The sequence below is a fragment of the Stegodyphus dumicola genome, chromosome 11 (genome assembly GCF_044657685.1).
Source record: "Stegodyphus dumicola isolate Sdum_Otavi_A_Nest chromosome 11, ASM4465768v1".
In the NCBI taxonomy this organism is placed as follows: domain Eukaryota; kingdom Metazoa; phylum Arthropoda; class Arachnida; order Araneae; family Eresidae; genus Stegodyphus; species Stegodyphus dumicola.
Genome location: NC_140778.1, coordinates 34669027 through 34813205, shown reverse-complemented (window position 1 = coordinate 34813205; position 144179 = coordinate 34669027). Strand labels below are relative to the sequence as shown.

Genomic DNA, 144179 nt, shown 5'->3' with positions numbered 1-144179 from the left:
CTTGAGATTTAATTCAAGCTATGCATTTTCAGTTTGGATGAAAAATTTGAAAAGGAACTTTTCGAAAAATTTGATTCGTAGTAGTAAATTATTTTAACGTTAAACAAAACATAATCTAATATCATGCCCGCTGCCGTGGATATTTCGTCGCGAAAATTTAATCTTTACTTTGCTCTGATTAGTGCCATATGCCAATGAGCCTATTAATCTGTAAAATCTTTCCTTTCCGCTTTAGTGTCGTATTTATGTGTTATAAATTTTTCTTTTAAAAAATACCAAAAACAATATATAAAATTAAAAAATACAAAAAAAGTTTAAAATCATAAAACTTCCCAAAAAATAAAAACTTTATTTTTCCTATCCCTAAACTTTTTCGAGCTAATGTAGCTCCCTCTAGTGTGCATCATGATAACCAATTATGCAATTTTCCAAAAAAATCAAGTTTATCAAAGAATTTATCAAAGAACGTTTTGAGTTAAAGAGTTTTTTTTTTTTTTTTTTTTTTTTTTTTTTTTTTTGGATACTCAGCAGCTACAATTATAAACTTAGATCATTCGTTCAATTCTTTCAATCGTTTGGTGAATTTTAATAATACAGTTTTGAGCTTTAACTCGTTAAATGTTAAACACAGTAAACAACAGACATTTAAGTAAATCTATCGAAAACATATCGCGCAGTAAGATTAGGGAACCTAGCATTTCTACTCAGTTTAAATATAATTTAAATTTTCTTCAAATACGAAACTGAAGAGATCTCTAATTTGGTTTCTAGACATAGACGCAGTCATTATTATGGTTTAAAAATGCGTGCAAAGGCTTAAAACAAGTAAACAGTGTCTTGATTTGTGCAGCGTCTTCTAGGATTGAGAATTAATTTATATTAGTACTTTGTGCCGTTTTAAAAACCTGTTCTCTTAAAATTAGTAGACACTGTTTGTACCAATTCTTCCGCAATAAAATTCGAAGTTTAAAACTTTCACTTTCGTTTCTTCTTAACTGCATTTCACTTTCAGATATGCTTCTATTATAATCTCCTGATTTCACTAAATCGACATCTTTATTGAAACCTTTTTTTATTAGAAACATGACGACACGATAAAATCAAATTAAAAAGAGACAGACGAGAATCTGTCATCACTGCAGCATGGATTTTTCTAGGCGCGTTTAATTTATAATTGCATTACAACAAAATCAAATCAATACATCAATTCCTATAATAAATTTTATTGTAACAATAGTGTAACGGGTAGCGCGAAAGAGTAAATTTTCTAAGAGGAAATTTCTTTAATAATTTTCTTATAATAGAATCTTTCTCTCAAATTTGACCTTGCAGATATTGGCAACAGTTTTTTTTTTTAATTTGTTCTGGCAAGGTTATAGTTCCTTCGATTCAATCCGAAACACCATTTTTTTTTTTACAGTAACACAGTACAACGTTCACTAAAATCGGTTATCACCGAGAACAGAGGTTTCTTGAAATGCTCTGCTACGCATATTTCTCACACATGTTGAATGAGCTATGAAACACAATCGTCTCAGAATGTTTACCGATTTCATAACTCTTTTAATGTAAACTGAGATTTTAGTTTCGAAACTGCAGGTCACTTTTGTGGTATTATATGATTTTCCAAAAATCTGCGTCATGACTAACCTTTTATTTTCCCCTAAATTCTCTCTAAACGAATTATCAGCAAATTGTCTTTATATTTTATTTCTGCAACTTCCTTGAAGATGCTTAGATATAATTTAAAGTTTTTCATTGTGTAAAGAGCAAGGGGATTCCTTTTGGATTGAACTGAAAAGAATCTTTCGCAATGTAGCAATGAAATAGTGCTGACACATATTCGTTCAAAATCTTGTAAAATGGAAAGGTCTGAAATGTACTGAATTTTGAAACAACTCTCATCTGGTCTAGCAGGCGACTTTTGATGTAATGCTTCGAATCACACAATCGAAGTCCATTACTCCGGGCACGTTGTGCTGAATAACAAATTTTTTTCCTCCAGTGCGAATAAACTGAATTCTTTTTAAAAATGATTGTGAAATTTGTTCTTATTTTAGCTTTATTTCCGATTTATTTTATTAGCTGTCTCCAAATTCTTCTTCCGCCTATTGAAAAAAATCCGAAGATTTGAGCTACTTGCTCTTAAGACCAAACCAAATGCAGTTCTCTAAAGCAAGTGTATTTCTTTGTCAGTTCAAACCACGTGATGCTGCATGTTAGCAGATTTACACTACTGAATTCACATTAATGCAGCAGGATCGAAACTTGAATAGCAATTATGAATTCAGTGCTCTCATTTTGCTTTTAAATGTATAGTTTTATTACGTTTTTACCTAATTTTAATTTCTTTATGTATTTAGTTATATTTACGTTATGTACTTAATTCATTTTCCGTTTATGAATTTAGTATATTAAATTGCAAACGAATTTCTGAAACGTTCAGTTAAATTCACAGTTTTGTGCAGTATCGCACTTATATGTTATTCTAGAAAACAATTATATCAAACAAAGTCATATACGAGTAAAAAAAATAAAGAATATGTAAAAATTAAATTATAATTTAAATAAGCAGAGTAAATTAATTTCCCTTCTCTGTTCTAAAAATGGCAATCTCTCTTTGCGCTGCGTCATTTTGAGACCAATCCACGTCATATGATCGATACATAATTCTAATGATGAAACCGGAATTAAAACACAATCCGCCAATAATAATTTTAGAGCAGTATTCATTATGTAATGAAAATGCATTGATTACTAAAACAAATTCAGCTTGTTTTAAGATTGCACCTTGAACATGAGGTACTCGCTTTCTACTCTTCGGCATAGATGGTTTGCTGTCTGTTGCTCTCTTCTTGCAAATCTAGCAAACATGCAAACATTTTTAAATACGCACAATTAATAAGACAAGTTTTGTCGCCGCAATATATTTACTGAAAATAGAATGGAGATTAAATCTGCCTCGGCTGCCAGTCTCCTATTCATTACTGATCAGCATTCCAGGCAATTGAAATTCTTGCTCCCCCATTAAGGTTCAACCTTCTACCTTCAATACCAATATGATACTGATACTGATACCTTCAATACCATCAGTATTGAAAAGTCCTTTTTTATTACATATGCATGTAGTCATTATATATATATATAGAGAGAGAGAGAGACAGCGGGAATGATTACCATGTATTCAAATATCCTCTGTTCGAGACGCAGCACGTCTAGAAAAGGAATTTCGAGGTATCATAGTAGTAAAGTAATGATGACGTCACACTGATGTAATATAGATGAACGCATGTAACGTTGAATAACTTTTTTTCAAATATTTTGTACATAGCAAATGATAAAATCATGTTTTATTTCGAAGTCGCAATCGTTTCATAAAATATTTCGCAAGAACAATCAAGCATTAATAAATCTCACATTTGAAGATTAATTAACACGTTAAACACACATGATTAGTATAATGATCTCACAGTTCAAACATAATGGACATATAACTCACAGCTGATGAGCATATTGACACGACGATCCAAATATAATTTATTTAAAGCATAATTTTGCTCAAAAGCATTTGACGATGTTTTACACCTGGTTTTCTTCAGATAACATATTGTTGCCTGGGTTCATAAAACATTGAATACACAAAGCTCGGATGATAGGTTGATAAAATTCATTTTACCAATTGAAACAGTTCAGAATTGTTGGAACTTTCTACCAAAAATAGTCATACAAATCTTCGCAGTGTCATACAGTACAATCAGTAATTCCACTTCAAAGTAAGAACGTTAAACACAATGCAATGAAAAGTGCTTGCAAAGAGCGAAACTTACCCGGAGATATCACAGTACTCTAAATTCTCTCTTACATATCCCTCCTTCAAAGAGTCAAAGGCTTGGTGACAAGAAAGACGTTTTAGCAAAAACATTAAAGCAGTAGCAATGAAGTTTAAAGATTAAAAAAGATTAAAAAACAATCTTAAGATTAAAACAAATGTAAATGAAAATTATGATACAGAAATTTTGTAAATCAAAATTATAATTTAAATTAGCGATAGTGCTTAATTTCTCCTCTCTCTTCTAAAAATCGTCATACATTTTCTGGACTGCGTCATTTCTACATCATTCTATCTCATATGCCTTGCGTAACGCTGATGACGTAGCTCATTCTGAACTTCAACTCAAAATTTCAAGAAATGAAACCTTTTGTTTCTCTTTAGCTACTGATATTAGAGAGTTTTTTTGTCGTCTGGTACATGACGAGTACAACGTAGCAAAAGTGTTTGAAATAAAAAATAAAGTTCAATATTTTCAAATATAATGTAACCACATTAAAAGGTGGTTCCAATAGGACCAATAAGGTTTCAATATAGATAAGGTTGGATTTTGGCTTTTCGCCGTCAGGATTACTCGCTATAAGAGTCACTGCATTTTTAATTGATAGGTAACTGATGGTTAATCCAAAACTAAAAACGTAAATGATTGTTAATGGTAATGATATGCAAGCTTCAAATGTTTGGAGTGACTTCCATTTTAGAGTTCAAATCAAGCAAATCTATTTTGAAAGTGAATAATGCATAATGACTCTTCCTCTCTTTAACAAATAAAAGGCTGTTCCCACTGCCACTGCGGTTTACCTGAGCTAATGGAGTCAGTTCCTTGTGTCGACTAGCTCCGCTATGCCTGTAGTTTAGATTTTTCAACGTGCTGCCATATGGAAAAAAAAACAGGTTTGGGAGATGGGTCTGCTACGTCTGTTGTCTTCGTTATCCCAGATAAACAACAGTGGGAACGGCCCTTAAAAGTAGCTCTTTCTTTTTTATTATTATTATTATCAACTGCGAGACTATTTCATTCCGAGTGTAACACATTGTAGTACGTACCTCGTAAAACAATGAACGTATAAACACATCAATCAACAATCACCGCTACTGGAATAAAACTAGTATACTTATCATTTTCCATTTCGATTTACATGCGTACCAGAATCCAAAAATAAGAAAAGTTTTCTTGCAAAGCCAGTTTTTTGGCTTGTTTTAATATAGTGGTGGAGAGAATGCGAAATTGTTTTTTGTCGGTCTCCCAGAAAATAATCGTTATCTGCGGTATTCTCTATCTAGGTTTAAACTATTTTAAGCCTGCGTAAAGTCGATTACATTCGACAACCGAAACAAGCCTTTTGGAACGCATGATAATCCCGGCGATCAGCAGAAGTTGGAGAAAGAAACCTCAGCTCGGATTTATTCTTTTTATTAACGTCACGAGAAATGCGATCGCAAATATGTGGTTGCGTTGATTATCATGATATGTCCTCAGAATGTAGTGCACCGTCTTTCATGGTATTTCAAAGCGCATGGTTACGCATACTACTCAAAGCTGAATTAGGTTCATATAACAAAGAAAAGCACAGTAGGGCTCTCAGTCTACAGGGAATTCTGCTTTGAGTGAGGGGCTTCTAAAACCATCCAGGTGGTATTAATGTTACACAGAAGTAAAACCAACAAGTATGCCTGAGTTCCAAATCAGATGCAATTGCCAACATTGATAAAGTCTTTAAGCGCTCGATAACTGACGGATACGCAGTATCTAAAAGTTTCTTGCCACCAGTTCGTATTCATACGTACAGCAGTATCTGATGTTACCGTTTATGCATAAAAACATATTTAAAGTCATATTTCATTTTGAGCAGAAAGTTGTGGCAATTAAATTGTTCAACTGTCTGTATTTATCCTCAAAACGATATTTTAAAGGAAATGCTTGAACACTTCATTACAGCATTTATCATATCAGGATTAAAATAGATTAAATCGGTAAAACACTACGTCTCCTACAATTCAGACTATTCAGATTCAGGTCTGCAAAGAAAAAACAAATTTTGTTATACAAAAAAATGTTACATGTATAAGTTTCGTTATTACATAATAATGATGACAATAATATTTGCCACATATAGAAGATCACACATTGCGTATCGGTCCCAGATGAGAAGTCCCTATATTAGGCAGATGGTAGTTGAGCAGTCGAGCACCTCCGAGATGTAAATTTACGAACGTGTTCGCCTGCCCAATTAGCGGAGTACATAACATGTTAATCATACGTAAGAGTATTATTGGCCAGTACTCTGCAAAACTTTGGAATTCCTTTACATGTAAAGCATTTTGTATAACCACTAGAAATATTACACATTATTACAGTATTGCTAACGAACACAAACACAAAATTGTAAATTGCTATTAAGTTTAATTGTAATTAAAAGAAATAAAAATTAATTTTGACTTTATATTAAAAACAACGTAAAGCTCCTACATAATGATAAATTTGGGAGCCCTGCCACCGAAATCTTCCTGCGTCTTCCGATTTTTAAAAAAATACGAAAAATGTCATTAAGATCATATTTTTTCAAAGCTTGTACATAAAATTGTTCGTTTATTTTTTTTACTCAGACACTAATTGATTATATCCAAAATCGGTCTTTAAATTTATTAAGAACAATCTAATAAATGCAATAAAATTTCTGGGAAGGGAAACACTGAAACGTCTAAGAGAAGAAAGACATTTTAATTGTGAAGTATTTCTGCAAAATATTTAAAGTAAAAACAAATACAGGCAAATCCCTTTTCAGCGTAAAATCACTTTATCTAAGAAAACCATTTAAGAATATTTTAAAAATAGATGAAAGTTGTTAAATAAAAGGAGAAAAATCATTCAAAATTTACGCAGTCCCCTTAAAACTATGGTTCATGCATATAATTTAATATCAGTTGTGTAGCCAAGTTAATTGCAATATATTAAACAAGTTCCATTTTATTACTGCCATTAAACTAAAAAGGCGTTTAAAGAAAATTAAAACAGTTCGTAAGGATCTTCTCATTCTTCTTTTCCACAAATGAATAAATAGATAACTTCGCTGCAGCACATAGGTTCAAATCTCTGCCACACAACTTTGTCCATTTCCACTGTTTTATCGTTTTTGACATAAACCCCAGTAAGCTTCATTTAAATTCCTTGCAGGAAAAACATTATTTTATTATTATTACAAAATTAAATAAACTGGTACAATTTCTTTATTTACTATTTCATGCGAAATAACAGATTGAAATTTATAAAACATACAATGAATTTAATGAAAACAAAATGAATGAAAAAGTTCTTTCTTTAAAAAGATATAATAAAATTTTATTGTAAAGTCACTTCAATCACATTAATGTTACCTTGAATATATCAAAACTCTGGGAAGCGATGAAAGCCATTCGAGAAGGGATGACTTCTTCTTCCAGTTTTAGAATCGAAGAAATGAAATCTTTCATCAGAATATTTGTATTTTTAATCATCCAAACATTCGAGAAGCTATGTGCGCAATGAAGGAAAAAAATAAGTGCAATATTTTTCTGAGAGCTTCCATAGCTTCTATACAAATATAGTCCTCACCTATGGCAACCGTGAACTTTCTGTTATAGATAAAAGACATGATAAGCTGTATGAATTCCCTGTCGAGTTGAAACTTCTAAAGTTCGTAAATAAGCCCCTCATGACAGACGCGGTAGAACGCTCTCGCCACGTCCAGCATGAGGATGGCAACACTTTGCTTATTGTGGAAAGCACCTCCGCAGAATTCTACCAGCCGCACTGATTAGTTGCGGATAATGTTTGCCTGAAACCGAATTGCTCCGGCGGTAACAGTTCCATAAACGGTTTTAATCGTATAAGAATTACTCTTTCGTAGATTTTACCCAGACCTGATAAAAAAAACTGTGTGGTAGCATCTTTACCCGGTTTTGGGCTAGAACTGCCGTCTTGTCTTTGTTATTGAGTGCAGCCCTGGTATCCTATTACAGCCATACTGATTTTTGAGCTCCTCAATGAAGGACCAAAGAGAACCGTCATTGGGACTAAGTCTGCGTAATTTCTCTTTCCACAGATCTTCTCTATGCTCTGCGATACTCTTTTTAATGTGTCTATTTAACTTATTGAGCTCCTTCGTAATGTGCAGACTCCAGGTGAGGTGCCAACGCGTATCGTACGTGGTGGGTTGGCATTATTAACAGTAGTGGGCGGAGCATATGTAGAAACTGTTTTACACCAGATGGCGCTGTGTGCACCTGAATTCCTTTGAGTAGTTCAGAACTTTGATGACTGTGAGTGATGTAACAAGAAATTACATTAAGTGCGAATTGCGAACTAAGTTTATATGTGCTTCATTACTGTAAATGTATTTATTGTGTAGTCAATAAAAATTGGATAAAATGACAAAGGGCGAAAATCCTTGATAGGTCTGACAGGTAAGCGAAATTTCTTTATTATTTGATTTGAATATTGAGTTTTAGAATTATGTAGCGAATGCGACAAAGAATGTATATGCGTATTTACAAAAATTTTTGGTGTCGAAAATCCGGAAAAGACCTTTAGATAAAGTAAATTGCGAAGCGAATACTGAAAAAATTATTTAGCGAATTGAATAATATAATTTGTTATGATGGGTATTGAAGCTTTAAAAAAGATTAGAGCACCTGTCAGACGCGCGGCAACTGATAATATGAAATTGATAGAAACTGAAATAAACAAACAGGAAAGATCAGTTGATTTAATTGAAGAATCTTTAGAGAAACGTTTAGATAAAAAAGCTAATTTAAAGTATCTTAATGAGGAAATTCTAAAACTGTGCAAAACGGAAGAAATAGAAAAGGAAATCGAAACACAGTAAGAATATAATGATAATACCATTACTTGAAAAATTCGCGCGAATAGAATCCTGAATACAAAAGAAAGCGAAGTTGTTCGAGAAACTAAAAGAACGAATGTTGTAAAAACCAGAAGTGAGCAGCAGAATACACTAAAACTTCCTCGCTTGCAGATACCCTCAATACGATGGCAATATATTAGGGTTTAACGAATTTTATTCTCAGTTTGAAGTAGCTATCCATAAAAATTTGAATCTTAGTAATGCAGAGAAGCTGAATTATTTAAAATCGTACTTAGCAGACGAAGCTATCAAATTTTGAATAACTTAGTCCTTCACCAACCTCTGGGTATCTGGAACCCCGAATCTTGAATTTCCACTTTGTTTTTTTATTATCTATTTAATATTGCTTAAAATTTGACGAATTTTGTATTAAAAACCTCAACGATTTCAAAGCTAACAGTGGGAACGCAGTAGGGAATAAAACATTTTTAAGATTGCTGTTTTTAAATACTTTAGCTAAAAGGGTTACTAGCACAAATGTTCTCGCAACGTGTATCTATGTGTAAATGAAAAAAAGAACCTTTGTGCATAATAAAAAGTATGAAGACTTTCAGATTTTTTTTATTATTATTAATATAAAATTTAAAATGAATCAAAAAACTTACTTTGGCGCACATCTTCATTACTTTCCTGCAGAAAAGAGACCATTGTCTTTATCCTCGAAATCTATTGCTCGTTATTCAGAGCCTTCGTCTCATTTATTCACTTAACATTTTTTACGTTAAGTTCCTGAATTGTATCAAGGCTTCTGTGCATCTGTTTTGAGAATAATTTAGTTTCATATTATGTTTTTTTTTTTTTTTTTTTTTTTTTTTTTTTGGTGAATGTTTTAATGACACAGTTTTGCATAGTTTAATATTGTTATGATAATTTCATTTTGTACTAATTTCATTTTCAAATTCATTTTGTACGCTAATTGTAACTTTCTCGCTTTTCTTTGTGCTGTGTTGTGTTCTAAAGTTGAAACTGCCGAATAAACGTTAATCTACAGTCCACTCGCATTGATGTATTCTTATGTTTATTAATTTAAATTTAAGATTCCGCCACGCTACATTGGTGTGATCAATTTATACACACATCCACTGTTAGCGAATTAATGTAAATATTATGAGTATTATTTCATTTATGTAAAAATAGAACTGTATCTTTCTTCATCAAATGAAATGCTTTCCGAAAGGCAAGTTATAATTTTTGGCGATATGAGACATTACCTCTATTCGATAAAGTTTTGTTGAATACTTGATATTGAAAATGATGTTGAGAGGTAAATTTTATGCAATTATTTATGAAAGCTTCTAGCTTTATTTGCTGGCTAGACTAAAGAACATGAATCATGTTGAAGTTGGCATAATCAATCATCATTCAATAACGATTGGCAGTTGTTAATTAAACTGCCGAAATTTGCAAGTAAAATAAATTCAGAAATTTCCATTACAAATCTCAGTTTACTTTTCTGAAAAATAAATAATAATCTCTACTCTTATTAAAGAGATTTGTTTCATAAATCATTCCGTTTAGCGTTTAGCTTTAAGTAAGTACCTGAATGAAATATATCTGAGTCTTATATATAGCCTAAATTTTATTTTTTCTAGAACGCTTCCCAAACTAATTACTAACTGCACGTCAACTGAAAACCTGTGTTGGTTTAAGCATACATTTTGAGAAAAAAAAAATGTGTAGATTAGGATTTTAGAATTTCGCTACAATTTCCGTCAATTCTAAGTAAAATGATTTGTCATCACTCACAATCAAGCTTCCGAAATGTATCGCGTACACATATTATAGGCTGCGAACGACATTCTAATCACAATTTACCCTAAAAAACAAATATAATACATACTTTAAAACCACTACTTCGCCTCAAAGAAGCGGTGCAGTTTCTTTTAGATAATTTCCTTAAAAGTATATATGCATCGTCTGCATGAGCAATTTTTTCAAATATTATACAAGAAAAGACGAAGAAAAAACCTGGTGGACAGTAATTGGATAGTAATTCATATTTAATTATTATATTGGTAGTTCGGTCCGAGGTTCGAATCCCGCGAACGGGCTGGCTGCATGGGCGTTTTCGTGGTTTTCCCCATGTGTAACGTGTATACGAGCCAATCTCCCTTAGAAAGTCCTCCACGAAGGCATCCCTCCCCTTAGACAGATAGCCCTAATGTGCTTTGCCGTATTCACAATACATCAATACACCATATTTAATTATTAGATTCTATTATATTTGATATTAAAATCCGTTACTTCGAATCAAAGCTTGTTTAAAAAAAAATAAATTTTTTTTTTACCCACGCTTAAAATGATTATCTTGAATTCAAAACTCAAAGAATAAATTTGCTCGCTTTTACACTTACCAAATCTAAAATTATAAATATATAATAAAAATAATACAGTATGCTAAAAATATTTTAAATGGCATTTAAGAATAAAACATTAGGAAATATTAAATTTTAGAATAAAATAAAATAAAATTGAAGTATTATAATATACTATTTAAGCCTTAACAAAATGCAATCAATCTTAATAACATGCAAATTATTTACTAAAATTTCAATGCTTCAAAATTGGCACGTCAAGGGGTAGTAGTTTAAAATATTAAAATTTTAATAAAGAAAGAGTACAAACATAAAGTTTTCTTCCCTTTTAAGCACCAACAAATCTAAAAATAAAAGACATATTCCCCAATAGTGGGCCCAAACCGTCCACAAACTTCGGCCTCATACTCAGGCTAGAAACGCGGGGCCTTTGGTATCCATGGACCGTTCCATGTTGGTATCACAGTCGGGTCCTCTCTAAATACTACACCGTCTGAGCGGTATACAAATAAATATAAAAATAAAATATAGTAATACTACTAATAATAATATAGATTGATAGATACATAGATACGCATTAGAAAAAGCAAGCCTTAATCTCGAATATAATGCAAGAGAAATTAGAAGAACAACATATGAGAAGCAGAAAATTTTAAGAATAAATGTCAAATTTCCGCCATTCAACTAACCTTCAACACCAGGAAAAGCAGCAGGAACAAAAAATTTGAGCAACAGGAAAATTCAGCAAAAGGAAGATTTTAGCATTTTAAAATCAATTCCACCTTTGGAAAAGTGAGCAATTTAGTTTTGTAAATCTTTTAAAGCATTTATTGCCGGTAACACAAAGCGTAGTAAAAATGTCCTGAAACGGTCAGACATATGAGGGGATGATAACTTTTTGACGGTCTCTTTTCTGTAACGATAACTTCGTTCCCAAACTAGAAAAATGTTTTAATTTATTAAAACGCGTAATTTATCTGCAACATGAAATACACATACTGTACATACAAGAACTAAATTTAATTAACGTTTTTCACATTGTAAATATATTATATTATATATTTCAGATTATAAAATTGATTGTCACTCCCACTGGGTTTCAAATGGTCTTCTCCTAGTTCCCCTTCATTCTCAAATATTACATCTATCGCCTGTACTATTGTATAAATTTCCTGAATTTATTCACGTTCTTATTGTGCCATCTGTCAATTTTAGTCTTTAAGAATCTTTCTTACAACCAGTCACTGTTTCTGCGGGTCCTCTCCATCTGGCATATAATTTATCACTGGAATCTCGAATCAGTGGACACACTTTATCTCCCGGTTTGATTTCTTTCTGTATCGCTCTTCGATTACCATATCTTGGCCCACCAGCGGCCGAGCGGTAAAGTCGCTGAACACTGGTAGTTCGGTCCGAGGTTCGAAACCCGCGAACGGGCTGGCTGCATGGGTGTTTTCCCCACGTGTAACGTGTATACGAGCCAGTTTCCCTTAGAAAGGTCTTCACAAAGGCCTCCCTTCCCTTATGCAGATAGCCCTCGAGGCTTTGCCGTAATTAAATAACCTAACCTAGTATATCTTGTGTAAGCAACTTGCTTGAATTCTCCTGAATGCTGCTATGTCAATGGAACTATTCTGCTTGCTCTGCCGGCTCTTTCTTAATTCATTTTCAGCTCCTGTCGATACTCAACAGAGCTTTTACCCAATTTTACAGGAAGTGGAATTTCTCCTGACCAAGACGACTTTAATACTACCAACGAATGTCTAGCTTTTCTCTCATACATGAATTTAAATGGGGATATTCCAGCAGTACAATTTGGGATTTCTCGGTAAGCGAAAAACAGGTATGGAATGTGTTTAACGGAATTTTTAGTGCCGTTTCAAATGATATGATGTGGCATACGTTTCAGAACTTAGCTGTATCGTTCAACTGATCGCGAACTTTGTACGTTCCCTGGCGTTACAAATATAGGACTTCCTGCTAATCTAGCATGAAAGTCTTGCGTTAATTCTGAAATAAAATTCCGTACCTTAATCCCCATCTATTACCCGAGGTATGCCCGTTCCCATAAGGATTTCTAATAATGCATCGCATGATGATTTTGCAGTAATATTCTTAAGCAGGAAATTAAGTTTGGAGAATTTTCCTAGTATAGGCATGAGATTTTTCATTACTGCAATAGAATTTCTCCTGATATTTTTAATGTGCTCCGTCTAGGTAAATTTATGATTCAAGATAACTCCAAGATAATTAGCTTTTTTCGCGATTGGAATTTCCTTGTTGAAGAGAGAGTGAGCTTGACATTCATTAGAGCGGGCTAGGGCGTCTTTTGCTGATAATAAGAAAGTTCGACGTTGAAGCATTTATGGCGATCCTCCATTTCGTACACAATGTGCGAAATCACATCCCGTAGTCTGTCCACAGATGTTATTGGGCTCAGTGACTTCTCAGCAACAGCCGTATCGTCGGGGTAACAACCAATATAGGCACTGATACCTGCCAATGGTTTTGGAAAATTTGCAACATAAAAAAGATAGAGCACAAGAATTGGGCCTTGGACTACTCTCGCATTCAATCTTTTTTGACGTGAGGTGTCTTGACGAATATTCATATTAATCTTTCTATTTTTAATAAAAGAATAAATCAGTAGAGTCATTTTTCCGCTGACGGTTTTGCAAATGAGTTTAAAAATAAGCTCCCCATGCTAGAAGTGGTCGAATGCATTTGCCACGTCTAGCATGAATAAGTCATCTTTCTCATTGTTGTGAATTGCAGATCTAATAAATTATGTCAATGGAACTAACTGCTTAGTAGTCGAGAGACCCTTCATCAAACCAAATTGCTTAGGTGGCAGCCTATCAAGATCTGGCTGCATACTTTTCAGAATTAATCCTTCATAAATTTTCCCTTGTCGAGGGAGTAAACTCATAGGCCAATATCCTTCGGACTTTTCTGACAAAAGTTCTACCCTGAGGAATAGTTATAAAAATATTATTATACCGAAAATTCTTTATGGTATTGGCGCATGGGGTTATCGAGCAGGGGGGGTGGTCAAGCCAAGGTAGAAATTAAACTCAATGCAGAGCGCCCGGACACTTGCAATTACAAGATGATTTAGAACAGTCGCAACAGAAGTTGCGTGCCTAATGGCTGGTGTACCGCCTCTCTCCCTACAATTTAAATTTACTTATGACACATTTTGTCTGATATATGATATAAAACAGAAAATAGTGTATGAAGATAAAGCAATTAGTAGCGAGGCTTTTTTAGAACATGATCTGAGTTCAAGTCATCCATGAAAATATTACGGTATAACCTACGATAAAGAATATACAGATAGATCAGGGTTTTCGGAGAGCGTCGGCTTCGATGTATTTTTCCACTGTATTGAAATGAATTTTAAAACGTTTACTCTAAAAACAAGAAATTCAGTATATCAAGCAGAATTGTTGGCAATTAAAATGGCTTTATCCTGGATCAAGAAATTATCCGTGGGGTATTACACTAATGTATTCTCAGATGCCTTATCTGCGCTTATGGAGCTCTCCCACCCTTTTCAAAAGAATAATATTGTTAATGAAATTAAGCATATATATTTAGAACTACGAAAGAAGCATATTTTGAATTTACATTGGATCAAAGCTCACGCTGGTCATTCTGGCAATGACAAAGTGGATTCTCTAGCGAAAGATGCCGCCCTGGGGTTGGGACCGGAAAGGTTTCTATTCAAGATTGGAAAAAGAAGATATGTACTATAATATATGACAAACTTATTAGAGACTGGAAAAATCTGTGGGATCTCTCTGAAAGAAACAAAAACTATTTAAGGTATTTAAAAGTTAGCAAACAAAAATATGCGAATTTTAGGAGATGTAGATGTCAATCAAATTCTCACTGCACATGGAAGGTTCCCTGCTTACTTAAGGTTCCACCTCCAGGAAAATGATATATCTAAAGTTTGTAATAAATTCAGCGATTCAAAACATTTCGTCGAGGAGTGTTGCCTGACTGAAAGTGGGAGAGGAAAATATAAATTTGCGAAGTTTGAAGATTTATTTAGTAACTATAAATTGTTTAGAAAATTTGCAAGAGATATTATGCAAACTGTGAATGAGAATAAGAAAAATATTGGTATCGTGATATAACAAAGAAGAAAATCATTTTGAAAACAGAAGTAATTGAGGTAACTTATAAATTTAAGATGAATTTTGATAATGTAAAGACGATTTGAATAATAATAGCTATTTGAAAGTAAAACTTATAACGATTTTAAACTTGGGAAAAAAACATAGAAATGGAAACGATACATCTATATACTAATTTCACCGATAGTGTTTGGAATATAGTATGTATCTGCTTTACGTGTTTTTTTAATAACATTTTTTAAGCTTTTACGTTTGTTTTGTGTGATTGTATGATCTGAACTTATTAACAGATGTTTATTAGGTGTGTTATTTTCCGTTATGTTAACCATTTATTTTGTTATGTTTTGTGGCTTGACCTGTCCCCTCATAGCCATGTGGCAGGTTTGGCCTGCTAGGTGGGCTGGGGACAATGCTTAGAACAAATTAACTAACCCTTTGAGCTTAGTAATATATTTGCTTGTCTTAGGGATACCTATGATTTTTGCTGTTTTCCACTTGGTAGGAAAATACGAATTTTGTAAACAAGCTTTTAAGATACTTGTATACTTAGTAATGATATTGATGGCTAAGTTTTTGATAGCCATATTCGTAATGTCATCGTAGCCAGGGGCCTGTCTGTTTTTCTACCTTTTAATTATTTCTAAAGCTTCTTTGCGTAAAGCGAAATCTGTTTTGTATCTTGCAGTAGGGCCACTTAGATAGTCCTACACACAATACCTGGCATCATAAGTAAAGATGCAGTCGCACGGGTTATCATTCGGCATAAAATGCATCTCAAAATGTTCGGTTAGGAGCTCAACCTTATCTTTATTCGTAAGTCCCGTGATACTACCATTACGGATCGGATTTTCATATTGCACCTTTCTTTTTAAGTTCCTACCAAAAGTCAGAACTTATTATTTAGTTCATTGAAACTGAGAATGTTTTCATTCCACCTCTCAGACCTATGCTGTTTAATATTTTGCCTGATACTCCTATTGAGTCTATTTACTTCTTTTTTAATCCTCTGGTCCCAGGTCAGATTCCAGCGTTTTCTGAGCCGGTTTCTGCTTTTATTTGTTCCCTTATAAAACGAGGGAGAATGTCAGGATTATTCTCAATTTGAATTTTCTTGGTAGCATTTACATATGCACTTTTGATTCGATCCGTGAGAGCATCAAGTGCAGAATCTATGTCATCATTAGTTGCAAGTCCATTACATGTAGGAGGATTATTTACCAGGAATTCACTAAAGAGAATCCAGTTAGTGACCTTCTGAAATATTGTATCATCACTTCTTAGAGTCCCAAGCGTCGCGATCGCTGTTATGTGATCACTGTTACGTGTTACAGATCCATTTTAACGTCCAAGTAAATTGGAATGGGCACCTTAAAAATTAAAATGTCTAGAATATCACTTCTACTGATGTGATATGGTAAGTAAGTGCATAGAAATACACTGGGTGATTGTTAAATGAAGTTTAAAAGAATTTCGCCCTTTCTGTTAGTCTTTATACAACTCCACTCGTTGTTCTTCGCATTTAAGTTACCGGCCAATATGACTGGCTTATCCGTAGGAATCAGGTCTGATAGTATATTCTCATCTAAAATATTCTGTGGGGGATTGTCCATAAAACTCAAATAAACAGAACCGTACATTGGTAGAAGAACTGAAACTTTTATAATTTCATGGCCATTCCTTTTATCTTCCTTAATGTAGCAGGATTGCAGCCTATTTTTCACGAAGATTGCAGTCCCCCCTCCTTCGTAACTTCGATATTTATCCTCCTATCGCATCGATAGCAGCGATAATTAGCAATTTTCATACTAATGACGGGATTAGCATTAGTCTTGGATACAAGTACGATGTCTTGGATACAAGTACGATGTCTTGGATACAAGTAGGATGTAATGAGAAAGTTTCGAAGTTTCTGAACTTTGTGCTGAATGCTTCTAGCATTCCAGATCATCACTTGTATGGGTGCTCTGTTAATGGAGTTATGACCCATTATTAGCAGTATTATTAGAATATTTGTCCTTAATTAATCATTCTTAAATATATTACTTAACACCTGATAGCAAATGTATCCGTACAAACCAGCAATTAGGCATATGGCAGTTCAATACATTGTAAATAATAATTATATCCAGATCGAAACATATCATGAAAAATACGTAAGATTTGCTATAACCGATCTACAAAATCATACAAACCGAAATGCCACGAGTGAGATTGGTCACAACAATATACGTATTCTCAGATCGTTCAAAATAAGTATTTAAGGTTTGTTACTCAAGCTAATTTCTATGTATAAAATGACATTGTGCAGAATGATTTAAAAGTTGAACGTGTAGAGGAGTTCATCCATCGCATGAACAAAAATTTCTCTACTAAGTGGCAAATTCTGCCCTCACTTAAGCGACTTCAAAACATTCGACTATATTATCTTACCGGAGGATGCAATTATCAGCACTTACGCGTGACCCACCTCACTCGTGACTCGATATGTGCCTATAAGGGGTCTGCAAGAGGAGGTCTGAGGTGAAAAGAGGGGTTAACCAAACTTCCCGACTTAATTGCTTTCGGGATCTAGGGGATTTCCAAGGCGGACGGCATTCATCTTTAGGTGACTAAATAATTTTATTTAGATATTTATGGAGAGAAATTAATGACTATTTACAAAATGAAAAAAAAAAAAAAGAATGATGACTGAGAAGTTACATCTTTGTTGATTTAGTCTTAGTCGGAAGCACGACTGCTCTCTTTCAAACCCATCATTCATGTCTCTACGATACCGTTAGTTGTGTTGAGTTATCGCACTCCTGCTACTCACATATACAGTTATGTAATTTTTTGTATTTTCACATTTATTCTTTACTTCTCATTTTATTGTATTGATTTATTCTTAGTAAATGAAATCTGGTATTTCCATGTATTATCTTTTGTACGTTTTTGATAACATCAGTCAGATTCCCACGCCCTTGTCAAGCCTCTCCTGGTTTTCGTTCTCATGTTTGGTTTTCTATAACCTTGTGGTGTATGGTTATCCCCCTCTCTTCACCTCAGACCTCCTCTTGCAGACCCCTTATAGGCACATATCGTCCGACTGTTAAATTTCATATTTGCAAAACATTTCTAATTATACCTGAAGGCCTAGAGCAAAGTCTAAAAAGTTGATAGAGGTTTTTTTTTTTTCTAAATAATTTTTTTTATTTGAAACTGCAAAAGCATGAAACTTAGAAATATTTAAAACATTTTGGTAGCAGGAATGAGATGTCTGCGATTAATGGTTGCAAAGGTAGAGGCCGTCACTTGAACCTTTGCGGCGATGCCTGAAAGTACGTTGTGATTTTGCTGTTGCGTTTTTATGCCATATCCGGGTAAATCTGAAATCGAAATTTTCGATACAAGTTCTGATTCGAAGGAACAATGGAGTTTATAATCGCACAGAATCCAATTTAACAGAAAATATGACACATTTCCAATCGCTGACCACCTGTTTTTTCGTTCCTTTTAAGGAGTAAAATTTTGAAATTTAGTCGGAAACGTAACTCTTTTCTTCCAATGCGTTATAATAATTTTTACCTAAAACTGTGTTGCCTGTGCTAGGCAGGACGGTGGTTTGCAAATTATGTTAGCTTATTGTGCTCGTTGATCGTTGCCAAATGCGTTCGCGATAAATTTCGAAATTTTGATTTATACTGTGGTAGTTTTCACGAAATATAAAATTAGGATAGATATAAAACCGAGCTGCGTTTCATTCATCAAGTTATTTAAAGGTAAACGCTAAACTGAATGATTTAATAACCAACCGTGTTAAATGCTGAGGCTGTTCACGCATTTTTCGAACGATTTTCATCGTATTTACAGAAATATTTTGCCTAACACTTTTGTGTTTTAAATATCCCATTTGATAACCCTTATTCTTCGCTACTTTACTATACTATAATTTTGAAGGTAGTAAAGCTTTTATTAGTATCGAAAGAGGTATTTTTTCCCCTTCTCTTTAACAGCTTTCCAAATTCTAATGAAGGCTGTACGACATTTTGACAATTCGCTTTTTAAAAGTCCAAAAGCTCAAAAATCCGTGAATGATAACATCAAGAGATTTAGTAGGGATGTGAGTGAAAGGTATGGCTTGATAAACGTTTCTTGTTTCATTTTTTCCAGTGGATTTTCACTTCCAGTGGACTTTCACTTTCCAGTGGATTTTTGTGGCTTCTTGTTTTGTCTTCATGCTGATTGGATAAAGAAAAGGTATTTCATATTTGAAAACTGGGTTTCCAATATGTTCCTAATAATATGTGCAGTTTGCCCAAACTGTTTTCTACACATTCTTCATTTTTTATTTGTCGTCATATCAAAATCCAGCAACAATCATAAATTCCTTTGAAAAACTTTCTTGAGATACTTTGAACCATGTTCTAAGATTTTTTCTCCTCTTTTATGATAATAGATGGATTTTTTTTCTTGCAGTCATTTAGATGCACCCAATATTTAACTATTGGGAGAACATATTTCCATTTTTGTCTGAATATTTTTTTTTTTGATAGAGAATTCTTTACCGCGATCTGTGATGAAAAAAACTAAAGATTTCATACTTTTTAATATATTTGTCAAAAACATTTCCATTTCAATAATTTCATTTTACCAACAAGAACCCTCCCTCCCAAAAAAATTTTTTTTAAACCTAAGAAAACTGATCATGTGTTTAGAAAGATTTACGTTGAAATAATATATCTTTTCAACTATACCGTTAAAAGATGGTTTTTTGATTTAACTCTGCATTTGTCAAATTGTCTGAAAAACACCCTATTTAGACGAATTCTTTACAACGGGAATAAAGGTAAAATTCAAAATGGCTCTGAACTGGTGTTCTGTCATTGTTCCCAGAAGCCTAGCTAAGATGCTTTTCCTTCCCTAAGACATTTTACTCTTTCCAGTGGTGGGTAAGATATAAAATATGAATTTGCAATACACCTTTTTATTCCCCATTTTCATATGGTTGTCTCTTATTTCTGCCTTAAATGACGAAAACCTTTATAATAAATAACTCACTGAACCGTTTTTCGTTTTTTCAAAATTAATCAGTTTCATGCTTACGTACGTACATTTGTTCTTATGCAATCAGTTCAAAAGTATCCCCCATAACACAAGACATCCTCAGGATAGCTTATTTAAGTCGCAGTGCCCCGGAAGACAGTTAGGATATCCTGAGGACTTCGAATGTCAACATCCTGAGGATATTCTATTCAAGTCTCAATGTCACGGGATATATGAAGATCTCTTGAGGATATTGATTTTCAGATATCTTCAGCACATACTTTTTATGGAAGCTGATATCTGAATATATTAAAGTAAAGTAACCTTGTGCCACACGCAAGTCATATTATAAGAATCGAAATCTTACTCTATGGATATTCTGCATATAAAAATTTCATTGTTATACTTGCATTTATTTTTGTATGGTATATGTTGGCTGTAAGTAATAACATTTTCAAATTTTTGTTATTGTTTCACAGTTCCTAGTGATCAGAGCACTTTCTTACAAGTTATAGGCACGTGTTTCCAGCCGTTTTGAGTTTCATATCGAAAGTGTGTTTAAGATTAAATTCCAATTGCTATATAATATTTTTCGTAAACATTATTTTAGATATTTTGCTAATATCTTTGAACCCAAATATTATTCACGGTACAGGTTGGCTCAGAAAAACCTTTCACGAAGACACTTACCCTATGAACAAATGGGTATGATGTATTATGCTTTAAGTAAATAAGCCTTCACACTGCAGAGAATGAAACCGCTGAACTTTGGTAGTTCGACAGGCTTCAGATCCTGGGGAATGAACAGGCTGCATGAGTTTTTTTTTCATGTTTTTCCCATTTTTCATGTAACGCGTATAAACGAGCCAACCCCTCTTAAAAAACTAAAGACATTCATTTCCTTTGTTAAATTTCTCTCGAGTGCTTTGCCATAGATCCTTAAAGCAGGCTAATCAATTTTTTTAAAAAAAGTTTCCAATGGCCGGCATTAGCCGGTTAGAGGCAAAGGACACTACCGGAAGCGGTGGTCACTTTATTATGAGGGTGAACATATGGGCCATCGTTGCCTCCTATGAGAGTACATACAATTTACATCCCTGCGTTCTCTGACATTCGAACTTGGGCCCTTCTGTTCGGCAATCAATCACTAACCACTTACCTGTGTCTGCGGCACTAATCAGGAATAATGTAGCATTAAGTTGCTTGGGAATATGGAGCAATGCAGGATACTAAGGCATGGCTGAACCATGCACTTACTAAATGTAGTTATAAAAGTATTCTATTAAATTCATCGAAGATTTTAGAGCAAAACTTATTACGGAAAGCATTTAGATGCTAACATAGTTCCATCAGCTAGTTCTTGACATAGAAATAACTATACTTTAAAACTGAAAAAAAACTTTTTGATCTCTTACACTGTTATATTAGTAATGAATGATGTTTAGTGCTGTGCAGCAATAAGTAACAGGATTTTTTTTAACCCATGAAATTTTAGTTTACAGACGCAGTTAAAAACTAGTGTCGTTTTAAAAACTAGTGAGTTTTAACTTGCTTTAATTTAAATTTATAAATAGAAGAATAACTTTATTGGGCTAAAAAATTCATTGCAGTTTCTTCGTTCATTTGCTGGTAAGTTCTATGGTAAATTCTTTATTAATGAGAATTAATCTTTCAAAACGACTGAGGTAAGAAGTAACTTATTTTTTACCTCTCTGTAATAGGAAAATGCTGTTTAAGAATGGGAAGCAGTAACATTACTCTCCTTAAACCTCCGTTAGCTACCCCAGAGTACCCAGTGAGAGCTCTTTAACCATACGAATAACCGATTTTTGCTAAACAGAGAGCGAAAAAAATATATTCAGCACCCCGCAATCTTATACGTTATGCCTGCAATGCTACATGACTCCTTATAATTTAATAATAATTACTGCTTTATTAATTTATTTGTAACATCCAAAAATTGCAGTAAACACGTTTCTTCAATGTAAATAACATAAAGTTAAATGTTGTTGTGAAAACTCAAAATTAGATAATGGATTAAATAGATGTTCAAACTTTAAATTAAAATGATTTAATTTTTAAATTAAACGCATTCTGTAAACTCAACAGTTTTATAACTTTATTTTATAATTTAAATAACAATTTGAAGTTGAAAATCTTAAATTTTTGTTTCCGTTATTATCAATGTTCGTAAAACTGCTGAGAATGTAACACCTCTAAGCACTTTTTCTGTAGCCGATGCCCCAAGATTTCTCTTTTGTTAACGCGGCAGATTTATGTGGCAGATTTCCCTTCTTTGTATCCCCCTTCAAGGGAAACCATGGCGGTTCCTACCTCTATGAGGGAAACATCCCTTCCCGACAATAGACGCAGAATGCCTCCCAGCGGTGTTTATTGCTTCGTAATAGTGATATCCTTGAAGAACGCCACAAAGTGGAAAGTACACGTACTTACTTGAAGCTTAGGGCTTAAAGCTGCCATCGTTATCTCAGAAAAAAAAAGTTATCTAAGATATCCAAAAAACGAATTTATAGGAGAATAAATCAACGTATATTATCGGATTCGTCAGAAGATGAAGTCTAATTTTTGTTTTCAGTGTTGCTGTTAATGGTTATAGTTCTTTTCTGCGTTTTTTAACCCGCAAAAGGTTGATCATAATTTTGAGCTAACCGCGTGCGTTGCCTTTGGTATTATTCCGTTTAATCGGGAGATTACTGATGTGCTACAAGTGCTATTATTTTATGCAGATTTCCTTTAATGTTGTAAACAGTATTTAATATTTTTTTATTTAAATTTTATGTTTTATTTGATGAGGTTCAAATAATGCACTGTGAATGTATGCAGTAATCATTTAAGAGGAAGCTAAAATTCTGAAAGATTTCAGGAAAGTCAACTTTACGTTTTCAGTACTACAGGAAGAGTTTGATTAATGTAATCACAAAAATTAAGACAAACAAAATTACCTTGCTAGATACTTCCGCGCTGAAAGCTGAAATTTCGTAAAAGTTTACAATTGGGTGCCCCTTGTTTTTTGGCGATTCTTTTTTGACGCCAAGATCGGCGCCAGGAAGCCACAATTCAAGATGGCCGCTATAAAAAATCAAAATAAGAAGTCAAAGAATTACACAAACTATGTGTCCATGTACACATCGATCACTTAAAAAACATCCTACATTTGCACAAATTAGGCACTGGCTTAAATTTGTCCATGTACGCATTCTATTTTCATTAAATAAAATCAAGAAGCTAAAACAAAGTTAAAACTATCATGCTAACCAGAAGTGAGGTTCCATCGCCAAAATTTGAAAAAAAATTGTCGCTAATCGAAGGGGCACCCAATTCTACATCGAGCTGTTTTAAAATTCTACACCAGGGATGTCAAACTCATAGGTACACTTGGGCCAAACAAACAAGGTTTAACTTTAGGCGGGCCGCAAAAAAAAAAAAAAAAAAAAAAAAAAAATCAATATTCATAGAAACGTAGATTTATTTCGAATAATACAATAATAAATAAATAAATAAATATATATATATATATATATAGAAAAGAACAAGAAAAATTTAATGTTTACGTCCTGATACTTGACATCGCTTCTCTGCTATTATCTTTCCTATTTTGGGAGAAATTTTGTTTGCAGTGATAACTTTCAACGCTGACCCAAGGTAAGCATCATTAATACGGTTTCTAATAGGAGACTTATTACCTTTCATGACTGAAAATAACTGCTCGCACCGATAAGTGCTACCAAACATGGAAATAATTTCATATGCGAATTTTCGAGTATTTTCAAACCTGGCTAGTAAATATTTGTAAAATTCAGGCACGCTCACTTCAATGAATTTTGCTTTCAAATTTGAGTTGCATTGAATCTCGATAGCCTCCATTTGCATATGGCTAGGTACTGAGTCAATACTTATTGAGAAAATCGAAGAAAACAACAAAAAAAAAATTGTCTTCGAGGGAACTAAAATCATTAAACCTCGTTTCAAATTCAGTTGTTAAATTTGCAATTTTTTCTGCGTATTTTTGATACTAACAAGTATCATCTAAACTTGATTTGTTCATGCTGCACGTCGGGAAGTGCGTCTAATCTTCATTTTTAAGTTGTTTTTCCCAAAGAACTAGTTGACATTTGAAGGCTTTAATTATCTCAAACATGTTCGCAATGATATGATCTTTTCCTTGTAATGATAAATTTAAATCGGTTAAGTGTTTGGTTATATCAACCAAGAAAGATAAAGCTTTTATCCATATTGGATCGTAAAACAAACTTACGTCTTGATTTTTCGTTTTTAAAAACTGACATATTTCTTCTTTCAAATCCCAGAATTGTTTCAGAATCTTGGAGCAGGATAACCAACGTACCTTGGTATAGTAGGACAAACTCGAATATTCACTATCTAACTCACTTAAGAAAGCAGTGAATTGACGCTGATTTAAACCTCGAGATCTTATAAAATTTATAACTTTTTTTATATATGACAAAACATTCTCCACATTTATTACTTCTTGATGTATAATACAATGCATATGATGAATGTTTAAACCGTGAATTTCACTAAGTTTTTTTCTTAGTAATGCTACGAAGCCCTTGTTTTTGCCGGTCATTGATGGAGCGCCATCTGTAGCTACAGAATTTAATTTTGCCAAATGTAGATTGTATTTCTTCAGAAGTCCAAAAATACAAGTAAATATATCTTCTCCTGTGGTAGTACCAGGCATCGGTATTAGGTCCAGTAATTCCTCAAAAATGTTAAAATTCTTGTCACAAGAACGAAGAAACACTGCTAATTGAGCTTTGCCACTAATGTCCGTGCTCTCGTCACAGGCAATGGAGAAACTTTCGAAACTAGATGATTTTGCTTTGATCTGATCACTTAAATTCTCGGCTAAATCAGTAACTCTTCCCGCAACTGTATTTCGAGACAATGAAATTGACTGAAAAGCCTTCACGTTTCCAGGACAAACAATTTCTCCAGCTTTCATTTGGCATTCCTTGATGAAATCACCGTCAGTAAGAGGCTTCGAATGTTTAGCTATCAACTCGGACAAGACGTAGCTTGCATGTACCGCCGCTTCACTTTCTTGCAATACTTTACTAAACATGGACTGTTGCCTTTTTCACTCCTAACTTGAGCTCTTTCAACTTTTCTTCTCTCATTAATCCTTCGTAATTGTTATATTTCGATTTGTGTGTTCGTAATGACGTTTGATATTATATAACTTCGGTACATTAATAGTATTATTACATATGAAGCAGATTATTTTATCTTTTATTTCACATCAAAAATATTCTAATTCCCATTTTACTTGGAATATTCTATGTTCGTCAGCGATTTTTCGTTTAATTTTACTACCACTTGGTTTTGATATAGACATCCTGAATACAAAGGGCTGGAATAAACACGGTTAACTTTAAAAAGTTAACAAAAATTTATTCTTTCCACAAGAGATAAATCAAAATGCTGAAATATTTCTTCAAAAATATTCTAACAATATCACAAAATGTCAAACGTTTAGCAAAAATCAATTCAAAACAGAGAAACTAATTCTATCTCACAGCGAAATCGCTACAAATCAATCACAGCATTAAGTAAACAAACAGTTCGCTAGAACTACAGCTACTACTGAGATGAGTTGTTTGTTCTCGGCTTTTTTAAGTTTTATAATTAATTTCTCGAATATACTGGAAATATCTATAAATATCTATATTTTTGTGGATGGCAACAGCAATTACGAGATATTTATTTATTAGGTATTAAATGCGCTGTTCTATTTTTAACCTTCCAACGCAGCTGTCTTTTCAAAAATCGTCTGCGTTGCTAAGGCAACATGAAGCAAATCTAATTACAATTCTAAATAAAAAAAAACTAAATAAATAAATAACTATGAAATCCGTAACAATATGAATTAAGTAATAATTAATTAATAATAAAGTAAAGTGCATGCACATGCATGCACCAATATATCGTACAAAACTATGATTGGAAAACTGAGACCATGAGTTCGGCTATCGGGGGATGCGTACAAGTTGAGTGCACGTGTTCCCCAAAAGCCGAAGGTAGCTGAACGCAAGCTACTCACACGTATTTGTAATTTATGTAGTGTGTGTGTCAGCTCGCTGTGAGTAATCTAACAACACTGAATAAATTATCATTAATTACTTAGCAGTAAACATTTCATTTTTTTCTTCGTCGATATGTTATTTTATTATTATATATTATTATTTGCCGATATATTGGCCGGGCCGCAAAAATACTTGTTGTGGGCCTCGAGTTTGACATCCTTGTTCTACACTGATGTCACATTTGCGAATAACCACCGCTTTGCCTCAAACAGACGCTGCAGTTTCATTAAAAAAATGCACTTCGAATCCGGTTCGGAGGAAGTTCCTATAATTTCCAATTATTTATAACTCGGAAGGGAATGAAAAAACTGATTAGGTATCTAGATTGGATAATATTTCAATTTAAATTCATTACTTCCTCGAAGCAAAGCTTGTTTCGAAAATTTCGTTTTCAAATTTTTCGACTAAACTGAAAATGCTTATTTCGACTTTAAACTCAGAGAATAATTTTTTTCAGTTTCGCGTTCATCAAACAGTACAAGCTTCTTTTTCTTTCATTAAATAATAAAATTTCTTAACATCTTATAAGTTGAAATTTAAAACCGGAAGATAAAAGAATATTTAGAATACATGAAACGTGTTTAAAATGAACTTAATAAAAAGTTATTAGGAATATTAAAATTTATAAAGAATTAAAATGTAAACCGAAATTTTAGAATACACAGATTATTTTGAAACATTTGAAATTAAAAACTATGAAAATGCAAATTTATTATTCCTGCTTGAATACATCAAATGGACTCGTCCGGGAATAATAATTTAAAACATTAAACTTCAAACAAATAAGGAGTGCTTTCTAACGTTTCGTTTTACTTGCATTTTAAGCACCAACGAATTAAAACAAAAATAAAGTAAAAATTAAAAAATCTGAAAGCTGTCTGATTTTATATGATGCTAAATGTTCAGTTTCTTGGTTTACACACACATACAAGTTTAGAGAGCATTTCGGCTAATGTCCGTTTGGGACCAAAATATTTACAAACAGCATATCTTTAGAAATGCCGACAATCAGTTTCACGCACTGGACATAAGAATATTTTTTTCCTTATATTGAAATCCTTACATCGCTCTGGAATCGTTGAGTTTGTTAATCAGACAATCGTTAAAGTTTTACAAAACATGGAATAGACAGTGAAACAAACACCAAATACGGGCTACCACGTGCCAATATTCAGGTGGAAGGCTACGTTATTCCAATTTGATGGGTCCAGGTACCCGTGTTTTTCACAGTGAGCGAACATACATAAATTCATACAGACCTTTCCTTATTTAATTTCTTTAAATATAATACGGGACAATAATATCTGGTGGCAACTATTTGAAAAGTGAAACGGACATTATAGTGAAAGCACGCAAAATGACGTATCGAGACTAAAAGGCTTCTAGGCTAACGCCCCTTTGGGCTAAACATATTGAAGTAACAACAATGAAAATAATAATATAAAAATGAAAGTAATAACAGCAGCTATATATAAATGTCTATATTGTTGCGTGCGTACGGGTTCGTAATATATTGAATGCACACAGGTCCGATGATAGGTTGATAAAATTTATGTTATCGAAAGATAAAGTTCAGATTTCTGTATCTTTCTACAAAAATGGTCGTGCAGCAGCAGAGCAGTGGACGTCAACCCTTAGAACGTCACGGACCACTACATATATAATTTTGTATTTGGCGGACTAATAGCAAGAATTAAAAAAAAAAAAGGAAGAAACCTAAAATCAGACCTTAAAAAAATATTTAACTTTTCCAATACATTTAATTCTAATTTTCATTTGTTAATATAAGTTTCGAAACATTTGGTGTTCAGCAGCATGCCTTTATGCGAATTCAGGCTACGCCCCTGATTATGCTTAACAATTAGGCTAACGCCCCTTTGGGCTAAACATATTGAAGTAACAACAATGAAAATAATAATATAAAAATGAAAGTAATAACAGCAGCTATATATAAATGTCTATATTGTTGCGTGCGTACGGGTTCGTAATATATTGAATGCACACAGGTCCGATGATAGGTTGATAAAATTTATGTTATCGAAAGATAAAGTTCAGATTTCTGTATCTTTCTACAAAAATGGTCGTGCAGCAGCAGAGCAGTGGACGTCAACCCTTAGAACGTCACGGACCACTACATATATAATTTTGTATTTGGCGGACTAATAGCAAGAATTAAAAAAAAAAAAGGAAGAAACCTAAAATCAGACCTTAAAAAAATATTTAACTTTTCCAATACATTTAATTCTAATTTTCATTTGTTAATATAAGTTTCGAAACATTTGGTGTTCAGCAGCATGCCTTTATGCGAATTCAGGCTACGCCCCTGATTATGCTTAACAATTAAAACACTATTAATATCTCACTCATACACATATTTCGTTCACAATGAAAAATTATATGAAAAGTACAAAAAACTTAACTTCTTGTATAGAAAGCTTCACATTTCCATATCATTGAAAAGGAAATTCACGAAAAGCAAGAACAAATCGGCAAAAGCAAAGCAATATCAATAAACTGAAAGTCTTAGGCCGCCAAATTTTTATTATTATAAACGTAATAATCATCGCTCACTCAGCAATATCGCCATCAATCAACAGTTAAACAAAACCAAAACGAAAACTTCCAGTGATGTGATTATAAGCAAGAATGCAGATGGTTCTCATAAAAATCCATTAAGTTGCCCATTGACACGGAGGAAAACTGTGTTATTAATGATATGTTTGTAATTCTAAAGGAAGACAATTCCAATTCCAAATTCAATTTTTGATAATAGCAGCATATCTATGGATGCCAATTCTCACTTTCAAATGTCGCTAGATACAGCTGCAAAAGTCGCTAAAACGTCGCTGAATTCAGAAGGAATTTCGCTGAAGTAGTAGCTAAAATTTAAAAAAAAGTATAAACGATATTCCATAATAGGTTTTGTTACTCGTCATTATTTTAACTGAATCCTCATTAAAAATATAAATAATGTCCCAATATTTCTGCGGATCATCAAAACGTTTTCACGGACCACCAGTGGACCGTGGACTACCGATTGGCGACTGCTGCTTTAGAGCATCACAGAATAATGTCAGTAGCTGCGCATCAAACTATTGCCAGCCACGGTTTTAGGAATTGGATACTTGGAGGCTACTTGGAGAGGTAATCAATGACAAAGAGGATATATTTGTTTTCGTCAGCTGTTTGTAGCAGAGATCCCAGGATGTCAATGACGATGCGTTTAACAGAAGCTGCTAAACTGTAACGTTGACGATTTCTTCAGATGCGTTTCATTGGTCCGTTCCGACCTGCGCACGCATCGCATGGTTGGCACCGATTTTGCTCGTCAGCTCTTGCATTACTCCAGTAGAACCGTTTTCGATCTATGCACAAAGTCTTCATTATTCCAAAAAGACATTCAGTAGGACTGCTATGCAATTGTTTAAGCAAATCCGGGATCTGTGATCTTTCTGCCTTATCTTTCGCCTATACTTAAACTTTTTAATTCTACGTGATTATGTTCGCTTTAAATTACCTGAAGATGTATACTTGAGTATGTAATAAATATACCACTTGAATGTTTCTGTTTAGACATATCCTCTGGGTGTTTATATACAAATAGGGCACAAGAGACTTCATGTTGCTTAAAAGTCAAGAAAGATTACTGGCTATCCTTCGGTAATTTTGTTAAAGTAAATAAGGGTTCAGGTCAACGAAATTGATCAACAGCCCACTTTTGAGTCTAAGAGACTTTATTTTTACTGAAAGAATTGTTTTAATTTTATTTTACTTAAATGTTTAGATAAATTTTATTCCATACCTATTTCAAGACAGCTGAAATTCTCAATACTGTCTAGAATACCTGGAAAAAAAACACGCATGTTTTTGTCTACTTGAATGAAATAATGCCTGATGGAGGCGGAAGTTTCTTGCGATATTCCAAACTTTTAATATTGTTTTACTTTATGAATGTGTGTGCCGGTGTCATCATTTTTGAAAGCGTAATTTCATGACTTATAGTGAAGAATCGAAATCCAAAATTTCCAAACCCTGTTATGTAACATTGTTTTCAAGATTCGGAGAATTTGATAAATCTTTGAATTAACGCAACTTATAATTGCTTCGGTGAATATTGCTTCTGAACAATTAGATATTTGAAGTTTGAAGCAATCCTTAGTCTCATTGCGCATACCTTTGATACTTTTTTGTGACGTCAAAATTTAATTCTGGATTTAGTAATTAAACTTTTATTTCGTTTTTTCTGAAAATATGGTCCTCTGAATTCATGTCAGGTAATTATGTAACACACATCAAAAGTTAATACGTATTCCTGTCTCTTTCTCTGGCTTCTCCTCTTTCACTCTTATGGATCTCAGATCTTCAGTGAAATTCAGTCAAGATTATAAAACTGTGAGAAAAGACAAAGGAGTTTAATCTCTGCATACATGGGTTCTTCGCTCTGTCATAATCGTAACTGTCTCGCTGTCTATCTCGGTTAGTTAGATATAGTTTTATTTCGTCATTAAACTCTCTCTTGGTTCTCAGGCTTAGAAATCATCTTCTTCAAACCAGTTTTCTATTTGCTTTCAAGAAAAATGGAATTTCACATTTTCATCATTAATATTTATGATCTAAATGTAAATTTACACTCAGAAATGGTTTTGATGCAGTATTTTGTGCTTTCCATTGTTGAAATATTCGAGCGTTTCCTTTAAATTTTCGTCTTGGGTATAAATATCAACCTGACGACTTTTGATCCCTTACCAATACGCAAACTAAACATACGCTATTAATTATTCGGAGCTTGGTTTTTAAACAAATGTCTTACTTCGTAACTCGTAATTAAATTTGATGATTACTTTTATCTTTCCTCGTTTAGTTGGCATTCTTTCTTGCACTCTAACCAAATTTATTGTTTTCTTTGCAGACCTGAATAGTCTGAATTGTAGGAGAGTATATTATAATACTGATATTATAAATGCTGTAATGAAATTTTCGAATGTTTCCTTAGCAATAACGTCCTCAGTATAAATACAGACAGTTCAACAGTTATATTGCTAAAATTTCTGCTCAAAATATAATGTGACGTTAAATACGTTTTTTATGCGTAAACGGTAACATCAGATATTGCTGTACAAATGAATACGAACTGATGGCAAATAACTTTCAGATACTGCGTATCCGTGATTTATCGAGTGCTTAAAGACATACAAATGCTGGTAATTGATTTCAAACTCAGGTTTTTGGTTTTTACCTACGTGTAACATTAATACGCCCTGAGTAGTTTTAGCCCCCTTACGCAGATTTTTACCTGTAGATTGAGAGCTCATCTGTGTTTTTTCTTGTCAAAAGAGCCTAATTTAATTTTGAGTACTATGCGTCCACGCTTTGAAATACCAGGAGTAGCGGTGCATTACATTCTGAGGACATATTTTAACATGATAATCAACGTAACCACTAATTTGCGATCGTGTTTCTCGTGACGTATGCACAAGAATTAATTAGAACTCAGGTTTCTGTCTCTCTTCAACTTACGCTAAACGCCGCGATTATCGTGCATTCCGAAAGACGAGTTCCGGTTATCGAATGTAGTCGAACATATGCGAGTTTGAAGTAGTTTGAAGAGTGCGAACCTAGGTAGACAATACAGAACACGACGAAAATATTCAGGAAGAACAACAAACCGAATTCTCTCCACCACTATTTTAAGACGTACCAAAAAATTAGCTTTTCAAGAAAGCTTTTAGTAAACTAAATCAAACTTTTAAATTTTGATTCAAATGGAAATTCAAAAATACACTATTTCTATTACTGTAGCGGTGATTGTTGATATATTATACGTACATTTATTTTGATGTGTTACGTGTTAGAATGGAATGAAATTGTCTCGTAATTAATATTAATAATATAAAAAGAAAAGAGCTGATTCACTACAATAGAGTTTTATTATTCTTAGTCGCTTAGACAGGAAGGGTCATTATGCGATATTAACTTTCAAAATAAATCTGCTTGATTTGAACTCTAAAATAGCTTGAAACTTGCATATCACTACCATTGGCAATCATTTACCTTTTTGTTTTGGATTAGCCATCGATTACTTACCAATTAAAAACGCAGCAACTCTTGTAGCGAACAATTTTGAAAAGCGAGAAGCCAAAATTCAGCCTTACACCTTCAGTGATTGAAAGTCATATTGGCACCCCCTTAACCCTTTTGCAGGCGGTGGTAAATATCTTACCACTAGGCAATTTGTTATCTAGCAGCATACTGAAAATTATTTACCAGAGCCCGATATCAGGAATTTACCTCTGGAACCAGAGCTTCACATTTTCTGTAATAGATGGCAGTAGAGGCCACGTAAACCGCAACATTTCTACATTCATCCAGTTTTCAAGCAAAATGCAGAGGGTAACCACGTAGTCTTTTCTTATTTTATTGCGTAATGATATATAAAAATAGGTTAAAAGCTATATATTCATATATTTTGTATCTTTTTATCATAGTTTGTATCAAAACAGAACACTATTTCACGAACATTATATTCACGATTACCATTGTAGCACGTTGCTTTTGATATTTTCTAAATTATTTACCCAAACGTTTCGTGTCTTCTTGTAGAATAGATATTCAGAAACAAAATAAGCACGAACTCGGCATTTCTACGATGATTTATCCTCAATTCAGAAGCTTCCAAACAGAGCTCACAGCAAAGCAAATTCGCTCACTGAAGGCAGTTGAAGTAAGCAGATACAGAACCATGAGAAGATTCACAATGCTTTATTCGCAATGCATTATAAGCAATATTATTTATATCAGTCATTGCTTGATTCAATTTCAAACATGCAGTCAGTCTTTTAAAACGCCTTACAGATGGCATCTTTACCAAATTACTTGAAAGAGCTGCTAGAATCTGACTTAATTGCGCAGTTCCTTGTACGAATTTGGCAGCTAGCCAAAGCGCGCAAATCTCGAGATGTTCGTTTATATAAGCAACCAGTAAATAATGTACAGGTCTGCTTCTCGACTATGGCTTTTCCGTCATATTGGAAGCCGTGAATTCGTTCTTATTTCAAAAATAAAAAATAGTCATATTTCAGTAGCGAAATAATTGCTAACATGTTATGATATTTGCATTGATTTCGGAAATATGATTTTTTAAAGTATATAAAATGCATAACTTAATAACTTACTTTATATATTAGTTTCTTTTTTAAATATTCTGCTATAATATTTATAAAAAATATTTTAATTATTAATTATTTTAACAAAATTTTAATTAAATATTTAGCACGTATTTTTAGTACTAATTAAATTTAATAAATCAAAAGTATTTATATTAAATTTACATTTCATTAGATAAATCTACCTTAGATAAATTTATCTATATTTAAATGAAATAAAGTAATGAAAGATTGCAAAGTAAATCTTAGGTGGACTTCAGACTCTTGACAGGGCAGATTTAGTCTCTTTTGATTCTAAAAGTAATGCTGATGAACTACAAAAAATTCTAAAACGATCTCGTCTAAAAGCGGTCATATCATGACGTTTCAGAAACGTCGACAAATTGCCAAGATACAACGGCAAATATTTTGCGTCTTCACAACGTTATAAAGACGTTGTAAAAGTTACCACGACCACTTTGCAACCTCTCGGACCAGTTTGCAACGTCGTGTGCTACTTGGGTGCCAATATTGTATTTCCTAGATTTAAAACTATACTTTATTTGTCCTTTTCTGAATGACGAGTGAGGTTTTATGAATGCAGTAGAAACCTTCTGATAATAACCTTCTTATAAAACTTCGTCTTCAATTTTATCATATGTCAACATTTCTTCTTAAATTCCATTAATTAGAGTATTTTTAGCAAGGTCACCAAGCGGTGCAATTTATTTGTAGTAATGGATAAAAATGTCGTCAGAACAAAACTCATATTTCATCTTAGGTGTCCCGATGCCTCGAGGCACTCGTTCCTGGACTGAGGCCCTATCGAAAGAACACACTCATAAGAACGCAATGCTTTAGAAGAGAATCGTCGGTGCTATTCATTAATTTTCATCCTAGAAGCAGCAGAATTATGCTAATTTTTAGTCCCAGTTTTACGTTACAGAATATGCCCAATTGAATCTCGCTAAATATTCAAAACGTTCTTACAAAATACTTCGGGCTGTAGGCGGAACTTAAAAATAAAGTAGATATAGAAGTTATTTGATAGCTTAGTCTCCTTTCGAAATAAAATAAAAACAGAGCAAATGTAAAGATTTTGTAAAAATTCGAGCAGAATTCACCGAAGTTTTGTAATATAAGAGTTATGAAAAGTTATACAAATCAGTTATAAAAAGAGTAATGTTGAATAATGTCTTTCATACTTAAAGTTCTTCCACAAAGAAGAAAATGACTCTTCAACCGTCGTGTTGCCTTTCATTAGATGTACTAATTCACTTTCTGTACCTACGATTATAAGGACAATGTTACTGATTTGGTCCATGATCACTCTATAAGATCGCTAGGCTATAATCTAAATTAATATCTATTTTGATAATATGAAGGCGAGCAAGTAGGAACTGTTTGGCAAGGCGATAGAAAACTAGTGATTTCTGTGTAGAGAACCAAGGAGGTTAGAACTCATGAAGATGCCCTCCACGCTCTCAAAATGAAGCCAAAAAAGGGGGGAAGCATGCCCTTAGTAGTCGTGGCTTAGAAAGATTGATGTGCTCTAACCACACCCAATTTTGTTCCTGATAGTCGTAAAGGATCGCAGATTCTTCACGCACCTCTTTCCTTTACTTTTCTCGCCATTTCCTTTTATTTCTACATTATGTAATTGCAATAATTTCTACATTATGTAATTGCATCCTGTAATTAATGAATAATAGCATTAAAAGTTTTGTGTAAACTATTGTGCAAAACAGTAACTCTGTACTCAAACTATAATTTGATTATACTTTACTTATTCTAAGTAATATAATTCTCAAATTTTTCATGTTATAAATATTACTTATGTTTCGCAAAAACTTAATTTGAATAAACAATGATAGAAATATGCAAATTTTACGTTGTTATTTTAAAACTCACACAACAAATAGTACTAAAAATCAAATCCAGTTATTATATATTTACTTGAGCACAAAATAAAATGTAGTTAAACACGTAAAAGGTAACACACCTGTAATGTAATTATGATCAGACATTAACGTAAGCTGTTTTCTTTCCCATGGAGAGCTAGCCACTCCCCCTCCCCTTGTTTACTTATCGTTTTGCCATCACATATAAGTTAATTACGAATATCACTTTTATTATTATTATGAAAAGGTAAATCTGAGGACTAATACATGTTTCTTCGTGTACTTTACACAAAGAAAATACTCAAACTCTTTCTTGAACCATTCAAACACACATTTCGATTATTCTACTTTTTTACGCACGTCCTAAAACATTCTTTTACATGGACATGAAGTCGGAAATGTAGACATTATTTCGCTGTAACAATTCAGTGCCTTTTAGGCCTTTCAAATCTACGCATACAAAATCAGAAAACACACTGAGAACTTGAAACCAGCTGGCGTTTTACCTCACTTCGCTTAGTAAGGTAATCGTTTTCTTGCCCTCACGTGGCGTGGCTTATTTCCTTCCCCTGGCTTCACTTTCTTCGTACTATAATAGCAGAGACGCCATCTCCATGTATTCTAACCTCCTTGGTAGTGAACAAGTGACAAAGCTTCGAGTTTAAATATTGAACCTTATTGAAAGCTCCAAATAAAATACCCATTTCAAATACGCAAATATTCATACCATGAGTCTTTAAAAAATAAATGTTCTGTCCTAAAAGTAGGTTTTAGTTCGTAATTAGTGAAATAGTCGTAGAAAATACTTAACTTTCTCATAATATGTAGTAAATTCGCACTCAGATGAAATTAATTAGTGTTACTTCGGACATTCCTTTATTAGTACTGGAATTGGGAAAATACAGAAGAATTTCTTTCTCTTTTCTATAATAGTTATGCTTATTTTTAACTCATTCCTAAAAATTAAATATATTAAACTGTAATTTTAAAAGAACCAAATTGGTTTACTTCCTTTTATATACACATCGAGTTTTAGCACATTTATTTAAATATTGTGACTAAACTAATGATTTATTTACAAGAATAGAGCTGTGCAGCAAATCAAACGCTTTCAGATAGGGATGTTTTTGCCTTATGTTATCTCCCCGTAAGGCAAAACCTGGTTAAACTGGTTAAACCTCCATTGGTTAAACGTTTAGAGAAAATTTGATGTTGAGAGGGATGTCGAGAGATAAATTTTGTGTAAATATTTAAGAATGCGTCAAGCTTTACTTGAGACGCAAGTCCATAAAATTTTAATAATATTGAAGCTTATTGGAATTATTAAGGAATTATTAATCATCAGTTCAATAACGACTGGCAGTTTTCAAACTAAATGGCGAAATTTAATAACTAACAAATAAAAAATAACTAATATAACAAATTATATTAGAAATTTCCATTTATGTTTCGGGATAATGAATAATAATCCATTCTGTAGTCTTCATTGATAAACCACGCCTTTTAGTGTTTAGCTTTAAATAAATTCCTCAATAAAAATGAACACGATTTTATATCTAGCCTAACTTCATTTCTCAAAAAACTCTCAAATTGTTACTTATATGTCAGCAGAAAATCCGTGCTTTCAGCATTTTTTTTTTTTTTTTTTGACAAAAAGTCTATATTAGGAAATTTGAATTTTGTTACAATTTTTTAGTTAAGTGAATTAACGTCCTTCACATTAACAATCAAAGTTATCGCTAACACAATTGGCAGCGAACAACATTCTAAAGAAAAACTACCTAAAAAGCACACACTTACATATTGTATTACATTCAAAAGTTTCATTCAAAAGAAATATTTTTACCTTCTTTATCTAATTTTCAAAACTTTGTACAAAGAATGGGTGGTCAGTAATTTGACAATAATCCATGTCAAGGATTCGGTGTTGGATTAAGTTTGATTTTAAAATCCATTAGTTGTTCGAATCAAAACTTGTTTCGAAAAATTCATATTTTCCATCCCATCTGAAAATGCATAATCTTTACTTAAAACTGAAAGAATTTATTTGTTTCAGCATTCAGCAAACAGTTCACGCTTCCTTCTCTTTCGATAAATATTATAATAATTAAAATATACAACCTAAGACTTATGTAAATATGTGGAGGGGGCATGAGATAATTATTAAGTAATGTAATTTAGTTATGAATTTACTAACATGGAAGGAAAAGAGGATAACTAACATGGAAGGAAAAGGGACACATATGGTGAACGTACGCAAAATGCCGTTTTTAATTAATAGATTCCTACGCTAGCGCCCCCTTTGGGATAAACATATAGAAGTAATAATATTGATAATAATAACATAGAAGATGAAAAATTAATAATAGCTACATATACATATCTATATGATTGCAAGCGTACGCGTTCGTAATATAGCTCCTATGATAGGTTGATGAAATTTATGTTATCGAAAGAAAAACTTCAGAGTTTTGGAACTTTCCGCCAAAATAGTTGTACAGTCTCTCACAACATCACAAAGTACAATCAGTAGTTACCCTTCAAACTACTAAGAACGTTAAATACAACGCAATTCAAAGCGCATCTAAACAGCGAAGTTAACTAGCAAATATCTCAATAACTAACAAAAAAACAACAACTGAAATAACAACTGAGAGCAGATGCTCTCTCGGATCTTATGCAGTTTTCACCCGGCCGCGAGATACTTCTAGTCGTTTCTGTTTCTCAAATTACTAGAAGGCATATGAGAACCGAATTACGGTTACTTTTGCATGGAGCATCAATTTACAATTATACATAATACGCAGGCAACATTTGAACGCATCCCATGGAGACCGTGTTGAGAGGACGTTCCTACGAAGCCTGTCTGATATACTTAGATGACCTTATCTTCGTCGGGAGGAGTTTTGAAACACACGTCAATTCTAGGACGAAAGTAGCTGTTATTCTTCGTAACCTCGTTTAACAATTTATCGTTCGATAAGCCTGCTATCTAGAGTAAGCAAAATTGTCGAGGCTGCAAGTCTAACAAGAATTAATTCTCTCATAGAAGAAAAGAATCTGATAATTCCCCATCAGTTTGTTTTCCGCCCCTTCGTTTTCACCAAACAGCAGCTCCATCGAGTGGCCTGCTACCTTTAGGCAGTGGCCACCCATGCAGTGCGCCTCCAAAAATATGCGTATAATATATAAATATTTTGGGGAAATAAGGGTATGGTATTTTTTGCACGTTACTTTTCAGAAATTTATACGAATAAAAATGGTTGAAGATACTGCTGAATCTTTATCGTTATTTTCCACACGTTGTTTTTACGAAAATTATACGAATCCGAATGTACTGGAAAAAACTACCGCCTTAATGCTATATTTCATTCGTCACCTTTACTGATATTATGCAAATTCTAAAATGATTGAAGTTTATTAATTCAAAATAGGTAGTGTATTTCTGGCATTTTACTTTGTTTTCCTTTTTCCACGAATATGAAAAAAAGGGTATGCAAGTATTTTTTTCCAACAGCATTTTAATGTGCTATCAAAATTATTTTCGTATTTTAATGGTCTTTACGTTGAATATTAATTTTCCTGTGCTTAAAAACTTCTACATAATTTGAAAACAATCTTATATAAATTTAAATTACTTTATTCTAACATTCATTTATAAAGGTAAAATTTTTTAATGAATTTTAGCATTTGAGCTAAATTTTTATATACATTTGCAAAAAATATATTTTCTTGATTTAAAGATCTCCAAAATAACTTATTTATTTTCTTTCATCAAATTTGTTATTTCTGTTCATATCAACATTTACATTAACTTACACAATTTAATTTCCTTTATGAAAATCCCATTACCCATTCAACTGGAATAAACTGTATATTAAGTTTCTGTACTTACTGCATTTGGTACAACATTCGCCTTATTTATTAAATGTTGACAATTAAATTGGAATAAGACTTCAGCGAATCTTTCATGTCGAGGAACAAAATAATACATAGAGCAGATGATGCTCGAAAATGTTTAACTTCTTGAACAATACTAATTCAGAAGTCAAACAACAAAAATCAGCGTTATTAAATAAAATTATAGCCCTGATTTTTGTTGTTTGACTTCTGAATTAGTATTTGTTCGGCGTGTTATTGTGTCTTAATTCTTGAACAATTGTTCAATGTACACCGTACAGATATGCATCGGAATCGTTAATTATAATCAAAGTTTATTCACATTACTTACGCATGAAAGTAATCTTTTAATTTATTTTCCGAAGTTTCTTTTCGAAGAAATCAGACAGAATTTTTTTTTCTGTTCTCAAAAATTGAGCAGACGGAAACCGTTACTTACTGTACCATGATTAAGAAAGTGTATGTAGAAATGAATTCATAATTAGCACACCAAAATAATAAGCTACTTTTATTCATTATATTAATCCATAGAAATAAGACAAAGCTATTCTCTCGGGAGTAATAAAAGTTAGATAATCATTTTAATTTGAATTAACACTTTTACTCAATTAATTAATAAAACAATTAGTTGGCGATGGCTGATAACATAGGGTCGGCACTGGTTGCAAATTGACCCCATCTCCTTGTGAAGATTGGAAAATTTAAAAGAATGGTAACTCGCAGTCTGTAGTCATCTTCTGGATAGACCTTTTCTCAAATACTGTTCAATGAGATCTTCAATAAACAGAGGCGCGGTTCCTCTAGTTTAAAGCTAACATCAATTCAGGCTATAGCGGTGCTTGGCATCATCTCCCACGGGAAGTTCATCTGGTGTGCGTCGGCGACCCATCAAGACTAAGCCTATTACGGTGGGACGACAGCTTCGGGGAAACCCGACAACGGTCTTTCACTATGAGAGCTGACCAATGGAGACAGACAAATGGAGCTGGTATCTTATCCTTCTCAGGCACATAATAAAGCGGCTTACAAAGTATCTTCTTTCCCTGGTGGACACTCCAAGAGCAGGAGTTTAATTATATTGGAAGGCGTTTAGAGCGAAAAAAAATTCGCTGCAGCATTTCTCTCGCTACCTGAGTCAGCTGGCCCAGAAGTTTATGTATCAATTCTTTTTCTCTAACGAGGGTGCAAGCGTTTTTAAATCGGAAAACTTCCACATTGCCAAAAACTCTCCAAAAGAGATCAGACAAATCTACACACGCCAAGAACAAAGCCATATAAAAATTTCTAATGTTTTCCAATAACAATTTAACCTTTTAAACTTTCAGGCCGCAAAACTCGCCAAGGAAAATAACCTTTTTCACGGAAGGATTCCCCTTCCGGAAACGGGTGGGAGGAAATATTCATCATTTCTCAAAAACTAACTCTGGAAGCTTAAAAACTGCGCCATTTCTGCTAAAAATATATGTTTAATTGTGAATAACTTCTCAAACAATTAAGCTAGGCGAAAAACAAAATTCCTCCAGAAAGGCACAGATTTTCTGCACAGAAGCCCATAAATTTCAATTAGTTGAATTCATAAATTTTAATTTTAAGTTGAAATAATACTCCAGAAATACTTGAAACTAAAATCTCTTTAACACACAATCAAAGCCAAGAGACCTATTTTGAGGTTTCCAAAATTAACCACAATTTTAAAAACGTTCACAAACTATAATTAACTTTACTTATTAACATAAATACTTGCAAACACGCAAGCTGATTAAAACCTTAATTAATATAACTAATAAGGTGTGTAGCGGAAATTTCGGATACACTTTGAGTAATCATTTGTAAAAAAATCGCATTTCTGCAACGCCTTACCACCGGAGTCAAATATATTGATTCATAAAACTTTACCAGAAAGAGGGGTAAACGTTAAACAAAACTTATTAAATTAGCACAGCAAGCTAGTGTAACAAACAGTACAAATAAAAACAGATTACTAATTTTAAGGTCTTTAGGAAGGAAAAATCATTAAAAGTTAAAAGCCCAACCTAAATTTAAAAGCTAAAAAGAATTAGCGTACCAACCAACTATTTTAAGTTAACCAATTTACAGCTTACAAAAAAACTTCCAACAATTACTTTTAACAAAACTAAAAAAAATCAAATTAATCAAATTCAAATACTGACAAAACTGAATTAAGCAGCAAAACTGAAATTAAGAAACAATTATTACATTACACTATTATGCGTCACCCGCTTTGAAGTACTAAGAATTTAACGGTGCACTAGATCCTGAGGACATATAATGATGGTCAACGCAACCACTAATTTGCGTTACGTAAGAATTAACCAGAACTAATCTCTCTCTAACTTCCGCTGATCGCCGCAATTAACGGGCGTTCCGCAAGACATGTCACGGCTGTTTCGACGTAGACATGTTTCGAACGTAGTTGATTCTACGTGGGTTTAAAGTAGTTTGACAAAACATAAGCCCAGATATACAGTACCGAACACGACGATAATGTTCTGGAAAAACGACAAGATACATTTTCACGTTCTGACTACCACTATTTCAAAACAAGCCAAAGATTTGGCTTTTCGAGAAAAACCGCATACATTTATCAAGTTATACTGAAATTCAATCAAGATGTAAAATCCTAAGTACACGAATTTTATTCCTGTAGCGGTGATTGTTGATATATCTTACGTAACATTTGTTTAGAAAGGTACGTAGTAGAATCTATTAAACTAGGCATGGAATTGTCTCGCAGTTAATAACAGAAAAAGAATAGAGCGAACTTACTACAATTATTAACTACTCTATTATTATTATTAACTCTTAGTTGCTAAAGACAGGAAGAGCCATTTTGCGAAAATCAGTTTAAAAATAAATCGAAGTCACTCCGAACATTTGAAACTTGCATATCACTAAATTGGTAGTCATTTCCCCTTTCAGTTTTGTATTATCCATCAATTACCTACTATTTAAAATAGCAATGACTCTTGTAGAGAGCAATTCTGAAAGTCGACAAGCAAAAATTCATCCTTAACCTTCAGTGACTGATAGTCATTATTCGTACCACCGTTAAGGTGGTTTACATTGTATTTGCAAATATTGATTTTCATTTTTTATTTTAAGCACTTTGTACATTTCATTTTTCATTTTCGCTACGTTGTACTGATTATGTTTCCGACGATACGAAAAACCTCTCTAATATCAGTAGTTAAAGATAAACAAAAGGTTTCAGTTCTTGAAATTTTGAGTTCAAGTTCCGAATCAGATACCTCGTCAGTGTTACGCAAGCTATACGAGACGGATTCATCTACAAATGACGCAGTGCAGTACGATTTTTAGAATAGAGAGGGTTTATTGAAGATTATTGCTAATTATAATTATAATGTGATTTACATATTTTGAAATTTTACACATAAAATTTCCTTGCTACTACTGTAATGACTTTTGCTAAAAAGTCTTTTCTGTCGCCAATCCCGTTTCTCTTTGAAGGGGGGATATGCAAGAGTGAACTCAAGAGTAATCAGATAGCTGAAGGATAGCTTCGCTCTTTAAATGCGCTTCACTTACGTTGTGTTTGACGTTCTTAGTTTTTACTGATTGTACTCTATGATAATGTGAAGAGTTGTACAACTATGTTTTTTGGAAACTTCCGGAATTCTGAGGTGTTTCTTTTGGTAAAATAAATTTTATCAACCAATCATCGGATTTGTGTGTATTCAATCTATTAGGAACCCGTACCCACGCAACAATATATTACCGGGAGAGAACAATAGGTAAAACATCGCTGAATGCTTTTGAGCAATATTATGCTTTAACTAAATCATGTTTGGATCGACAGAGCAACATGTTATTTAGCTGTGTGTTATACGGAAATTATGTTTCAATTGTGAGTTCACTATATTAATATTTTGTTTTTTATTTGTTAATTATGTTTTAAATGTGAGATTAAATAATGCTCCTTTGTTCTTGTAAATTATTTTAAGAAATAATTGCAACTTCGAAATTTAATTTTATCGTTTGCAATGCTCAAAATGTTTGAAAAAAATATTTAACGTTACATGCGTTCATTTCTATTACATCATTATTTTACTGTTATGATACCGCGAAACTGCATTCTCAGAATTTGTGATACGTGCTGCTGCTCGAACAGAGGATATCTGTGCACAGGCTAATCATCCCCCTCTCTCCTTCTCTCTACATATGCATACATAATACGAGGGTAAGTTGAAAAATAAGTTTCCCTTGTCGACTGTGGTCAGAGTTGTGTATGAAAGTCCAAAAACAGAATGAGACATTAAAGATATGCCATACCTTTATTTTTCCACATAGGTACCAAGTACATTGAGACATTTGCCATATCGCTTGATAAGCTTCAAAAAGCCCTCCAGGAAAAAATCAGGGCTTTGCATATGGAAGAAGCGTTGAACGGCTTGTTTCACTTCAGTATTGCTTCCAAAGCGCCTTCCCCCGAGATTTTTCTTCAAAGCCGGAAACAGATGGAAGTCGCTTGGTGCGAGCTCAGGACTGTACGGCGGATTGTGTAAGCGCTCCCAACCAAGAGTTGCAATATGGTTTTGCGTTGACGTCGCCGAATGTGGTCTGGCATTGTCATCCAACAGCAGAACGCCAGATGTAAGAAGGCCAGGCCGCTTTTTCCGAATCGCCTCTTTCAATTTCGACAGGGTGTCACAGTAGCGCGTAGCATTGATGGTTCCAACCTCCAAAACGTCCAGCAACAAAACTCCTTGGGCGTCCCAGAAAACTGTGAGGAGCACTTTACCTGCAGAGGGAGTTGTCTTGAACTTCTTTCGGACAGGTGATGACGGATGTTTCCACTCCATAGATGCAGCCTTCGATTCTGGCGTGAAATGGTGGACTCACGTTTCATCCCCCGTCAAAATCCGAAACAGAAAGTCATTGATATCTTCATGGTAACGCACGAGATGTTCCAGGCTGAGCCCCATGCGTTGTTTCTTGTGTGTCGAGGTCAATTGTCGGGGCACCCATCGTGCTGACACTTTTCTGTATCGAAGAATGTCGTGGATGATGTTTTGAGCTCGCTCATGTGAGATTTCAAGTTCTTCCGCAACTTCATCGATGGTGATACGACGTTTCGCTCTAATCATGTCATCCACCTTCCTGACATTTGCATCTGTAGTGGCCGTGCGTGTCCGTCCAGCTCTCGGTATGTCCTCCACTTGCTCACGTCCATCACTGAATGTGCGACACCATCTCCGCACCATTTGCTTCGACATCACACCTGGCCCATACACTTCTACGAGGCGGTTATGAATTTCTGTTCCTGATACTCCACGTGCTCATTCATAGCGGATAGCCGCTCTCACTTCCTCCTTTGACAACGAATTCAAAACACACCTTCTCTCCATACCTACCGAGGCTCAAATGAGAGGCTGGTCTCCGCTTTGCGCAGGCACTGCAACAGCACCATCTGCTTGATTTGCAGCGAACATAGAGCAAAACAAAGACAACAATATGGACACACTGGTTATTTCGTTGGACATCAAAGGGGCATTCGACTCGTTGTGGTGGCCAGACGTAGTCGATTGCCTAGACATCATCAAATGCCCAAAGGAAATCCTGAATCTTATACGCAGCTACTTGCAGGATCGTTGGATACAGGTTACAACGGACAAAGATGTACTCAAAGTCAAGTTGGAAAGAGGCTGTCCCCAGGGTTCCTGCTTGGGACCTACATTTTGGAATCTTGTAGCGAACACAGCCTTTGCGCTCTATGACCAACAGCAAGGAGTGGGTATCCAGGCGTACGCAGACGACTTTTTATTGGTCATTTCTGGTAGCACGGACATTAGGTTAAAGGCACAAAACGCAATCAATACTTTTGCAAGCTGGGCAAATCAGCACAAATTACATATCTCAGCAGATAAAACTAAACAACTGTTTATATGTAAGCATGGACCGCGAAATAGGATTCCCAACATTAAGCTAAATAGAGTCTCTATAAAAAAGGTCACTGACCTTAAATATCTAGGTATTATATTTAACAATAGGCTTTCCTGGGTACCGCATATTAAAGAGCTTAAGCAGAAAATAAATCAAATGAGTAATTCCATGGTTAGAACATCAGAACCTCATTGGGGCACTCCAATCACTATGCTCAAAAGCTGGTACAGAACAATCTCAGAAAAGATCATATTATATGGGACTGCCATGTGGAGAAGGAAGCTTACTGCCCATATGAGAAGACAGCTTCTCACCATACAAAGAATGCAACTTTTGATCATATGCAAAGGTTATAGAACATCCCCAACTGCGGCACTGCAAGTGCTGGCGGGTATCCCTCCACTGGACCTTCTAGTGGAGAGAGAATCACTATTAGTAAGGACATTGCGCCTAGAAAATAACGTCTCTCTGTGGCAAAAGACATTCTACCATACAGACTATGAGAAGCGCAAGCCGATCGTGCTTGGACACCCTGCAGATACTGATTTATCGCACACAATATACATGCAATACACGCCGCCAAATGAGAAGGCATTTGCTATTTATACAGATGGCTCAAAGACGGAAAAAGGCACAGGCTGCGCCTACTGTGTACTCCAAGAAGGAGAAGTGGTTAAAACTTGGGAAAGACGACTGGCAGACAAAAATACCGTCTTTCAGGCAGAGCTTCTTGCATTAAAAGCAGCCATCAATTTGGCAAAATATCAATTAGGATTAAAGGTCAGCATATATAGCGACTCTGCCTCAAGTTTGGAGTCCATCCGAGGGCACAAGACAAGGAGTCCTTTGGTGCAAGATATTCAGAAAATTCTTCTAAGTATCCCACCAGATGACAGACCTATCCTGATCTGGGTTCCAGCTCCTGTGGGTATTACTGGCAACGAAGCGGCTGACCTGCTTGCGAAATTGCTGCCAATGACTCCAGTAGATTGGAAAACGCAGTAAGTGTTCCGCAGTCCTATTTAAAGAAAACCACGCTCAATAGCCTTTTTCAAGAATGGCAGAAAAGATGGGAAAGAGAAAGCACAGGGAGGAGAACCTACAAGTTCTTTCCAAAAGTCACGTGCTCAGTTAATACATTCAGCGGAGCGCAAACTCAATTCTACACTGGCCATGGTCCCTTCCCACATTACCTTAAGAGATTCGGCATACGAGCATCAGATTTGTGTGAATGTGGTGCGGTAAGTTTGTGTGAATGTGGTGCGGTAAGTGAATGTGGTGCGGTAAGTGTGTGATCTGCATAACAGATCACTTCCTCTTCAACTGCCCACAAACCGATAAACTGCATTTAGAAATGCCAAGCAGTGAATACTGGCCGCAATGGGCAGAGAATACCCGCGGCAACAAGCAGACGAAAACTAAAATAGAGGAGGTAATCAGGCTTTGCTCGGCAAGATACTAAGAAATTTTCCCCCTCTCTTGAGAATTGTATCTTCGCAGCATAATTTTAATAGCAATTCAAAATACTACAACTGAATATCAACACTAGGAAAATAGCTCACCCCGTAGAATAATAACAGGACTGTAAGAGCAAAACTATTGTAATGTAAGCATATTACTATCCAGTTTATATGTACTTGATAAAAATAATATTGTAAAGTAGTTTAAATGATATTGAAAATCCAGTCAATGTGTAAATGAATTACAAGGTTAATTTTGATTATCTCAGTAAAAGTATTGTAAATATGAATTCATATAATGTCTAAATGTACACATAGCTGTCATGATTTTATGTATCTATCATATATAACTTGTACAAGACAATGATTGTAATCAACATATCTATGCTTATACACAGGCCTTGTATGCCCATGTAATATTTATATGTATATTTTTACACGGAGGAAATTTTCCCTTCTGCCAGGATGACTACTAACACTGTAAGACTTTTACAACAAAGTCAGGTCAGTGGTTATCTCAGGCGGCGCTCAGTATGTGTTAAGTGAAATTCCCGAAGCCTAGTTTCAAGACAATTTAGTGCTCCTTCGACCGGAACATTAGTAAACAGTGATTTGACATCAAATGAAACCATAATGGAACGAAGTGGAGAAATATTTTTAAGTTTATCAATGACCTCAACAGAATTTTTTACAGTGTGAATATTAATTAATACACAATAACACGCCGAATAAATACTAATTCAGAAATCAAACAACAAAAATCAGCGTTATATTTACAAAATTTTCACAGGACTAGTTTCGATGGTTTTATCGAACCACCATCTTCAGCTGCAAAACCGCAAATGAACAAGATAGGAAATAATGATTAAATAAGATAAGAAAGCCTGGACAAGAACAAGCAAGTGGCGCCATCTGTTGGTGAAACCAGAACTAAAACATGATTTCTTTAAAGGCCGAAGGCAAATTTGGATTGGAATTAGGATCGTTAACTAGAACAGAAAGATTTTTATGAATGTGAAATGCCTCTAGAAAATCCACTTCTCCAATGGAAGATGTTTTTTGAATAATTTTGGCAGCAGAAAAACTGAAAGTGTGGTTTTCGGACCAACAATGTTGAGCAACAGAAGACTTCTGTGTTTCCTTTTTTCTAACATATGCCTCATGTTCCTTGACGCGAAATTTTAAGGCTCTTTTAGTTTGGCCAATGTAAATTAGACCACACTGGCAAGGAATCCTATAAATACCCCAGGAATTCATATCCGGAATGGGGTCCTTGAGTATAGAAGTTGGAATTTTATTGATGGGAGAATAAACAATCCGAAAGTTAAATTTCTGCAAAATATGTGCAACTTTATAGCTAATTGATGGAAAGAAGGGAATGACAACAGAATTTTTATAATCTCCTAAAATAAGAGTGTGGCTTTTAGTGTGTTGAGATGAGAATTTTTTAACTGCTTGATTAATAATGTTGGGTGAAAAGCCCCTGTCAATAGCTATTGCTTTTAAATAATTTAGTTCTTCATCAAGGGCTAGTTTGGAGGAGCAAACTTGAAGAGCACGGAAAACATAGGAATAAAATGAAGCTAACTTTTGTTTAGTCGGATGACATGATTTAAAGTGTGGTGGAAGGCAAACCGATGAAGGTTTACGGTAAACTGTAGTACTGAAGTTGGATGTGTTACGTGTGACCAGAATGTCGAGAAACGGAAGAGAATTGCAAGTCTCAAGTTCAAAAGTGAACTGAATAGCAGGATCAATAGAATTCATTGTTGAAAGAACTTTATTTAAATCATCTTTATTACCTTCAAACAGGATAAAAGTGACGTCTACGTAGCGGAACCATGCCGGGAAGTTGAAAGTTTCAAACAATTTTGATTCATAATAATGCATGTAGATATCAGCCAGGATGGGACTGAGGGGGCTTCCCATGGCTAATCCCTCAGTTTGCTTGTAATATTTATTTTGGAAAACTAAATGTGTTTGTTTCAAACAGAGTTGAGTGAGAGAAATTAGCTCATCAATTTCGATGCAAGAGAAATGAAATTCGCAAAGTCTGGTTTCTAGACATCTTAATGCACCCTCCACTGGGACATTGGTGAATAATGATTTTACATCAAAAGAAACCATGAGTAAATTACTAGGAGAAATGTTTTTAACTTTTTTTACAAACTCTATTGAATTTTTTATGGTGTAAATGTTATTGTCTAATAGAGTTGAAAATATAGAAACTAAATATTTAGCTAATGGATACGAGGCAGTACCTAAATTTGATACAATAGGGCGGAAAGGAATACCACTTTTCTGAATTTTGGGAAGATCATATAATCTGGCACAATTCGCAACAGATGGGATAAGTGAATGTTTTGAGTTGCCTGAAATGATTTGCGAAGATTTGATCGCAGTTTTTAATTTTGACAAGTCCGAAGGTGAAGGATCTTTAGGGATCGGATTATATGGTCCTTCGTTTAAGAGTTTAGTGACACCATCGATGTAAGTGTTCCTATCCATGACGACTATCTGGCCACCTTTGTCGGCCTTTGAAATAATAATATCCGGGTTAGAATGAATTTCACGCAATGTAGCTCTTTCTCTCGCAGTTAGATTTGGTTTCAAAGGTTTATTATTGAATTTCACATTATGAGCGATAAGATGCCTAATCATTTCTTTCTGTGAATCTGAAACTTTACTGAACTTGAAAGCTTTTTCGATAGGAGCCAAAATCTTTGGAATCGAGGGTTTACAGGTTTGTGAGAAGTTAAAATTATATTTTAGAATTCTCTCTTGTTCTTCTGAAAGACTAACATTAGAAATATTAACTATTGGCTTGATGTTTACAATGGGAAGATTTTTTGAACTACTTGAACTGGAAGATTGTAAAACAAGTTTTTCGAATTTAACTGCAAGGGTGTTTTTAAGACGGTTAACTGCATTCTCCGTTCTAGACCAAGACTTTTGTTCAAGGGCAGTGAATTTTGGATATGATTTAGCGAGTTCCAGATGAAGCTTATAGAGTTCACGTTCAATTTTGGACAATTGTTGACGTGTATCCCTTATGACGGACCGAAGTAAGGCAAGCTTGCAATTTAACAGAATTCTTGAAACGCGACTCGAAGGTTTTTGATTAGATTTGATTTGAATAAAATTGGGCATCAATTTTTTACATTTACATTTAAGTAAAAAGCCAAGATGATTCACGAATTTTTGCCGTTTCAGGCGTAATTTAGTGAAACGATTAACGGATGAAGGCATGATAAACAATACAGAAAATCAAACTAAATTAACTAAACAATAATAAAGCACACACAAAATAGCAGAAAAATTCCTCACTGAAATTAATAGAAAATAAAACGTTTGTAAGCAAAATGCATGAAGTCAGACAAGCAAAGCACAATATCCAAATATACAAAATATAAACATAACTTGAAAATTGCAAAAAAGTACTTACCCAAACTCATGCAATCACAAAATGGCGGCCACACTACGTGCAAAAAAGAAAGCAAAAAATAAGCCTGTTTGGGGCTTCTATAATTAAGACACAATAACACGCCGAATAAATACTAATTCAGAAGTCAAACAACAAAAATCAGCGTTATAGTTACAAAATTTTCACAGGACTAGTTTCGATGGTTTTACCGAACCACCATCTTCCGAGTTTTCCAAAAATTCCGAGTTCCGAACCAAAAGTTCCGAGTTCCATACTCAAGGGCCCCATTCCGGATATGAATTCCTGGGGTATTTATAGGATTCCTTGCCAATGTGGTCTAATTTACATTGGCCAAACTAAAAGAGCCTTAAAATTTCGCGTCAAGGAACATGAGTCATATGTTAGAAAAAAGGAAACACAGAAGTCTTCTGTTGCTCAACATTGTTGGTCCGAAAACCACACTTTCAGTTCTTCTGCTGCCAAAATTATTCAAAAAACATCTTCCATTGGAGAACTGGATTTTCTAGAGGCATTTCACATTCATAAAAATCTTTCTGTTCTAGTTAACGATCCTAATTCCAATCCAAATTTGCCTTCGGCCTTTAAAGAAATTATGTTTTCGTTCTGGTTTCACCAACAGATGGCGCCACTTGCCTATTCTTGTCCAGGCTTTCTTTTCTTATCTAATCATTATTTCCTATCTCGTTAATTTGCGGTTTTGCAGCTGAAGTTGGTGGTTCGGTAAAACCATCGAAACTAGTCCTGTGAAAATTTTGTAAATATAACGCTGATTTTTGTTGTTTGACTTCTGAATTAGTGTGAATATTGTTAGCAAGTAATCTGAAAACTAAATATTTGGCCAAAGGATATGAAGCAGTACCTATGTTGGAAACAATTGGTCGAAAAGGAATACCGATTTTGTGGACTTTTGGAAGAGCATAAAGCCTAGCGCAATTAGTAATAATGGAATAAGTGATTTCTTCAACTGAGATGGCAGAATGTGGGAAGATTTAATAGCAATTTTAACTTTCGTGAGGTCCGAAGTTGAAGGATCTTTAGGGATCGAGCAGTATGGGCCTTCATTTATTAGTTTAGAGGCTAAAGTTTCGTATTAAGGAACATAAATCTTATGTCAGAAAAGGCGAAATTAACAAGTCTTCAATAGCGTATCATAGTTGGACATTTAACCATAATTTTGACTTTGGGTGTGCAAAAATTATCCAAAAGGCTTCTTCCATAGGTGAATTGGATTTTCTTGAGGCTTTTCACATTCACAAAGATTTAGCAGGTTTCGTTAATGATTTGAAGTCCAATCCAATCCTTCCTAATGCCTTTAAAATTCTACTATCTTAATTCAGTTATTTTTGCCGATAGATGGCGTTACCTCCTCGCTTTTGGTACTACCAGAGGGTGTAAAATTCCATTCAGTGGTTGCTTTCCATTATTTGAAGTTCAGATTTTGAGCGTGAAGGTGAATTTGCCCCTCGCTCCCTATTTTAACTTCGCTAATTTTTCTTGTCCTTTATGCTTGATCAGATAGCCTGGCTCAGTAAAAGTAGGCGGCTAGTGCAACTCTGATTAAAAATCCAGTTATAACCACGTGCAGTGCTGATAAGGGCCACGTGTTTCTGAGACTCCTTCCCCTTTATTTTCTTTTTTCTAGGTATTTCTTTCTCCTGATGAGGAGGGACCTTTAGCTGCCCTCGAAATCGATCGAGTGTTTCAATATCCTTACGCTAAATACAAGGTTGTTTTTACGATTTTGAATATAAATAGTTATTTGCATTAAAATACAAGTAATTATTTCTCATTTCAGTTTAAAATATATTATAAAAAATTTCAAAGTACTCTAACATTTCATTTATATTTCACTTCGTTCTAAAATTTAACAGTTCGTTATCTTGCATTGTTGTTTTTTCTTCTTTTCCTCCAATTTAGAAATTTATATATATATTTATATTTACATACATAATTTGCAGCATACGAATTTTAATTACTAATATTTAACAAAAGACAAGTAAGCTTACTTTGAACACAAGCTTTGATCCGCGAACGAAAAATAGATTTTAAAAAGAAACATAACTTTGTCTAATGGATAATTGGTCAGCTCTAAGAAATTGTGACCACTAGTTTTTTATCCCGATTTATTGTATAAAAGTTTGAAAACAAGTATTTTATTTGCGGTGCATATACAGTCCAACCCTTTCTAAATAAAACTGCGTTGCTTTTTAGAGCCAAAGCGGTGGTTTTTGAGAAAAGTTAGATCGTTGTTTGTCTCTGTAGCTTGGTTTTGCTTAGAATCTTGTTGGCTGCACAATGTGGCCGCGGTATGTTTCAAAACTTTAATTTGTAATGTCCGTTAAGACAACTCAGTGAATTTGAAATTGTAATAAAATTCAAAACTCTTAATATAGACTTTTTTTTTTCAAAAAAAATAAGGTAAGTTGGATACAAAACCGAGTCGCGATTTATTCAGGAATTAATTTAAAATAAAATGCTAAATATAATGATTTATGAAAGTGCCCTTTTAAATGCCAGTAGATATTACTATTATTCATTTTTTTAAATACAAATTCGGATTTCTCTATATCACTTTCTCTGAATGCTGTGCCGGCAAATTTCCGCAGTTTAATTAACAACTGCCAATTACTATTGAAATTATGATTAATAACGCCAAGAATCTTCTCCCCCAAATAGGATTAAAATTCTTTATACTAAAATTAGCAGTACACCAGGCAAAAATATTTACACAAAATTTAAATCTCAATAACACTTTAAACATTAAATGTCCTCCAAACCTTTATCCAATGGAAGTAATGTCCCACACTACTCGTACTCGTGCGATTTTTACAAAATTTGGCAGTTTGCCATAACATGAGTAATAGAATCGAAATATGGAAATCAATTGGCATGCCATTTCAGAAAAGCACCTATTTTGTGCCAAAATACCTACGTTATAATGATTCTATATATAAATCTAATATTTATCCTAAGTCGCGCTTTCCAGACATGTAAAACGTAAGTTGAACTTCGTCCTTCGGTCCAGTAGAACGGGAGGTCTGTTTCATTTCTAGTCCAAAAGGGGCTTGGTCCCTGAATGACTATTGTTTTCCTTTTGCGATTTTGCATCGAATCACTATAAACTGCGAATCCCTTTGTTACCACCAAGTATCCTGCATTTATTTGAAGAAGTTAAATAATAAACAATCTGCATAAATGTGTGCATGTTTCCCACATTGTTGTAAAACAACGGCACCTAGAGCCATCCAATTTTGAACAAAGTAATCCCTCCTGCGAATATGGGTATCTGAAAGCCGAAATTTGAATTTTGGAATTTGTTTTATTATCGATTTCATATGTTGTAAAACTTTAAGGAATTTTTGATTAACAAACTCAACGATTTAAAAGCGAGCAATGGCAATACTCTACGGGAAAAAAACCCTTTTATCTCCAGCGAGCATAACTGTGTATCGAAAATTCTAAAGATATGCCCATTTTAAAATTATTTTGCGACATTGCTATTGAACTGAATTTTATGGCTTGAGTGCGAAGAATATTATATTTAATAAGTAAAGGTAACACACAAAAATGTTAAAACGCGCCACCTTGGACGTAATTTAAAATCAGAAAGCTTTCATATGTTTTTTCGCAGTGTACATGAAATTTGTCAGTAGTTAGAAGTCTTAGATGATGATAAGAAGATAAGAGGCGCATTGTCCGAGTAGCAGCTAGAGTGGTCGCGCGTCTGGTTTCATCTGTAGCATTGGTGGAAAATCCGCGTAGGTGGCGGGGAAGATGAGTCTGATCAAATGTGACATTAGCGTCAACTTCCAGGTGACGTTGTCCAATGCAGGCAACAGACTAGAAAGGAATATACAGGGTGTCCCAAAACGACCGCATAACCTCTGCACAGCTAGATTCCTCGTTGGGAGTACATAAAATCTGCCTAAAGAAGCGTTCCTGTACTATCCATACTTTACGAGAAAAATACGAAAAACAATGTATGACGTTACTGCCGGTGCAAGAAAAAACACTTTATTGAACATATCAACAGCGGTATATGCACAAATTAATGCAGATATTCAAAGTGTCTGCCGTACATGTCGAGGCAGATTGAGCACGCCGTGGAATAGCTGTTATCACACGTTATAGCATTGCGGCTTCCACCGAAGTACAAGCGGCATGCAGACGAGCAACTAAATCCATTGGTGTTGTCTCGCTGCGTCTCGATACACCAGTTCCTCCACATGGCCCCATAGGAAAACCTCCAACGGTGTAAGATCTGTAGAACGTGGCGCCCATTGAACCGGACCCCCACTTCCGATCCAGTGTCATATCTAGCCAACCACGTACAGGAGTACAGAAATTCGCCAGAGCCCCATCATGCTGGAACCAAAGTCCCTGTATTGCCGCTAATGGTATGTAATCGAGCGCATGCATGACGTGATATGCGCGGCGAACGTTTTAAACATTATCGGAGAAAGATACGCCAAAACTGTTGTTGATATGTCTAATAGAGTGTTTTTTTCTTGTGCCAGCAGTGACGTCATACTTCGTTTTTCGTATTTTTCTCGTAAACTATGGAATCTAGCTGTGCAGAGTTTATGCGGTCGTTTTGGGACACCCTGTATACAGTAAAAGAATTTACAACATGAAACTTAACAGGTGGTTTGGCTTTGCGTGAGGAAAAGAACCACGTGTCAGCTGACAAATCCTTCCTGCCCATAAAAAGTGTGCAGAATGCAACAGAATGATAAAAACGTTTCACTAAGATTTCGTAATTTATAAGTGCAGCGAAGTTCGCATGTAATGGATAATGCTTTTCAAAGCGAATTGAACCCTATCGCCCAGAGCGCGACGTGTCTGGATGAATGACACATGTTAGCATAAAGGTGTGTATTAATTGCACCCACAATGTATTTTCTGAATTCGCAATATGTAATATTTGCACCTGCACCTGCAAAATTGAACTATATGGTGTTTTGTTAGCACTGATATTCATGTATTCTGCTCTGCATCGACAGCGTGAGTATGTTCCACGCAATGCGTGTTTCCTGATTATTATTTCTAAAGTTTTTATCTATTATTCTTGTAAAGCATAGTATATTATGTAACATTCAACAATCTTCTGTTCGCATCAAGCGTATTAACATTTGTAATATGTATTATCTGCATGCGTTGCATTAGGCGTATTTATAATTGTAATGTGTTATATTGCGTAATGTGCATATACTGTAAGCGTAATATAATTGTAATGTGTGTATATTGTTAGCGTAATCTTGATTGTAATGTGTATATATGTCTTCTGCTTTGCATATCCCCTAATATATTATCTAAACTCGTAATATGTAATACTAGCACTTGCACATGTAACAATGTATCTGCATTCGTTATAACATTTGTTCTTGTAATTTGTACGAACAGCGCATATTCTATAATACTGAAATTATCTTTGCAATAATATCTGCGCAATATGTATATATTCATTGTAGTTAAAACTTTAATGCACCATGTTCTGTTTCATATTCTGTTAATACCTTTGTATACGTATTCTGATCTGTATATCACAATTTTAGTGTTGTATACTATTTCTAAAGTTACATCATGTTTCATGTATTTTATCATTGTATTTCATGTCTCATGTATTGTATCAATGTATTGCATGTATTTTGTCCTGTATTTTATCAAGTATCATGCTCTTACTAAGCTTTTGCTCACTGTCTGTACACCCTGTAGTAAGTACAGAATCTCTAGATACTTTAGTATTCCCAATATGCAACACTATCACGCATTTGCAATATGCTTAGGCTTATGTATCGAGTGAGGGGTATTGATATCTAATTGCGCCTTATGTGTTTAATGTATTGTTTTCGTATTAAATTTTTAAACCCTCTCTCTTTATGTCATACACTTGATTATTTGTGACATGCTCATGTATCCTAAACTGCAACGTAACACAATGACTCATTAGCGATTGTTTGCACTGTAAATACTTTTATTAATTTCAATAAAGTTGCTGTTTCTATACAGGGGAAGGCGCCGGACATATGTCTGTTTACCACTGTTAAACACCATGCGTCCCCCCTTCTGTCACCTGTTACCATAAAGGCACATAACATGAATGTAGTCAGGATAAATAGGACCCGGAAGGGAGTAGCATTGAGTTGGCGCAAAGGTGGCCAAGAGAATCATAAAATGATCCGACGTCGCAAATAAGGAAGGGCTGCAGTATATGAAAAAGCAGGTCAATAAATGCAGTAAAATTAACTGGCATTCGTTTAGAGTAAGAAAAACAAGTACAAGGAAAAACAAAACGGAGTACTCCTTAAGGTAATGATCCTTAGCATTCCGAAGAAAAGGATATTGTTAGAAAATGTCCAGCCGCGGTAAGAGCTTCCCCGCAAAGCGGGTATAGGGTTGCCAGAAAATGGCAAGGAAAGACAGGATTGCCACATTTGGCGAGAAATCGCCCATTTGGTGACATTTCGCAAGAAAATTGGCGATCTGCCATGCACGGATGGAGAACCTGATTCAACGAATTCTTACCGGTTTCGCCAAGAATGTTCTCGAACGCATCCCCAAATCTATATAAATCCTATTGTTTCGCGGAGATCCAATCAATCAGTGAGCGAGTGTCTCGTAGTCTAGAGCCGAGTTGGTCGTCGAGCGCACCGAGAAAGTCTCTTAGTGTATCGCGAGTTAGTGCATCGTCGAGTTTTATCTTAGAGTATGTTGAGGTCCGGAAACGACCGAACCGAGTTGGGAGATGTACTCTAGTGTATCGTGGAGTCTATCGCGAGTTGTAACGTGGAAAATCTTGAGAGTACGTAAAGTTTCGGGAACGACAGAGCAGGGTCGGGAGCTGTACTTTTGTGCTTTGCCGTGATCCTGTCTCCGCCGTTATAGCCTGATAACCTGGAAGCTGTGTCCCTGATTGTTTCAGCGTAATTATAGTAGTTCTTAGACGACTGTAAACGTGCTTTTGGAGCTACCTTGAACAATACCGGCTAATAAATTGTGTTTCGATACTTCATGAAGTGTCGTTGTTATTCACTCCAAATACATAAACCCTTAACGTGAGGAGAAAAACATGAGAATATTATAAGAGTAGTCGATATAGCAAAAATTTAATTAATTACGGCAGGATATTCAAATTCCCAAATTTTAAAAATTCGAAATTCGGAAGTTCGAAAATTTTCACTAAAAAGTGCTTAAATGTTAATTTTAGGAGCCCTGAGCTTCCAATATATGGCTTGTTCGTCCCTGAGTATTAACCTGATAATTTTTCTAGAGAAACGTTTGGGGGGGGGAGGGTTCAATAATTCATTCTTGAAATAATCCTCTCGTTTTCGTACTTGATTTAAAAGGATTCGGAGAAAAAGTTTCCAAATATAATTGTTTTAAATGTAATTTGTATCAAATTGTTTTGAAAAATTAAACCTGTAGATCAAGGATTCCATACATTTTCTTATATCTAAACCTTTAAAAGATAATGGTTCTCTTATATCGATCTCCTTATATTTTCCCCTAATACATAGCATACAATACAATCGAAAAGGAGTTAGTGATGCAGGATTGAGCTTGTAGTCATCTTGTCAAGTGCAAATCGTACACTTATATACTGATGTCGTAATTACCATTTGAGCATAACTTCTGGTAACAAGTTTCAACGATCGGCATGGCTGAAAGAATATGTGTAAGATTTTGTTGATTCCTTAGTTTTGCACACATTCATTAGTTTTGCGTTACACATTCGAAATACAGAACTCTTTTAACAATCGGAAATGTTCATGGTTCTGTAATGTCAAATTTGAAAGAAAAAAAAACAATTGGATATATTATGAAGATTAACTTGTAATGCGGTCATCAGGTAACTTTCCTGTTTAATTGAATGTTATGTGGCGTAAATACGAAAATCTTGGTATTTAATAAATAAAAATAACGCAGAGCGTTAATAATAAAAAGACAAAAAATATTTCTAAAGTCATTTTAGTAAGAAAATTGAGTATTGAGATGATAAACTGGTAAAAGACTGAAAACAAATATAAAAATATATGTAAAAGCACTGCATCCGAAATTTTAATTTTTTTAAAACTAAATAAAACAATTTTTAATTTTGCTGTTGAAGTGTAAGTGTGAAGAAAATGATGCTTAATAATGAATCTAAGAATGCAAAACAAATGCGTTAGCAATAGTGAGTGGAGCAGCAGACTAAATAGACTGCGAGCTCAGCGAGATCCTAAAAAAGCTTAGCAAACCCTTTTGGATGACCATTAGAATCTGAAACATTTCACAATTTTGTATAAATATTAACAAAAAATATTTTTCATGTTTTAATATTTCTCTGCTTAGATTAGCTCACGTTTAAAAAAAATCAGAAATAAGCGTGAGTTTTAAAATTAAATCAAGTCTTAATTTTGTTTAGTAGCAGCTGCATGAGTTAATAACGCAGAACTTCAGCTATATTTATCATTAACTACAGCTTTTTGAGGTAAAAATAGAATTGTAGATTACAAGTATTTTTATGCTCTCAGTATAAGAATATTTCATGCAATTATGATAAAAAATGATGCAATCTTAATCTAATACTGGAGAATCCATAGAATCCTACAGGAAAATTATGTTATCGATTAGTTCGATATACAGTTAATGAAAGTAATGAGCACACTTCATTCCTCGAAAGTTCATAAGGATGCAATGTTAGAAATTCGAGTGTTTTTACTTTTTTTAAAATTGGAATCGTTCCAAAACTAACCTAAGAAGCAGTAAGCTTTTTAATAGAGAACATTTTTAATATAAGTGCTGCAGTTTCAGGGTACCTGGATCTTTAACTTGGCTTTAGGGGCGATAGATCACATTTTAAATCTTTCTGCAGGCAATTAAATTTTCCATCTTTTAAGTTAAAAAATGGATTTTGAAAATACTCCCGTTTCATACACCTGCAAATTAAAATTGTTCGGAAAAAATGTTAAATTACACTGCAAGTTAAATATACTTGTTGGGAAATTATCTTCAAACAGAGATATATTTCTAATTTTGTAATTTAATTATTAAAATTCGAAATTACCTTTCCACTATACAGCCGTATATTTAAAACCTAAGTCTCAAGATTAGAAGGATGATTTTAAATTTTAGTTTTAAGCAGAGAGTTTTAAGCAAAGCGTTTAGTACTACCAGAGGGTATAAAAATCCGTTCAGTGGTTGCTTTCCATTATTCGAAGTTCAGAGTTTGAGCGTGGAGGTGCAGTTTTCCCTCGCTCCCTACTTTTAACTTCGCTAATTTTCGTGTCCTTTGTGTTACATGTTTGATCAGATACCCTGGCTCAGTAAAAGTAAGCGGCCAGTGTAACTCTGATTAAAATTCCGGTTATAACCACGTGCAGTGCTGATAAGGACCACGTGTTTCTGAGACTCCTTAACGTTTATTTTTCTTCTTTCTAGGTATTTCTTTCTCCTGATGAGGAGGGACCTATAGCTGGCCTCGAAATCGATTGAGTGTTTCAATATACTTACGCTAAATACAAGGTTGTTTTTACGATTTTGATTGTCACATTAGCGTGTTGTTCTTCTAGTCTAGTTTAAAGAGGATCTTAAAAACTGCGTGCTTCCTGGATTGTTCTACAACAGCCAATCCTGGATTGTTCTACATCAAAATAAGTTAAAGTTCTAGAATATATCAATAAGATCAGTCAACGATTAATGAAGGTTTGGTCAAGATAAATGGAAAAAAGGGACTGCTTTCGAATTTACATGTGTATTTTAAATGTTGCGCTTCTCGTTTCCCATTACTTTTATTTTCGGTTTCTAAGCATTATTTGACTAGTAAGTCAAAAAGAAATTTGGTAAGATAATCATTCCTATGCAACATTTAGAGCAAAAGCAATTTGAAGTAGCACGTGCAATTTATATCACCTTACATACACGTGACTTAAATTTTACCAGATAAAAGAAAAAAAAAGGGGGGGGCTAGATATAAAAGAAATACTTAAGAAAAGTGTAGAACATACGCTGAATTAAGTACCACTTTCGAAATGAAAGCACAGTGACTTTCAACCACATTTTCCGAAGGTGAATTCTGCGTTAACAGAAAATATTCTATGGAAAATACATTTAGCTCACAAACAGATAAAACCGCCCACCAGCGGCCGAGCGGTAAAAGCGCTGAACTGTGGTAGTTTGGTCCGGGGTTCAAGTACCGGTGAACGGGCTGGCTGCATGAGCGTTTTCGTTGTTTTGCCCAATGTGTAACGTGGATACGAGCCAGTTTCCTTTAGGAAGACCTCCATGGGGCATCCCTCCCTTTCCGTGTAGTGCCTAAGGGCGGAGCACGTAATAAGTTTAAAAAAAAAACAGATAAAACCGCTAAGTTGTTAAATTCAAAAGGAAATATCAGTGTATAAATCTTAACGCACGAAAACAAGACTGTTTTTTAAACAACCTGAATAAATGTCTGCTGTCTGTCTCTGGAAGTTTCCAAGAAAACCGAAGTTAAGGCAGATATAAAACCAATTTGATTTTCGTTAATTAATTCATTCATCGCTAAACAAAAATGACCTATTTTTTTACCCACAATATTGTTACGAATTTTGTATTTAGATAGCTAATTTTAATAGAATTATAATTAAAATGGTTGTATTTCCCAGTGACAAATTTTAAGAGAAACCTACAGTGGATGGACAAAAATATGGAAACACTTTGTGAAATGCATGTTTGAAAAGAAAGATTGATTTTAATGAAATATGTAGGTGGCGCTGGCGTTTTTGACTACTGACGCCACCTATACAACTTCGTAAGTGTGCTAAACAGTTCAGTTGTTGTCGGAGTACTGTTATGTGAGGTTGTCATTGCATTATGTTAGAGTTAACAGACTTCGAACATGGGCAAATAGTTGGAGCACGAATGGTAGGTGCTTCCGTAAGCAAGGTAGCCGAGGGGTTTAGTGTTTCAAGAGGTACTGTATCGAAGATTTATTCCGCATATTTGAAAAGCGGGAAAACATCATCTGCTAAATCACAGCGCGGACGAAAGTGTGTCCTGAGTGATCGTGACAGACGATCATTAAGGGCAATTGTGACGAAAAATAAGAAGACCACAGCTGCAAAAGTTACTGCTGAAATGAATGTTGTGTTACCGAACCCTGTGAGTACCAAAACAATTAGAAGGGAGCTTCATAAACAGGGAATTGCTGGCCGTGCTGCAATTGAGAAGCCACTCATCAGTGATGCTAATGCCCTTAACAGGAAAAGGTGGTGTTTAAGTCATAAAGCCTGGACTATAGAGCAGTGGAAGCGAGTAATATGGTCTGACGAGTCTTCTTTCACATGGTTTCCCACTTCTGGCCGAGTTTACGTCTGGAGAACGCCATCTCAAGCCTATAAGACAGACTGCTTGTTGCCAAGAGTGAAACATGGCGGGGGTTCTGTTATGGTTTGGGCAGCCATATCGTGGTTCTCTGCTAGCCCCATGATAACTGTGTCAGGGCACATGACTGCCAAAACTTATGTGAACATTTTGGCCGATCAAGTTCATCCCATGGTACAAACTTTGTTTCCCGATGGTGATGGTGTCTTCCAAGACGACAAAGCCCCTGTTCACACAGCTCACATTGTCCAGGACTGGTTTTCTGAGCACGAGGATGAGTTGTCCCATCTCCCCTGGCCACCACAGTCACCAGACCAGAATATTATCGAACCTTTGTGGTCTACATTAGAACGGAAAGTGCGTTCTCGTTATCCACCGCCAACATCGTTATCTGAACTTGCCACCGTTTTGCAGGAAAAATGGTATAATATTCCCTTAGCAAACATACAGGAACTGTATTTATCAATTCCGAGAAGATTGCAAGCTGTTTTGGATGCCAACGGGTTTCCTACACCATATTAAGCAAAGAAACATGTTTTTTTAAAGGTGTTTCCATATTTTTGTTCAACCCCTGTATGTCGGATAAGTGACAATACAGGAGCACGTGCATTTAAACATTGAGTAAAAGTTTATCTCGTTAATTTATATTAAAATTGAATAAGCTTAAATGCCCACTATCGTAATTCCATATAACTGTCAGGTGTAACCGTAATTACAGATACCCGTCATGTAAGACTCATAATATGGACATAATCAAAATAGATCTTGGAGCATCCAACCAGGTTCTATATTTGAATTCGCTGCTTCAGCATTTATTCACTGCAGAGAAATTAGCTTTCTATTGTAATAAACAATTCCTAGCTTCTCAACTTTATAGTATCAAAACAGGTAGTAACTTAGAAATAGCCCCGCGATGTACTGTGATAAGTCTACTATGTTAGACTGATAGACTATGTTAGACTGACTATTATGTTAGACTATCCCATGATCATGGGCGAAATCAGCAGATTTCCCTTTTACAATCGTTGGGATAAAAAGTGGATTAGTATTATCAGATCGTTGAAGATTCATCTTCTTCTTTATACCGTAGACGAAAATTGAGTAACTATAGAAGATGTTACCCTTTCTATAACTAGCTGGAATACAGCGGCGTGCCATTACACTCCGCTGACATTTATCGGTATTTTAGCTAGTTAGAGAACTAGTAGAAGCTAGTTCTTAATAGAAAAAAATTTGTATTAAGAACCTATCTTCAATTTTTGGAAAACTAAATTTGCCCTCTCTTTATTTTGAAAGAGGCTAAAATGTCGAATTATTGCTCAACTACCTTGATTTCCAATACGCGCCTCCTTGCCGCGAGTGATCCAGTTCAGTTCATATCGTTATTGCCGAACTACTGCTGAAGACTCGCGATGTATCCGGCTCCTGACACATATGCCCGAAAGGCGCCTGACATGGAAGAGTCCGAACTGACGAAGGAGAGGTCTAAGATGGTAAGATAAGGCGGTGACTACTTATCACAAGGCTGGAAAACCAAATCCAAGCTAAAGCTGCAGACCAGGAGAGGCAAGTGTAGGTGTGAAGCGCGTCATGATTGTTTGTAAGATAAGCAGATAGAACAAAATAAAATACGAAAACTAAATACAAAATACACAGTACAATTAAATACACAAAACAAAAAAAAATAATAAAAAGTATATGTACACTACATACAAGTTACATCCACTACGTAGATAAGTTAGAATCGCAAATGTGGGCTGCAAATGGCCTCTTAATTTCGATCTTCTGTGAGTATGAGGTAGTCGAAAACTATTCATCGTTGGGCAGGTTAAAACCTTATTAAAGGAAATTTTATTAACTTTGTGGAGGAAAGTGTTGACTCTTTCGAGTTTAAGGTCTCCGTGAAACGTTTCATTTGAAACATGGAAGTGGACGTTCGTAATAAGTCTAAGAAACTTATTTTGTATCATTTCAAGCTTATTTAAATCTTTGTTAGAAATTGCCACCCACTCAGGATAGGCATAAGTAAATATCGGATGGACTATGGCCGTATAAAGGTGTCTTTTAAGGAGGAAATCAAGTTTGGAGAATTTTCCTAGTATAGGCATGAGATTTTTCATTACTGCAATAGAATTTCTCCTGACATTTTTAATGTGCTTCGTCTAGGTGAATTTGTGATTCAAGATAACTCCAAGATATTTAGCTTTTTTCACGATTGGAATTTCCTTGTTGACGAGAGAGTGAGCTTGACATTTATCCGTGCTCTAAGGCCTCTTTTGCTGATAATAAGAAAGTTCGACTTTGAAGCATTTATGGCGATCCTCCATTTCGTGCAGTGCTCAATGTGCGAAATCACATACTGTAGTCTGTTGACGGCTATTATTGGGCTCAGTGACTTCACAGCAACAGCCGTATCGTCGGCGTAACAACCAATATAGGTACTGATACCTGTCAATGGGGTTGGAAAATCTGCAACATAAAAGAGATAGGGTATAGGCCCAAGAATTGGGCCTTGGGCTACTCTCGCATTCAATCTTTTTTGACGTGAGGTGTCTTGACCAATATTCACAAAACACTTTACTTTTAATAAAAAAACAAATCAGTGGGGTCATTTTTCTGCTGACTGTTTTGCAAATGAGTTTAAACATAATCCCCTCATGCAAGAAGTGGTCGAATGCCTTCGCCACGTCTAGCATGAGTAAGGAATCTTTCTCATTGTTGTGAATTACAGATCCAGTAAATTATGTCAATCGAACTAATACTAATTTCTTAGTAGGCGACAGACCCTTCATCAAACCAAATCGCTCAGGTAGCAGCCTATCAAGATATGGCTCCATTCTTTTGAGAATTAATTTCTCATAAATTTTCCCTAGTCCATGGAGTAAACTCATAGGCCAATACCCTTCGGGCTTTTTTGACAAAAGTTCTACCCTGAGGAATAGTTACAAAAATATTATTATACCGAAAATTCTTTATGGTATTGGCGCATGGGGTTATCGAGCAGGGGGGGGTGGTCAAGCCAAGGTAGAAATTAAACTCAATGCAGAGCGCCTGGACACTTGCAATTACAAGATGATTTAGAACAGTCGCAACAGAAGTTGCGTGCCTAATGGCTGGTGTACCGCCTCTCTCCCTACAATTTAAATTTACTTATGACACATTTTGTCTGATATATGATATAAAACAGAAAATAGTGTATGAAGATAAAGCAATTAGTAGCGAGGCTTTTTTAGAACATGATCTGAGTTCAAGTCATCCATGAAAATATTACGGTATAACCTACGATAAAGAATATACAGATAGATCAGGGTTTTCGGAGAGCGTCGGCTTCGATGTATTTTTCCACTGTATTGAAATGAATTTTAAAACGTTTACTCTAAAAACAAGAAATTCAGTATATCAAGCAGAATTGTTGGAAATTAAAAAGGCTTTATCCTGGATCAAGAAATTATCCGTGGGGTATTACATTAATTTATTCTGATGCCTTATCTGAGCTTATGGCGATCTCACGCCCTTTTCAAAAGAATAATATTGTTAATAAAATTAAGCATATAGTTAGTAGAAGTTAAGCATTGCAAGAAATTAACTTAGATCCTTTACAGTTTTAGGTAGCGGATATTCGGATAGAGCTTTTATCTCTTCTGATAATGGGGATATACTATCCGAAGAAACTAGAAAACCTAGGAATCTGATTTCGTTTTGTCCCAAAACGCATTTAGATAAATTAACGTTGAGTTGGCAATTCTTCAATCGTTCAAACACCTTTTTTAAATAGGCTTTGTGTGTGTTTTCATTTTGTGATGCTATAAATGCATCATCGGGGTAAGCATAACAGCAATCTAAACCTCGTAAAACTTTATCAGTAAATTTTTGAAATGTTTAAGCTGCAATTTTTACCCCAAATGTCATGTTTTTGTACTCGTATAACCCAATGGGAGTAATTACCGTTGTCTTTTCTATATCAGATTGCTGAATTGTAATTCGATGATAAGCCTTGATCAGATCTAGTTTGTTGATTTTTTCCCCTTTGTTTAACATTGAGAAAAATTATGCATATGTGGTAAGGGGTAACGATCAGGCAAGGTAATGGAATTCAGTCTCCTGAAAAAACCAAAAATTCTCCAACCACCATTTTGTTTTTTTGCCAAAATTTATAGGACTAGAGTAAGGACTTTTCGAAGGCCGAATGATTCCTTGTTCCATTAAGAGTTTGAATTTTTTTTAAAGCTTAGAATTTTTCAGATGTTCATTCTCTAACTTTTGAATAGACATGAAGGTCTTTAGTTTCGATACAGTGTTGTATATTATGAATAATTGAGCTTGCAGTTATTGTGGGATTAAATAATTCCTGAATTTTGTTTAAAATTTTGCTCTAAGGAGCAGTGTCACAAATGAGACTTAGTCCCAAAGAAGGTTCTGGAGCCCTTTATCCTTCAGAAGTCTAATTGGTGAAGTTATCGATCAAACGTCGATTTTTAATATCCACCAAAATTCCAAATTTATTTAAAACATGTGCCCCAATGATAGGTTGGGATGCATCCGCAGTAACGAAATGCCAGGGAAATCGTCTTCTTAAACCAAACTCGAGTTCGAGTCTATTTGTGCCATAACTATCTACTTCGGAACATTAGTAGCATATAAAGTCAAATCTTGAATCGTCTTACATTTTGTAAATTTTTAGGAATGCAACTAACTGCAGCTTCGCTATCAATTAAGAATCGAAAACCGGTACTTTATCCAAAATGAATAAGAGGTTGTGTGCTTGACTATCAACCGTCGCCGCTAATACGGAGGCGTCTGAAAGTTTTCCTGGCATTTGCACGGGGAAATGCATTTTTTAGCTCTTTAAGCAAAACGGCTATGATACCAGCACACATCGTGAGTTTAGGATTTAACATAGTGACTTTGACCCCTTTATTTGCTCGAATTTTTCTTTCTGCTTTCACTACGTTGCCGAAATTTACTACGGGATCTGCGCTCTACTGTTGCTTTCAATGCCCTGATTACATCTTTTAAGGTTTGAAGAGTGCATCCTTTAAGGTTAAAGTCAATCACAACTTACAACGGCTGTTTCAGGTGGGTAACCAGATATCTCATTAAATTTGTCAGCTATTTTAGCCAAACCACCTAATGTATCACTGTATACTGGTAGTGTGTTTTGAATTGAAATTGGGATTCTTCGATGCGAAAGGAGTTTTAATACTTCCTCGCTTACGTTACAGGCTGATAAATTGCGCATTTCAAATAAAAGTTGTGACGCTCTTTTATCTCCCAACTCTAATTCCTGTAAAAATATACGCATTTTAGAGGTATTTTATTGAGAAAACTGCTCTAACGTTCTTGTTTTCAGTTGATTGTACATGTTAGTTGTCAGAGGATTACGCACAATATCAGATACATATGCTCAGAACGTTTGCATCCAATCCAGTTATAACTGAGTGAAATCTTGTTAAATCTAATGTGATACTAGAAATTTAAAATTTGATTCTAATTGCACGAACCATAATTCTGGGTTATTTTCCCAAAATGAAGGTGCAAGGAGAGTTCAATAGTTTGAGGTTCGCTGTTATGCGGCATTTAATTTAAAAAAAAAAAAAAAAATATTTACTGAACTGGAATTAAATATAAAACAACGCACAAAAGTGGGTTACAAAAGTGGACCAGTTAAAAGTTGTAAGATAAATTATTTATGTTAATTTTTAAGAATTGGCGATCATCAAAGTTGTTAACTGGTTTCTATTTTGCCGTTGGTTAATTCTAACATGATGTAATCAAATATCCGGGTCAGCCAATTTGAGAGGTAGAGATAAGTATTCAAATTATGACTCAATTAGTATTTAAATAATTATTTATCTACCAGTTAAATATATCTAAGTACAGGAAAAAAGCTTATCATGATGATACAAACTCAAAAGTAAAAAATATAATAATTGTTGATCCGAGCTTATGAGCTTATTGTCACTATGGCAACTCGTTACTACGCGATGACTATAATTGCGCCACAAATGCAAGATAGTAAGTATAACGGAGAATTTGAAACTTGGTGGACGGATAAATATGCCATGATGAGTAAAAGCGATAAAGCGGTGTGTGTTTTATGTTCTGGAACAGTGGTATGTAGGACATCGTGTGTAAACGGCATTTTGAGACAAATTACAAATCCGTTTGGCAAAAAAAAGCGAACCAGAGCAAAAGGAATAAATTGCAAGTGCAATACAAGACGGTACAAATAAACAGTCGATATCTATGATTAAATATGTTGGCTAAAATTGTCATACGAGCTCAGCAGGTTACTCGGCTATAAATGTATTTGCTCGGCATAGTAAATCTTTTCATGAGGAAGAGTTTTTGAAGGAATCCTGGTTAGCATGCGCGTCCTCACGTTTTGATGATTTTGATAACAAAGGTAATATAATTCAGCGCATCAATAATACTCCTTTATCTAGAAATGCAATAAAAGAAAGAGTATTAAAACTGGCCGGAAATCTAACAGATCAACAAAAAAATGACGTTAACTCAACTCCTTTCATATCGCTTTGTCTTGACGAAAATACTGATATCACTGAATCTGCACGTTTAGCGGTTTTTGCTCGATATTGCGTCATTTTATTGATTGATAAATGTTGTCAATTGATAAACATCAATTGATAAATATTGCTCTATAAACGTCATTAAGGTACAATAATTTGCAATAATGTCATTGCTAACAACTGCTGAGAAAGAAAGTAGTTTGAACAAAATTGCTTCAGTAACATGGTGCTCCAAGTATGGTAGGAAAAAATGGTTTCATTAGTTCATTTCAAACAATCGTTAGACATTCGTCATTCACTAATCAGTCTTATGTGCTAGGAATCGTAGAACACTTCTTAATAATGTGATTGAGTTAGTCACAAAAATTATCAACCTCAATATCGTCGCAGGATTTACATAAGCAAGAAGTTTGATGCTTTGTTGGGTGAAGTCAACTCGGTGTATAATGGCTTACTGATGTGTAATAAATGTTCGCTGGTTGAGCCGTGAAAACGTACTTCAAAGATTTGTTGACTGCTTGAAAAAAATCAGACTGTTCCTGCAAAATGAGGGAAACATTTGTCAATACCCACAGCTGTTAGATGTTAAGTGGCTTTCAAAATTAATGTTTTTTACAGACATATGCCATTGTTTTAATGAATTGAACACAAAGCTTGAAGACACACTAAAACAATCAGGGTCATGATGGATCTCATTCGCGCTTTTGATGCTAAATTGCATGTTTTCAGGAACGCTATTATTATAAAAAACTACAAATATTTCCCAAACTTGGGAAATATATCAAAGATTTAGATGTACATGAGAAACCAGACGAAGAAACAGTTATTGAATAATTTATTCTTCAATCAAGGAACATTCAGCGAGATTTTCTCAGTTCAAAGAATTATCGGAAACGCTCAAATTTATTTTGTACACTGATATGATTTCATTCGATAAACTGAACTTGCCCCAATTCGATTGGATGAAAATTTAATAATTTGAAAGCTAGATGATTGATTTCCAGTCTAAATTAATATGGATTAAAAAATTTATTGAAACAAGGAAAAAGCTGGAACTGATTGAAACAGAAAGATTAACAAGCACTATAAGTACAAATGACATTAACGAAATTTTGGCAGCATGGAATTCGATTCCAGATACATTTAACTGTTTGAAGAAGCTGACTCATGCTATTTTAACCATAATTTCATCTACTTATGTCTGCGAGTCATTTTCAGAGATGAGTAACATGAAACACTCGCTTAGAAACCGTTGGCAAATGATTCCAGTTCAGCATGCATTCTGCTAAAAGCCACATTTAACAATCCTAACGTAAATTATTTGTCATTTAATCTGCAACAACAGAAGTCATACAAATGTTACTTTAATTTGAATTACACCATATAACTGTATTTGTAAACAAAGAGTTTTGAGTAGTCAGTATCTAGTTTTATTATTTTCCCAATAATCACTAAGTCAAAATTATTTGATGGCACGTCTATGGCCTCATTAAACATTTCTTTAGAAAAAGAGGCCCATTGATCCAGAAAGGTTCGCCCCACCTACTCTAGAATATCTCTCTGTTAATCTTTAGCAATCATTTAAAGAACATGAAGGGAGCTTAAAAGTTCTGCGCACAGCAACAAATGGCAAATTTGTACTTCAAGCTTTGCATCAAGTATTGCACTTTCGGTTAGGTAGACTATTTCTGACACAGGATTTTCGGTAACAGGCATTGATTCGGAAATGAATGCATCTTAAAACAAAATGATGCAATCATATATTTACCACGGACAAAATTATCCAGTTCTTGTCTACCAGTTTCATGGTGCATTTTAAACTGATATAAAACTTTTAAGTACATTAAGTACATTAAGAAGATAACTGCATATTAAAACTAATGATCCGATGCTATGTTATTATGAAAACATTATTATGTATATTTTGTCTACCAAATTCATTTTACACAAATCTCTATATATTAGGCATTAACTTTTTTCACAATATTACTGTAATATTTATATAAAGTAAAAAATTATATTTTTATTTGTTTACTTATTTTTGGTAACGTCTTGTAATCAAGACCATGAACTTCTCTTTAATTTTCCTTAGAATTAGTGAAGATATATAAACCTAAATTTTTCCATAGAATGTATTTTTCAAACGTTGAAGAACAAAATGTGGACCCTTCTGAACACAATACCCTCGAGCGACATTTTGTATCATATCATTTGCCAAATTAAATAGGAAAAGTAAAATGCCGGTAATGTTAGCAGACAGTTTCCTGTCCTCTGGGATCGGCCTTCAATCTAAAAATTGACTTTTACGCTGTGCTTTGTAGTAAAAAATATATCAATTATAGTAATGAAATATCGTAATCTTTAACACAAATGAGTTGAATTTTCATTACTTTTTAACGTTTACCGTCTTTTGTTCCAAAATTTTATTGTTGTTCTATGTAGAAAGATTTTTTTTTTACGGAATCTCGGCAGTTGAAAGAAATCAGTCGAGCGATGAGAGGTGTGGTTGAGTTGATTTCAGCGATCCCACTCCTTGTTCAGTTCTTTCCGCTTTTCCCCCATCATTGCACGTCACTCTTGATCCATGCCTTTTCCGAACGCTTTCATGAAGGTCATTGTTAGTGAACAGTGAATCATTATAAGAACTGATTCACTTCAGTGAGCAAACAGTTCCGATCGGAAAGGAGCAGTTATGCCCATCTCTAAATATATACAGATGCTTGATGTATAAGTTTTTTATCTTATATTATATTATTATTTTATATGTTTATAGTTTGTTTATCTTTTTCATCTCTATTATGGTTTTGTAATACTTGGGTATTTTCTGAGGATACTATTTTATCTTTCAACATAAGTAACATCCGTAAAATACGTAGGTTTTAAAATTGAATTGAGTTTCAGATTTGTTTACGAGTAAAGAAATTCCATCAATTATTGCAGGTAGAGTTTGTAAGGATCTTAAGTTTTACTAACGTTTATTTTATTTTAAATCTTTACTATCACTTCTTATTTTGTACTTCCGGCCAGAATTAAAAGCGTTAACTTATTTATGCAAAATTTGTCTGGCGAACGCCAAGTACTTAAGTTGTGGCTTTTTGCCAAGCGAAAGAGAGGAAGGAGTTAGTCGAAGCAGGACGCTTACCTTAGAAGTTTTACTCAGTTGCTGGTTGCCTTCCAGGCCAGAGGTTTAATCCTCTTGATAATTTTTAAACGTAATGTAGTGTTAACAGTTATCTGTACTACATACGGCTTCCTGTTAATATAAGGCCAATCTTCCACGTTTATTATTTCAAAGTTAAGTTAGCGTTTAGTTATATTTTATATTCTTACGTTTAGACCACAAGTAGTGGGTCTTTGTATTCCGAAGTACGGAAATTATTGTAAAGAGAGAAAAATAAAGGGTTTTGTATACCCTTCTTGTGTATCCTGTCTACTTCCCACAGTTATTGAACATAGCTTTAGTAAGCTCCCTGTTCCGAGTCAGGTCCTTGCATGTTCCCAAAGAAAGTAAGACGGAACATTGAACCTGATAAGTTTAGCTAGTTATTTGATATGAAAAATAAATTAACTGAACGGATGTTCTTACATTTTGTGCTTTTTATGCTTATAAAATATTTTGAGTAAATTCTCTCTTTTCATTTCAACGGAGAAACCGTCTTATATAATTCGGGCTTATTCTTCAAGAAAAACTTGGTCACAGACTGCTAGATGATTTCTGTAATCAAGTTAACCTTTAAGAGACGGGGCAGTTTGGAAAGGTTTCACTTAAAAAGACGGGAAACCAAAATGCATTTCCACCCCCATTTTAGCTGCCATTGTGAAGAGAAACTACTACATTTTTTCAATATTTCCTGTAGGTCGCTTTTGTTAATTTTCAGATAAGAGACTAGGGAATAATATAAAGAATTTGTTGAATTTTTTCTCTTTTCTGCTGTTTCTTTTCCCTAAACTAGGGAAACATATTATGGTGAGATTTCGTAGCTAAATAATTGTCGTATGTTGGAATATTAACTTTTGACATTGCGTCATAATGAAAATACCCCTTAGCAGCAAATGCACGCCTATAATCAGTTCGTAGTTTACTCCGTTTTTATTTGTTTCCAAACTAAATTTAGTTTAGAATTACATGTACTAATTAACATTTTTAATTTATACTCGAAAATGATGTTTAACTGTTTGTTTCTCGTATAAATCGGCAGTACGCTTTCATTTGTTTCCAAGGATTGTGTAACAGCTTATGTTTATATATCAAACAAATCCCGTTGTATTTTTCTTATATTAGTTTCCTTTACCTTTTTTCATTAGTATTCTTATTCAGTTTAATTTATTGATTTTCTCCCCCCCCCATTGTATCGTAAGTTATTCATCTTTCAACTATATTATTGTTCGTTGTTCTTCCTTGCAGTTTTGTGATAAAAGTTTTATTTATCCTTTAGCGTTTTTTTAATTATTTTCCTTTACTTTAAAAACAGATTTTATTGACTATATTTTCATTGCATTGCACTTCATTGCATTTTGCATGTTTCAAAAAGCAATATTAAATACAAAAATTACTATAAAAAAATATAAAGAAAAATACATTTTTAATGACACTGAAAAGTTGGCGAAATTAATACTAATGTAAAATTGCTAAGATTTCACTGCTGAGGGAAACGAAAGGGAATTTGCGAAACCCCACAGTTGGGAGTCGCAAAGGTCATCTCGCATAAGTGGAAAGGGAGGTTATTCGGACAATGACTATCTCCGCACCCTGAAGGAGGGGGGGAGGCAAATTCGCTGGCCGATATTTCGGCCACATTCGTCTTTTTGAGACACTGCAGCTCTGGCCGATTCTTAGGCCACCTGTCTTTTAAAGGTTAATATTCTGTTTTCAATCTGTACGAGTGAAATTTAGTTCATGTGTTCCAACTATCTATATTTGTGCTTTTAATTGACATATAATAGCACGTAAATCACCAACTTCGTATTGTCTCCTGTGTTTGGCGAATAAGGCCCCAGAATTCGTTTACCATCAATTTCATATTAGATATAAAGTACAGTGGACATCTAGGTGGGCCTCTTGATTGAAGGAAAGGCTAAAAACGGAAACATTGTATATTTCTTTTAAGGCATGTCAACGCAATCAGCTTTGAATGCTGTTTGTTGTAATATTCAATATGATGTGCAATTACCTTTTCGAGAGTTTCCTTAAACATTTCAGCTAAAATTCATTCACTGGTAATAAACATGTGTCTACAAAAATGAAAAAAATTAGATTTTTTTCTCTACATTTCTTAGAGGTTGTTCTAATGAATCAGCAACTGAAAAAAAATAGCACGCTGAAGAAGTGAAGTAAATTATATTGTGCCCAGTTCATGACTAATGAATAAGAAAATGTTTGGAGACCGTTTTAGAAAAATGTAAACCATAACGCATCTAAATCTCAATTATTCCTCAAATTTTTGTGTCCGAAAGTTTAACTGTGTTAATGTAACCTAATTAATGGCTATTAAATCTTTATTTAAACGAAATTACATAACTTGCTTGTTGATCCTGTCTAAACACTTCTTTTAATAGCAGATCTCAGGATGCTGATGTATAGATAAGCTTGCGATTACTCCATTTACTGACTTAATTCCGAATATTTCATTTACAGAATATCAGATACTCGTCAGAATATTCTATTCAGAATATTCCATAAATATTTAAAGTAATCTAATAAGAAAACACAGTAGTTAATCTCGTGCAAAGGTAAAAGTTATTGCAGGATTATCCCTCTTGTTTATTATATTACAATTGTTTATTATATTACAATTCCGAGATTCTTATTTGTTTACGAGGGAAGGAAGAGTGGGAAGAGGTTTTAAAATTCTACATTTTTTCTGGTTTTTTGAGGTAGTTAAACTTTTAGCTGAGTCCTGGATATTCGGAATTTTAATCTTAAATTTTGAAATATTCAGCATCCATGTGCATGTTAATTATACTTGTAATTGCTTTCACATTTGTTCTAGATAAACGCCTGAATTTTCATATGTGTATCTATCTAATAAGTTATCTATTTATCTACCTATATCTGTCCACTTATATGTATATATTATTATTATTAGTTGTAGCAGTATTAATATTATTATATTATTTTTAATATTATTATTATATCACTGTTTATATTATTTTTAATAGTACTGCTAGTATTAATATTATTTTATTATTTTTAATATTATTATTTTTATATCATTGTTCATATTATTATTGTTATTATTATATATTTTATTTTAGTATTTATATTTATTGGAACGAAAAGCGTGGCCGGAAGAACATATTTCAACGAATTTTAATGTTTTAAATTATTACAACTCAACGATGAGTCAATTTTAAGTAATAAAAATAATTACATGCTTCAAAATATAAATAATTATTCCTTATTTTGGTTTAAAATATTTATAAAAAATTTCAATGTATTCTATCATTTTAATTTACATTTTTCTTGGCCCTGAAATTTGACAGTAGGTTAAGTTTTATTTTTTAAATCCATTTAAAATTTTTAAGGATATTCATTTTTTTCCTTCCTCTAATTTTAAATTATGATATATATATATATATATACATAAATTGCAAGATATGGATTTTAATTACTAATATTGAACGAAACAGAAGCATGCTTACACGGGTTCGTGATGCAAAACCGGGCAAATTTATTCTTTGAGTTTTAAGCCAAGATACGGATTTTCACTTTGGTTGAAAACCCTAGAACCGAATTTTTCAATACAAGCTTTGATTCGCGAAGAAGTAATGATTTTAAAATGTAAAATAAGCCAATCTAATAGATGATATTAAGCATTGGTAAATTGCTGAAAACCAGTTTTTTCGTTCCCTTTTGTAGTATAAATAGTGAAGTACAATTCTGATAAACATTTCAAGTTCAGGCGACTTTTCCATTTTTCTTAAATGAAGCTGCGTTGCTCCTTTTAGGCAAAGCGGTGGTTTTGAAAGTATTAGATGATTGTTTCCTTTGTAGCTAGGTTTGTTTTAGGATGGTAGTGGCTGCTAAATGTTTAAGCGATACGTTTTGGAAATTTTAATTTTTAATGTCAGTGAGGACGATTCAATTAATTTGATATTATAACAAAATTCAAAAATCCTAATCTAGACATTTTTTTTTCAAAACGTGAATTAATTTGCATACAAAACTGAGTTACGATTCATTCAGGAATTTATTTACAGCTAAATGCTAAATGCAATGATTCATCAAACAGCCCTATTAAATACCAGTAAATAATATTATTGTTCATTTTTTCCTAAATATAAATTCGGATTTCTGACAGATCTTTCTATGTTTACTGTGCTGTCAAATTTCGACGTTTTGATTAACAACTGTCAGTTGTTATTGAAATGATGATTGATAATGCCAAGAATCTTCAGCATCGTTCAACTTCTCTAGACTAGCTTGAAAATAAAGTTAGAAGCAGTGCATAAATTATCACTCAAAGTTTACCTCTCAGCATCAGTTTCAGTATCAAGTATTCGCAGACCTTTATCCAATGGGCGTAGTGTCGCATATGCTAAATAAGAATAACTCCTCTCACCAAAAACATCTCATTTGATGAAGACTCAGCTTTATTTTCTAAATAAATTAAAAGTTCAGTAACAAGATTTAAATAACTGTGCCAAAAATGTAAAAAATGAGTTAAACCACGTAGTTCAGTTTGCTTAATAGTGAAAAATTAATATTGATAATTTAACAATGTTTACAAAATGAGTTAAAAATAAGCACAACTAAAAAGTACAGAACCAATGGAAAGAAAGCTTTTATATTTTTCCAATCTCAATATAAATAAACGAATGTCCGAAGTATTACAAATTTACTACATCAAGTGCTAATATTGATCTATAATAATATATGAATTTCTTCAGGTTTTGGACAGTTAATTATTTTTTACTTACAATATATAATGACGAGCAATACATTAAAAGATTTATTCGAGTATTTAAGTAAGTAATTACGAATTAAAAATCTACGTTTCGGGCATAATATGTGTTTTAAAGGCTTATGATGTGAACAGGTGCATAATTAAAACATGTATTTTATTTGGAGCACACAAGACGGTTTAATATTTGAAATAGAAGCTTTAGCTCTTGTTTACTATAGAAAAGTAATTAGTATTATATTGCAGTGCCAAACAATTGTATATGCTTAACATTATACGATCAAAACTGGTGTTAATTCAGATTATACGCGAAACGAGATTTGAAGATTGGTATTCGTCTTTACACTCTGCGGATGAATATTGAGTAAGTGCAAAAGGCCTTTCTATGTAACTTTTTTAATATTTTATATCATATGAACTTAAAAAAAACTGTAAGTAGATTATCATTGTTTTAAGAAATGGTGACGTTGGGATATTCTATACTTTGTATAGACAGACAAGAAAAATATTGCAAGATTCCCTCAATGATCAATATTCAATTTTAATATTTTGTTTTCAATCTTTGCGAGTGAGACTTAGTTCATGTGTTCCAACTATCTATAGTTTTGCTTTCAATTGACATATAATAGCACGTAAATCACACCCTTCGTATTGTCTCCTGTGTTTGGCGAATAAGGCCCCAGAAATCCATTACTACCAACTTCATATTAGATATAAAGTAAAGAGGACATCTGGGTGGGAATCCTGTTGAACGAAAGGCTAAAAACGCAAACATTGCATGTTTTCTTGAGGCATCTTAAGTTAATTGGATTTGAGCGCTATATGTTGTAATATTCAATATAATGTGCAATTACCTTTCCGCTATTTATCTTATAAATCTGAACTTAAATTCATTCACTAGTAATAAACATGCGTCTACAAAATTGAAGAAAAAATATTAGCTTTTTTTTTTTTTTTTAATTTCTTAGAGTCTGTACTTATGAATCAGCAATTGAAAAATAGCACGCTAAAGAAATGAAGTAATTATATGATGCACACTTCATGACTTATGTACTAGAAAATGTTTGGAAAACGTTTAATAAAAATCTGATGTGTACACCACATGACTTCTTTGTACGGAATATTAAATTATACGCATTTGTTTTGCATTTCATTTAAACTTATTGGAATGAATTAAATCTACTGCGCCGACAGCGCATAAACCACAATAGAATAAATGCATTCTTTAAAATTCACTCTAGTATTTGTTTACCATAGCGACACTCTGGCGCTAGATTCACTTAAAAATTATCACTGTAACTAAATTTGTATTACTGCCAGTTTGCGCGCAGTGCTTCAGCACAAATTTTAAATTTTCGGAAAATACTGTTAGTTTTTTCTTTCTAAAACAAATTTTTTTACACTATTAAGTAAAATAAATAAAGAAAGATAATCATCTATGTATAAAGATGACACACTGAAAATTTCATATATGTATGACAAAAACAATTTGACTTATTAAAACTCGAAAATCAGCTAAAATTCTCACTTTTTGTGTTGCGCAAAAGTGATGACTCCACTTCAGTATTATATTCGTTCATATATTATAACTCATAAGGCACAAAATTTATATCATTTAACAAAATAGAGTTATCTAATCGTTGCCACATGTTCTATTCAAATGCTATAATAAAGCTAGAAGTATGTATAAAAGAAATTAAGCAAACAAAACAAAAAAAAAAAAGAAACAGTTTTTCACAGACGATTGAGTATTTCTCATTTAATTAATTCAGTTCTCACTTCGCGAGAAGGCAAAAATACATAAAAACTCAAAATATCTATATTTAAAAATTACGAAGTAAATCTGAAAGGCTTATTTACTCGAAAAAATTCCAGAAAGGATTAAGCATGATTTAAATAATAAATGAAGGCGTTATCTTTGTTGTTGCGAAGCTAAGTTTCTCTAGATTGGCAACAAATCCACTAGTCTCCTGTTTAGCGGCAATTAAACAACTTTAAAATTGCTGATAATTCTAAAAATATTGCACACAGATTTACTAAAGGCATAAAATCCTTAACCGGAAGATAAAAACAACATAATTCAATCAATTTTTAAAGCAAAAAATGTACAATTTACCAACATATAAGAGTAAAGAAACTGAGATCATTGAGCCGGGTATCAGAGTGGATATATATATAAATATATTTATATACGTTTGGTGCGGCCGATTGCAACCAAAATACGAGGTGCACATCTACATGTTATAGCAGTCCTATATACAAAATTTCAACGTTCTGAGGCTACTCGTTTTTGAGTGATGCGAGATACGTATGTACGCACGAACGTACGTACGTACATACGTTCGTACAGACGCCACGAAAAATTCTCTTCAGAATTCATTTTAAAGCAGTTTTATAATTTTTTGAAGGAAAAGAGTATTTTATTCTGTCCTCACGAACAGATATCAGGCAAAAACATCGTTAAATTGCATTCGATAGCGGTCAAAATGGATATTTTCGTTGAAATATGCTGCCTGAAACTTTTCGCGATTACAATACTTCCTTTTTACTTCGTACAAGGAAGTAAAAATGTAAGGCATAACACGTCTAAATCTCAATTGTTTTGCAGTTTTATTTGCGTGTTGTGTCGGAAATTATAATTGTGTTACAGTAATTTAATGAATTGCTATTTAAGTCTTTAACCGAAATTACATAACTTGTTTCTTGATCATGTCTAAGCTCTTGTTTTAATAGCAGATTTCATGATGCTGATACATAGATAGGCTAACGATACTCCATTTACTGACTTAGTTGCGAACATTTCATTTAGTATCTTGATCGGAATATTCCATAAATATTTGAAACATATGTATAATAGTAATTTAATATGAAAACACAATAGTTAATTTCTATAGATGTGAAAGTTGTTACAAGAGCTGGTATCATTTCACATTCAGCAGAAAGCTTTTCAGACTGCTTAAAAATTATTATTCCTCTTGTATCGTATATTACAACTGTGCCTTACTACGAGGAATTTGGGTATAAAAATAAAGTAAATGGATATTCCTTTCGAGCATGCAACCTGTAGCTTCCCTATAATCTTCGGCATCGTAAAGTTTAAAATGTAAGATTTCCATTTTAAGGGTTACACAATTTTTTATTGAAGAACAATACTAAATCTTCTTTCACCATTTTCCAGTTAATATGTAACTCAGAAATAATAACTGATGGTGTTTTATTAACGGCTCTCCTTGCAGCAATATAATTTCTCATGTCTTGATCGCTGTTACGTGATCCCATTCCCGTCTTGCTGCTATATGTCATGTCTTGATTGCTGTTGTGTGGTTCTCCTCATGTCTCGACTGTTGTTGCGTTATACGATTCTCCAGGATTACTGTTTATTGTCTCCTCGTTCAACTCTTCATGCAGTGGGATGAAATTTGTTTGAGTGTTCGTTCTCTAGATTGGTGGATTACCAAAACATATAAACTTGATATACAATAATTTGATAACACAACAAACAAGTACCTCATCACTAACGAAACTCAGAATACTACACAATCATACTTTTACATCTCTTATAACAATTGAATTCCAAGGAAATATTATTTAATCGCTTAATTGTTTAATACGTTTCATTAAATTACGACTTAAAAGTCAAGACAAACATACATAATTCGTTTTAAATACAATCCAGCTCCTTTTTATTTTACTAATTTTCATTTAACTTTCTTAATAACAAATAGTATGAAAAGTATAACTTTCTTAATAACAAATAGTATATTTTATAAATTAATTTTAACGCGTTTGATAAATTTCTAAAAGAAAACAAATTACATTCACATTTAACAAATTTTTTTCGCAACTTTTTCAGTCTTTTAAAGCTTTTATCTTTCTAAAACATTTTCCACATACTAAGAACCATAATCTGTTTTTCCCATTAAAAAGTCTATCTATCGTTTAAAGCAGACACATGTCTTGTCAAGACTTTAGAGTTTTACGCTAAGATCCAACTTATATTTAACACTAGCATTTCTTACAATTGGTGCATTCAGAATCATTCCTACAATCCCGTTCTTTATGTCCTGATCTTGCATATTGAGCAAATCGAATTTATTTGGTACATTTCTGATGAAAATGTCCATATTATTGCCATTAAAGCATCTTATCACGTTAAGAAATTCTTTTATCGACATTCTTCAAGATATTCTTTTAACAATTTCAAATTCAATTTTCTAGTTTCAAGAACAATTTTATACTTTTCTGGCTGCATTTCAGCAAAGCAACTTAATTTACCATTTTTAACGTTCTTAGAAACTTTTATAGAAAAGTTTTAAACCATCATCACAAAATTCTTCATTTTGCCTTTGGATAGCATCTTCAATGTCACCGCGAATCATCTCTGCATCAACACTATAAGAAATAATTTTATATCTTTTTTCAGCAGGTAACGTTGATTAAATTTCATATTGTAATAAAGGATTTATCTTTATTTCTTCCTCTTTATGTTTTCGCATGCATTCAAACAGTATACCCTCTCTGGTTTTTTCCGCATATTCGTGATTCCAGTTTTGAGTTTAGTAGGATATATTACACCCACAACTTTTGATTTTGTTTCTAAAGAAAACCACTTGCTTTATTCGGATATAATAACAAAACATGCTCTTTTCTTTTTAACCCTTTCAGTGAAAACGTTTTTCTTCTGCCTCTTGCACTTTAAAAACTCCCCAAAGGAGGGTTCAGTATTCTTTTTTATCTGAATTCCGTTCTTTCCTCCATTTTGACTAAAAAAAAAATTGAAATGCTTGTGAAACAATCACTACTAAATACAGTCTCTTGTGTTAAAATAATCGTTTTTGTTTAGTTCTACTTATTCTAGTTGATCGTTCAATTATTGTCTCATTACCATTTGTAAATAGTTGAGTCTCATAAACTGGTTCGGTGTCCATCATGTACTCAGATCTTTTTACTCAGGCTGCACGCCCCTATCCATATTTAAATCTATTTTCTCGAGTTTGGTATTAACCTCCCGTAGGAGCTGTTACACCAGACTAGGACCATATCCCAAACTCTGGAAGTTTTGTCATTACAGTTTTCAAAAATAGCTATAAACACTTAATCAGTTTTCACCAAGAAAGAAAACACTTTCCTCCTCTCAAATGTAACAACTGGCCCTGGGTGACTGTATAGTAAATAACGCAATGGGGGACTGTTATTACTCGGCAATAAACAAAGTGATAAGCAATGATAGCAAAAAAAAAACTTTGGGAAATGCCTTAAGTGGAAAGATACAGAAGCGAGGAGCCTAAATAAATTCTTGTTCGACGAGCCAGCTCCGAATGATCCTGGCATTGATTTATACGGTTTTACCTTGGGTGAAGAATGTGAAATTGAATTTTTCGCGTAAGTTTTTATTCGAAGAAGAAAAAATTCTACAATGAAATCATGGACCTCATAAGAAATAGACTAACCCAAATGGGTTTTCTCCCTCGTCTAAAGCGTTGCCGGCTGTCATCTTGATCACATCCGGAGTAGTAGGGACGACTTGCAGAAATTTAACATTCGTTGCCTATTGCAGCGTGTATAATTGTCAAGAAGAAGCTGGTTGTAGCCCCTCATTTCACAAATTAGAGTTTCTACATAGTTTTAATTTTGAAACTGAGATTGAGTTTTAACAATTTAGCATATTTATCAAGCATAATTAACGTTCCAAATAATTATAAAGCTATTGCATGCTTTCAGGGCTGGATATTTTTTTAGCTTTACCTATGCTGTAAGGAAATTTGTAACTACTTCTTTTGGAAAATATTATTTTAAATCTCAACTAATAGAAAATTTCAAACAAACAATTTTCTCTTGCAATTTTTAACTTTTGTGTAAATAAGTAAAAAATACTAAAATATTTAAAAATGAATTTTTGAAAGTTTTGTTTAAAGTTCTAAATTGTGCTGCTTTTTTAAAATTATAGATGAGTATTATAAATAATACATAATAAATAATAACAGGTAATAACAGTCCCCCCATAATTCCTATACAGGAATTTTATTTCAATCATATTTATAATACATCATAGTGATAAACACTTTTGACTCCTTAAAAATTTTTATACATTTAATTCTAATATTAAAATTGTATTTAGCCGTAATAATTAATTTTGCTTGTATTTTGTAGTCATTATTTTTTTTAATTTATTTTTAGTTCTGCATAAAATTTCTGTTATTTACTGTTACTTTAATTTATTAGCGCAAAGAAGCGGTAGCTAGAAAGACTGTTAGTTTCGAAGCGGCATTTTGCGCTGTTTTACTGTAAATGTCCGTGTTTCCTCGCAAATTTTTGTTACCAAATATTATCGCCCTGAATTATATGTAAAGAAATTAAATAATGAAGACTCTGCATGCATACATGTATGTTTCTCGCACTGTGACAAAAACGACATCTAGAGTCATCAAATTTTGAATAATGTAATCCTCCACCCGAACATGGGCATCTGGACGGCCGAACTTCGAATTTGATTTAATCTATTTCATATTTTGTACAACTTTAACGGATTTTTGATTAACAAACTCAACGTGTTCAGAGCGTGCACTGTACAGAAAATAACAATTTTATCTCCAGTGCGGAAATTCTAAAGATATGCTGTTTTCAAATGCACGTGATTTACGGGCAAAGAACATGATACTCAATAAAAGTAGGTAACGCACAAAACTTAAAAAAAAAAGGTTCCTTTTGGACGTAATATAAAATCTGAGTGCTTCTAGATTTTATTTTATCTTTTTTTTTTTTTTTTTTCGCTCAGAAAATTTTAAGCTCCAAATTATATGAATTATTAAAATAACTAATCCACTTTAATGGTAATAATTTAATGATCATATAATCAAATAAATATGATCGTTTTGTAATGTTATTATAGTTTTGAAACTCACTCTCTGAAAATGTTCATTAAATTAAAAACAATAAACAAAACAAAAAAAATATAAGATCTTGTTTAAGTTTACCTTATTTATTTCAAAGCATCACGTACTATCAATCTTATTTAATTTTACGTTATATGTACGCAAAATTAAGTTCATAAATTTTGTGCTTACAATTTTTACCTTTTTACCAAAGTAAAGACATTTGTACACGAATTACGCCTGAAAAAAATGCGCAAAATGTAGTAAAAAATGCTTTCATGAGATATATTAAATCTTATTTGGAAAAACTGTGGTTTTTATAATCTCATCACTATATAACGTATCACATTTAATAATTAAAAAGAGTTATGTGATACAAACGCCATAGGTTTCAGTGTTAAAGTAAACCAAGACCGTCCCTACTCTTTGTTGCCGACATTTTGGTGACGCGCGCCCTGCCCACTGGGTTAGTCTATCTCTTATAAGGTCCATGAATCTAATATGATACAAGAAATTGCTGCCCACCAGTTTTTTTGTAACCACTTGTGATATAAATAATTTAAAATTACTTCTGCTAAAGTAATGAATCAATCCGTGCGGTCAAATTATTTAATGAAACTGCTTTGTGTTTTTGAAGCAAAGCAGTGGTTGGAATGTAGGTTAGCCTATTATTTGCTCTGCAATTAGGTTGTCTTTGGAACGCGTCTGGCTGGAAAATTTGATTTCCAGCTAGGTGGTCATTAAACTGCTTTTAGCTTACAAATGCATTCCCGCTATATTTCGGATTTTTTTTTTTGAACATGAGTGATGAAAATTCTGTTAAATTAAAGGTGACGGAAATTGTAACAAAAACCTATAACCTAGACATTTTCGCAAAGAAGTATGCTTAGAGCAGCACGGTTTTTCAATTGACAAACAATAAGCAATTTGTGAGTTGGAACCTTTAAGGAAAGGGAAGTTAGGCCAGATACCGTGTTATGTTTTATTCTGGAATTTATATAATGCTAAACGGAATGGTTTATAATTCAACCCAGTCAAATAACAGTATAGATTATTATTTATTTTCTGAAAATATAAATTGTGATTTCTAACAGGATTTGCTGTATTTAACTTGCAGGCGAATTTGCTAGAAGCGTCCGTAAATAATTATACAAAATTTACTTCTCAAAATCACTTTCAACACCAGTATTTTTGAAACCTTTATCCAATGAAGGTGATGCACCATATATCAAAAAATAATAACTTCGCTATCTGAAACATTTTATTCACTGAAGAAAGAAAAATCTGTATTATAATTGGTGCATTTTGTTTTCAAGTTAAAACTTGCGAATTTTTTACAATATTTCTCTCGTAAATATTAGCAACAGTCGGCACGTATTACTCCTACATAGTTCTGTTTCTAAACACTATCTTTTCGGGTAAGGATGCCTTCGGGAAGGACTTTCTGAGACTATCTGATTCGTCTTCATGTTGTGCATGAAACAAAAATATTCCACAAAAATTAAGATCACACAGAGAGCCCTTTAGCCTGGACTCAAACTCTTGTCACACTACCAGTATTTGGCGGTCTCTACCACTCGGCGACTGGTGGACACGCCGTCTTAAAAACTTAAAAAAAAAAAAAAAAAAAAAAAAAAAAAAAAAAAAAAAAAAAAACAGTTTTGAAATTTTTTCTGAACTGATTCTATGTGTAGTTAATACCATAAATGTTTCTCAAGCGTGGCGTTTCTTCAATACTGCCTTGTCCGTAGGGAAAAATAGCGTTCAGCACGGTTCCCTCTTTATGGAAAAATTATGTTACAATTCCTTCGCACCATTTTCAGTCGACGAAAATCCCGAGAGCTGAAAATAGAATACTCATGAATACTAGAATACTCGGAACATGTAACACATCCAACATTAGTAATATGGTTTACCGTAGACCACCGGTTTGCCTTCCACCACACTTTAAATCATATCATCCGACTAAACAAATGTTAGCTCCATTTTATTCCTATGCTTTCAGTGCTCTTCAAGTTTGCTTCTCCAAACTATCCCTTGATGAAGAACTAAATTATTTAAAAGCAATAGCTATTAACAGGGGCTTTTTACCCAACATTATTAATAAGGCAGTTAAAAAAATCTAATCTCAACGAACTAAAAGGCACACTCTTGTTTTACGAGATTATAAAAATTCTGTTGTCATTCTCTTCTTTCCATCAGTTAGCTATAAAGTTGCATTTATTTTGCAGAAATTTAACTTTCGGGTCGTTTATTCTCCCATCAATAAAATTTCCGAGTTCTATACTCAAGGACCCTATTCCCAATACGTATTGATGGGGTATTTATAGGATTCCTTGCCAGTGTGGTTCAATTTACATTGGCCGAAATAAAAGAGCCTTAAAATTTCGCGTCAAGGAACATGAGGCATATGTTAGAAAAAAGGAAACACAGAAGTCTTCTGTTGCTCAACATTGCTGGTCCGGAAAACACACTTTCAATTTTTCTGCTGCCGAAATTACTCAAAAATAATCTTCCACTGGAGAATTGGAATTTCTAGAGGCATTTCACATTCAAAAATATCTTTCTGTTCTAGTTAGCGATCCAAATTCCAATCCATCTTTGCCTTCGATCTTTAAAGAAATTCTGTTTCAGTTCTGGTTTCATCAACAGATGGCGCCACTTGCTTATTCTTGTCCAGGCTTTCTTATCTTATCTCGTTCATTTGCGCTTGAAGCTGAGGATGTTGGTTCGGTAAAACCATCCAAACTAGTCCTGTGAAAAATTGAAAATATAACGCTGATTTTTGTCGTTTGACTTCTGAATTAGTATTTGTTCTGCGTGTTATTGTGTCTTCATTATAGAAGCCCCAAACACGCTCTTTTATTTTGCTTTCTTTTTTCCACGTGGTTTTCGTCGTCTTGTGTTGTATGTGAAAAACGGCTTATGTTTCGCTTCCCTTTTTTGCACTTGGTGTGGCCGCCATTTTGTGAATGCATGGGTTTCGGTAAGTATGTTTTTGCAATTCTGAAGTTCTGTTTGTATTTCGCATATTTGGATATTGTGCTTTGGTTGTCTGATTTCATGCATTTCGTTTGCAAACGTTTTGTTTTCTGTCGTTTATTCTCCCATCAATAAGTTTCAGAGTTCCATGCTCAAGGACCCGATTCCGGATTTGAATTCCTGGGGTATTTATAGGATTCTTTGACAGTGCGGTTTAATTTACATTGGTCAAACTAAGGCTTAAAATTTCACCTCAAGAAACATGAAACATATGTTAGAAAAAGGAAACGCAGAAGTATTCTGTTGCCCAACCTTGTTGGTCCGAAAATCACACTTTCAAATATTCTGCTGCCAAAATTATTCAAAAAACATCTTCCATTGGAGAACTGGGTTTTCTAGAAGTATTTCACATTCAAAAAAATCTTTCTGTTCTGGGTAACGATCCTAATTAAAATCCATCTTTCCCTTTGGCCTTTAAAGAAATTATGTTTTAGTTTTCATTTCATCAACAGATGGCCCCACTTGCTTATACTTGTCCAGGCTTTCTTATCTTATCTAGTCATTATAACCTATCTCGTTCATTTGCGCTTTTGCAGCTGAGGATGGTGGTTCGGTAAAACTATCGAAACTAGTCCTGTGAAAATTTGAAAATATAACATTGATTTTTGTTATTTGACTTCTCAATTAGTATTTGTTCGGCGTGTTATTGTGTCTTAATCTAAATTTGATGGTTGAAATTTTATATATATATTTTTATTGTTTTCATTTTGAATTTGGATTGTTAAATATTTTGCATAATCGCCTGTAGTAACGGCAACCGCCGTCAATAAAAGGTGTGGTGTTGGTGTATTTAATTATGGCAAAGCACAGTAGGGCTATCTGCCTAAAGGGAGGGATGCCTTCGTGGAGGACTTTCTAAGGGAAACTGGCTCGCATACACGTTACACATGGGGGAAACCACGAAAACACCCATGCAGCCAGCCCGTTCGCGGGATTCGAACCTCGGACCGAACTACCAGTGTTCAGCGATTTTACCGCTCGGCCGCTGGTGGGCGGTCAATAAAAGGAGGTGCTTTCCTTGGTAGCGGCGCAGTTCGTTTTCAGTTCGAGCCAGAGTAGACCTGCCCAGGGGATAATAGGTTCTGGTTCCAGTCTTGTTCCGGTTCCAGTCCTGTTCTGGTTCCCGTCCTGTTCCGGTTCCCGCCCTGTTCTGGTTCCCGCCTTGTTCCGGTTCTCGTCTTGTTCCAGTTCCGGTCCTGTTTCAATTCCAGTCCGGCCGTTTAAGTCCAAAACACGAAGGAGCTGAAGTCTAAATCCAGTGAAACTAAAATGGAGATATATGCCGAAAGGGCCAGATGGATTTTGTCCTTTTAAAGAAAGTGTTCTTCACCGTGCCGGAATAGCTGACACTTTAAAGCATTTTGAATGTTTCCACCTAAGATGTTAAGTTTTCGTTTATGATGTTAAGTTTTTCATCATTTTTGAAGTTCCAGTTGATTAAACCTTTAAGTTTTAGTGTGTGTGTGTGTGATTATGGCAAAGCCTCGAGGGCTATCTGCCTAAGAGGAGGGATGCCTTCGTGGAGGTCTTTCTAAGGGAAACTGGCTCGTATACACGTTACACATGGGGAAAACCACGAAAACGCCCATGCAGCCAGCCCGTTCGCGGGATTCGAACCTCGGACCGAACTACCAGTGTTCAGCGACTTTACCGCTCGGCCGCCTTTAAGTTTTAGACAAGGCTTTGTGTTCTTCAGAAATTTTAGATTCGAAGTCAGGTATATCACATAGGATTTAAAGGGGAAAATTCAACATTTGGCGGCAAACGACAGGACATTGTCTGCAAGGTAAGCGACGTTTGAATCATGGAAGCCTTAAAGTTAGCACGAACTCAATATATAAGATTATTTAGTAAAGCGTGTAATGAATTTGACAATGAAGAAACTAAATTTAATCAGGAATAAAAAGTAATTAAAATAAAAGTTATTGCCGAGAAAGCTAAAGTTTTGTTTCATACTGAAATGAAAATACGAGAATTAATGTTTAAAGAAATTACAGATGAGACTTTACTTATTAAGGAAATAGATGAATCTGAATTATATTTTGATAGGTGGAGACTTATGGAAAGTAAACTAAAAAATCTCACTTCTGGTACCCCGAATGTAACTTTAATTGATCCGTCCTTTGTTCAGAATAAAATGTTACATTATCCGAAGATTAAATTGCCTATCTTTGTAATCTTTTGGAATTGCCCCCAAAATCCTAGCCATTTCTTCACGTTACCATATCTATATTATGGTAACGTGAAGAAATGGCTAGGATTTTGGGGGCAATTCCAAAAGACTGATAAAGATCCAACATTAGATAATAATGATAAATTTGCTTATTTGGCACAGGCTATGGAGAAGAATTCTCCCGCACAGGAAATAGTTAAAAGCTTTTCGCCAACTCGCGATAGTTATACGAGCGCAACTGAAGCATTGCAAACGCGTTTTGGTAACAAAGAATTACTAACGGAGATTTATATTCGTGATTTGTTAACCCTTGTTATTCAAAAACAAAGTAGACACTCTTTACGGAAACTATACGATGAATTTGAATCTAATCTAAGGGCCTTCGAGATATTGGGAATAAATAGAGGCAAATATTGCGCGATATTGTATCCACTGGTAAATCAGCATTGCCGAATGAAGTTTTAAAAACGTGGGAGAGACTTAGGTTTTCGCGTAAAAGATCAGAAAGTTTAACCGGCGAAAACGCCGAGTTAAGAGAAAAGGAATCTGACCTTGAGCGCCTTTTATGTTTCTTGCGCGGTGAAGCTGAAAGTGAGGAAACAATTTCTTTAGCAGCTAAATCTTTCAATGTTTTCGATGGATTGGCTCACGGTAATAAGAAAGGAAATTCTGGTTTAAAGATAAGAGAACCTCACTTAAAACCTACGACAGCTGAACTGTTTACTTCTTGTCATGAAGCTAGAAAAGGCTGCATATTTTGTTCCAGTATAAATCATGGTTCTGCGGAATGTTTTCAGGCGCGTAACTTATCGTTGTCGGAAAGAGAAGTTTTGGTCCAAAGGACACGCTCTTGTTACCCGTGTCTGAAATCTGGACATTCTGTCAGGAGGTGTATATTAAAAACAGTTTGTTTTACATGTGGTAAAACGCATCATATTTTTCTATGTAAAGGCCATTCACAAATGAGTGAGACAAGGGCAACGGAACAGCCTCCAAATCAGGCTGAAACACTCGCCAATATTTCTTCAAGGTCTCCTAAAGTTTTGCTGCAAACAATAAGAGTAATAATTAAAGGAGATAGAAAATCTCGTTCGGCTCGAGCTATAATTGATACTCGTTCTCAAAGGTCGTATATTCTGTAAAGGACAGCTCAAGATATGGTTTATAGGTATATGGTAAAGGAATACCTTAGTCGCGCATTATTTGGCGGTACAACGACCAGTTTGTGTTAACATAAAGTTTACAAAATTCATTTATCTAATAAGTCTGGCTCGTACAGCTGTAATTTTGATACGTTAAGTCAACCTGTTATTTGTAATAATATACCTTTTATTGGACAAAGAATATGGCTTAAAGAGCTTGCTGGCTGTGGAATAAGTTTAACAGATCGTTTAGAAGGACTTATAGAAATTTTAATAGGAGCCGATGTTGCAGGACGATTATTAACGGGAAATCGTAAACAAATTTCAAACGGTCTTGTGGCCATTGAGACAAAGTTAGGATGGACGGTTATGGGAAAAACCATGGAGTTCAATAGTGAAGGTTCAACATTCTTATTTACTTCAATGTTGAATAAAGAGGCTTGTATTTCTGATTTATGGGCCCTCGACTCGCTTCGTATTACGGACCCATCCGAACAAAAGAGTAAATTGGAATTGTATGAGGCTACCAGGCAACATTTTCTTGATACTCTAAAAATAGAAGATAACTGCTTTGTAGTGTCTTTGCCTTGGTTGGAAGGGCACCCTCCCCTGTCGGATAATTTTGAGTTATCGCTTAAAAGATTGCACGGTACGATTAGGAAACTTGAACTGGATAACCTTCGCCAAGAGTATGAAAATATATTCCTAGAACGGTTCAAAGAGGGCATAATAGAGGAAGTACACCTAAATGAATTAGATTTACCCCATCATTATTTGCCACATAGACATGTTGTTAAGGAACTTAGTACTACGAAATTACGGCCAGTATTTGACGCTTCGTCTAAAGCAAAGGGCTCTCTGAGTCTCAACGATGGTCTTAAAAAGGGATTAAACCTTATTGTATTTATTCCTACAATCTTAAATAGATTTCGCCAAGGAAAAATAGGGGTGATTTCTGATATTCGTAAGGCCTTTCTATAAATTGGCCTGAATTCTAGTGACAGAAACTTCCTCCGATTTCTTTCGATAAAGGGTGAAGATGGCTTGAAGGATTTTCGTCATTGTCGAGTTGTATTTGGTGTAACCAGTAGTCCATTTTACTTGGAGCTGTTATTCAATATAACTTAAATTCAATTTTAGAGAAAAATGATGCAGATGTAAAATATCCTTCGACATTATTGTTAAATTAATTAATAGTATCTAGGTTGATAACTGTGTAACAAGTGTCGGTAAGTGAAGATGAATTACAGCGATTCATGAAAGTATCTTCAGATGTTATGGCAGAACGAAAATTTGAACTACGGGGTTAAGAATATACCGACTGTAGTTTAGAAACAGAAACTATTGCGAATGTATTAGGTTTGTTATGGGAAAGACAAGGCGATACTCTTCAAATAAATGTTGCTAATTTGCAAAATATTTGTTTTGAGAAAGTCACGAAAAGAAGTATTTTGGCAATAGCCCATAAAGTATTTGATCCCATCGGTATAACATGTCCAGTCCTTATATTACCTAAGATGTTATTATAGCGTAGATGGGAAACAAACGTAAAATGGGACGAAGAAGTTAACACTGAAATTAAAAGTAAATTTTTGAAATGGGTAAAAGACATTTTGGTTGATCTTTACATTATGGTAACTTGGCGTTTTTTTGGCAAAAATTTGCCTACCAACTCTCCTACAGCAACCCTCTATTTTTTTTTCCCGCCGCCATTTTGTCTTCACGAAGTAAAGACATGTTTCTTTTCTTTTTATCTACTGAACACTTTTTCCAACAATCTACTAGCCGAATTACACTTATGCTAGAAATTTTATCTAACAAAACTGCTTAATCATGACAAACATTCACTGCAAAATTGGGAAAAAGTGCACAATACCATACTACTTACGCGTTTTTCAAAATAACACATACACATAAACCATGTACACGCCGACTTATTTTTACTTAAAAAAACATCCCAGAATTACACAAAAATGACATTGCGCACACTCTTCACTATATTCATGTACACTGCTTTTTTCTCATAAATTAGAAAAATTTCACGAAAATGCATAACAATTTTCTGAATCTTTAAACCCGGTAAAAAGAACATATATGAAATTACCTGATCGCGAAAACGTACATACCCTTTCCAAATATGAACATTTCCCCGTATAAAATAAATAAAATATCCGAAAACTTTTACCTCTACATTATCTATTATATTACAAACGTCACTAACTAATTCATACCTTTACTTCATTACAAATGTTTACAAATACTTAGTGTCAAATATTTAAATTATTTCCATGCACGTTTACGCAAATTACTTTCCTTCCACCTTACATTAAGAACAATGCATAAAAATAATATCCTCAAATAATTAAAAATACTAACTTACCTATTCTTCTTCAGAATCTTGATTACGTGTCCGATAAACTTTTCTTATTTCTATTTCAGGATCTTTAAAATCATACATATAGTTCACACCAAGGTACCAAGTAAAATAAATAACTTAATAAAACATCTTTACTTCTATCTCGCACAATCTTAAAGAAACACTTATTACCCCTTTCAATCCCACTAAATACCCATTTCGAATTCACTTTAGTTAGGGCCATGGGATCCAAAAATTAACGAACACTGTTTCACACAACACAGAATAAAGGCAAATACAAAATTTCCAGATTTTTTCCCGATTTCCCCCCTTTTCCGATTAAAGAACCGTAATTCGTCCATTAATATCACATGACATATCACATGATCTCTCATTTCCCTCACACAAAATAATGCGTAATCGGAACTGAGTACTGCTCACATTATTACCAAAGTCCCAGGTAGTAACCTTTATCGCCTCCAAAATGTCGCCAAACTACCAATTACCATATTGTAAAGATCAGCCGACATTTTTCTTTTGAAAAACATTAAAATTCCAAGGATACGATATCAGCCAAAGCAGTGTTCAAAACATGTTTTCTGTGACGCCAGTCAAGCAGCGTATGCTGCTGTAGTTTTTATTCGTGTGGAAGAAATTGAATCAGTTAAAGTCCAGTTACTTCAGGCTAGGTCTAGAGTTTCCCCTTGTGGTAAAAAGGAAACGACTATTGTAATATTTGAATTGTTAGCAGCAACTATTGCATCTCGTCCTGCTGCAGTAGTTCTAAAAGACTTTGATGCCAGAAGTACATTTTTCTGGACAGATTCAACTACTGTCCTTGCATGGATAAAAAGGGAAGAACCATGGGGGACATTTGTACAAAATAGAGTACAGGAAATAAGGCTTTTGGACACGTGTGGAGGATTGGAGGCATATACCTGGTCACCTTAACCCTGCAGATCTTCCAAGTACAGGGTGTTCAGTTCGCCAACTCTCCCGGTCAAAATGGTGGGAGGGTCCGAGCTGGCTTTTAAAATCCCAAGAAAATTGGCCGAGTGCCGAATTTATAACTGATGAAGCGGAAATAGCCAGGGAGAAAAAAAGGCAGTGGTTTCATCTCTAGTGTCTACTGAAAGGTTTAGTTTGAGTGAGCGATTTTCTAGCTATCGAAAAACAGTTAGAGTTGTTGGTTGGATTCAACGATTTTTCTTTAATTGCAGAAATAAGAAAAAAAGGAAGGGTGAACTCACTGTTGATAAAATTGATTTTGCAGAAAAGGTTCAATTCAATCGAAATCGTTTCAGGATATAGAAGACGCCCGCTTACGAACTCTTAGTCCATTTTATGATGCAGGAATTCTAAGAATTAAAATTGGTGCGTTTCGAAGGGATGACACGTTAGAGTTTAGAACATCTATAATATTACCAGGAGAACATCCGTTAGTTAGAAATTTAATTATGGAAGAACATAAAAAGAAAGGACATGCAGGCGTACAATATATACTGAATACCTTAAGAGAAAGGTTTTGGTTGTTATCTGGCAGGAGAACTGTGCGTTCTGTTTTGAGTAAATGCATTACGTGCAAGAGATATTCTGCTGTACCTGTTGACCACATATCAGCCCCAGCGCCAATACAGCGAGTAAATTATTCAGCAGTATTTTCAAGTCACGCTCACATTAAAGTCACCTTTGTAGTCCTTTATTGTTGAGAAACAAAGAAAAGGCATGGATTTGTGCTTTTACATGTGCCGTTTATAGAGCGGTCCATTTGGAGTTGCTGACTTGTCTATCTACAGAAGTGTTTCTTCAGGCTTTTCATCGGTTCGTGTCGCGAAGAGGTAAACCCACAACTGTGTACAGTGATAATGGTGCTAATTTTGTAGGAGCTTCAAATGCATTCAAATTAATAGATTTTGAACAAATTAATCGGCAGGCAGCCAATGAGCGAATAACATGGAAGTTTATTCCCCCTGGTGCTCCATGGTGGGGTGGTTGGTGGGAACGTCTTATCGGAATGATGAAGCAAGTCCTTAAAAAAGTTCCTAAACATGCTTGTTTAAATTATGAAGAAATGTACACGATACTGTGTGACTGTGAAGCGATTCTTAATGACCGACCTTTGACAGTAATTCCTTCTGATCCTGAATTTAAAGCTTTAACTCCTGCCGTATTTTTAAAAGAAATTAGAACTAGTAGTTTGCGGGATATAAAATACGGTATTAAATCAAGTAATTTACAAAAAAGATTCCTGTATATTCAAACTGTACGAGAAGCATTTAAAAATAAGTTTCGTAAAGAATATTTGGGAATTCTCAAGGTTTCGAATAAAAGAGCTGAAAGGAAATTTACTATTAAATTGGATGATATTGTTTTGATCGGCAGTAGTGAAAAAAGATTTTTTTGGCAACTTGGTCTTGTCATAGAACTACTTCCAGGACCTGATGGAATAAATCGGCTTGTACGAGTAAAGACCCGAAATGGAATTTTGCTTAGAGCAGTTCGAACTTTGTATCCTTTAGAGCAGTATTTCTCAACCTTTTAGTATTCACGGCCCAATAGTCAACCATAATTTTCATCGCACTCCCCCCTCCCCACCGCATACAATAAAATGTATACAATAATAATGTATTTTGAGTATTTTGGCGCTAAACCTACACTACAACCTTAATTTTAAACTTTACAAATTACCAAGAATACGGAAATTTATTGACAGTTTGCAACACCGATCTTCAGCATTGAAAAAACAAGAATCCTATGCCTTTTTATTGCTCTTGCGTCCCGCCATGTCGGGAATTCTCACGGTTTCGCGAAAAGTTTCGATTTGTCTGGAATTTGTCTGGTCAGCTTAAAAGTTACGTTAGGAGCTTGCGCAGATGTGAACAAATGTTTTCTCATAGGGAGAAGGAGAAAGTTCTATGACGCCAATTTCAATTCCAGATAATCTCATTCGAGTCGATCCTTCTATCGCTATTGAATCTATTCTGAATGTGTATGTTATATATATTTTCGTGTAATTGCAATTCACTGTATTAAATATTCACGGCAGCAGACTTACGCAGAATCATGGATAAATTTTTAAGCGGGCGTAGGCGAGCATTAGACGATAGACAAGCATCAACAAGTAAACAGACGAGCGTGGTTCCGAAAATAAAATCAAGAAAATATTCTCAAGAATACTTAAATTTTGGGTTCACTAGTACTGAAGTAAATAAAGAAGAAAGGCCCCTGTGTATCATTTGCTCAAAAATGTTGGCGGCAGACAGCATGAAATCTAATAAAGTTAAACGACATTTGGAAACGCTTCATAGTGAGTCCGTAAACAAATCCAGAGATTTCTTCGAATTTTAAAATTAAAATCATATGAAAAGCAAAAATCATTGTTTAAAAACCTTTGTCTGTGAATGAAAAAGCTGTAATTGCCTCTTACAAAGTTTCGTATAATATAGCCAGATGTAAAAAGCCTCACACCATTGGTGAAGAGCTTATTCTGCCAGCCGCAATTGAGATCGTAGAAATTATGTTTGGAGATAATTTAGCAAAACAATTGCAGTCTATACCTCTTTCAAATGATACTGTTGCCCATCGAATTGCTGATATAGCTGAAGATGTAGAGTGTCAGCTTTTGTCGAAGTTACGTGACAAATTGTTTTCAAAACAACACGATGAGGCAACAGATAGTAATGAAGATGCTCATTTCCTTGCCTATGTTAGATTTTGTGAGGATTTGTCAGTAATAGAAGAATTACTTTTCTGCAAACCAATAGAACTCAAAGCAACAGCACTCGTATTATTTGCTATCTTAAATAATTTTATGAACAAGGCAATCATAGAATGGAAAAATTGGGTCGGAATATGGACCGATGGTGCTCATTCTATGTCCGGAAGATTCCAAAGTATTCAAGCACTTGTGAAACAAAAATCACCACAGTGCGTCTGGACACATTGCATGATCCACAGAGAAGCTTTAGCTTCCAAAGAAATGAGTCCTTGTTTGAATATTGTGTTTACTACGGTTGTAAACGTAGTAAATTATATAAAAATGAGATCTCTGAAATCAAGAATGTTTTCTGCACTTTGTAAAGACATGGGTGCAGTACATTCAGTGTTACTATTTTATTACGAAGCAAGATGGTTATCACGAGGGAAATTTTTGCAATGTGTTTATGAATTAAGAGAAGAAATCGCCGTTTTTCTAGAAGAGGAAAACAGACCGGAAGCTGAGAATTTTCGCGATAGTTTATTTGTGATGAAACTGAGCTACGTGGTCGACATATTCGAGAAATTAAATAACTTGAATCTTCAACTGAAAGGAGCAAATACACATATATTGGATACGAGTGATAAAGTTAATGCTTTTGTAGGAAATTGGAATTGTGGAGCAGAAATTTAAAGCAAGAAAACTTAACAATGTTTGCAAATTTGAATGATTTTATTAAAACTTACAAGGCTGAAGAACAACATGTAAAAGTTGTTTTTGTAACCATTGAAAATCATTTAGCAATGCTAGCAAAGAATTTTAAAAAGTACTTTCTTGCTGATGACAAACTGATATCAAGTTACAAGTGGGTGAGGGATCCATTTCAAAATACTCCCGAAGGACTCTCAATTGAATAGGAAGAAACCTTCATAGACTTCACGGCAAGCGGCGAAACCAAAATTCAATTTAGCAATAAATCACTCTTTGAATTTTGGCCAGGAGTGGATGATGAGTTTTCTGCACTAAAAACAAGGGCATTTCGCATTCTACTACCATTTTCAACATCTTACCTTTGTGAAACTGGATTTTCTGCGGTGGCTTCTTTGAAGACAAAAATCTCAAAAAAAAAAAAAAAAAAAAAAAAGATCTCAGCTAAATATAGAAAAAGAACTGAGAGTGTCTATTTCTAATATTAAACCCTCCTTCGAAAAACTTTGCTGTGCAAGACAGGCCCAAGGAAGTCTCTAATAATTATTAAATTTGTTTTTAATTTAGTAAGGTGTTTTAATTTAATAAGTTAATTATTAAATATGTCGAAATGTATTTTGTTTTGTATGTGTGTGTGTGTTCTTTCCTTTCAGTCACTTAATCAATTTTTTTTTAAATAACATTTTCTCTTGGATATGCTCGCGTCCCCCTAGGGGGGCGTGCCCCAAAAGTTGAGAATCACTGTATTAAGTCTATTATTATGGCAAAGCACGCGTGGGCTGTTTGCCTAAGAGGTATGCCTTCTTGGAGAGAGTTTTAAGGGAAACTAGTTAGTATACTCCTTAAACAAAGGACATATCATGAAAGTGTCCATTTAATCAGCCCCTCTGCCCAGAATCGAGGTTACGTCGAAGTACCAGTGTTCAGGAACATTTGGCTCAACCGCTCATCGGTCCACGTAGTTTCACAACACATCAATATTGTTTTCACACCATCGCGAAATAAATCTGGAAGTTTTGTTCTTTTGCAACTAGTTGAATAAAAACTGCAATCGACGTTCACATGAAACCTTTGACAGAGCGATTATAGAGCCGGTTTTTTACCTTGATGCAGATATAATTATACTGCACAAAGCAGTACTTCCCAGTAACCTGAAATACATCCCCATTAAGTCTTGCTTTGAGAATTTCCCTAATTAAATAACAAAGGACCAACGATTATAAGTTTCGAAGCACGTGCTATCAAGATCGTTTCATTCCACATCAGATATTCTAAAAGTGAACAGAAAGAAGAAAATAGACAATAGCTAAAAATGGGAAAATTCAATGTGAATATAACACTTTATTGTTTTTCTCTTGCGCTTTACAGCTCACATGAAGTGAGAGATAACTCATACTTAGACACATATATGATTATACTGAGTTTGTGCTGTTTTAGGTATTACTTGCCAGTAACTTTAGTTTATCCAACTGTGGGCGTTGTAGTGAGAAGTCCTTTAGTGAGTTCTGGAGCCGAGTGAACGTGAATATGACTAAGGGGGGGGAGGAATGCTTAAATGTGACAATTTGTGGAAACATTTGTGTGGAACAAAGTAAAATTCTAAAGAAATTCTAAAGCTTCGCCCATTTTAAAATTACTTTGAGATATTGCTGTTGAATTGAATTTTGTGATTTTAGTGCGAAGAACATGATATTTAATATATAAGGGTAGCACACAAAACGTTAATGTAATGCCCCTTTGGCCGTAATGCAAAATCTGAAAGCTTTCATATTGTAAGTAAAATGAATTCTTTTTAAAATACAGTCGATACAACTCTGATAAACGCCCTAATTTCACCAAATGTGGCGATATGTGTTTTGCGCTGGTTTTGGGCGCGATTGCGTATGTATGGCAACCATGTCGACGTTGAAAAGTCTTTTGGTGGAGTAGTTTAAATTGCTAGTTGGTTCGTGTCGCGTGTGTTTTTGAAATGGCCTGTATGTTGCGATGAAAGACGTGGTGGGAAGGTTTGAGCCGCGTATTTTAGATTGTGTGCAGAGTAAATTTCGTATGAAAAGGTACGATGTTGGAGTGGTTAACGAGTCTTTTGTTCACGGATGTATTTATGGGGATCGTAGTGTATTTTTGGAATTTTTGTGGGAGTCGGGACTTTTAAAACGGAGTTTGACGTGTCCGAAATGCGGAGCTGATATGAGAACTCGGACGAAAAAAGGAGTTTCTGATAGACTTGTGTGGGTTTGCAGTAAAATTGTTGCTAATAAAGCATGTGGGTGTCAGCGGAGTTTAAGGTTTGGATCTTGGTTTTCGTGTAGCAAGTTAACGTTGGAGGAAGTTTTATACTCTTATAAAACTTCCTCCAACGTTAAAGTAATTTGAAAGCTTTCAGATTTTGCATTACGGCCAAAGGGGCGTTACATTAACGTTTTGTGTGCTACCCTTATTTATTAAATATCATGTTCTTCGCACAAAAATCACAAAATTCAATTCAACAGCAATATCTCAAAGTAATTTTAAAATGGGCGAAGCTTTAGAATTTCTGTACACAGACTCGCGCGCTGGAGATAATTTTTTTTTCGTACAGTGCTCGCTTTGAAATCGTTCAGTGTTTTAATCAACAATTCGTTAGCGTTACAAAATATGAAATCGATCATAAAACAAATTTCAAATTCCAAGTTTGGTCTTCCAGATGACCATATTCAGTAGAAGATTAAGTTATTCAAAATTGGATGGCTCTAGGTACCGTTGTTTTATCCTATTGGTAGAAACATACATACATTTATGGAGATTCTTCATTACTTAATTTCTTTAACTATAACACAGGGCGATAATATTTGATGACAACTATGTGAAAAGTAAACCAACATTTATAGTGAACCAATACAAAATACGAAAACGAAATACTCCTTCAGGGTAAATTTTGAACTAAAAATAAAAAGTCATCTGCAACTTTAATCGGCAACATTAACTTTCCATGGCAACTTTAATCGTTTTCGTCTTCTTAATCGTGCTGCCACAATAGAAATGTACAACTAAAAGATGTCACAAACGGTATATTTTCACGAAAATGAATTTGTCTTGCATAATTAATTTAGACTAATTTGTCTTGAATAAAGCTTATGAAGGTTGGACTGTCAAATACTTCAGAAATTGTATTCTTAAATTTAAAAAAAAATCAAATTTTTTAATGAAATTCGTCTGACATAGAAACAGATTTCCATCGGATGAAGTGACCGACATTTAAAATTACATTCACAGTTTGGTGTTTAAATATTATGATATTAGTTATATAAATAATATGTTACTCACTAGGTTTCTCATATACTCACGCGCTTTATGTATTTTAAAATTAGAGGCGACTGTAGATTGTTTTGTTTTCCATCCTTTTTTTTTTTTTTTTTTAAATCAAGTTGCTTTGCTTATTGTAGGCAGAGCGGTGGCTTTCGAATAAAATATGTTTATGTTCTCTCTAGTTCTCTTTTTTCTGCTTAAATTTATTGTTCAGTTTGCTTTTCACCGCCAAAGCATTCAGGAAGGTAATTCAGAAATCAAAGATTTTGAACGTGTGTGACGACGATTCAGAGATGATTGATTATTTTTTGATTAGATGTTTTTTACTAGAAAGTAAAATGTTCTGCAACAAGTGCCAATAATTGAATATTAAAGCAATGGAGATTTTTAGGTAGAATTTGTTGGTATGCAAGTAAATAAAATGATCGTACAAATGAATAATATAATCCTCATAGTTACGATTTCGATGTTTCCTATACATAAATTTTGGCTTTGAACTATTAATAATTTACAGTTGCTCTCTCAGTGTAATATTTGTTTATACTTTTATAAACGATGTTTTTGAACATCTACGAATTGCACAATTTACACTAAAAACACAATTCAATTGCACAATTTTTTGAAGTTGAAACAGAACGCTGTGTACATGGTATTCTTTGAAATTTATTGTTGTTATGTTAATTTATTAAAGCGAGGTGTGCGTAGTTCGTAGATTCGTTCGTTGCCTACAGTGTGCCATTCGTAGATGTTTTTTTTTTAAGTTAAAACATGTCGCTGTTAAGTTTTTAAGTTTTTAAGTTAAAACATAGATTCTTGTCAAATATTTTTGGTTAGAAACTTTACGTTTTTGCTATCTAAATTTTTTGTTTTTGTTTCGGATTTTTAGCTTAAATCGTGTGTTCAAAACGTAGTTTTTGCATGTGCGAAAACAGTGTTTTTGGAGACATTTTAGGCTTAAAGTTCGAAATGTAGACAAAAAATTTGGATAGTAATATGGCAGCGTGAAGTTTCTCGCCAAAATGTTTGGCAAGTAATTTGGCGACTTGAGGGCGCATATCAGAGCAGTCCCATACAGTCCATAGAAATTCTTGTAACAAGTGCCTATAATCAACAAGAAAACGTTTTATTAGTCCAAAGGGGCCATTTGCCCAGAAGAACTACTAATTTTATCTTAGCATTTGGCGTTGATTTGCTATAAATGTCGGATCACCTTTCAAATCGTTGCCACCAACTAATAGATCTTGCATTATATTTAAAGAAATTAAGTAATGAAGAATCGGCATGAATGTATGTTTATTTCTCGCCCTGTGAAAAATCAACGGTACACAAGAGCCATCGACTTTTGAATAACGTACATATGGACATATGGAAGCCCAAATTTGGAATTTGGAATTTGCTTTATTATGTATTTCATATTTTGTAAAACTTTAACGAATTTTTGATTAACAAACCCCACGATTTCAAAGCGAGTAGTGGCAACACTGCGCGAAAAAAAAATAATTTTTCTGCAGCGCGCGAGACTGTGTATCGTAGAAATTAACCCAGAGAAATTAGATAACAGATTGACCTGATACCAGTTCAAATAAACCTTCCAAACGAAAATTCGCCTTTTCAAAAAAATGGTAAAATTAGACAAAGATGCATTCTTCTGAAAAACGTTTCCAATACGTAATATCCCTTAGAGAAGTAGGTAGGGATATTGTAAGGTTATTATTCGCGATATTTTAGTTATCGAATATCGCTTAATGGCTTTCCAAATTCTACTGAAAAAAAAAAAAAAAAAAAAACAAAAAAACAAAAAAAAAAAATCTACTACTTATTTTTTTAAACCACTTTGTGGTTATAAGCCTGTGTCCAAATTCAAGGACAAATTAAAAATTTATTAAAAAAATATCTATAGGTTTTAAAAAGTTAACGATCGCCCAAAAGAGTTTCTTACGGTTTCTTACTCTCTCTTTGATTTCGCAGTTTATCAGTCTGCTGCTACAGTCACTCCTATTAACCCATTTTTTTTTTCTTTTAACTTTATTATTAAACATCATTTTCTTCGCGTTTACGCCATAGGCAATTCAACAGAAAATTATAAAAATTTTAAAAAGCAGCATAGCAGTACATGTTTGAATTCACGATGCGGCGTTAAGTATTAACATACATTTTTCTGTATGTCAAGTATTAGCACATTTTAACTGAGAAAAGACTGAAGTCTTTTTCTCAGTTAATCATATCGATTCGGCTTGACAAACTTTATTGTCTTTTTATTATTAAAGTTCAGTGTATTCACTTTATTTATCAAATATCACATTTTTGGCGCTTGCGCCGCGTAAAATTCAATTCAACAGCAAAATCACAAAATAATTAAAAACAGCGCATCTCCAGGATTTCCGATAGACAGTCTCGTGAGCTCCAGATAAACATATTTTATTACGAACAGAGTTGCCACTGCTCGCTTTAAAATAGTTGAGCTAGTTAATCAAAAATTATAACCAAACTTTTACACAATATGAAACAGATAATAAATAAAAAATCGTCATTCTATGTCTGGGCTTCCAGGTGTCTATGTTCGGATGGAGGACAACGTTTCTCAAAAGTAGATTGGGCTGATCTTTACAATATGGTAACTGGTAGTTTGGCGACATTTTGGAGGCTATAAAGGTTACTACTACCTGGGACTTTGGTAATAATGTGAGCAGTACTCAGTTCCGATTACGCATTATTTTGTGTGAGGGAAATGAGAGATCATGTGATATGTCATGTGATATTAATGGACGAATTACGGTTCTTTAATCGGAAAAGGGGGGAAATCGGGAAAAAATCTGGAAATTTTGTATTTGCCTTTATTCTGTGTTGTGTGAAACAGTGTTCGTTAATTTTTGGATCCCATGGCCCTAACTAAAGTGAATTCGAAATGGGTATTTAGTGGGATTGAAAGGGGTAATAAGTGTTTCTTTAAGATTGTGCGAGATAGAAGTAAAGATGTTTTATTAAGTTATTTATTTTACTTGGTACCTTGGTGTGAACTATAAGTATGATTTTAAAGATCCTGAAATAGAAATAAGAAAAGTTTATCGGACACGTAATCAAGATTCTGAAGAAGAATAGGTAAGTTAGTATTTTTAATTATTTGAGGATATTATTTTTATGCATTGTTCTAAATGTAAGGTGGAAGAAAAGTAATTTGCGTAAACGTGCATGGAAATAATTTAAATATTTGACACTAAGTATTTGTAAACATTTGTAATGAAGTAAAGGTATGAATTAGTTAGTGACGTTTGTAATATAATAGATAATGTAGAGGTAAAAGTTTTTGGATATTTTATTTATTTTATACGGGGAAATGTTCATATTTGGAAAGGGTATGTACTTTTTCGCGATCAGGTAATTTCATATATGTTTTTTTTTTTACCGAGTTTAAAGATTCAGAAAATTGTTATGCATTTTCGTGAAATTTTTCTAATTTATGAGAAAAAAGCAGTGTACATGGATATAGTGAAGAGTGTGCGCAATGCCATTTTTGTGCAATTCTGGGAGGTTTTTTAAGTAAAAATAAGTCGACGTATACATGGTTTAGTGATATTTTAATTAAATGATAGTTATTTTGTGAATTTTATGTTTGTAGGAATTTGGTATACGTTTAAGTTAAAGTAAACGTGCATGGTAATAATTTAAATATTTGACACTTAGTATTTGTAATGCTTGCGGTATGAATTCGTTGGTAACGTGTATAATATAATAGATGATTTAGAGGTAAAAGTTTTTGGATATTTTATTTACTTTATGTGGAAATGTTCATATTTGGAAAGGGTATAAACTTTTTCGCGATCAGGTAATTTCATATATGTTCATTTTACCGGGTTTAAAGATTCAGAAAATTGTCATGTATTTTCGTGAAATTTTTGTAATTTATGAGAAAAAAGCAGTGTACATGGATATAGTGAAGAGTGTGCGCAATGCCATTTTTGTGTAATTCTGGGATTTTTTTTAGGTAAAAATAAGTCGGCGTGTACATGGTTTATGTGTATGTGTTATTTTGAAAAACGCGTAAGTAGTATGGTATTGTGCACTTTTTCCCAATTTTGCAGTGAATGTTTGTCATGATTAAGCAGTTTTGTTAGAATAAATTTCTAGCATAAGTGTAATTCGGCTAGTAGATTGTTGGAAAAAGTGTTCAGTAGATAAAAAGAAAAGAAACATGTCTTTACTTCGTGAAGACAAAATGGCGGCGTGAAAAAAAATAGAGGGTTGCTGTAGGAGAGTTGGTCGGCAAATTTTCGCCAAAAAAACGCCAAGTTACCATAATGTAAAGATCAACCGTAGATTGCTCTAAGTACCCTTGTTTTTTAACAATGCGAGAAACATTCATACATACATGCAGATTCTTCATCATTTAATTTCTTTAAATATAATACAGGGCGGTAATACTTGGTGGCAACAATTTGAAAATTGATAGGCCATTTATAGTGAATCAACTTAAAATGCGGCTTACCAGCGGTCGAGCGGTAAAGTCGCTGGACACTGGTAGTTCGGTTCGAGGTTCGAATCCCGCGAACGGGCTGGCTGCATGGGTGTTTTCGTGGTTTTCCCCATGTGTAACGTGTCTACGAGCCAGTTTCCCTTAGAAAGTCCTCCACGAAGGCATCCCTCCCCTTAGGCAGATAGCCCTAGTGTGCTTTCCCATAATTAAATACACCACACCACCAACTTAATATGCCGTTTCGAGTCTAACTATCCCATTTGCGATTACGTCCCTTATGTGCTAAAAAAATTCTTTAACGATATAAAGGGAAATAACTATTCTATTCAGATTTCTCGTAATTTCAGAAAAAAATAATCGTGATAAAGAAAACAGATCTCATCTTGGAAAGAGTTATCCTAAAATTTCTATAAGCCGAAATTTCGAAATTTGGAAGAAGGAATAAAGTAAGTTTAATAAAAAAACAGATAATTATAAATATATATCAGATTTAATTAACTTTAAGGAACTAAATTTTGTGAGCTAATTTTTTTTTTAAATTTACTTATGCGATTTTTACAAAATTGGCTGTTTGGCATAATTTGAGTCGTAGAATCAGAATATGGAAAAACTTAGCCTGTCATTTCAGGAGAAGTCCAGTTTTTGTGTCAAAATACCTATATTAGGTTTAGTTTATATATATATTTTCTGTCAAACTACCTATACAAACTAAAACCTATAATATGTTAAACTTTTAGTTAAGATTTGCTTTTATAAGTATTTGAAATTTAAATAGAAGCGAAAACAACCTCAACCATGTCATACTTCTTTTATTACCCGTCATAGCTCTTTTGTGTTATATTTTCGGTTATAAAACACAGGAATGGCTTAATTTCCATAGTGCTTTTACTACTTAAATTGATACTGTCTCTTTGTAAATGTATGAATTCTGGGAGACCAGCATTCAAATATTAGGACAATGTTACACATAAATCTAATACCTATCCTAAGTCGCGCATGGAAAACGCAAGTTGTTTCGTCAATCGGCCCACATTAAAGCTAGAACTGTAAATGTCAAAAACGTCAAAATATATGAGTTTCTGAATAATAAGGATTAAAGTAAAGTGTTAAAAGGGGGACAATTTTACTTTCATTTATTATTTTTTTTTTCTGTAAAAATTGCACCACTAAAAATATTGTAATGCACCCGTGCATTACAATATTTTTAGAGATTTTTTGAGACACAATTTGAGAATCGAGGGTTTACACTATCCGAAGCGTATGATTTAAAATTTCAATTTATAAAAAATCTATGGAACATAAAATTGTGATATTTTCACAGATTACACCATAATTGAGAAATACTAATTTCAATATTACACAATAAGTTCAATGTTACACAACCAAAATTAACATTTTTTAGGTGAAGTGATTCATTCTACACGATTGAGTAAAGAACATTGTATGTAACCTAACTACACAAAAGACGTGTAAGAAATGCAAATAAAAGAAGTGGTTACCGAAAATATAGGTTAGATCAAATGTTTTCATTAAATATCATTTTACGCTAGATGTTCTATAACTGTAACTGTATTTTTGAAATACGAGCTTTACAAGGCCTTTGAGACTGGAAACCTCACGGACTGGAGGAAACGGCGTTCGTTAAAGTCCTCATCTCCTTTCTTCTTGCTTAAAAGCAAGATTGCTAAATTGCTAAATTACGTGGCCAGTCTGAGCCTTAAATGTGATCAAACATTACTTTGATTCACAGATATTAAATTGTAAGAACTTCAACTCTGATCAACCTTTAATTTTGGATTACAAAAACTGCGTTCAATTGTTAAACAAACTCCATAAATTTATACGTACTTAGACATATGTCCAAGTCCATTTTGTGCGACATATTGGTTTTTCAAAGAATTCGAGTTTACTTCGACTGCCTGCGAGTGAACTCTATTAGAACACTTATCTGTCCATTTGTTGACGAATAAAAGGCTAAGCATTCTTTTAGCAAATTAAAGATGTAAATTTTGTCATGTAGGTAAAAATTTCTTCTAAGCATATCGTGACTGATTCAAGTCCTGGAGCTTTTTAAAAAACAAAAAACATTCGTTTATTTCCAGCTGAAACCTTGCGTTGAAAAATTAAAACTAAAAGCTATAATATGTTAAACTTTTAGTTAAGCTTTGCTTTTATAAGTATTTGAAACTTAAATACAAGTGAAAACAACCTCATCCATGTCATACTTCTTTTATTACCCGTCATAGCTCTTGTTTTGTGTTATATTTTCGGTTATAAAACACAGGAATGGCTTAATTTCCATAGTGCTTTTACTACTTAAATTGATCCTGTCTCTTTGTAAATGTATGAATTCTGGGACACCAGCATCGACACCGACCAGTCTCCAGACCTACCCGGTTTTCACCTTTTAGAAGAGAAGCGCTTCAATTCGTTTTCTCTATCCGTTCTCTCAATCCGTCCTCTCTCTCTCTCCGTTCTCTCTATCACCTACTACAGGCCAGTATACCGACCAAGCAAATCAAAGCATCGAATGTCGTTCATTTTTTATTTGTATTTTCACCAAACGTACATTGTGATTACATTTACCAGTTGTTAATTTGACTATTATTTCAAAAGGTTAGGATAATTTTAAATTTTAACCCGTTATGTTGTATGTTTACAGTTCCTTTTTTTATTTTTTGGGGTTTGTTTTACAGTGTAAAAAGATTTACCCAACTCAAACTAACATTGTTTGCAATTAGATCTCCTTAGATTTTCTGCTATCTGAGGTTAAAAACTGAATGTGATTTCCGACCTGATGATACATCATATTAGACTGAAACTTTCTTAAAAATTAGCATTTCATACGACAACAAAAAGACTAAAAGCTAGTAGTCTTAATCTAGAGGACCTTGGTGAAATTGTCACGACTAGCCAACACATTTTCCGTTTAATTATTTCGCATTATTATGATATTAAATAGTATGACAACGATTTGTAGAAATTATAAGATTTTAATAGTTTTCAGACCTCTTCCACGATACTTTGATTACCATTAAAAATGAACATGAGGAATGCATCTGAAAATAACTTTATTCAATCTGAGTAACCTTATTCAAAGATATAATGATATGAGGCTACAGGTTTGATTATTTATATGACTTATCATTATAGTCGTTGTTAAAGTACTTTATTTTCACAATTATATTTTATTATTCTTTAGCTAGTATAATGAAGATTGAAGTTTCAGTGTTTTTCCAGTATCACATTGATTACAAACATGTTGTTTAAAAAAATTAATTTTAAGGATAAAAAACCTTGTAAGAAAATGCAGCTCAATTTTTTTCACACTGTAATTCAGTTTTCCATACCTATTTGAGTCAAGAAAGTCATGTCAGAATTGTAACGATTAATATTAAAATATTAAAGCTGAGACTCGGTCAGGCAGGAAATCTCTCAAAGGCTTCTCCTGTGTTTCGATAAAGTGTATTATATTGCCGTTCTTTGCTTTTAATTAATATCAGCCTTTACCTCTGCTAACGTTTCACGAAAATCTGCAATAACCCTTTACTAGCTTTTAAATAAATGAATGCAGCTTATACAAGTTGGGCTCTCAAATACTTCGGAAATTTATTAGTTATGGTGTTCTTAAAATTATTAAATATATTTCATATTTCTTCATGAAATGCGTCTGACATGGAAACAGGATTCCATTCGATGATGCCATCGATATTTAAAAAATGTATTTACAGTTTGAGATTATAATTATTAGGATAAAAAATACAACCAATTTGTTACTCACTAGTTTTCTCATATAGTATTGCACTTTATATAATTTAAAATTATTCAGCTCGATACGACGATGGCAAAGAAAATAACTTAATTTTAATGAAACTGCTTTACCCTATTTGAGGCACAGCGGTGGCTTTGGAATAAAATATAATTATATCTACGGCTTTGTTTTGTGCTTAAAATTTTTTGTTCGGTTTGTAATTCCACGCAAATTATTTCGAAAATGTAGTTTAGATATCTGATTAAGAACGTGTGTGGTGATGGTTCTGCTTTTTTATATAAAGTCGAGGGAATTTAAAAGAAATTTTAAAAATTCTTTCTAAGGATGCCTATCTTAATATTAAACGTAAATGCACATACTTCAAGCAAAACACAATTAAGAAACGAGCAGTTTAAAGATTTTAAAATATTGAAAAATAATTGATTCAGGCTTTAAAAAGCTGAATTATGTCTCATCCAGGAAAGCTTTTTAAAATCTTTACAAGAAAGATTTATCAATTAAAGTTTTAAGTAACCGTAAATCCTTTCTACTAAACTTTCAAATAATGAAGCGTATATGTTAATTATTCATATATTTCCCTGAGGAAAATTTCTAGATTTTTTAATTACATGAAGATCCGCCTGATTCCTCTTTTTGATTCGAGCTGTATCAAACTCAGCAATTTTATTCCTTGGCTGATGATGGGGTCCCCACTAGAACCAAATAGAGGTAACCTTCAATTTTCTACTTGCTCCAATAATAGGCAAAGCTACATATTAATCTGGCAGATAATCAAAGATGCAGAAATTCTCATAATCAGGTACTCGCCTTAATACAAGCATTCAGAGACTATATTATACAGTTTAGCTTCCCTGGGCCACACTGGAAGAAGAGATATTTTGGGACTATACAAATAATTTTTAACATGAGTAGCTACTCATGACCTCCCAAATAAGCAAATCACATATTACTGTAGGTTTAATTTAAAATTCTCGGATTTGTTCAAGTTTGACTGCTGAAAGAAATCTTTTAAATTCACCTATAAGACATAAATTTACGGGGTAGATTGCATTTATTCAAATTTGCGCAATGTTTACTACATATAAGAAATCACACATGTAAAATATTTAAGTGAATCAGTCAATTACTGAACTTATGTGGTGAGACATAACTGCCTTACTCTAAAGATGGATGATGACAAAAATTAGCTTAAAAATATATAAAATAATTTTAAAACTTTATTAATTTATGATTCTTTTAATATAATGAAAGCAACAAATAATCATTTTGATATTTTATTTTACATTTTATACATAATTTTTAATTGAAAATTTTGTTTTTCCTTGCAAGAAATAAAATTAGTGTAATTACATTTCCGTTTATGGTACTTGCGTATTATCGCAACCAGGTTGGCGCTATTTGTAAGTTTGAGTAAAAAAGTATGAATAGAAAGAAAATGTACATTTATTAATTACAGAGAATTTTTAATACAGTTTTTTATATTATTTTGTTTTAAAATATAAAATAGCAATTAAACCCTTTCGGTTTCGAATTTGAATAAGTTGCAGAATTATTTTTTTGGCGGAAATCTTTTGGCTATTGTTTTTAGCACTGATTGAAAACCGTATTCGCCATAACCATGTACACGTCGACTTATTTTTACTTAAAAAAATCATCCCAGAATTGCACAAAGATGGCATTGCGCACACTCTTGACTTTATCCATGTACACTGCTATTTTCTCATAAATTACAAAAATTTGCATGAAAATGCAGGAAAATTTTGTGAATCTCCACATGCTCTTTTTACAAAACTACATATAACACGTAGGGGTGCCGTAAGTAGGGTCGCCAAATTTCGCAATTTATGCGAATTTTTGCCTGGTCGCGTTAATACGTAAGTACCCAGATTATCTAGTTTGACTGAAGTGTTTGCAATTCTGAGGGAGTTCTCAAGATGTTCGTCTGACGTTCTGCTTCTGATTTCACTCTTATTATGCTTTACTATTGAAAATGTTTTTTTCTCAAATATAATAGCTTCCAAATAATGATGACGATAAATAACACACGACTGAGAGGGATATTTATTTCTCGTTCGGCATGATTTATAAAATTTCAGCCAAAAGACGTCATCAGTTTTCTCTGAGCTCAATGTCACACGGTAATTCTGTGTATTCTGTTGAAAATGTGTTGGCGATATCTATATCGACCGTAAATAGAGTCGCAAATGTGCATGAAATTTTATTTGTTTTCCGAAAGTATTAAAATGTATTTTCATACATTTGTGTGAAACCAAAAAAGTAATTCTGCCTATTTCTTCCCATTTTTAAGGCTATGTGCACCCACACGGTTGGAATGTAAATAAATATATGCATTTCTTTGGGCTTCCTTTATCTCCCCATTCAGCAGGCGATTTATTTCATTCCAAAGCGGAGCGCCAAACAGAATTTTGTGCGTGTTGAAGGGAAATTTTACGATCGCAATCGTAAAATATGTCATCGGGGGCGGATTCTTGTTACATCTCTGATGCTTCTCCGTTCGCTTCTTGGGTCGCACTGATACTTAATTTCGGCTGCGCATTGGTCAGAGACTCGACTTATTGTTATATAACATCAATAAAGACTTTTCAGGACTTTTATTCACTTTGCGATCTCGCTCGAAATTTTCGAATGGAAGTAAAATTAAGTCCGAATGTGATCGCGACCCACTTGAATAACACTGTTTTAAATAATTAGCAATTGCAACTTCAACAAAGGCGAACCCAGAGATTAGTAAAGTAGTTTCATAATGCAGTTATTTTACTAGCAATCCTGATGTAACATACCTGATGTAACATGTATGTAATCCAGAATTTAATGAAATTTTAAAATGTGAGCGATAAGGGAACTTTAGTCACAGATAAAAAATTGGGAAATTAATCTAAGATACGAATAGTCCGTTCGTATTTTCAAACAACTACGATTCTGGTATTCGGCAGTTTGCGATCATTTCTGCTATGAATGAAATTTCATATTTGCTGTAATGAAATATTTAAAAAAAAGAACATCATTTATGTATATTCATAATCATCTGTTCTTAGAATATTTTATTTTTATCACTAGGATTACTTTTAACGCAGATTAAAAAAAAAAAAAAAGGTTAAAAGGCCATTAAAATCTGAAATTATATGGCAGAAAATTGTGAGAGGTTTGTGAATTTCGGTTTAATTTAAAAGTGCAGAATTAAAAGCGTGTATTTGCTACCACTCTATACCTATATTACGAAAAAACACTAATCATATAAGCCAGTGGTCTGAAACTAGAAGCCATTAAAGCAATCTTATGTGGCTCGCGAATGCATTTTCCATTCAGTTAATTAGCATTAGTAGGAAATTATTTTTATGGGAAGAATTTTGAGAAAGTTTTAAGATTTTATTAGTTTGGAGCTCAGTTTCACACTATAGTAATTATCCATTAACGAACATGAGTACCACCTCTGAAAATCTATAAACTGTGATACAAGTCCTTTTCAAAGATTCGAAAGGACAGATTTGATTATTTATGTGACTTAGCCTTACAGTCATTGCTAGAATATTTACTTTCATAATTATGTTTCACTTTTACTGCAAGTTGTATACTGATGATCAAAGTGACACAGACGTTCCAGCATAAAATCAATGCACACGTTGATTATAGGCGTAGTGATTAAAAAAAAAAAAATAGAAAAATTCTTGTAGCAAAATGCAGATCAATTTCAGTCAGAATCAATTTTTCCTTCCAAGCTGAGCCTCGTAATTTATGTCAAATTTGTACAGATTATCAGAAAAGTATTAACATGGAGACATGATCGTTCAGGAAATCTCAAGAGTACTTCGTATATGTTTCTAAACAAATGCATGATATTTTTATTCATTGTTTTCAAGCAGTCATTTATTTATCTCTGAAACATTTTAAAGAAAACTTGTTAAAGAATTTACTAACTTTTTAATAAATGAATGCAGCTTATGCAAGTTGGACTGTCAAATATTTCAGAAAATGTATTAGTGTAAATGTAAAAGTACAGGAACACGCCAATTTAATAAATATATATCTCCGTAACTGTACTCTTTTGCTTTCCAGAAGCCTCGAGAAAATAGATTTTACCAGAATGTTCTCGTGCATGATTGGGTAGCTTATAAAAGCCGGAGCAAAATATCTCAGTTCAGTTGTTTACTTAGTGCTGTTATTGATTGTAGCGAATTCGCGGTGAGATCGGATTTTATCTGTTTTTCTGCGTTTTCAATTGAGTTCTATTTAACGTTTTAGTAATTTAAAATATAAATACTGTGAGAAACTTCGATATTGTACGAATATCTCTGAGGAAATTTCAGTATTTTGTTTTATTGCTTGGGATAAGAATAAATTTTATTAACCTTTTATCGACTTGTGCATTCAATCCATCACGAACCCGTACGTACGCAACAATATTATACAACTGACTTCAAATTTGAGAAATGAAACTAACATCTGTTTCGATTGAAATGGTTGTATTTCTCAGGGAGTTCTCAAGGTGTTCATCTGATATTCAGGTTCTAATTTTACTCTCAGCGTGTTTCACTACTGAAAGGATTTGTTCATAAATATATGTGGTACGAAATAATGACGACAGGAAATAACGCATGACTTGGAGTGAGGCATATTTAACTCTCGGTAGGCTTGATTTATACAATTCCAACGAAGAGTCGCCATCAGTTTTCCCTTCAGCTAAATGCCATACAGCACCTCCGAGTTTTGTACTTGAACATTTGTTAGCAATATCTGTATCGACTGTAAAAGTATACAAATTTTGATTTCTTTCCCTAAAATCTTGAAATTGGTTTTGATATTTTTGTATCCAATCAAAACATAATCCAGCGTATTTTTCTCCAGGTTTAGGTTTATATTAGTCTATTGTGCTGAAATGTAAATGACTGAATTATTTCGGCTGGCTTTATCCGACCATTCAGGATGCTGAAAAGAAATAATCTTTTTCTGCATTTTTGCGACTCTATTTACAGTTGATATAGATATTGCCAAAACATTTTCAACAGAATGCACACAATTGGTATGTGAGATTCAGCTTAGAGAAAACTGATGACGTCTTTCTTTTGGAATTTTATAAATCATGACTAAAGGTAAATAAATATGTCTCATTGTCATGTGTTATTTATCGTTATCATTATTTGGAAGCTAGAATATTTGAGAAAAAATATTTTTAATAGTAAATCATACTAAGCGTGAAATGAGAAACAAAGCACGTAACGAATATCTTAAGAGCTCCCAGAAAATAGCAAACACTTCAGTCAAACCAGATATTCACAAATTTAAAGGGAAAATTACATAAATTTTATTTCTAACGAGGACAAACAAATTTTCAATTAAATTTTATGTGTACAGTGTAAACTAAAATGTCAAAAATGATTCTATGTTGATATGATTACATTAAAAGAATCATAAATTAATAAAGTTTTTAAATTATTTAAATGCATTTTTGTCATTTTTGTCATAACCTATCCTTAGAGTAAGGCAGATACGCCTCGCCATTTAAAATCTAGTAAATCACTGATTTACTTAAGTTTTCTATATTTGTGATTTCTTGTATACAGTACATATTGTGCAAATTTGAATAATGCAGTCAACCCCGTAAATTTATCTCTTATATGGGAATTTGGAAAATATTTTCGGCAGTCAAACCTAAAAAAAATCCAAGAATTTTTTATTAAACCCAAGCTAATATGTGGTTTACTTATTTGGGAGTTCATGGGTAGCTACTGACATTAGAAATTATTTGTGTAATCCAAAATATCTCTTCTTCCAGTGTGGCCCAGGAAAGCTGAACGTCGGACTCCTCTGCATTAAAGCGTCAAACAAATAGTCTCTATAATATAGCTGCTGAATGAGTGTATTAAGTGGAATATCAGTTTATGAGGATTTCTGGCCCTTGGATTATTTGCCAAATAAATATGCAGCTTTGTCTATTATTGGAGCATTGGAGCACCTAAGAATATTGAAGGTTACCACTATGTGGCTTCTAGTGAGGGAGACCCACCATCAGCCAAGGAATAAAATTGTTGAATACTACAAGTTTGATCTAGCTCAAATAAAAAAAACGGAATCAGGCGGATCTTCGTAAAATTAAAAAATCAAGTCATTTTCCTGAGGAAACTATATTAATGATTAACATAGAAGTTTTATTGTTTGAAAGTTTAGCAGGAAAGATTTACGGTTATTTAAAACTTTAAATGATAAATCCTTTTTGTGAAGATTTTGAAACACTGCCCTGAATGAAACATATTTCAATCTTTTTAAATACTTCAAAATCTTGAAACTGTTAATTTCGTAATTTTGTTTTGCTTGAAGCATGTGCATTTATCCTTAATACTGAGCACGCATCCTTAGAAAAGAACTTTTAGAACTTCTTTAAAATTCCTTCGACTTTATATCAAGCGTAGAACCATCGTTGCACGTCTAAATCAGATATCAGGGCCCACCAGCGGCCGAGCGGTAAAGTCGCTGAACACTGGTAGTTCGGTCCGAGGTTCGAATCCCGCGAACGGGCTGGCTGCATGGGCGTTTTCCTGGTTTTCCCCATGTGTAACGTGTATACGAGCCAGTTTCCCTTAGAAAGTCCTCCACGAAAGGCATCCCTCCCCTTAGGCAGATAGCCCTCGTGTGCTTTGCCATAATTAAATACACCACACACCACACACACCTAAATCAGATATCTAAACTACCTGTCTGGAATGTTTTTCGGGGAATAACAAACGGAAAAAACAATTTTATAACCACAAAACAAAGCAGTAGACATAAGATAAGTATATGTTATTCCAAAGCCACTGCTCTGCCTTAAATAAATAAAGCAATTTCATTAATAAAAATTCGGAAATATCGAACAATTCGCACACTTCTGAATTTTAAATTACACAAAGTTCAAGACTATACGCGAAAACTAGTGAGTAACAAACTGGTTATATTTTTTATTATAATAATTATAATTTCAAACTGTAAGTACATTTTTAAGTATCGATGGCATCATTGAATGGAAACATGTTTCCATGTCAGGCGCATTTCATGAAGAAATACGAAATATGTTTAATAATTTTAAGAATACAATTTTCGAAGTATTTGAGAGCCCAACTTTATAAGCTGCATTCATTTCTTTAAAAGGTAGTAAACGGTTATCACAGATTTTCTGAAAATGTTATCAGAGATAAATGCTGATATTGATCAAAAGCAATGAACGACAATATAATACATTTTTAGAAGCAGAGATATATATATTTCATATTTTAATATTAATCGCTATAAGTCCGACATAATTTAGGTTGCTCAAACATGCATGAAAAATTGAGTCACACTGTGGAAAAAAATTGACCTGCATTTTCTTACAACGTTTTTTCTTTAAATTTGATTTTTTTAAACAACATATCTGTAATCATTGTGCGCACCCATTTAATACTGTAAAAACACTGAAACTTCAATCATCATTATACAAGCTAACGAAAAAAAAATATAATTTTGAAAAAGTAGTACAGGTGACAGGTCACGGAGGACGCGGACGCCTGGCGTCTAACAGAGGTAAACAGGCATATGTCCCACACCCTCCCCTATCCAGACGCAACAACTCCCTTTGGCCCCATAAGGACGCACCGGGAGTTTATCGATACTTCAACATAAATTACTACTTACTCATAAATTACTGCCTACTGATAACATATAAATTCTGCTTTTTCGTAAATTATCGCATACACATAAGTTACTGCTTGTGCTTGTACCTGAATTACTGCTTACACATAAATTACTGCTTACACATGAAATACTGCTTACATTAATATGACTACATTAATATGGTGCATTAATATGATGCTCAGTTACATATACATGCTACATTACACGTTAATTTGATACATAATTACACATTGTTATGATACAAATACTGAAAAATACTGCTTACACATTAATATGATACACAATTGCATAATACATTGTACATATGGCAACATTCAGATCGCAGTTCACTCATATTGGGTTATTCAGTGCGGAGTATGAAACAAAATGCTGTTTCAGTTAAAGAATATACTACATAGTTGCAATGCACCGTTGCATTACACACATATACTGTTGCACTATACATAACTGCTACTTTACACATAAGTTACTGCCTGCTGATGACACATAAATTATTACTTATATAAGTTACTTCTTACACTTAAAATTCTGGTTACACATTAATATGATACATTATTACATATAGCATTGTACATATGGCAACATTCGGATCACAGTTTACACGTATTTGGTTATTCAGTGCGGAGTATGAAACAGCATGCTGTTTCAGTCAGGGATTATATTACATAGCTGCATTGTGCATAGTTGCGTTATACCATTGCATTACATACATATTCTGTTGCATTGTACATAAATTACTACGTACTCATGAATTGCGGCCTACTGATGATACATAAGTTCCTGCTTACACATAAGTTACTGTTTACAGACTAGTATGATACATAAATACTCATAAATTACTCCTTACACATAAGTTACTGCTTTCATATGAAATACTGCTTGCACATTATGTTAAATAGATATCATTAATTACTGCTTACACATAAGCTGCTTGCACATGATTTGCTGCTTGCACAGAAGATACTACTTACATATTAATATGATACATGATTACATATACACATTACCTTACACATTAATATGCTTACATATACACATAAATATATGCATTATATCACACATTATTACTCCTAAATTACTGTTTACACATAAATTACTACTTACACTTGAATTAATGCTTGCACATAGAATGCTACTTACACTTTAAATGATACATAATTATATATACTCATTACATTACACATTAATATGATACATGATAACACATTAATATAATACAAATACTGCTTACACATTAATATGATACATTACTGCCTACGCTTGCACCTTGTTACAGCTTATGCATAAATTACATGTATAAGATTACATACATATTCAGTTGCACTGTACGTAAATTACTACGTACACAGGAATTGCTGCCTACTGATGATGCATAAGTTCCTGCTTACGCATAAGTTACTGTTTACATATGAAATACTGCTTACACATTAGTATGACACATAAATACTCATAAATTACTCCTTACACATAAGTAACTGCTTACACATTAGTGTGATACGTAAATACTCATTAATTACTGCTTACACATTAGTATGATACAAAAATACTCATTAATTACTGCTTGCACGTAAGTTACTGCTCACAAATATTCCTGCTACACATGATTTGCTGCTTGTACAGACAATACTGCTTACGTATTAATATGATACATAATTACATATACCCATTACCTTACACATTAATATACTTAAATATATGCATTACATATTATTACTCATAAATTACTGCTTACACTTGGGTTACTGCTTGCACATAAAATACTACTTATACATCAATATGATACATAATTACATACACATTATATACATACATTATTACATATACACATTACACATTAATATGATACATAATTAAGCACACACATTTGAAATACATGTCAAATAAATATACATAGAGAAAACACAGTTCAACACAAAATATACAAAACATAACAGTACAATGATACAAAGTACACACAATACGACATTAAACAGCATAAAGACCCCACCGAAAAAGAAGTACAGTAAGACCCCGCTTAACGCTGTTTCGTTTAGCGCTGTTTCGGTTTAGCGCTCTTTTGTTTCAACCCAGGGATTCTCCGAAATTGTGCGCAGCGCTAGGTTTCCAAATAACATATCCGAAACAGTGTAGTTGTGTTTCTTGCTTGGTGGACGCATTTTTATCATTTGAAACATTTGTTGACATTATTGTAAGTTTAAATTTGTATAATACTATAACGATTAATACAGTGACAGATATTATGATCTTTAGTTTTTATCATGGGTGATAATAAAAAACAAGAAAGGAAAGCAACCAGAAAAAGCATTTCACTGGAAACTCAAATGCAAGTGATTAGAGATTAGATTCTGGTGAACGTCAATCTCAAATTAGTGCTGCATTGATTTTGGCAACTTCAACAATAAGGACAATTCTTAAAAATAAAGAAAAAATACTGTCATCGGCAACTGCAACTACGTCAAGCTCTGCAACTAGAATTACCCGTTCTAGAAATAACATTATAGAGGAAATGGAAAAACGACTGTCTATATGGATTGACGACGATATTGAACGCAATATGCCATTAAGCCAATCTATCTTAATGCCTTCTTAACAGAAAGACAGAAAATTGGAAACCCAGAATAGACTGAATGATCTGACTGAGAATTTTATTTGTTTTTAAAAGTATATGCGTTTATATTGTTTTTATTCTTGTAAGAAATAAATGTTTGATTTTATTTTTATTAAAAAAAACATTATTAAATTTAATGCCTAACCGTTTTTTATCCGTCTTCCCCTAACCCCATTATTTACATGTTAAGATAGCCTCGCTTAGCGCTGTTTCGCATTACGCTCTACTTCGATGGAACGTATCCCCCGCGTTAAGCGGGGTCTTACTGTATTCTAAAAACGACTATAATGATAGGTCGCATAAATAATCAAACAGGTGACTTCATATCTTTAAATAAGATTTATAGCTCTGATTGTAATCTTATACAAAGTGCATATTTTGCAGAGACGTTACTCGTGTTCATTTTTAATGATAATCAAACTAAAGTGAAAGAAGACACAAAACCACTAAAATCTTAAAATTTCTACAATTCATTGTCATAATACTTAATATGATAATAATGCAAATTAACTGAACGAAAAATGTGTTGGCTGGTAGCGAAAATTTCACCAAGGGCCTATAGATTAAGACCGCTAGCTTTGTCTTCGTGTCTCTTCGTCCTATGAAATGCTAATTTTTAACACAGTTTTAGTCTAATATGTTGTATCATCAGCTCGGAAATCACATTCTATTTTTAACCTCAGATAGTAGAAAATATAAGGAGTCTAATTACAAACAATGTTCGCTTGAGTTGGATAAACCTTTTTACAATGGAAAAAAAAAAAAAAAAAACTGTGAACACACAACATAACGGGTTAAAATTCAAAATTATCCTAACCTTTTAAAATATTAGTCAAATTAACAACTGCTAAATGCAATCACAATGTAAGTTAAGTGAAAATCCAAATAAAAATGAATAAGCCATTCCTGTTGTTTTTAACCAAATATATAACCAAATATGTGCTAGAAGTCTGACGTAATTTACGTGAGGCATGAAAATTAAATAGACATTGAAATAGGCATGGAAAATTGACAGGAGAAGCAAATACCGCATTCGAAAGGTTAAAAGAAGCGCTTATCAATGCCCCTGTTTTGAAATTCTCGGAGGAGAACGAAAACCTGGAAATTGCAGCAGATGCGTCGGACTATGCTGTGGGTGCGGTTCTTATGCAAAATGGCCATCCTTTGGCATTTTTTAGTAAAACGTTGAATCATACACAAAGGAATTATACAGCTACAGAGAGAGAAACATTAGCCGTATTAATGGCTGTACACAAATTTCGACTTTATTTCGGCAAAGCGCCAATAACAGTCTTTTCGAATCATGCGGCTGTTGGTAGACTTTACTCGGGGAAAAACCTAACGCCCAGGTTAATAAGATGGGCTTTAAAACTCCAAGAATATAATCTCATAATCAAATATAAACCGGGTAAGGAAAACAATGTAGCTGACGCACTTTCTCGTATAAAACTGGACGATGAAGGCAATGAACTTAAATGCGCTGTGGTGACTTCAAAAATTTTAGATTCTAGACATACAATTATTGCTGAATTGAAAGCTGATCCTGAATTTGGAAGTATCTATGCGCATTTGAAAGACCCCGAAAGCTTTGAACACACAGATATCGATGAGATAAGAAATAGAGCAGAAAACTATGAAATAATAGATAATTTATTATTTTGTACGAAAACAACAAACGAAAATCTGGAATACAAACCAGTCATCCCAGCCTCGCTTCGTATAAGCATTTTGAAGGAATTACACGACGCGAAAACAGCGGGTCATTTAGGGGTCAGAAAGGCTTTAAAAAGGGTACGCGAGGCGGTATATTTCCCGCAATTATACAAAATAGTAACTGCGTATGTCAGGTCCTGCAATAAATGTCAGTTAATAAATGATATTAATTACAGCCCGGCCGGTACATTCGCGTTACATTTCCGAATGAAATTTTAGGCATAGATCTTCTTGGTCCTTTCCCCCAGAGTGAGTTAAATAAAAATCGTTTTGTTTTAGTAATTGTAGATCATTTTTCAAAATGGCCAGAAATTCTTCCACTTAAACGCGCGTCAGCCAAAACAGTCGCAGATGCATTCTTACACAGATACATTTTAAAATACGGTGCACCGATAAAAGTCATTAGCGATAACGGTAAACAATTCGTTAGCCAAATATTTGAAAACATATGCACTGGACTTGGTATACGCCACATCAAAATGGTTCCGTATAGACCACAGGCTAACATAGGAGAATGAGTTAATAAAAACATTGTAAAAATAATTCGAAGTTATGTTACCACACATCACAAGCGCTGGGATGGCTACATAAATGAGTTAGCTTTTGCTTTAAGAACGGTGTTGGATGCATATTTAATATTTGCATTTCTTTTTTTTGTATATTTTATTTCCTCACTGCTTAATTTTATGTTATGATTTTTGCAATAATCTTGTTACTGGCAACGTGCTTTATTTTACTATAAAGTTTGTGTGAATGGCAACAGTTGTTCATGTTTATGTTTCAGTAGAATAGCGTTCTTAGCCGCACTGCGCTGCAGGCAATATTTCTCTTAAAGAATTTTATGTTTTAGAATAACAATAAAGTTTATTATACAAAGCTGATGCTTTTTAGTTCAAGGCAACTATTTGGTTCCCCAGGTGAGGCATTTAAATGCTATTTAATGTGTTATTATTATATGCTTTAGAACTGTGTTTAACGAACTTTTAAGTACTGGTACTGCGAATTGTCTGCGTGACGTCAGAAAGATAAGCGGAAATATTTTTTGCTGCTTGTTGAAGTTATTTGTGATTATTAATCATTATTCATGGTAATAATGACAGAATTAAGTGAATCTGATCTTAAAAGATTAAGAGGACGAACGAAATCTACCCTAACGCGGCTTCACAATAGTTTCAGTAATCAGTTAAGTTTAACGGAATTAAAAGCACGATTAGAAAGAATTGAACAAATATTTAAAGAATTTGATCAATATGATGCTGCTTTACCCGAAGAAGCTTCTGAAATTGCTGAATTCGAAGCTAAATATTTTGAAACGAAAGTAATGTATCAATCCGCCATTGAATCCGTAACGGCCAGAAATGTTTTGATTTCAAATCCCACTGCAGTTGAGGCTAGCTTTAAACTTCCGCGGTTAAACATTCCGAGTTTCAATGTTAAATATACTGATTGGCTTAATTTTAAAGATCTGTACATGGCGACAGTTCATACCAATCAGTCATTAGCGAAAATTCAGAAATTCCAATATTTGATAGGACTTTTAAAAGACGAACCAGCTGCTATTATTAAGCACATTCCGATTTCCGAAACTACATACGATGAGGCTTGGGACAAATTGATGAATCGTTATGATAGAAAAAATCAAATTGTAATTTCGCTTGTCAGAACATTTCTTGAGCAACCCAAAATTACTAGCGCTGATTCTGTTAATCTAAGAAAACTATCTGATACATCTGATGAAGTTATCCGTGGATTAAAATCTCTTGGCGAAAAGGCTTCGTCTAGAGATGTTTGGCTAATTTATTTTTTGTTAGAAAAAGTCGATCCAGAAACGCGCCATTTATGGTCACAAAAAAATGGTGAAGAAGAATTTCCTACCTTAGAATGTTTTTTGGAATTCTTAAACTCAAGATGTGTTTCACTTGAAATGTTAAACACTCATAATAATGAAAAGCGAGTATCGCATAAAAATCAGTGCTCTGTTTCGAAGAATGTTTCACATAATAATAAAAATTCTGTTCTAAAATGTCAGCATTGCAATGGTTCTCATTTTTTATCAAAGTGTTATAAATTTAAAGGTGCAGATATTACGACTAGGAAAAATATCATTCGCAAGAATTTATTATGCTTCAATTGTTTCGGAAATCATCAATTAAAATTTTGTTCATCGCAGAATGTGTGTTCTATTTGCAAAGCAAAACACCATACTTTACTGCATGAAGATATTAAAAGTGTTAACGTAGTTGTGTCAAATTCATCTCCATCTGATGAACAAATTTCTAATTCAGACGAACAAAATAATATTTCGAGTTTTTCTATTCAGGGTCAGAGTACTTCATTTTTACCAACGGCGGCAGTAATAATTTACGATTCTGCTGGTCAAGGTCACGAATGTATCATTCTTTTTGACAGTGGAAGTGAAGCTTCTTTCATCAGTGAATCATTTATTCGACAATTAAATATACGCAGACAAAATGCCCGTATTTGCGTAAAGGGACTTGGTGATTCTGAAGCAGCTTTGACTCGTGGTTATGTAAATGTAAAATTGTTTCCGAAATCTGAGTTGAAAAAAAATGGTGTTTTAATACAAGCATATATTCTTAAAAAATTAACTTCGCATTTGCCTTCAGTAAAGATTGATAGCAAGGACCTTGATTATTTGAATTCAATTAATCTTGCAGATCCGAATTTCAGTACGCCCAAACAAATAGACATGATAATTGGAGCTGACTATTTCTTTTCTCTGCTTCAGCCAGGGCAGATTGTTGGCTATAAAAATGTAATTGCGCAAAATACTATTTTTGGTTGGGTTGTATCAGGCAGAATTAAAACAGAAGGCAATACTCCGCATCCCATTAGTGTTAATCGCATTAGTTTACATATTGAGGATAACGTCGATGCAACACTTAAGCGTTTTTGGGAGTTGGAAGAATTAACGTTCCAAAATCAGAAATCAACGATTGAAGAAGAGTTTTGTGAGAAGCATTTTAAAGAAAATTATCGAGTAAACGGAAATGGCAGATTTGTTGTCCGACTGCCCATTTTCAGTAATGCTGAAGAGTTAGGCGACTCCAAACCTTTGGCTATTACTCGTCTTCTATCCATGGAAAGAAAATTTGATTTAGATAAAGAACTTGGTAGGCAATACAAGGAGTTCATGCAAGAATACGAAACTTTAAATCATATGGTTCCAGTTGTTGAGAATGAAGAAAATAAGCAAGTATATTATCTACCGCATCATGCTGTTGTTAAACCAAGTAGCTCTACCACTAAACTTCGTGTAGTATTTGACGGTTCATGTAAACCTAAAAATTCAGTTTCTTTGAACTCTGTTTTAGGGGTAGGTGCAACACTACAACGAGATATATTTTCAATATTGCTCAACTTTTGTATACATAAAATAGCTTTTTCTGCTGACATAGAAAAAATGTACCGCCAGATTTTAGTAGATAATGAGGATCAACATTTACAAAGAATTGTTTGGAGAGAATCTGTTAATTCAAAAATGCAGACATATAAATTATGTACAGTTAGTTATGGCACTGCATCTGCACCATTTTTAGCAACACGCTGTTTGTGGCAAATTGCTTTGGATGCAGAACAGGATCATCCTCATGTATCCTCCGTTCTTAAAAATGATTTCTATGTAGATGATTGTTTATCTGGAGCAAACAGTTTAGAGGAAGCAGTTGACCTATGCTCTAAGCTTTCACAGCTATTACAGAAACGTGGATTTAATTTAAGGAAATGGAGGTCAAACTGCTCAAAGCTTCTTGAAAATTTATCCATTGATAATCATGAAGAAGATGACCTGGAAGTTCACTCAGATGAATGTGCCAAGGCTTTAGGGCTGTTTTGGAACTCTACAGAAGACGTATTTTTATTTAACATTTCTATGGATTTTGGGACTGAAATTACTAAAAGAAGGTTCATTTCTCAATCTTCTAAAATCTTTGATCCTCTTGGCTTGCTATCACCATGTACAGTCAAGTTGAAAATGTTTTATCAGCAATTGTGGTTTTTAAAACTTGACTGGGATGCCCCACTGCCTAAAGAATGGGAAGAGAAGTTGCAGCGACTTCAGAAAGATCTTAAGGCTCTCAAAAATGTTAAAATTTCGAGGTGGCTTCAAACTACGTCTAACCACATCTATCTGCATGGTTTTTGTGACGCGTCAGAATCTGCTTACGCTACTGTTATCTACTGTATTCAACCAACATCTCACGACAGAAATGAAGTCAATTTGGTGGTTGCTAAAACCAAAGTTGCTCCCATTAAACACGTGTCCATACCTAGACTGGAACTCCTAGGTGCATTGCTCCTTGCCAGATTAATCAAAGCTGTTCGTAAAGCCTTCTCCACCACTGAAATTTCCTTTCACGCTTGGACTGACTCTAAGGTTGTTCTCTGTTGGTTAGCAGCTCATCCTCTAAAATGGAAGCTTTTTGTGGCAAACAGGACTTCAGAAATATTAGATGCTGTTCCCTTTCAACAGTGGAGCTATATTTCGTCGAAACAGAATCCTGCCGATCTTCCTTCTAGAGGAATCGATCCTAAAGTTCTACCGAACATATCCCTATGGTGGCATGGGCCATCATTCTTACCGTTCGACAGTTCAAAGTGGCCTCTACAATGTTCTGTCAGTAATGAGACTAACAGCGATGCAACTGTCTTAACTGAACAAAGGACAAAATCAATTTTTTGTACAGCAGCTTATTTGACTAATGACACTCTGGACAATTTATTTCAGAACTGTTCTTCTTTATCTAAAATAGTTAATGTAATTTCTTTTTGTTTAAGATTTATTTCTAGGTGCAAAGAACGGGTCTTTGGTTCTGAAGATAATAGGTTAAAAAGTCCTGCAGTAGTACCTTCATCTAATGAAAGGCAAGCAGCTATGAAGTTGATCATTAAATAGATCCAGTTTGTGCACTTCCATAAAGATATAAAGGATCTCAAAAATAATTCATCTTTAAGTCCTAAAAGTGTTTTAAGCTCACTTTTTCCTTTTCTAGATGATGATGGTGTTTTACGGGTGGGAGGTAGGCTGCAAAATTCTGACTTGTCATTCAATGCTAAGCATCCCATAATTATACCAGGTCAACACAGGATTGCTTTGTTGCTTGTTAAACAATATCATGTAACTTATATGCATGCAGGGCCCAGTTTACTAGCTAACATTTTAAAGCAAAGCTATTGGATTGTAAATGGTAAGAAACTTATTCAGTCTTTTATCCATAAATGTATTGTTTGTCACAGATATAAATTGTCATCTAATAATCAATTAATGGCAATATTAGAGTTGTTATAGTGAAAACTGTTAATGGTTATTTTAAAATACCCGTAGTAAAACTTTTACCGTTGCCATTGCATCGGGAATGATCTATGTTAATGCAATGGCAAGGGTGGGAGTTAATGTTGGATGCATATTTAATATTTGCATTTCTTTTTTTTTTTTTTTTTGTATATTTTATTTCCTCACTGCTTAATTTTATGTTATGATTTTTGCAATAATCTTGTTACTGGCAACGTGCTTTATTTTACTATAAAGTTTGTGTGAATGGCAACAGTTGTTCATGTTTATGTTTCAGTAGAATACCGTTCTTAGCCGCACTGCGCTGCAGGCAATATTTCTCTTAAAGAATTTTATGTTTTAGAATAACAATAAAGTTTATTATACAAAGCTGATGCTTTTTAGTTCAAGGCAACTAAACGGCAGATCACGATACTACGGGAAAACGCCAGCAGAATTATTTTTAGGACGAAAGTTAATTTCGCCATTAGATAAATTATTCTTTGTACAACAAAGAGAGCAAGAATTTAAACAGAAAGATGTGCAAACACTTATTGACCAGGCGGTTAAAAGATCGGATACGGCAAGAAATAGGCAAAATTTATACTATGATAGAAAACGCCTTGAAGCAGATTTTAAAGTTGGAGATAAAGTGTTGAAGCGGAAATTTTCTTTATCAAGTGCCCCAGATAATTTTACTGCAAAGTTAGCTCAAAAATTTGAAGGCCCCTATGTAATTCAGGAAATCAAGGGAGTCGTATTGTACCTTAAGAACGAGAGAGGGGAAATCTGTAAAGCAAGTCCCGACCAGGTGAAAAATATTATAATCAAAATGATTTTGAAAACCTTAGAAGTTTCTTGCAGGACTCAAGCGTAAATGAAATATAAGGTCCAGAAGTAACGTCACCCGTTCCACAACCCAAGAAGCAGAGAACTGAAGAGAAACCTAGCCCTTCTATAAGTCATGCGGCGGTACCGAAAAGAAGAAATCAAAACGTCAGACTCCAGCATTTAAGAAATACAAGAAAGCAAAGCCGCCGCGTAAAGACACTTTAGTAAAGAGGAAAACGCTACTTACAACGTATCGCAGTAGAAATTCTACATCGAGTAGAACGCTTCCAGGGCCAGAGAGTCAGGTGCAAACAAGGCCGCCGTTCCCGAGGACGAAAAGACAGCAGGAGGAACGAAAAGACCACCACCAACAGAAGAAATCCAAGCACGATTCCAGACCGGAGGACGCCAAGACCAGCCGTCCAGGGGCAAAACGGAAAAGACAGCAACCCGACGACTACCACTCCAAGAGGCCAGCATGCTGAGGGCCAAAAAGAAGAAGCAACGTGGACGACACTCGAAGGACCCTAAGGAGACGACTGACGTCGATGAAATATTTAACGTGGGAGCAGTTCTGCCAGAAGAGGATGTCGGAGTTACAATCATCGAAAAATCAAAGATAAGTTAAAAATCTTCTATAAAATTTTTTTCTTTTGTTCCGAAATGTTATGCGTAAATACAAAGTTCTATGTTTTAACGGAAGTCAATGTGTCTCGGTTGAGATTTAGTTTTATTTTACTTTATTTAGCTAAGGCAAAAGTATTATTTTCTTTAAGTATAAAATCTAGGAACAAGCAGTTTCTGTTGGTCGAAAGACTAATTCTGTTATGTTAAAGCCAAAATTTCGCGAAGATAAGAATAACTTCGTATTCTTGTATTAATAACAACTTTAGTTTCAGTGCCTCCAGCTTGGCGAAGAATGAGTAAAGTAAAAATTTATTTTTCTCTTAGTCATTTTATGGTAAATTGTAAAAATCATATGTATTAGAATTTTGTAAATATACGTAAATGCTTGAAAGTTATGTAAAAGTAGAATTTAGTCTAGAAGCATAAAATTTTAGATGCTAAAAGTAAATGCTCAAAAGCAATGAATTCAAATTTAAGTATTAAACTGTAGATAAAATCATGCTTTAGAGCGAAAGCCTGCATGTCTAAAGATAAATGAGGGGGAAGTTAGAATGAATGTGTTTTGTAGGGTTCTCCACCTATACTTGAATTTTAACAATGTTAAAGTAGCTCATCGAGTTGTAGAATGTCGAGTAAGGTGTGTCTATTTGGTCGTTGAATTCTAACAAATCATTGTGGTTAGGAGAAGTGTTGCAATACTAAAACACGAATATTCCCGTTTGACACCACACATGGTGGAGAGCCAGGGTAAAGTTAAATTCATGTTTGAATACTTGAATGAATGTGAATTAAGCAGTAACTAAGGAAAATAAATCGTTCAAAAACAAAAACTTATTCAGTGTCAAGAAAGTGTAAATTATAATGTATTTAGAAAGATACTGATACTTATTCCTTCCAGATACTGGAAGGAAGAGAACAGATTGATTGCTGAAGTCCGGGAAAGGTTGCTGTAAGAAGAGAGAATTAAATAAGTATCTACAGAAATTTGTTCTACCTTTTGTGAGATAACAGATTTTTTTTTTATGTCAACGAGGTTCTTAAAATTTAGATCAGAATTGTGGAAACTTTCCAATAGGTCGTTTCTAGGACCTGCTTCCAAGTTTTCCAAATTCTGGCAGCGGGAAATGTAGGGTTTATATTTATTTTAACTAACATTTATTTTAAGTTTAAACTATCTTTCCTGTTAAGCCTTACTTTCCCCTGGAATTGCCAATGCCAGAGTATGTAACTTTTAGTAGAACGCGCAAAGGATTCAAAATGTCAGCGGAAGTAATCTGGGTTAAATAGAAGGGAAACGAGTTCGAAAGTGTGTTTCTTGCTGCACGAGCGTGGAGGTGGCTAGTTAGAAATTGAAGAACCACGCGTTTAGGCCTGTGTGCTTGCCTCGGCAGATTGTTAAATTTTCAACGTAATATTCAAAAGTTTGCTGAATTATCAGCGGTATCTTAGAACGCGGTGAGGTTAGTTACGTATAGAGAGCCTCGTAGTTAGTCACTTGTTATTATTCTTCTTTTAGTTTTTTATTTTTATTTTACCGACGGGTCGGCGTAGTTTGCGAGCGTCAAGAGCACGCATTTGTAATTTCTAAAGTTGAATAAAAAGGGATTTAAACCCTTCTCAAGAATTTGTCTACTTTCCAGTTCTTAGCAGTCACCACTATTGTTGCGTGCAGGTTGGAAGCGCGGAACATTACAAGGGATATCATTAATTATACTTTGCATTATCATTAATTATACTTTGCTTTCCAGAATTTTTTTGTTTTTTGTATTCTTTTGTGTTCTTTGTTGCTCATTTCACTGATTTTAAGATACTGAAAAGTTTTGAGTGATTTTTTTAGGAAACAAAGTTCTTAACCTCCTTTATACCATTTGAGTTCTTAAGATTTTGCAAAGGGAAGTTGCTTAATTTATTTATTAGGATCATTAATATTTGAATTAAGGGATATTGCTTATTTCATGGTAATTTTGTTATACGTAATAACTTTTTTTTATGAAGTTGTTCTGCAGAGTAAAATTCTACGCTGTTTTCAAATTTAAAGTTTGGTGTTTCTTTCAGCCATTTTCCCGGTACATTTAAAAGCCAGACGAAGGCTGGCAGCTAAGCTGCTAGTATTCTGTACAAGCTTGATATAAAACTTGTTTTATTAGATTTCCCTCCTTTCCCAACAGCACAAAGTTTCGAGATCTGGACTCATCCGGTGGGCTAATAATTGATTTAGCAACTACAATATTATTACTACTTTCTAATGAACCTTTTTCTAGATTTCTTCATTTCTTCTATAACCCGTTCTCCCTTTTTGTCCTCCTCACTTAAAAACTAACTTCTAAATCTCTCTTTAAAGAACTACCAGTAGGATTCTTCCTCTTCTGGCCTTCCCTCCGTGCTGTATTCGGTTAGTTATTGGGATGTATACCTGTGCAATCTTTAATGAAGCTCCAACACTTTTACCTGTAGATGTCTGTACCTAAATGAAATTGGTTCGTTTTGATGTTATACTAGCGAAACACCAAAAAAATCTTGATTTAAATGATGATGATTTAATAATTTAGCTGGTATTTTAAGGATGAGGATTTATACTAACTGCTGATGATTTTTTATTTAAGTTATCGTGATTATATGTTATAGTGATGAAGAATGTGATTAAATGAGTAGTATGATGGTAATAAAACTTTAGGTGATAGTACTTTGTATTCAGGTGATTTTATTATTTGACGACTTCAATGATGATGGTGTATATGATATATAGTTTCGATTGATTAGTATGGAATGATGATGTGATTTGTGTGATGGTGGTTTATTTTATTCTGACGATGGTGATAGAGATACGATGGTTTAAAATGATGATGTGTTTTGTGTGGTGAGGATATTTAGATGATTTTGATGATGATATAGATTAGGCTAATGACGATTTTATAGCTGATATGATAGTGATTTATAGAATAGTTTAGAGGGTTTCGGCAGTGCAGACGATGGTTATTTATATTTAGATGCAGCGTCTAACAGTTTCTCCCACCTCAGACAAGATCTCAGTCTGTGTGCTTGTTTCCCTCGTTTTGGAAGCATCTTTGATAAGCTGGGTTGACGCTTTTTGCTTTTTGTACATTTAGAAAACATTATCATATTTATTTTTATAACCATGGGTCCAAAGAAGAAGATGATGTCTATTGAATTACAGCGTGAAATCATAGAAAACCATGAGCAAGGTGTGCGAGTAATTGACTTGGCGATGATGTACGGTCGTAGCACATCAATGATATGTACTGTGCTTAAACAAAAGGAGTTGATAAAGGGTATAACGCCATCTAAGGCCGATAAAATAATGTCTAAACTCTGGACCTCTCTCCGTGAATAGATGGAGAAACTACTGATGGGGTGGGTGAGAGAGAAGCAGCTTCAAGGAGAAAACTTAACATAAAGCATCATATGTGAGAAGGCACGAGCAATTTACGGTTATTTGCTAAAGAAGATCCCACACACTTCTAAAAATGAGGAATCGGAAGACTTGTTTAAATCCAGTAGGCCTGGCTTGACATCTTTAGGAAAAGGACCGGCATTCACTCCGTCGTCAGACATGGTGAGGCAGCTGAGGTTTACATCAAAATGTTTTCCGAACTGATACTAGCCAAAGGATACATCCCCCCAGCTAGTCTTCAACTGTGACGAGACAGTGCTTTTCTGGAAAAGGATGGCGAATAGAACTTACATAACGGCAGAGGAGAAGACGATGCCAGGTCTCAAACCCATGAAGGATAGATTAACTCTATCAATTTGCGCCATTGAGATTGGCGACTGTAAAATCAAGCCTCTGCTAGTATACCATTCGTAAAATCCCAGAGTCTTTAAGTCATATAACATTTCAAAAGAAAATCTGCCAGTTATGTGGAGGACAAATCCGAAGGCGTGAGTCACCAGGAAATTCTTTGCGGAGTGGATAAACCTGGTGTTTGGCCCTTCTGTTAAAAAATACCCACAGAAAAACAACCTACCCATGCAACCCCTTCTCTTCCTCGACAATGCCCCTACTCACCCACCAAATCTCGAAAATGATTTAGTCGAAGAGTTCAAGTTTATAAAAGTTCCCTACCTACCACCCAACACCACTCCTATCCTGCAGACCATGGATCAGCAGGTGATTTCTAATTTTAAGAAATTGTACACCAAGCACATTTTTTGGGGCTGCTTTGAGGGGACGGAGAACACAAACCTTACCCTTCGAGAGTTCTGGAAAGGCCACTTTAAGATCGTCATATGCCTAGGAATTATTGATCAGGCCTGTATGGGTGTTACAACGAGGACCTTAACCTCTGCATGGAAGAAGCTGTGGCCTGAGGCTGTTGCTGAAAGGGCCTTCGAAGGATTGGAACCCAAAGTGGCATAGGTAGAGGAGCTTGTTTCTCTGGGAAAATCCATGAGTCTGGAGGTGGATGGGAGAGATATGAACGAACTCGTCGAACAAAAGTCTTAGGAGCTTACAACCGATTAGTTACACGATCTGTATTTGGAGCAGCATATGTTGGGTTAACGAAAAATTAGTTTTGAAGAGGAGCTACAGGTGGAGAAGGTTATCCCTACAAGAGATATAAAACAGGTCTTGGGAATATGGGAGAAAGTTGTAGAGTTCGTGGATAAAAATCACCGCGAAAACGTTGCAACTAGTCGTGCATCCTTGACACGGAGGAAGAAACAAACCTCCTTGGAAAGTTTTTTTAAACGATCTGCGGGTGGAAATAAGCAGATCATGACGATAAAAGCGAAGACCAGTGACAAAATTTAAGCTCTTCCGTAGGCACTTCACTTTTTCTTTTAATTATGTTTTTATAGAATATGTATTTGTTATTTATAAATAAATGTTTCTTCTTGTTTTTGATTCTTATTTAAAAACACTTAAAAAACAACTGAGGTCGTGTTTTGGGATCTGGAACGGATTAATGGCATTTCGATTAATTTCAATGTGGAAAATTGCTTTGAGATACGAGCAATTTGACATATGAGCAAGGTTACGAAACGAATTAAACACGTATGTCGAGGTACCACTGTACGTAATTATATAATCGTTAGCAAGCAGATAGTAATAAATAATTTTAAAAGTCTGATGCTATCAATATATAAATAATGTTGACTAGTATAATTAATTTAGAATTATACGCCTACATATAATAATATGATGTATGTTACTACAGATACGTATTAATATATACATATATAAGTCTGTGCATATATATGAAATCATAATTCTATTTAAACAAGTTAACAGTTAGAATTACTGAACAACCATGAAAGATTCCCCAAAAATGAAATATGGTGTAACAATGAACACTTAGTTTAGAAATTAGATTCTATTGTATATTGTTGTAAAAGCCATTGTAAGAGTGAAAATTTTTCATTCTGCCTTAATGCGATTTTTTGCGTTTAATGCGTTGTTTGGAGATTTTATGATCCCGAATTATATTGATGTGATATATTAATACTGCATTTGTAGACATACGTTTTCTGAGAAATGAGTCAAGGCGATTGATTTTTTGTAAAAATTTGGATTTATCCTTATTTTATTGACGTGCACCAGCACTGAATTGAGAATGGCTTGCGCTATGCTTCGATGGATGAAAACGCGTTCGTAAGTAATGAATATTATGAAAGTTTCAGCATATTTAAATGAATAGTATTAAAAGTATATATTTATTAGCATATATCAATAGTTTATGGTAAATTTTTCATAATAAATCTCATGATAGTTTCATTTCTCATTCTATTGCATTTCTATTGCGGTACATAAATGTTTTGGTATACATATTGTAGATTGCATCAGTTTTGCTGCGCAATTTATTCCTCGGTATGTTACTTGTAGTGTTATTAGAAATTCCATTATTTTTGTATTTTTTCTGCAATTTTTAGTATCTTATTAAGAAATTTATGTTTTATTTCAAGATGTATATGAAGTTGGTTATATCAAATGTTAAATAAACGTTGTTATTCAGGCAATAGCGTTAGCTTTATCCAGATAGATAAATGCATTTCTTAAATACTCAAGATATAAAGACACACTCGGATAGTAGATTCACTGACTTTACGTTTTTTAAGGGTTATATATATTCATTAAGGGCGTGTTCAAAACAACCATTGACGGGTAGTCTTGGCGTAATTCGGATTCATACCAAGCTTATCCATTTCTCAGGGCAATAATTTTCGTTATTTTTGCTAAACCATTTACGAAAATATAATTTTCCGAATGCTGAACTCTTATGCATGAAAAGACAGAAGTTAAGATATTTTTTTTGCAATTTGATGCAAAATTCTTATTATTAAAACACTGATGTATATGTTCTTAATTTAAAACTCTGCCAGTATATAACATTATATAACATTATTGTGTTATCACCATTTATAGATGTCGCTTGCTGCACAGCCTTCTGAATACATTTTACTTTCTAGCTATCTACAATTACATCATGTTGTTTCGGTATGAACAGGGGCGAAATATTCATTACTTAGATACATTTAAAGATAATTAATTAAATTTTTTCTGATTTTGATATCTATATTATATAGACAGGATTACTGATAAAAAATTTCAGAAAATAGTAAATGAAGAAGTAAATAGAAAATTTCGTTCAGGTATTGTGAGATGCTAATATAAACTTCATACATTTTACTAGAGGGCTGTTGCCAAAGCAAAATCTTTACTATCCCTCAGGGGGCTCACTTTTGTGAGTACGGGTGTGGCAATCCCGAGGTACCCTAGCCCTTCAGGGGATCATCTTCTTGGTGAGACGGGTGTCACGATCCTGGAGCCCCAGTGATCTATCCTCTTTTCCGTCTCCTCTCCTCTTGGCTGGATCTTTTTCCCTTCCCTTCTCCCTGGTGGTTTCTCTCTACGGAGTTTGGGGCTCGTCACGAGAGGCTGGAACAGACCTTGTTTCTAGTTTTCAAGTGGGGAGAAAACTGCCCACGTGTTTGCCGTGCGTGGAGACCCGTGTCGCTGGAAAGGAGGGTCCTGGTAGTTGAGGGGCGAGGTACTGTCCCCAACACACTGCTTTGGCCTCTGCTTCAGCTAAACGGGAGGCACCTTAGTCGTCCTCACGGGTGTCAATCGGCTGGTCACTAGTCCTTGTGTCAGTGGCTTGGGGTCAAGCTCTCGGGAGTACCTGCTTTCGGGAAAGCCGACTGTGGGGCTTCAGTTTGCGTATAGGTCCGGCTAGCCCTAACACAGGAATCTGTGTTCCCTTGTTGGGCTCCGTGGTGGGCGGAGCCGTCGGACCCGAATCTTTATTCTTTCACTATGGCTTCTCATATTTACTTAATAAAAGATTTCGAGGTAACTCCAGTCACTCAAGTCAATCCTGTCACTCAAGTCACTCAAATCACTCCTGTCACTCAACCTAGTTCTGAAACTTCTACTCCTAAACCAGTCACTCAACCTAGTTCTGAAACATCTACTGTTAAACCAGTCATTCAACCTATTTCTGAAACGTCTACTGCTAAACCACTCACTCAACCACTCACTCAACCTCTCACTCAACCTACTTCTGAAAAGTCTACTGCAAAAAAATTACGTACAGATACAAATGAAAAAAATCATAACAATATTCCCCGTTTCCTAGTCATCTCTAGTCCTTCTGGCGAAATGCATAAGATGTCTCCTTTCGTAATAAACAAATACATCCAGTCCTGTATTGGTGAGCCGAGAAATATAAAGCGTCTCCGCTCCGGAGACCTGCTTATTGATACAACCTCAGCCACCCAGTCTGCTTCTTTACTTCAGATAACTAAACTTGGGCAAGCGAATGTGACTGTAACACCACATAAGTCACTCAACTATTGTCGGGGTGTAATCTCAGAATTCGACCTTCTGTATGTTTCTGAAGAAGAGATCGCTTCTGAGCTCTCCGAACAAAATGTCTGCGGTGTAAGGCGGATCAAGATGCGTAAAGAAGGTAAGTTGATAGACACGAAACACGTGATCCTTACCTTCAACACGCCTGATCTGCCTAAGAATATTAAGGCCGGATATCTAAATATTCCTGTAAGACCTTATATTCCAAACCCTATGCGATGTTTCCAATGCCAGCGTTTCGGCCATTCTAAGACGTCTTGTCGTGGCAGCCTTACATGCGCCCGATGCTCACAGATTGGCCACGATTCTGAAAATTGTACGGCTGCGCCTCTTTGTATAAATTGCAAGGGTGAGCACCCAGCATTTTCACGCCTCTGCCCAAAATGGAAATTGGAAAAAGAAGTGCAGACTGCAAAGTTTACGAGGAACATCTCATATGCCGAAGCCAGAAGATTAGTCCAGAGCACACAGCTTCGACCAAATACATCATACGCCAGTGCTGTAAAATCATCTCGTACAGTCGCCACCCAAACATCAATAGGCACACAGACCCTAGCAAATAAAACCCATCCGTCTACATCCAACAAGCAAAAAGAAAATGCAACCCATATAGTACAAAAGAAAGAAACAGTTATTCAAAGTAAGCCCAAAACTTCTACACATAAAATATCCAATAAAAATAGAAGTCACAGCAATAGCTCTTTTGATGAGATGATTTCTGAATCTGCGGATTCAGACTTTATGGAAGTAGAAGAGGGTCTAGAAGTTCCCAGGCATCTACTTCCACGAAAAACAAAAGAACAGCACAGAAAAAACAAAAACCATTCATAATGGCCACCCTTATGTCATGGAACTGTCGCGGTTTCCACCGAAATTTCCTTGACATCAAATCTATAATAAATGTGTATCATCCTGTGTGCTTAGCAATACAGGAAACAAATTTGAAACCTGAACACCATGCAAAACTTCGGAGGTTTTCTTTCGTCAGGAAGGATAACATTGCAGGTGAGCGTGCCAGTGGAGGTGTAGGTCTCCTCTCCTCACTGGATTATCCCTCAAATGTACTTCCTTTGATGACATCCCTCCAAGTTGTCGCTACTCAAATAAATTTTGATATTATTGTTTCATTTGTTTCTTTGTATTTGCCTCCAAATGAGCACATTTATCAGCAAGATTTAAATAATCTAATAGAGCAGCTGCCTGAGCCTTTTATCATAATAGGAGATTTTAACGGCCATAGTCCACTCTGGGGAAGTAAAGATACAAATTGCCGAGGAAGACAAATAGAGCAGATGATCGAAGATCATAGCCTTTGTCTCCTAAATAATGGGCAAGATACGTACTTCCATGAGCCTTCAAGGACATTCCACGCTCTCGATCTTGCCATCTGTTCACCATCTCTGTTGCCATTTTGCACTTTTAGTGTCGGAAATGACCTGTACAACAGCGATCATTATCCTATTTTTGTGTCTCTTGCACGAAGAGGAGCAAACCCCGTGTCGAGAGTCCCTCGTTTTATCCTGGACAGGGCAGACTGGGAACTCTTCTCTTCCGTTGCAGAGCTGACAGAGGAAATGGTAGAAGGTGTGCATATCGATGACGCTGTTGAAGCTGTTACTAATACTATTATTCAGGCAGCTATGCTTTCGATTCCTAGAACATCAGGAAAAACACTAAAATATTCGAAACCATGGTGGAATCGCGACTGTCATGAAGCACTGAAAAAACAGAAAAAAGCATGGGGTATTTTTCGTAGATATCCTACTCTGCGAAACCTCATAGCTTTTAAAAGAGCCAAAGCAAATGCACGGAAAGTAAGAAGGCAGAGCCAGAGGGATTCCTGGATTTCATATGTGTCCTCAATAACATCCTCTACGCCTAGTAAGCGGGTTTGGGAAAGAGTTCGAAAAGCATGCGGAATGTACAAAGACCACTCACTTTCCTTTCTGGAAAAAGATGGCCGAGTGATTAGCTCCATAGAAGAAATTGCAAATACAATTGGTGAGACATTTGCTGCCGTTTCTTCCAGCCGAAATTACTCACCTGCATTTCTTTCTATCAAGCAACGCTCTGAGAAAAATCCCATCGCTTTCAACTCTTCCAACTTTGAGCCGTACAATAGAGACTTTACTATGGTTGAACTAAAGAGAGCTTTGTTGCAGACACATAGGTCTTGTCCGGGTCTGGATGGCGTGTATTATGAAATGCTAAAGCATCTGTCCTGTAAGTCACTGAGTGCCCTTCTCACACTTTACAATAGAGTGTGGAAGGAGCGTATATTTCCCAGTGCATGGAGGAGAGCTATTGTCATTCCTATTGCGAAGCCAGGGAAAGACCCGAGGAATCCCTCGAACTATCGGCCAATTGCCCTTACCAGCTGTGTTTGCAAACTGTTTGAAAAGATGGTAAACAGCCGCCTAGTCTACTTCTTGGAAAAGAATGATATTATATCGCCTTATCAGAGTGGTTTTCGAAAGGGAAGAACAACTGTAGATAACATGCTCCTCTTAGAGACATCTATTCGAAAAGCATTTGTAAGAAGAAGCCACCTTGTCTCGATATTCTTCGACATTGAAAAAGCTTATGATAAGGCATGGAGATACGGTATACTCCGGGATCTTCACGAGAGTGGCTTGCGCGGCAACCTACCAATTTTCATTCAAAATTTCTTGAACACTAGAACTTTTCAAGTAAGAATTGGCTCTGTTTTTTCGGATGTTTTTGAACAGGAAGAGGGTGTGCCTCAAGGCTGTGTGCTCAGTGTAACCCTGTTTAGTTTAAAAATAAATTCTGTACTAAAAGAACTTCCTCCCACCATCTTGGGATCTCTATATGTTGATGATCTGCAGATTAGCTGTCGAGGAGCAGACATGAGATATGTAGAGAGGCAACTGCAGATGGCTCTGATTAAGATCCAAGAATGGTCAGACAAACAGGGATTTACATTTTCGAAACAGAAAACTGTCTGCGTGCACTTTTGTAGGAAGCGAGGTCTCCATCCTGAACCTGAGTTATACTTGAATGGTACAATTATTCCAGTTGCGCCTGAAGTAAAATTTTTAGGAGTGACGTTCGACCGAAAATTGACTTTCCTTTCTCATGTTTTAAACCTGAGAAAGAAGTGTCTAAAAACACTAAATATTTTAAAAGTGTTGGCGAACACCTCCTGGGGTGCAGAGCGTTGCTCCATGCTTCGCATTTACAGAGCGCTTATCCGCTCTAAACTGGACTATGGCTCAGTTGTTTATGGATCCGCTCGCTCATCTGTTTTGTTAAAACTGGATCCTGTTCACCATCAAGGTCTGCGGATTTGTTCAGGAGCTTTCAGGACTTCTCCTGTGCAGAGCCTATATGTTGACTGTAACGAACCATCACTTCATCTGAGGCGTGAGCAATTGTCCCTTTTGCAATATTTTAATACTCTATCTCAACCTGAACATCCCAATAAGCTGTGCTTACTTGATAATGAGTGTAACACATTATTTGAAACACGTCCATCCTGTGTTCCTACTTTCCCTTTAAGAGTTCGCCCTGTCATTGAGGAACTCTCCCTCTCTGATATGCACCCCCAAGCAGTACAGAATTTTGAAATTCCACCTTGGGAAAATTCACGGATCCAGCTTCTTGATGTTTTTAAACATCACGTAAAGGCGAGCACTAACGAGATCGTTTACAGACAACTTTTCGCTGAGCACAGGCACAAATATAGCAGTTATTATCCGATATACACAGATGGATCAAAGTCAAATGATCATGTCGGGATGGCTTTTGTATTTGAAAATTACATAGAGGGCAGATGCCTGCACCATGCTTTCTCTGTCCTAACATCTGAACTAACTGCAATATATTATGCTCTTTTGTACATATCAAAGCTCTGCCATAGAAAGTTCATAGTTTATACAGACTCGTATAGTGCTCTTAAATCCTTGGAAGCTTTTCCCAACGCTCAGAATCCTGTGGTAGTGGATGTTCTCAAAATTCATAGAAATTTAATGATACGAGGATATGAAATCCTGTACTGCTGGGTTCCCGGGCATACGGGAATAAAGGGAAACGAGCTTGCAGACATCGCGGCAAAATCTGCTGTCGAACTGTCCAGTCGCCTTATCCCTTTTAGAGACATCTGCTGTGTCATCAAGGGAAAGATACGAAAAAAATGGCAGCAAATTTGGGATGTTCAGCATCACAACAAGTTGAGAAACATCAAACCTAGAATTGAGCATTGGGACTTTGCTGGAAATCGTAAAGAGGACGTTCTTTTGACTCGACTCAGAATTGGTCATACCAGAGTCACACATAGCTATCTTCTTAAAGCTGAAAATGAGCCTGTTTGTTTTAATTGTAATGTTTGTTTATCTGTTCGTCATATTTTAATTGAGTGTCAATGTTTTAATAGTCTTCGCCAGAAATATTTTAATAGCTGTGACTTACCTCTCGACCGTTTAATCGGAAGAGAGGTCAATTCTAATTTATTTTATTATTTAAAAGAGATTGGCTTTTATTACCAAATGTAATTTGTTTTGAAGACTGTGTCTTGAATGTTAATATGTGCTTTTAACTTGTTTTTATATGACTTCATCCTCTGGATTTGGTACATTTATCTACTTGTTTTATTTATTGAATTTTAATGTCATCAATTGTAATCATCTCATCTTTTGTTTGGCGCGTCATAATCATCTCTGGTTTTTGCGCCATAATCACTCACTCACTCACTCAAAATCTTTACTATATATGTCTACGAGCTCTATGTATACAGTGTGTTGCTCAAAGTAAACTTCCTGCATTGTGAAGAGTACTACGTGTATGTCTTGATGCGTTCATGAGAAGCTTGTTCCCTCGTATACGCTCTGTCTCTTCGAACAAAAATTGTCCGTAAACTGCAGCGTCTTGAGTTGTTTATATAGGTTCTTGAGCTGTTCTGGTATTTCCTGTCGAATCTGACGATGACGCGGAGAGTCTTGTATCCTTCGTTTACTTGCTACTTCTTCTATTCATCGCGCATGGTCTGTTGACGTTCCACTTGCCTAATGGGCCTCCGTTTCCCTTCTGCTTCCCTTTCCGGAGCACGCAGTGTTTCTTGGTTTTCTGAATGTCTTTTGTGTTTTCTACTAGTTTCTGATACAGTTTGAGCACGCGAAGTTTCTTGAGTTGCTGCTTGTCTGCTGGAATTCCTATTCGTTTCTTCTTCAGTTTCTTGAATGCGTAAGCTTTCTTGCCACTATGCTTGCCTGCTGAGTTTCTAGTTGTGTCTTCATTCATTTTTGAAGCTCGCAAATTTTATTGTACTTGCCTGTTGAGTCTCCTAGTGTTTTTTACTTCATTTTTCTGTAGCTCGCTGTACCATTTGTGCTCTCTTCTTGCGTTCAGACATTTTAGTAAATTGGAAAAAAAAAATTATTTAACTGTAGTAAAGTAACATTGCATCTAAAATACGTTAAATATCTACAGATGTTTAAACTTCTACTCAGAAAGTAAGTATACAATAAAAGAAATTAAATTTTTATAAATAAATTTAGAATAGCATAAAATGCATAGAAACATTTCATTATGAAGAAAATGTATTCATTCTTTCCAAGCAACCAGCGATTCGTAAATACATTTTTCTTTCCAACTCAGGAAACAAAGACCTTTGACACTTCAGGTAATACATTGGAAGTTATGATTTAAATTTATTTCAATATAACAAATTTTCAAAATTTCAATAAAGGAATTAACGTAGCGATAGCATATCGTGTCACGTATCCAAAGGTGAAACATAAAAGTTGCCAAAAGCAGCTATTCATTTAAAATACTGATATTAACGAAAGATTTTCGACATACAATGACGTTATATGGAATCACGTGCTTTCTTCAACTTCAGAATATAACCGTAAATAATAATAACAATAAGTTTCACGTTTGGCAATACTATTTATTTCATATTTTTTTAACTTAAATATATCTCTTAAACAAACTCTACGATTTGAAAGTGAGAAGGGCCAACATTTTTCCAAGTAAAGCATTTTGATGTCCAGTGCGCTAGATTTCGGCCACTTGGAAAAATAAATACGAAAAATTAGCGTTTTCCGAAATTTTATATAATATCTCTAGTGATAGTCGTAGGAAGATAACAATAGTCGGAAAGTTTTACCAAGAAGGTTTGAAATCCGGGGTACCTCCTTCCAGACTCAAACTCCCCGTTCCGGAGATATGATGTTACGAAGAAAAAAACAAGGAGGCAAAAATCCACAGATATTTATATTGTTGATTCCTGTGTACAATATTCAATTTCCTTCAAAACATTAAGCTTCATTTAAATAAATGGAAATTAAATTCAGGCATTTTTATTACCTTTCAAGCTTTTATTGTATTTTTAAATATTCTTTTTGTCACATTTGCGCAAGTTTTCCTCGGCGTCATTAGGAGCCCTAGGTCGAAGACATTTAAGAATCATTGCTGTAAATAATGATCATATGATAAATTGCAATACATATTCGATTGTTTTGATGAGAATTTGAGTACAATTCTTTATACATCAGCTACTATGCCCCTTTATGTAACGACAAAATTATTTTCGATGATTATCCGATGAGAATGATTCTTTACAATGATTATTCGATGACAATGATTATTTAAAACGAATATTAAAAGCTGATGACTATGATTACTTAAATAGAATATGCATGTCATTCGATGACAGCGATTATTTCCAAAGAATCTTCGATCACGTCACTATTGTATATCGCTATACCCGTGGGGTTGGGGCCGGTTGTGAATTGTACTACGGCCCTGTAATTAAGCGTTTTAAATGACGTTAAATAGTCACTGATCCAGATATTTTTCTAGTAACTGCTGCGTATTGTGATCAAAACCGTTATTTAAATCTTCTGAATAAAATTTGGGATAATTCCTTTTACATCAGAGAATAAAGCAATTTGTAACACGAATTTCAACAAAACTACATGCATCGAATAAGAAGAATTATATAAACGGAAGTATCAGTACAACAAATCTCTCCTTGCAGCTCCGCTTTTGTCCGACAGTTGTTTTTCAGCTATCGTATCTACCCATTTAAAGATACCATGTGAAGAATACTTTTTTTAAGTATGTAAATTAATTACATGTATGTTATGTATATATATGGAGATATTTTTTGAATTAAGAAAGCACCAACTTCTTTTAACGAAAACAACCGAGACATTACCTCCAGTCCAATTTAATTTTTCATCTAAATCATTTCTTAATTACAAAAGTTAATATTAATTTTCTTTGCAAAGGAGACTAGGTGTTGCTGGAAACAAATGAAATACCAAACATCATAAGTTTATTGAAGTCAACAGCAGAAAACTGTTAAACAATTAATAGATCACTTCAATGAAATGTAATTGCATTTAAACGTATTAAATTGTTTTCAGCAGATGTAATAATCAGGAACATAGGAAGATCCGAAGAGATATTGTGCGTTTAAATACTTCTTTTGTTTTCGCTAATTTTTTATACATTTCAGTTAACGTGTAAATCTGTGTTTTGAACGCATGGCCCGTTAAGTGAAGAAGTCTGTAGGAAGGCAATTTTTAATCCTGTGCGGAAATTGTCCAAATGATTGATCAGTCATCGACTCAGCATACGCAGCCATCAGGTTGAGATCCCAAACATTGATTAATTGCGCTCGACTGGAAATTTGATCAGCATGGTCAACGGAAGCCACCGTTTAAAAAATTTTCTTCTTCTTAAATATATGCTTATTCACTTTTGTAATATGACTAGATACTTATAATCACGGTTCCTTCACTTTCAATAATATATTTCATAAATTGTTGAAGTGCAGACACACACTTTATATTGTAGAATGAATCTCTGGAAATTTTGATGCAAATCCTGGTTATTTTTTCTAAGAAGGGAAAGTAAGGAAGTGTGCCATTTATAAAGCTTAAATTTTGCTAGATTTGCAGGTTTTTCGCGCTCGCATTTTACGTGCTTCTTAAGAATCTCTGGAAATAAAATGGGAACTTTCCATGACTTGTTGCCAATCTAATTGGAGAAAAAATTTATTCTTTATAGAGATACTTGCGGGAGGTAACCGTCGAGCAATCTTCTTGTATCTGCCTCGTCCCATCCTGTTTGTTATTTTATTAAAACGTGTTTGGAAATTATTTCCCTCATTGCAAGGTTTGATGTGAGATGATAGATGTCAATCAGACCTTTTAATATGGCATCTTGAGCTGCTGGTGCCAGCAACTTTATTTCCTATTATACCTGTATATTCTCATAATGGAATTTAGGCTAATAAGACGAATATTCATTTCCATATTTATTGTTTTTTAAAGATTTTGAATAAGTAAAGATATTTTACAACATAGAGCGTTTAGAAATCTTTGACAATCTGTAAAAATGTTCGCAAACTGTAACTTACTACTTTTGACAAAAAACGTATAAGTAATCATTTATTAAATTAATTAATTCAAACATATGAACATATATATTTAATGAAATAAAAATATTTCAGCGCAAATAATTATCGACGTGTATTTGAAGAAGAAGAAGGAGAAGCAGAAATATACTGCAGCGGACAATTACTAGAAGAATTGGATCCCCAGTGTTTAAGATTGCAATACGTGTCGGAGACGTAAGTCTTTTCGGAAAAAATAATAAAACAAAACATAATGTTTCAGGTCCAGTTTAATTATACATTTAATAATTTTTTGACAAAAACTCTGGTCTGGAAAATAATACGTTTTCAGATTTATAATGCTTAAAGTTTTTTTCATTCCTTCATTACAAAAATAGATTATAAATGTTTAAAATGGAAAATTACATTGTGAAGAATTCATATTTATTGTAATACCTTTTGATTATGAGGAAACTTTATTGCATTAACTAATGAAATATCTAAACAGAAAGCTAATATACAAAATACACGTGTTTATACGGCCAGTTTGTAAAATTTGTGAATGAGAAGTAAATGTCAAATAGTTGATATAATTAGAGTAACAAAGACAAAAAAGACTTTATGTTTATAAATAATATGCATATATATATATATATATGTAAATAAATTAAGTAAACACTGAAATCCATCCCATACTCTATTCGGAACAAATCTAATATAAATTGTTCTCCTCACCTCTTTCTGTTAGACTATATATTTCTAGATTTACAGAGATTTATGATATTATTTAGCTCGAGTTTTGAGAATGTACTCATCAAACATAATAAAAATTTCGAGATTCTAACTTTTCATTGCAATTATTGTTTTTAATATGTAATATTAAATGATTTTGAATTAATAGCAAATTAAAAAATAAAAATTAATTAATTAAAATATAAGTTTATGTAGATATATATATCCCCATCACATGATTTTTACATAAAGATGATGACTTAGCTAAGTGGGAAAAAAAATTTCCTGAATCAAATATTTCTCTTACTAAACCACAATATTGTCGAACTATGCACATTTTTTCTATCTCTGTCACCGCTGACACGGCGTCGTACTACTTTATTCCTATTCGAACAATATGAGAAATATAAATATTCTAGAAATAGGTAAGTTTGGAATTTCAAATGAACTGGGGCCGCAAATGTGAATTGAAATAAATCTGAATATTTTATCTTATTCATCTGCCAAATTTGCTCTGTATTATAGATCAACATGTGCGATCAGAATTCCTAACATTAATTCACACACACACACATATACATATATATCTATATATATATATACGTTTATCGTATATATGTTACGGTGAAACACCGAAATCTGGAGAATGTCGACTTTCACCGGTGAATGTCAACATTCACATAGTCGCTTGTTGTATGTCCGAAATATTTTCAAATACTCTTATTTCTGACTTACACCGGTAAATGTCGACATTCACCATCTACTAATGGTATATATATATATATATATATATATATATATATATATATATATACATATAATCGTTTATTGCAATGCATTGTCGGAAACGCTTTCCTGGCGCCATAGTGACGAGAGCAACACAAGAAAAATAGGGTACGAACAGTGTAAAGATATTTGTTTGTTATTCTTAGCGCGGCGGAAACTAAGAAATAAGAACAAAAACTTTGGATCGTCATCAAAAAAAGTATTCGAAAGTTGCTTCGGGAAGTATCCTAGACATGGGTTTGGTAGGGGTAGTCCAGTGCATTGTTCAGCAAGATCACGAGCCCTCACTTGCATTATCACTTCCTCTAGGGTACGTCAAAACA

The 144179-nt window shown here is 34.2% G+C and overlaps 1 protein-coding gene across 1 annotated transcript; it reads left to right on the top strand.

Moving 5' to 3' along the window:
* The first annotated feature begins 94989 nt into the window (after positions 1 to 94989).
* Positions 94990 to 95862, top strand: LOC146993880 (protein FAM200A-like). The gene has a single exon (XM_085826265.1). The coding sequence runs from the start codon at positions 94990 to 94992 to the stop codon at positions 95860 to 95862; it is 873 nt and encodes a 290-aa protein (XP_085682391.1).
* The last annotated feature ends 48317 nt before the right edge of the window (positions 95863 to 144179 follow it).

Coding starts and splice junctions, on each gene's coding strand:
- LOC146993880 (XM_085826265.1), top strand. CDS start 94,990: ATGTTTGGAGATAATTTAGCAAAACAATTGCAGTCTATACCTCTTTCA.